At 37.4% G+C, this 144179-nt stretch overlaps 5 protein-coding genes and 1 long non-coding RNA gene across 8 annotated transcripts; 2 read left to right on the top strand and 4 right to left on the bottom strand.

Annotated features, from left to right (window-relative positions):
• The first annotated feature begins 8358 nt into the window (after positions 1 to 8358).
• Positions 8359 to 19809, top strand: LOC119795335. Its single transcript, XM_038303276.1, has 4 exons — positions 8359 to 13089; positions 13210 to 13942; positions 18084 to 18112; positions 19569 to 19809. The coding sequence occupies exons 1-4, from the start codon at positions 9059 to 9061 to the stop codon at positions 19807 to 19809; spliced, it is 5034 nt and encodes a 1677-aa protein (XP_038159204.1). The 5' UTR covers positions 8359 to 9058.
• Positions 19810 to 66984: 47175 nt separating this feature from the next.
• apbb1 (amyloid beta (A4) precursor protein-binding, family B, member 1 (Fe65)) lies at positions 66985 to 81942 on the bottom strand. Of its 3 annotated transcripts, XM_038303437.1 has the most exons (15): positions 81784 to 81942; positions 78324 to 78982; positions 76235 to 76440; positions 76091 to 76150; positions 75626 to 75705; positions 75458 to 75524; positions 74884 to 75030; positions 73467 to 73594; positions 73032 to 73037; positions 72803 to 72917; positions 72649 to 72727; positions 72461 to 72541; positions 72255 to 72370; positions 70587 to 70763; positions 69792 to 69947 (listed from the first exon to the last, which is right to left on the bottom strand). In XM_038303437.1, exons 2-15 carry the CDS (start codon positions 78958 to 78960, stop codon positions 69792 to 69794), a joined length of 2055 nt encoding a protein of 684 aa, XP_038159365.1. In that variant the 5' UTR covers positions 78961 to 78982; positions 81784 to 81942. The 3 variants fall into 3 exon arrangements, with proteins under 3 accessions (XP_038159366.1, XP_038159365.1, XP_038159367.1); XM_038303438.1 differs by lacking the exon at positions 81784 to 81942 and having other exon boundaries at positions 66985 to 69947; positions 78324 to 78960; XM_038303439.1 differs by lacking the exon at positions 73032 to 73037.
• A 1576-nt stretch (positions 81943 to 83518) lies between these two features.
• Positions 83519 to 105047, bottom strand: LOC119795397 (integrin-linked protein kinase). Its single transcript, XM_038303389.1, has 13 exons — positions 104910 to 105047; positions 103447 to 103669; positions 92180 to 92345; positions 90766 to 90861; positions 90598 to 90694; positions 90418 to 90501; positions 90122 to 90207; positions 89913 to 90022; positions 89572 to 89699; positions 89071 to 89192; positions 87136 to 87235; positions 84970 to 85100; positions 83519 to 84886 (listed from the first exon to the last, which is right to left on the bottom strand). Exons 2-13 carry the CDS (start codon positions 103533 to 103535, stop codon positions 84737 to 84739), a joined length of 1359 nt encoding a protein of 452 aa, XP_038159317.1. The 5' UTR covers positions 103536 to 103669; positions 104910 to 105047; the 3' UTR covers positions 83519 to 84736.
• Positions 105048 to 111451: 6404 nt separating this feature from the next.
• rrp8 (ribosomal RNA processing 8) lies at positions 111452 to 117812 on the top strand. The gene is made up of 7 exons (XM_038303443.1): positions 111452 to 111832; positions 111955 to 112204; positions 115042 to 115915; positions 116240 to 116369; positions 116447 to 116553; positions 116963 to 117059; positions 117576 to 117812. Exons 1-7 carry the CDS (start codon positions 111728 to 111730, stop codon positions 117687 to 117689), a joined length of 1677 nt encoding a protein of 558 aa, XP_038159371.1. The 5' UTR covers positions 111452 to 111727; the 3' UTR covers positions 117690 to 117812.
• A 968-nt stretch (positions 117813 to 118780) lies between these two features.
• Positions 118781 to 119302, bottom strand: LOC119795364. The gene is made up of 2 exons (XR_005282318.1): positions 119273 to 119302; positions 118781 to 119184 (listed from the first exon to the last, which is right to left on the bottom strand). It is a non-coding gene; the product is annotated as an uncharacterized LOC119795364 (long non-coding RNA).
• Positions 119303 to 119390: 88 nt separating this feature from the next.
• Positions 119391 to 130822, bottom strand: si:ch211-149e23.4. The gene is made up of 12 exons (XM_038303341.1): positions 130692 to 130822; positions 128247 to 128576; positions 127831 to 128139; positions 124059 to 124340; positions 123832 to 123985; positions 122664 to 122833; positions 122283 to 122555; positions 121859 to 122155; positions 121468 to 121752; positions 121226 to 121388; positions 120659 to 120819; positions 119391 to 120537 (listed from the first exon to the last, which is right to left on the bottom strand). The coding sequence occupies exons 1-12, from the start codon at positions 130756 to 130758 to the stop codon at positions 120455 to 120457; spliced, it is 2574 nt and encodes an 857-aa protein (XP_038159269.1). The 5' UTR covers positions 130759 to 130822; the 3' UTR covers positions 119391 to 120454.
• Positions 130823 to 144179: the final 13357 nt, after the last annotated feature.

Raw genomic sequence — 144179 nt, 5'->3', positions numbered from 1 at the left:
TGGTATTGAAGTTCTAACTAAAGGGCTTAACCATGTATGTATTTTAGCATAAGCGCTATACAAAAGAAATGCAGCAACAATAATAATGTTATATTTTGAAATACAACTTTCAACTGTGTTGTAACATTTTACAAATTGAAATCAGTCGATCTATCCAGGAAAAGGGTCAAGCCAAAAGTTACAGTAGTTATTTGACAGAAAAATCTACATACAGCTGTCCCTATTGGATAACTGGCAAGCCGGGAACTAAATATCAAATTTTTTATATCAGTACTATGTACTCCACCATACTTGACAGTTAAGGGCTGCACTTTATTAAACTTTAATTAAATTGGGTTAGTTGAAATGTTAAACCAATTCCTGATTAATGAAAATAATCGGTAGATACTGTATGTGTGGAGGCATTTCCAGGTGAATCAATTGCTAATAAACTGGTAGATTTATTAGCTTCAAAGCTAAGTGCAACCAAGGGCCAGAAGGAAGTCTAGCGGCCTCTGCAGGGACTGTTGCATAAATAAGGGTAAGCATGAATAAGCCACCATAATTTGCATTATTTTGCCAATGTGCAACACAAAGACAAAATGTCAATTTAATGTTGTACATAGAATTTGCTCATTGTTCCTCTGATGATGGCTTTACTGTTTGGCTGCTCATTGAGCTGCAGAGAGAAAAAGGCTGACTGCTTTCTCCCGTATAATTGGACAATTCCATCGATTACATCAATAGCAAATTACAACATTCATAATTGATCCATGGGCAACTGCAGTATAGGTCATCCCACTGCTCGATAGCTATACCGCAATATTCATGTTACACTGAACATATTCAGGAACTAATTAAATCTCAAAGGAGACAATCAATATTTGAACCAGCATTTGAGAACTATTGATCAATGTCTACAACAGATCTCTTGAACCAGTGTTTTAAACTGTATGACATGATATGAGCTTGTCTTGTTATTGTTATATTTAGCATAATCATTTTTCGTGATGAATTTCACCAAGAAAATAATACTCTCATGTGTCACCACCACTCTAACAGCTATCAAAGATGACATGACAACATTTCCACATAAATGGAAAACTAATTCCAGTTGCATCTATTGCATCTTCACCTTACCGCTTCTGTTAACTACAAGATTACATTTGCATTGAACTGGTACAGCAGGGTTTTCAGTATCAATCGCTGCAGCTCTAAATGAAGGTGGCTACCAGCATGGGATCTTACCAAGTAAATCAATGAATGTGACAGCAGGGAAAAATGGTAAAGCCTGGATATAGACTGCTAGTAGCACTTTTGCTTTGGCATACTCTATAGGTGCCATGAAGGTTTGCTTGCATTGTGCTATTATGTTTTAAATGTGTTTCAGTTTATTCAAAAGTATTGATATTATTTAAAATTTTATACATTTTATTGCAAAACACAGTACAGTAGGAACCTGCTACAGTATGTAGTCTACCTGACTTCGAGGATCCTCAAAGTCATGTTCTTGATGACAAATGAGAATAGGCAGATTCATCCAAAGCTGGTTTCTCTAACATGAACAAGTTGACTATACTGGTTTTCAGTCATCAGCTCACATTGGTGGAATTTCAGACTCTCAGACTTTTACTCAAGGGTGTTATGAGCAACTTTTCCCTCATTTTGTTCAATTTATGATATAAATAAAGTAGAAGATTCTCAAGGCCAAAGCTGACCATCCTAAATACTAGAGAGGTGTACTTAATAACACGGCAGAGGAGAGTTTTGTATAAGTTTAGTGATGAAGAGTTAAAGATTAATACCAGGTGCTACTGTTTTAAAATGGTACGTGTCTTTTGGCAGGAATGTCAACCGCAAATTCTTCTCTTTGTACATACTTAATAAGTTGACCATATTGTGTCAAAGTTCTTTACTCAGTGCAGTCCAGGACTGCACCCAATCAACAAAAAAACTTCTGAATTAATTAATTTATTAATTATAAAACTGAGTCAAGTGTACTACATTGAAAGCCACATCGAGCAGTTAGCATACCGAGGCAAGGTATTGTTTTATTAGGGCAGCCACAATGAGCCACAACTATAACATAATTTAAATGTTTTCAGTTAAAAAGTAATCCAGCAATAGTGCTTACAAGGGGTGATTGTTACAATTACATAGACCCATCAAACTATAGTGCTTTTGATGTAAAAGAGTATTATAGGCACAGCATTAGCTCCTTTAATGACACTGGAAGAAACTCTTTCACAAAAAATGTACATGATAATGAAGAACCTGTCGAGTTCCCACATTTTCAAGCGGAAAAGTTAGAGAGCGCTGAATTTGAGCCATCATCTCACAAAATTTGAATTATTAATGGCAACCAGCATTAATCTTCCTTAAAAAAATGCAGCTTGTTACTTGCACAATGAGCTAAACATAAATTATAACACACCAGGCTTTGCAAATATCACTGTAATCGCATGATAGTTAAATCCCAGCGTGTCATCTACAAACAGTGGATCAATATCGTAAACCTTCTAAAGACAAAGGATGTATGACAAGAAAGTCATATTCATCTTTTTACCATGCTTGTAAATTAAGTCAGGGTTGTCTGATGAAGGTAAAAAAATATAAAAATATTCTATAGCTTTCCTTTCCTGGGTACATAATAGGAATGTGCCCCAGTGTTCATTTTAAACCAAAGGTTTAAAATTTGTACGGGTAGTTTCAAGCAACACTTTTTTTCAATCTCCTGCTTCTGTGATGACCTTTTTCCACTGCCCACATGTCTATCCCAGTGAAGAGGGTACTTGGCCACTCTCAATCTCATCCCAAATGAGGCCAACTGAAGGGAGTGTATCAATACGTTTTTTTCTCAAGTCACTGGAAACAGCTGTCAAGCTGTCGTCTGGCACAGAGCTGCGGCCAGAGCTCACTGTGAGAGCCAGCGGGGAGGAGAGACATTCCCATTTTGTATTCTCTCACACTAAAACAGTCACCTGAGTGGATTCATGATGCTGTGCCTCCCAGCCACACTTAAAACTCAGGGACATAAACAATGAGGCAGCTGCGCTCCAAGGGGGAACACTACTAGCTCTCTTGCCATGTTTCATAAAAACAGTTCTTAATAAACTTCAGTTCCCTTTTTGTCCTTGGATGATCTCAGTAAAGCACACATTGAAGGCTGCAGCCGCTGTAGGATTGAATGCAGAACCCAACAAAAATTTACCTTTTCATTCCTCTTTTTCGTCCCTTTTTTTTTTTTACACTGAAACCACAAATTCTAATTTTATGCGATAGGCCAGCACAAAAGTGATACATGGAAATGTGTGATTTTAAGAGATAATCTTTAATGTGGCATGCATTTGTATTTAGATCCCATCAATCTAGAATCTCTAAATGAAACAAAGTGGAAATTATTGCCTTCACTAGTAAATGAGTTCAACTGTGTGTATTTTGATCCCAGTATATATACAAAGAAAGCCTTAGTTCTGTAAGAGCCACTGAGGTTAGTTCAAGTACATTCATGAAGAAAAACACTTACATATGCACAATCAACACAGTGTCAGCGATTAAGCTGGTAAGTTGCTTAAAATATATTGAGGTTTAAAAGCAATATTCTGACCTAAACAGAACACAGTTCAAAAATGACTACCTGAATTACGACTAACAACGACTAACTAAAAACCTACGAGGTCGACCAAAACAACCGGCAACCTGAACAAGGAGAATATATCTCAGAAGTAGCACAGAAGCCTGGGGTAACTCTCAGTTAGCTTCAAAGATCTTAACAGAAACTGGGGAGAATCTCATGCATTGAAAGCTGTTAGCTGGGCAGTCCACAAATATGGCTTTTATGATGTGGTGGCAAGTAGAATGCCATAGTTGAAAACAAATAAATTTGAAGTTTAAATATTCATTTCAATGCATTGTCACTCCCTTCTCGTCAAATATTGATGCTTGTTCAAGCCCTAGTGATTCATTTATTAATAAGCAGGGTGCATGACAAGTTGTGGCAAGAGCTGCAAAGTACAACACTAACACTAACCCATCCATTCACCAAACCCCCACACTTCACAAAACACTAGTATACAAGTCACCATATACTTCTAGAGCTACCAATAACAACTTTGTAGAAAAGAATTTTTAAAATATTTTGTTGTGGGTCATATCTCTGTTCTGTTATATGAAGTTTGCTATCTGTCATTAACCCTGTGCATCAATACATGATGAGCCATGTGTTGGGCATTTAGAGGCCAAAGCATAAAATTGGGAGAGGGTGTTTGGGTCAGATGAGTGTGGAGTAATCTAAGCATCTGAATACACAATTCCCATCTCAAAACATAGCGATGGCAATATTAGGCTTAGGAATTTTGCTTTTCCCTTCATCATACAAGGAAGCTGCTCAGAGTTAATGGGAAGATGAACAGAGTTAAAAAGGGTCAGTCTTTACCAAAAACAGAAAGGAAAAAACTGTTTTAGGCTACCAAAAAAAAAAAAACTTATGTAGGGAGAAGTAGATGGATCTAGCTGGGAAAAAACCCATAAAAGTTGTGTCAAAAAGAAATGGTTTAGAACAAATGTATGTTGTTCTAAACCATTTATGTCTAGACCTGGGCGAGGTCTAGACATAAATCTATTTAATGATCTGGTCTTTCTTCAAAATTGTTTTTGCAACAGTTTCGTGTGTTGCACCAGTTTGGGCTTCAGCTATTTTGCAAATGAAAAGAGGCAGACATGTTTGCCTGTGCTTGCGCAGGGCTATTGGAGACATATCCCAACAAATGCAACAATGGTGGTTCTATATATTGATTCAGGTGATGAAAATATAAATGTAAACCAAAACCTTACAAACTTTTCTTTCCTCTACATGATTATATATTAATCTGTGTTTTTCACATTAAAGTGTTGGTTATAAAGGGAAAATGTGGAAGGTTTGAAAAATATATGAACATTTCTGCCAGGCACATTGTATGTCCTTGGATGTTCTTGACTGTTATGCATCTCCACAGCTCCAATTTAATAATCTGATATAGGGAAATGGTGGTGCTCTATGTATTCATATATGTACAGAGATCTGCTTGATAATGAGGTAATATTAAGGGGGGCATAAAATGCTTCAATATAAGGAATGTGAAGCAGATAGGGGAGGTTTCCATGCAAACCTTTAGCATGTGTTTCATTAGCAGGACCTGACCTTATCTCCCTCTACCAAACCTTATCTCCCACAGATGCAGCCAGCATGCATAATGGGAGAGGGTCCCTTTGTGCCAAATGCTCTGGGGCAGAGCCCATGTCTCTTCTCCTGGTTCAGATACCTCCTCCTTCCCCCCACCCCTCTCCACTTTTCAAGACACAGCTGTACACACAAAATCTACACTTAGTGATGAAAAAAAGAGAAACATGCTGCAAGATGCTCACCTCCAATATGTTCATCACAACCTTTTCATTGCAGGCTGCATTCCCCCCCCCCCCCCCCCCCCCCCCCCCACCTCCAGAGGCTGCCTTTGTGTGACTCCAGAGACTGTAACCAAGCCCCTGCAGCACAGAAATTGCGAAGGTTTTTTTCACCAGCAGGCAAGAGATTCTAAGACCCAAATCCTTTGTTATCCGTGTAACGACATGGAGTTTATAAAATGTTTATCGATAAAAACATAGTTACGCATCTGACTGCAGTTTTATTTGGCATGCTTGTGTGCAGAATACAAGATGAGCAACTGTGCGACGAGGCTACCTGCTCCATATTCATGAATTTCCCCATATGCGACCCACCACTGTAAACAAAGAATATTAAACACAGATACTGAGGGACCTCCTAATGAACGCATACAAATATTACTCACAGTGTAATGAATTGATTGAATTCCTCTTTCATTATATATTTATTGAAGTAATATTCCTGAGCCCTTTCAGAGGGAAATGAGGACTCTGTCTGGAGTTTAACTGCAGACCTCTGTGGAAACACTGCAACTCATTACAAGAAAACTACAAATCCTTGACTTAATGAAAAACATGAAGTCCATCCATCATCCCCAGCTATGTGGATGAGATCGTTACAAAGCTAATATTCAGACGGACCACTGATAACATTAGATTGTGTGAACATTGCAGCTATTTGCTAAAAAATCCTCTTGTCCACAATGCAAATTAAATATCTGAATCTCATTATCTCTAAATTATCTGTCACAATCTACTTTCAATCTCATTAATCTTCACTGAATATTCCAAGAGCCACCTCATGACGAGTGTGTACCATAGAGTCTGGGACAACAGCAGAGCATGACAGCCTGGTGGGATAACTACTCCTGCAAACACAGCTCACATTGGAGTGTAATAGAAAAGCCTGCTGGTCCCTGGAGACATGTGGTCTCCGTTTCTGCAGCTGAAGCATCTGACAGGTTACCACGGCAGCTTAAAAAAAACCCTCTGGAAGCCTCTGAAACCTAAATCACCTTCAAAACGTGACAGATCACAGCTGTGTACTTCAAGCCTCTTTCATCACACCTGCCAGTACAGACTCCCATTCTCAGAGCTATTCATGTGGGGCTTTTTGCTCCTTCTTGCAAAGGCTAGGAAGCCGCTTTTAGACCTTGTAGGGCAGCCTGACACCCACCGTGCAGATCTCTTTTGAAAGATTATCCTCATTTAACTTGACTTACTAAAGAAAGTGACTTTTGTTGTTTCATTTTTTAATGGAGTGGAACAGACTTGTGATGTCTCACTTGGAAATCAAATAGCTATCGGGCTCCCTCTATTGGCCTGCATGCATTCATTTGCATCCTGTCCAGGTCAAAAGGGTTAAGTCTTGAGATATTCAACAGTCTTTGGAGGACCACAAGTGGTCTAAAGTCACGTTGCCCAGTCTCCAGAATCTTGTTTTTAGATTTTACTGATCACAGATTATTGGATCACTTTTTTTTCCTTCAATCCCCAAAAAGTACCAGGAAAAATAAATCTTAAAACGAGCAAGAATTTGAAGCGGACAACATCATCTAATATTTTTAATCTGTTGATCAGTCTTTCTACGACCTTATTTATAATTTATAACATCCTCTTTCCTCGAATTTATCTTACAACACTTGCTGATTCCCATTTTTATCTTTACACCATGCAATTTGAGGAGAATAGTGCAGGAGAAGCAAGCTTACAGCTCACCATCAAAGAACCAAGATAGAGAATGATCTGATGGGGCCACCATCTTTCCATAAAACTATTATTTCCTGTGTTGACAGTCGCTGAAGTAGTGGGAGTTTGTCTTTCTGTCCGTCTCTCACATGTTCCTGGATGAGACACTTCAATCACCATGTCTGGTGCTTGTGGTCAGAGGGCCTTATTGCACTGGTGTAGCACTCTGCTTCTGTGAGTCTGCCCCAGGGCAGCTACAATTTAGCTTACCATTATCAGTGCATGGATGGTTGAATGACTTGACTGTAGAGTGAGGTGCTTTGGAGTTCTCTGACTTGATAAACACTATACAAGTACAGGCCATTTACCCTTTAAAAACACTTGGACCATATTTCGTATTTATAGGTGGTTTTGTAGAGATGAGGAAAAAGGTTTATGGTCCTATCATCAGTATGTGCTTTTTTTAGATGAAACCAAGACTGAACTTTTTAGGAACAAGTATTCCAAGTGAGTACAGCATGAACAAAAATATCAACGTGAAAAATACAGGAAATCTGGTCAGAGATGTCAAATACTGAGGATTCTGAAAATCTGTACAAGACACTTTGTAACTCAAAAATGGGTCTTTCAGTAGAATCCCTGTCGTATTGACCAAATCACCACAGAGATGGTTTATACACACAACCGTCGTATTTTCAACAGCAATCTTATTCCCCAGACAAAAAAAAAAAAAAAAACTGCTGTAGAACTCATGGGGAAGACCCAGGAGTTTGGAATATTTAGAGCAATTGTAGAAACAGGAATATAAAACGATTGTGAAACAACTTATTTTGTTTATACTAATTCCTTGAGGGTTTTTTCATTAAAGAAATACACGTCAATTTCAAAGGTTGCATTTTTATGTGTGCTTCTGCAGTGCAAGATACTTGTATTTGTAGTTGGGATTTTTTGTCCAGATATTTTTAACATCAATCCATCTACTCCAGATTCATCCGTCATGGTTAGGGGCTGGTGCCTATCGATAGCAATCTATGGGCGAAAAGCGGGATATACGGTACTCTGTACAGGTCGCCAGTCCATCACAGGGCATATCTTTAATGGGTGGTAAAATATATGTCTGTATTTTATGGTTTGCTAAGCATGAACACCACAATGATAAGGCCAAAGTATTGGAGTTGGAGTTTAAAAATGCGTTTTTTATGGTTATTTGAATTATAGTTAAAAATCAAACTGTTATTCCTGGAAAGATGTCAACAAATGATGCTTTGTGGTTGTTAAGCTGAATTCAGGCCCCGCCCTCCTCTGACTGAGTATAGGGAGAGGGTCTCCCAACCTGGAGACAGGTGAAGATAATTAAAGGATCAGTTGGGAGATGTTCACTCACTAAGCAACAATGAGCACTATGAGGGTGCCTGGGTGAATGCACTGCAGGAAAGTTTGTTCCAAGGAGAAGGAGCCGGTGAGCCACAAATTATTTGAATATTTAGACTGAAATGTTAAAACATTGAGAAAAAATATATATAAATAAATAAAAAAGAAAAAGAAGAAAAAAAGAGGAATCATTTAAAATGTATTTGAGAAAGTAAATGAACACTAGAATGTTAAAATGTATCACTGAATAATTCTTTGAATATGTTTGATTTTGGGTTTAAATCTTATATTTTGTTTCAGGAACAATTTTGTTTAAAGAATGTTAATCATTGTGTTTTCTGTTTATATTTAAAGGTTTTTCACCTACTACTACTACTAATACTGCTACTACTATTGTTGATTGAACTTTCAAATAAAAGACAAAAAAGGAAAGAATCAACTTTGGTGTGATGAGTGAAATCCTGTGAGATCTCTGGAAGCAAACTGCCTTTTCAAGTGGGGGAAACCTGCAGTTAAAATACCAAAAACAAAGTGTGAACCACTTGACAGTGAAAAACCGGCCAGAAGATTGGCAGAGTCAGGAACCCTATTGAAACTCAAAATGGCTGACTCAGAGTCTCAAGAGCAGCTGAAGAGAAACAGGACATCTGCTAAACGGCTATTTTCCCGGCTGGCCAACAACATTGTTCGAATGCATGCCATAATGTCAGAAGAGGAGCTCAAAGACAGTTTCAAGGAACTAATAATTGAGTCTAATAAAGTTATGGAAGCAAATGAAGATGTGGAAGCTCAGTATCTTGTAGATAGAGACTTGCAAGAAGACTCTGAAGAAGATTCAAAGTTAAATGAGCAGCAAAGGGCTGACATTGATAAAACTGCAAGTGAATGTGAAATGAAACTGAAGGAGCTTAAAAATCTGATCCAGAAGACTCTTTGGGAAAACTTTGGAGAAGAGGAACTGACAATGGCAGTTAAAGCTGCAGAGGAAAAAGTAGAGAGTGTAATGTCTTTTGACTCTGGAGGAAATAAAGAGGCTTTTGACTTCATGTTTGACTGCATGGAAAGATTGGTGAAGAAGACAAAAGAGTTGTACACACAGTGGAAGTGCTGGGCCCCTCCAGCTGAGCAAAAAGAATTTCACCTGCGTGTAAGAGAGCTTGAACAGATGGTTCCAAAGTTAATGTCCAGAAAGGCAGAGTTTATAGAAGCCAAGGCTAAAGAAAGTGCTGGAAAAACTTTAAGTACGTCTTCCATCAGCTACCCAACATCAGTTATCAAATTGAAGCCAACCTCACTCCCCAAATTTACTGGCGTCAGGCGCGATTTTCATCGCTGGAGAAGAGATTGGGAGGCTCTTCAGAGTCAAGGAGAACCCACGGGGTCAAAAGAAGTGAAAAAGTTTCAGCTCATTGACAGTTTAGATGAAAAAATAATAAGAGACCTTCGACTGGTAACCTACAAAACAGCAGATGACATTTTTCGTGTACTAGAAAACAGGTTTGGATGCCAATCAGCTATTGCTATTGAAATAATTGAAGAGCTTCAGAGACTTCCTCCTGTCAAAAGTCACCAGCCTAAGAAAATTGTTGAACTGATCCAAACTATTGAAAAAGCCCTTGATGACCTCAATGACCTTGGTGACAGTGGCGCTTTAAAAAATCCTCTTGTGACAAAGTCAATTGAGAGCAAACTCCCTGATGGGTTGAAGAAAGAATGGCTTCTCTATGCTGCAGAGAGAAGTACTAAATCAGAGAAGCGCTTTGAAGATCTTCTGGACTTCCTCAAGAGTCAGGAAAGCATCTATGAACAGCTTGACCAACTAAAGAATGAGGATCCAGTGAGGAAGGAATCTCGACCAGAGCAGAGGCAAGCAAGGACTAGAATCGCAAACCAAGCAAGTAGCCCTCCCTCAGGGTGTGTAGTCTGTGGGGATTTCAGGCACAGGAAAAAGCTCTATTTCTGTAAGAAATTCTGTGCACTTAATCTTGCAGAGAAGAAGGATGCAGTACGGAAAATGGGAGCATGTTGGAGATGTCTGGACATCCACAATCCTGGTGATTACTGCAAAACTTTTTTCTTGTGCAAAAATTCTGAGTGTGAGAAAAGGAGGGACACGGACCATCACTATCATCTGTGTCCAAATGCTGAAACATCTAGAGGCAGCACAACTCAAAGGAGAAGCAGAAGTGGAACAGTGGGAGGTAGAAATACAAGAAATTACACTGAAGCCCAAGAAGAATTTGTGAAAAAACTCCCACCAGAACTAGCCCAACAATGTCAGAATGTATTTTGTAACACAACGTCAAGGGTTTCCCATGTTGCAAAAAGTCACTCAAGTCTTCTAACAGAGAATGGGCTAACAGAGTGGCCTGTCTTAATGATGATTCTGGAAGTCACAGCTAATGATGGACAAAAAATCGGGACCCTGATTGATCTAGCTTCTGACACAAATTATATCACTCATGAGGCAGCAGGCCGACTAAATCTCAGGAGTGAAGACATCACGCTTGTGGTTCATGGTGTAGGAGGCATGAAAGTCTTTGTCAAAACAAAGCGATACCTCCTGAAAATCCGTGTCCGCAGCTCAAGAGGCACTTTCAAGTCTCACCAGCTTGTTTGTTATGGCCTAGACAGTATTGCTGACATACAAAAACATGTGTCTCCAAAGAAGCTGCAAAAGTTCTTTCCAGGCATTCCACTCAGTGAACTAGTAAGACCAAAAGAGATCCATCTCCTTGTAAGCCACAAAGAGGGCCAGCTAGCTCCACAGAAAATATGCACCATTGGAGATCTTGTGCTGTGGGATGGACCAATGGGAAAAACAGTTGCTGGCACCCATCCTGAGCTCTTTGAAGAGGTCACAATGACAGCCCACACATCACGAACACACTTCGCAAGATCTATGAGAACTGCTGCTGTGAGGTATGAAGAACATGTTTGTGTAGTGCCAAGTACACAGAGCCAACAGCCTTTGACTGCCATTAAACCTCACAAATCAAATTGTGTAGCTTCTACTTCCAGGTTTCTAGAGTGGTGGAAATGGGACAGCATCGGTGCTGGTTGCATCCCAAAATGTGGAGGTTGCCGCTGTGGAAACTGCCAGCCAGGTGGCAAAGAGATGACTCTCTCTGAAGAAAGGGAGCTGGAAGTGGTAAAAAGTGGACTAACATATGTCGTTTCAGATGAACATAGTGGGAAGCCTCATTGGCATGCCAGCTATCCCTGGGTAGAAGATCCAGCCACATTACATTGCAACAGGAGTGCAGTTGAAGCTACATTCATGAGGACTGAGAGGCAACTGGCTAAGGACCCAGAGTGGAAGGCCGCATATGCAGCTCAAATTCATGAGATGGTTAAGCGGCGAGCTGCAATGAAGTTGTCTAAAGACATCTTGGATACATGGACTGGCCCAGTATGGTACATCAGTCACCTCATTGCACCAAACCCACACTCTGTCACAACTCCAGTCAGGTTGGTCTGGAACAGCAGTCAAAAGTGTAGAGGGGTGAGTTTGAATGATCTTCTGCTGAAGGGCCCAGATGTGTTAAATTCAATCAGAGCTGTACTTCTCAGATTCCAAAGTGGAAGATTTGCTGCCCTGGGAGACATACGCAAGATGTATAATTCAGTATGGCTTGAAGACCGAGAGGTACACCTACATAGGTTCCTGTGGCGTGACTCTGAGGAGGAGGAGCTGGGTGAGTTTGCAATCACTAGAGTCAACATTGGTGATAAGCCAGCAGGATGTATTGCTCAACTTGCTTTAAGAGAGACAGCTAAACTCCCCCAGTTCAGCCATTTTGTGGAGGAGCGGAGAGTAATTGAAGAGCATAGCTATGTTGATGATCTTTTGACCTCTCATAACAACTTGAACCAGCTCAAAATTATCACTGGAAATGTGGAGCAGATCCTGAATGCAGGCGGGTTCGAGTTAAAACCATGGGTCTTCTCTGGTCAAAGTGGAAACCAGCCTACTGAGAAACAAGAACGGGAGGCTGCTACAAAGATGATTCTGCCAAATCAGCTTAAAGAGGATGACAACAAAGCTCTTGGTCTTGGCTATACAGTGGAAGATGACAAGCTCCATGTCATGGTTGGAATAAACTTCTCAAAGAGAAAAAGGAAAATGAGACAAGGGAGAAATCTTCAACTGGAAGAGGTGAGAGCCCAGACACCAAACCCACTAACACGTCGACAATTACTCAGCCAAGTTTCTGCATTATATGACCCAATTGGTCTGACAACACCTGTTAAGCAGAAAGGGGCCATTCTAGTCCGCAGAGCATTTCAGGAAGCTAAGCTTAGAACTATCAAAGACACTTGGGACCTTGCACTCTCAGAAAAGCTTAGAGCAGATGCCATTCATCTCTTTGAAGAATATACCAAGCTGAACCAGGTTAAGTTTCCAAGAGCTTTGACACCAGTGGGTGCATCTGCTGAGCCTGATGCAATTACCTTCTCTGATGGCAGTGAGCAGGCTTATGGTGCTGTCCTCTACCTGCGCTGGGCATGTGATCAAGGTCCTGTGGTACGGCTGGTAGAATCTAAGGCTAAACTAACACCCTTAGACCACAAGGGGGAAGCTGTCAAGGCTGAGCTGTGTGGAGCAGTATTTGCTGCCCGACTGAAGAGGTACTTTGTGCAGTATTGCAAAATTAAAGTAAAACAATGGTACCACTTTGTTGACAGCCAAACTGTTCTCTGTGCAATTCAACGTGAAAGTTATGGTTTCCAGTCCTTTTTTGCCAATAGGATTGGAGAAATCCAAGATAGTACACAACTTCAGGATTGGCTGTGGATCCCTGGTCCCCTGAACATTGCTGATATCATCACTCGTGGGTCTGGTTCAAAGGATTTGGAGGAAGACTCTGCATGGCAGCAAGGCCCAAACTTTCTCAGTCTACCAACTGGTAAGTGGCCAATAAAGTCTCCAAAGGATGTTTCATTAACTGAAAGAGAAACCATTGGAAAGATGCAGAAAAAATCGTTTGCTGCTGTACTTACAAGAGCACAGGCAAAGAAAGAACCACCAGATCCAGAACCTCGGAGACCGCCCACCAATACTGCAGTCAGGAACTTGGTGGATGTACGACGCTTTAGCAATTTGGGTTTGCTCCTCCGAGTGATTGCCCAGGTCTGGCGGGCTGCAAAACGCTTTGTAGGTCAAAAGAGGATCGTGAGAACCTCAAAGTGGGAAGCAGTGCCATTAACTGGGGTCATTACTGTAATGGAGCGCCAGGATGCTTTAAGAGATCTTTTTCTTGCTGCACAGGACGGTGTCACCTTTCCAGCCACTACCATGGACCGTTTGGTGGTTTACAAAGAGGAAGAATCTGGGCTTCTGCTTTGTGGTGGGAGGATCCAGGCTTTCAATGAAGACAAGGTTGGTGTTCCTCTGTTACCATACAATGCCTGGGTCTCAATGCTGTTGGTTTACGAAGCTCACAACAGAGGTCATGAGGGAGTGGCTGCAACTCTTCTGAAGGTGAGAAAGAAAGCATGGATCATCAAAGGAAGAAGAATTACTCAAAAAGTAATTAACAATTGTGTGATCTGCAAGAAAACCAGAGCCAAATTATGTCAGCAAATAATGAGTGATTTACCTCAAGAAAGAACTCGGCCCGCAGCCCCATTTGAGTTTACAACAGTTGACCTGTTTGGACCATATCAGGTTAAAGATGATGTGAAGAGGAGAGTCAATATGAAGGTTTGGGGGTTGGCATTCTGCTGCATGGCCAGCAGAGCAATTCACACAGAGCTTGCTAACTCTATGTCAACTGAAAGTTTTCTAATGGCTTACCAAAGATTTACAGCTATTCGGGGTCACCCTAAAAAGATCTTGTCTGATCCAGGGACCAATTTTATTGGTGCCAAACCGGTTCTGGAGGAGTTGTATCAATTTCTGGATGGGTTGAACAGGTCCGCTGTAGAAGAAACTTCAGCTCAGAATGGAACTGAATGGCAGTGGAAAATCCAGCCAGCGGATTCCCCTCATCGCAATGGCTCTGCTGAAGCAGGTGTCCGGATTGTGAAAAGAGCATTCCAGAGCCTGGGAAGAGAGTCGGGACTAAGCTTCAGTGAGTTCCAAACAACACTTCAGCTTGCTGCCAACCTTGCAAATGAACGTCCCATTGATGCCAGGGTACAGAGCCGAGAGGACACTGTGCAGTATGTCACACCTAATTCACTTCTGCTGGGACGAGCATCATCAAGTGGTGACTGGAAAACCTTTGATTTCACAAGTTATCCCTACAAGAGACTTCAAGAAATGCAGCACCAGGTTAACACTTTCTGGAGGTCCTGGAGCCAGCTTGCTGGACCTAATCTTTTTATCAGGAGTAAATGGCACACTATGAAAAGAAATGTTGCAGTCGGAGACATTGTTTGGCTGTGTGACCAGAATGCATTGAGGGGTCACTTTAAGCTTGGAAGAGTCATCAGCGTTAATGCAGATACCAGAGGCATTGTGCGGGATGTAAATGTTAAAGTTGTAACAAGTTTGTGCACTCCAGAGGTGAGGCCCGCATCCAAGAATCCTGCATCCAAGCTTCCTCCATCCAGCATTCTGAGGGACACACAGTTTACAATCCTTCACAGAGATGTCAGACGACTAGTTGTTCTCCTGCCAGCAGAGGAGCAAGCAGGAAACCCAGAAGGAAGTCGGACTGTAAATTGACTGTATATTGACTGATACATGCGATCTTTCCAGCAGTTTCTGTGGGAAGATCGAGTGGGAGGTGTTAAGCTGAATTCAGGCCCCGCCCTCCTCTGACTGAGTATAGGGAGAGGGTCTCCCAACCTGGAGACAGGTGAAGATAATTAAAGGATCAGTTGGGAGATGTTCACTCACTAAGCAACAATGAGCACTATGAGGGTGCCTGGGTGAATGCACTGCAGGAAAGTTTGTTCCAAGGAGAAGGAGCCGGTGAGCCACAAATTATTTGAATATTTAGACTGAAATGTTAAAACATTGAGAAAAAATATATATAAATAAATAAAAAAGAAAAAGAAGAAAAAAAGAGGAATCATTTAAAATGTATTTGAGAAAGTAAATGAACACTAGAATGTTAAAATGTATCACTGAATAATTCTTTGAATATGTTTGATTTTGGGTTTAAATCTTATATTTTGTTTCAGGAACAATTTTGTTTAAAGAATGTTAATCATTGTGTTTTCTGTTTATATTTAAAGGTTTTTCACCTACTACTACTACTAATACTGCTACTACTATTGTTGATTGAACTTTCAAATAAAAGACAAAAAAGGAAAGAATCAACTTTGGTGTGATGAGTGAAATCCTGTGAGATCTCTGGAAGCAAACTGCCTTTTCAAGTGGGGGAAACCTGCAGTTAAAATACCAAAAACAAAGTGTGAACCACTTGACAGTGGTTCTGTGGGATAGAATTAAAGCTGCCCTTGGCATAATAGTTGGTAAGTAATATCAGCCAAGTTTGGTGCCTGCACACATCCTAAATAATGAAAAAATAAAACCTTGTCAGTCACTGCACATTCATCCTACTGTTTTTGGCAGGCAATACATAGGGACCCATCCCAGAAGACTTCATAGCAGAGTTTTCTCCTCAGGCTACAGAATACATGTTTTTTTTTTTCTTTGCAAGAAGAACAAAAAAAAAATCCCCTTAACACTTCATTATTCAACTACTGGTTGAAAGAAATGATTAAATGTTGAATAATGACCATAATATACTGTAAAGATATGCAGGGCACCACCTCTTTAATCTCCTAAACTCTGACTTGAGCTGCTCTCTGAACCAGCTGGGTAACTCTAGCACTGCACTCAGATTATTATTATGGTGGGAACATGGGAACTAACCACAGCTTCACACTTTAATTAGAAAAATGAATCCTGAACTATGCTCTCTGTCACTATTGTTTCTAAGGAGCTAATATCTGCCTTGCTTGCTATAAATTATTCATGCACATAAAAAGCAAAGCCTCATTTTCTCATCTATCAATACAAAAAAAGCCTTCATACTGCAATTTATATTTTTCAGCAAGTATTAATGTCTAATAATGGCTTTAATTCATATTGGGATGTTTCTATTGGAGAATAATGAATGGGAGGCATACAATATGGCAATTACAACTAGGGCTGCAACTAACAATTGTTTTGCAAATCAATTATCTGTCGATTTAATTAAATTCAAAACAATTTTGATATAATTATTGCTCTAAGTGGATTGCTCTCTCAGCTAAAGACATCTTTTACTATATATTCAAGTTTATGATTTATTACTAAATTACTTGACAATTTCAATAATCGATTAATATGATTAACAACAATAGGAAAAAAAAACTCAAAATAATCTGGGTTTAGGTTTATATACTTAAATTGTAAAGTTTTTGTTGTGTAAGTTTGAGGGTGTCATCTTATCCTGAAAATGTATACAATGACACCTTAAACCTTAAATTGTTAAAGAGAAATTTATGGTGATTTAAACACTGAAACATTTATTGTGCTGGATTCCCATCTGAGATGACGATGGGAATATAAGATAAAGCTCAATTCAGGTGCACTTGAAAATCTGAAATATAAAACTGTCACATTCCATGTGTTGTAAGCTCTAAAGACAGCAAAGCAGAATCTACCAAGAGACTAAAAAACATGACACAAGATCTATACGCTTAAATTCATGAGTAGATTAGCTATTGGGCTGAATAGTTGGCAGTTGTGGCATGTGACAAGGGCAATTCGTTTTATAGAAATTACATAACATTTTTTTAGGGTCATTTTCCTCAAGAGAAATCTGCATGAACAAACAGAACCCATGTTAAACCATGTTCAGGACCGCCTGTCATGCTGACTCAGAGACTAAACAGAAGTTACAATCCTGTAGTCTCTCATACCCAACATTTCTGCTTCTCCGTCATAAGCAAATGGAGTGGCCAGTAACATTTAGGATAGAACATATGTTCACCTCTGACATTAGTCTTCTAAAATATTTATGATACGTATAAATATATGAGGAGAACCTTTGGGAAGGGAAGCAGGAAGATGTGTGTGTGATCCTAAGTAGTAATTGGAACTGGAAAGGTTAAATTACCATCAGCTAGTGGGATATGACTCAGGGTGTACATTTTTTTTGGCAGCATCATAAGCATTATTTATGAAGGGCTTCGTGATCTTAGATGCACACAACAGGAATATAAAAAAAAGCATATGATTCCATGACGCTGTCTGCAGTTTTGCAGAATGCAAAAATTGTGTTCATGAACTGAAAAGGTTTTGTTTTCACAAAAGGATCCCTACACATAACGCTGGGCCAAAAACAATAGCCAAAAAATATAATACATAAAAAATGTTGAATTCTGGAACATACAGTTTAGGTCCAAGGTTTACATTAATTCATTCATTGTTGGAATATTATTAGATAGTTCAATCTTTGGGCTTTTGAGTACATATTTTAACTCATGGTCAGAACAGAGCAAACAATTTACTTTTTGTGATTTTAAATGTATTAGTGCGGACGATTTTATGGTGGGATTTTCTTTAATTCATGCAGGGTCCAAATTTTCCTTACATGAATACAGTACATCCAGATAAATGTCCCATAGGATATTACAAATAAATCACTTTTATGCTGTCTGTTGTGTCATATCTTCAGCTGAGAGAAAGCAAATATGAGCTTATCAGGTAGGTCAACTCTGTTCCAGGAAGCCCCTTGGTCAGACTGCAGGTGGTGGAAGACAGATAAACTCTACCAAAAGTGTTAATCGCTCTTGGGCAATGTTTCCAACTACATTCATGAATTTGTTATGGAACGGGAAAACACCTTGAGTGACAAACTGCTGCATCCTGGGTGTGCAAACGAGTGTTATCAGAGCCCCTTTATCCCAGCAGCTAATGGACTTTGTAACCATCACTGCTCACTACCAGTACTTGATTACAGTACAACCCTTTTATCTGCATGTTTTTATTTTATTCTGTGTTTTTTTTTTTTTATGGAAAAATATACAAGCATATTTTTTCCCTTTTTAAACATCAAATCCAAGTCTTTGTTGTACATTCTTTGGGCGTAAATATGGTATAAACTACTGATCTCTTATTTAGCAAGTTCTCTCACTGTGCATCCTCCTTTTTATCACCTTTATGTGTCACCTGTCTCTTTGCTGCTGCTACAACCTGAATTTCTCCATTATGGTCATTAAGGGACATTTCAATCTGGAAAAACTCACATGGAAAGAAAAAGACAATTAGAAGAATTTATTGATACAATTACTTTAGTTTTGGTGCTCAGACATCAGCAGGGAACATTAGCACTGAATTTCACTTTGATATGTAGAAGCAGGAGTATAAGATCAGGGATGTCCCCCCCAGGCCTGAAACTGCTGGTTGGTGAGAGTGTGCTTGAGCTGTATTGGTGAGATCCAGTAGACTGTGTGAGCTAATACTAGTGCTTCACTCAGAGACCTGAAAGATGGAAGTCCAGCTTGGATAAACACAGGTTGCATGAACCTGTCCATGATGAACAAGCATGAAACGACAACATGATAAGTAGAAGAAGCACCATGGAAAAGTCAGAAGCTGCTTTAGCTACAATGGTGGAGAAAGGGGTGGAGGTTGATTGAATCTAGGTGTTCCAGAATATCGAAGAGGATTAGGGCCACTTAAACAGATTTAATTTTATTTCAGTTTAACATGGGAAAAAGAGAAATCAGCAAACTTTTACATTTTTTTCCTGCTGGCCCCAATTCTCTAGAAGAATCAGAATTCACACTAATATCAGAATTCAGAGGAAAAAAAAGTCAGAATTCTGACTTCTTATATATTATTTGATTATTCCAGTGGCCCTAATACTCTTCTATACCAGAAGGTAATAGGCCCAAGCTCAAGTTGTTTCTGGACATACAAGGCTAAGCTGACTCCAACAGCTTCAACTTAGGTAAGATATTTCTACAGGAAAATTACAAATTCACATCAATGCACTGTGGTCAAAAAAACAGCACTATGATAGAAAACAAACCAATCACTGACACTTGGAGGGAGAAACACAGGTTAGTGACCACTATCATCTGACAGGTGATTATCAGATTTAGTCACTTACCTGAATTAACAGTTCAGTCCATCCTCTCAATCCTCTCATTTATAGGCAGGATCAGCCGATGCACTGCCAACGAGAGGCGGCACTGAGCCGCCAAGAGTGTAGCTGGAAGCAGATCCAGGTCAAGGGAAAACAGAGCAGGCAGGAACAGTACAGGAATCCAGCTCGATCAGAGGTTCCGACCCAAACGGGAACAGAGGGATTCTGGCTTCAGAGAATGAAGGCAGGTTCAGAGACCCGTGCGTCCAGCAACAAGCTCAGACAGAAACACACAGGCAGAATCCAGTAGGAGTCTAAAGGATGGTTCAGGCAAACAGATCAGACAGGGAAACACAGGGCCAGTGGATGAGAGGGAATGGAATCAGGAGATCAGAATCACAAAGGAAATACTAAAAGGCTCTCACCACTAGCTCTTGAATAACTCACCTGAAGACACTGACTCAAGAATAATCTGCTCACTGGAACGGGGACAGGAACCTTAGACTAACTAAAACTTATGGAAACAGAACCTAAAGACATCTAACAGGCAACAAACAAACAATGATCTGGCCCCGATAGTTGAAACTGAGCCCAATATAAAGGAACAGACGTAGGTGGATGAGATCAGTGATAATTAGAGACCGAGCAGGTGAGTGAAATGAACAATTAAGATGAGCTATGAAGGCAGATCATGACACGAGCAGCAAATGCTTAAAATTATCACAAAAAACATGCAATTTATGCAATTAAACTTCTAAACTGGCTTCGCTGTATCTGAGATGGTCATCTAATGTAATGTTTACTACTCACTCTTCATGTTGATTTTAAGCTTCATTTAGAGACCAGCTAGCCTAAAGTGACATGGAGGATTAAACCTCCATAAAACAAAAACATAGACCAAGTTTGCTTTTTTTCCCGGACAGAAACACAGAATTTAACCATTTATTTATGTTTATTTCTTTTTTGCATCTTCTATATCTTTGTAATTTTTTTTATTCATTTTAACAATAGGATCAACTTACTAAGATAGAAGGGATTGTTTTTCATGCTCATAAATTAATGTTTTTGTTTTATACTACAAAGAATGGCAAGATAGGAAAGACAAAATCTGTCCAGAGCACACTTCTTTGTTTGACCTTCAATGCCAGGATAGGAGTCCTTCTTGAAAGAAACAGACAGGCAGGAGCTGATGGAGCAATGTCTTTAATTAGCTTTTCTGGGGCTTTTTTTTAACCATTTAATTAGTCAATTATGCACCCTCCTACAGAACAAGGAGCATTCAGGGTCATGGGGGTGCAGGGAGGGGTGATGCTCGAATGCCCCCTGTCACATATAGAGGGAAGGAGGCTAAATCACAGGTGAGTCCCTTCAGGGCAGAGCTGAAACCTCACCCCCCGTTTTGGATCCATTACAGGCTCATCGCATTTAAATTCAGTTCGACCGTCTTTGTCCATATTCATTCTGTTTGTGATTGGGCAGGTAATTACCCTTCCAAACACACGCTGGCAGACACCAATGCTGTAGTCTGGCAACATAAAGAGAGTCTGTCCCCAACAGCTGAAGCCCACAACGAAAAACTCCAACCTAAAAGAAACACAGGTCTGTTGAACCTTTTGCCAAAAGTACAGACATTTTTGGAATCGGGGCAACGGCGGCAGCACCTCATTCCAACAGTGCCATATTTTTCACTAGAGAATTATAATTACAGATTCTCTGCCATCTGCTATCCAAACTCGTCTCTGCTCATTCTTCACTAGTGCCAAAACAGGCACCAGTTTTTTTTTTTTTGTTTCGTCTGTACTGAATTGCATTAACCTGATGCCTGCTGTCCCTTCGGATGTGTTGCCACGCTTCAGGGCCCAGAGATTCAAACCCACAACACAAATGCTTAGGAAACATAGGAGAGCTGAAGGTTGAAGTAGTCTGGATGTAGCCCTACAGAAGGACAATATCTCACAAATGATTGGTTGAAAAAGCTCTACAGCGGATGAGAAAAAAATCAAACAGTTGATGGATATTTATACATAAATCAGTAAATCTCACTGGCTATCTTTTTTTTTTTTTGTCTTTTGTTAACTGGAGATATCGTTACACATGAAATGTGAGGGCAATTACACATGAAATATGAGGGCAATTCGTAAAACTAAATGGATGAAAAGAATGGATCTCTTATGATACAATAAATGTATCTATTTTTGCTTCATGATCATGAAGCATTAGCAATCTGGGCTTCAAGGTAAGAAGCAATAACAGACTTAACGCTTTTACCATTGCTTACTTTTTTGTGCTTTGTCAGTTTAAAAAATTTGCCCGTCATCAAGAGATCACTTAAACTGAATTAACTAGGCCAATAAAATGTTACTCCCACACATTGTGCCACAATATTAAGGAGCAGCAGTATCTTTGCTTTCTCATTGTCTGAGTCCCATAAGTAAAGTATGTAAAACTTCTGTTGATGGATGCTCAAGAGGCAAACAATCACTTGCCACTATGAGCCATATTCTCTGGTCACGTGGTAATTGGAGTCAGCTCTGGAATCCAGTCTGGATAGCTTTTTCTTATGTGATCATATTATCTGCAGCAAAACAGTTGATCCTAATCCAATAACCACATTTTTTCATGTTCTCCCACACCAGCATGCTCTAACCTCCTTTTAAACTAATCCAGTTGCCTTTTACATCTCTTTGGTCCGTAGGATAATCCTCTGAAACTGAAAGAAGCCAGTAACTGTGTTTATATCAGTAGATGAAGGAAAGAATTGTGTGTACAGCATAAGTGTTTTGGGTGTAGTTTATGAGGGTCTCAAAGAAAGAACTATAGTGCTTGATCACCCTTTGGTGAGTGTACTAAGAATGTCATTCACCGAGATACAGAGATGGCAAAAGTACTCACTTTCCGTACTTGAGTAAAAGTACAGATACTTGTGTTAAAAAATACTCTGGTAAAAGTGGAAGTACTGATTAAACTTCTTTACTCAAGTAAAAGTAACAAAGTACAGGCTTGTAAATTTACTTAAAGTATAAAAGTAAAAGTAGAAACCACTTTTTTCATGCCGTTGCCTACATTTTAAATGGATGTCTGCCAATAGGACTAGATCTCCGTTGTGTTCATTTTCAATCATCTCGTCGTCCATGCTACTATGCTAACGCCACCGCCACCAAGCTGCAATGATTTGCTGCCAATGAATACCGCCGAATCTGTCGATTCATCTTGTAGTGGTGCGTCAAATGCAACATAGATTCCCATCCAATTGGATTGAATTTGGTATTGATGACGTGAAAAATAATAATGGTAACTCCATTGAAATGATTCAAAACTAAAGTAACGAGCCAATTTTTTTAAATGTAAGGAGTAGAAAGTACAGATATTTGTGTAAAAATGTAAGGAGTAGAAGTAAAAAGTCGCCATAAAAATAAGTAGTAAATTAAAGTAAAAATATCAGAAAAATCTACTTGAGTACAGTAACGAAGTATTTGTACTTCGTTACTTCCCATCTCTGCCGAGATATGATTTAAATTGTAATGTCAAATATCTAAACTATATGCAATGATCCACATAGTACAGTAGACACAATAGCCTCCCCCTACTTACAGAGACATTATGTAAGTTTTTCCTAATTAGTATCTTTGAAATAGCCTTTTTATTTAACCCTTTCCGAGTAAAACATTTTTTGAGCTGACTGACACCTCAGTACTTCAGCTTCAATGCATCTATAAGCATGTAACCTATTTTTCTTTATTTACTTTGGGCCGATGTTCCCACAGATGTGATGTCTAGTGCATACCTGTTAATTGGGTCCAGTTAGCAAACAATCAAGATGTTATTGTCATAATGGGCTTTAAAGATCTGACCCACATGCAGAGAATCACTCAGAGACCAAGGGTAAAAGTTTAACAGGTTTATTGTAGGTTAGCAAACACTGATGGAGATTGAAACTGTGGGGAAACAATGCTGGAACTCAGCGGACTGGTGAACCGCAACCTGAAACTCTGAAGGGGAGATCACAGAGATCAGTTCAGGGACAGTGGGAAAATAGACTGAGGCTTGAATATTGCTGGAGAGGCACTCACTTTTGAGGGGCTCTTGGTTTATCCTTGGATCCATTTGTGGGGGTTTGATCCAGAGAAGAGGGACCCCATTGGAGAGTGGACAGGCAGACATACATTTGACCCAGAAGAGTAAAGGAGCGGACTGTCACTTGGTTTTCCAGGAGTGGACTTGAACGGATCATCTGGAGGTCTTCCCCTTGCTCAGTGAGACTCAGTAAATCCTTCCAGGGGTAGAAGGTCCAGGCTTATCCAGTAACACAGGAAGTCTTCCTGCCAAAGAACAAAGACAAAAAACAAGTTCAGACTTAGAGAAACAATGCTAAGGTTAGACTCTGCTAATCTCCTTTTGGCTAGAGTACCCATTACTGGCAAACACTCTGGCGTCGAGGTGGTGACAGCCCGATGCTCAAGTACTCCTCTGGTAATGACCCAACGAGCCGCAGGTGTGCAGGGAGGCCCAACGAGGACAGGGCACCGCCTGGTGGTGGAAAGAGGAAAAACACAAAAAACAACCCACACAAACTTAATCTGAATAGTTATCTTCAAGATGCATATTGGGGATCTATAGAAACGACAACCATCCAGCTCAGATCAGACACCAATGTTAACACCTGGTAAGCTGAAAAAAGTAAAAAAAAAAAAAAAAAAAAATTGTTAAGTATGAGCGCAAGCTATGAGAGCAAATGGTGTAGTTCTGTGTTTTGCTCAGGTGGCAGTATCATTACAAAACTCAGACAAACAAAAAGTAAAATCTCAAAGCTCCAAAAACTACATAAACATAATTTATTCTGCAAAAATCTATTCAAACTGTTCTGCACATGTAGCCTTACATTTGCAGCTCCCCAGGTGACCATAAATCATCATTGAGCTCTCATTGTCCCTGAAGAATCATATGCAATGCAGAAGTGAAGCAGCCTTTCCCAGGACAGAGGTCACCCTGCTGAGAGTCTGACTGAGCATCATTTGTCACTGCTGTTGTTGAGAACAGCCAGAGGAAGAAAAAAACACTGTCCTATCAAATGTCACAGCATGACACCTTCATATTCTGCACAATCCAAAACAAATAATTGGTTATTTCTACCCATGTAGTTTTCTTTTTTTTGTATTTTTTTTTTTGTTTGCATTGTGTCCTGCCAAGCCATTGCTACCTATTCACATTAACATGAGCCTCAAGAACAAAGAAAGTGGCATGTTTTAAAAAAAACCACTGATAACTGTTCTGCCTTTTTTTTTTTTTGGTTTCCAATTGCTGTAAAAGCTACGCTCTATGCTCATTGACATGAGCGACTGTTCTCAATAACATAACAAAACATTTAAATAGGTCATATAAAGCTGGCTTGTTTGAACAATACATTGCCATTAATTACAAGATAAATCATATTACATCCACATTAGTTTCTTATCTTTATGACGTTTTCCTTCAATAATTAAATTAAAATACAAATGGAACTTATTAAAACTCCTCATTTTGTCCAGCCTGATACAACTTTAAAGCTAACAAGGGAGACGGCATACTTAAAGACCAAAGTTTGGACAAATTACACACAGGATATTAATTAGCTGATATCTGGAAGCAATTTTCTAACAATAAACATTCAATATCTTCTTAATGCTTTTTTTTAAGTCACCTTAGAGGACATTAAGATAATCAGACTTTTCTTTTGAGATAACAGGCTGCATAAAAGTTATTCTCAAGGTTTCTTATGTTGGGAGATGACTTCTGTTGTTTGGCTACTGCCGGTTCAGAGAGGATTTAAGTCTCTCTAGTGTAATAGAAGGTATTGCCTCATAAAGGAACGTACACCTCAGAGCTTATTTTCTGTTCTTTTGCCTGCAGTGATCACTCTTTGAAAAAAACTTTAAATTACTGTTCCAATAGGAAAGTACTCTCACACAGGACCTACATTTTTACATGATTAAATCTAAGTTTAACAGAGAAGTGGTATACATAATTACAGCGCTATGCTCGTCAGAAAGTGTTACCAGCTAGCGAAAAGAATGCGTCATCTAACTCTCTGATTTGTCATTAATTTTCCTCCTGCTGCCACTTCCAGAGATAAGATGTGCAACTGTGGCCTCAGTTGCACATCTTATCTAATCAAGATGGTCATATAGCATTTACCTGTAACATGTCTATGAATGTCCATAATTTTTTTTCTAGAGATAACTCATCTTTCCTTTTTGTTCCCATGGCCCATGTTGACAGTGATACAAAATTCACCAAATAGCACAGTGACTACCTGTAGCCCTATGTATAGGCCAACTGACTGATTATATGATTGTAAACACCTGTGATGCTAAATGGACACACAATGATTTAACATGTCCCTTTGGTCACATTGTTTCAGTCTTTTCTAGGAGTACCATCCTTTTTTCCTGGCCTGTTTCATGAGTTTCTGTTTTTAAAATCATTCTGCTGATGTTATGGTTCTTATTTGTTGTGACTGAGTTTTCAGTTTTCTGTTATCAGTTGTTTTGTTTTTATTTTCCATGATCTTCAAGCATTCTTTAGTTACTCTCTGTTGCCACCTTGTGATTGTTTTCTTTCCCCTTGGATTCCCTCTTGCCAGTTCCACCCACACCTGCTCCTTATTCAGCTCATTAGTCCATCCTTTGTTCTGTTCTCCTTAAATACTCCACCTCTGCAGTCAGTCAGTTCTGGTTCCTTCTTGTTGCTGTATTGTCTACTCTGCTTGTCTCTCCCCGGCTCCTCAGACTCGTTTTTCCCCTAATGTCTCCATGGTTTTGGTTTGTTTAATATTTTAAGTTGGATTTCTGGATTTCTGCCTCTGCTACCTTTGGTCTGCAATTAAACCTCTCAGAACTCATCTCTGCTTCACTCGTCTCTGCATCTGGGTCCTCGAGCAACCTCACCACCCATTGTTGACAGCTGAAGTATGATTGAAAAGCAATGCGCGACTTCCAATTGTTAAAGGTATAGTGGATCATCCAGGTGGATCATTAAAATAAGTGGTCCTCCTAATTGCCAATCTTTCTGGTGATATTTTTATGTAAGGCTATCATATGTGCTCATCCCCATTTTCACTTACAGGTGGTGAGTCTGACACACTGGAAAAATTGCAGATCTTCTTTTGGAAAGTAAGCTTGTTTGAGCAATATAAGCAACAACTTTTAAACAGAGTATGTACAAGGAGAAATGGGCTTGTGCATGCTCTCGCACACGTTTAATAGGAGTTCCCTCTCGGGAGCAGGTACAGGGTTGTGCATGTAAATTTTCTTTTTTAGTGAATAGGGTGGGTATTTTCAAAAATTCTCGAAAATCCTCCTCTATACCATTCATTTTCATAAAACTTTTAGTATTACGGTAAAAAGAAAAAACAGAAATAAATTTTTGATATTAATAATTTATTACTATGCAATAAGTCAAGATTATTTTTTGTGTAGTCTTCTGCCCTCTGTTATCAGGTATATCTGATTGTGTACAATAGGATTTTGAGCAAAGTTTTTACAATTAAATTATGCAAAAGTTGTCAGACGCAAAACATTTCAGAAACCGTATGTATCAAATATGATACATTTGGCATTACAGGGTTATGGATGATAAAGATTTTTCATGAAAATAGTCAAAGCCACCAAAATATTGTAACTTAAACCTGAATCAGATAACTTGAAAAGAGCTGCAGTGCACTTGAAGGAAGGTAGATCTTCTGCAGTGCAACCAGTTTGCAGAGTTTTAAGAATTCTTTCAGACAGCTGAGCTAGTTATGGCCATAAATCAAAATGACTGGAGAGAGACATATGATGGCTAAAAGACTGCAATTTGTTATGTTACATCCAAAATGCAACTTTTTAAGCACATTTTAACATTTTAGGGACTCCATTTCAGATGTACAACAACACCCCACCACATGTGTTTGTATGCTTAGCTTTCAAATCCAACAATTCGTTAAATCTGTTGTGATTCATGGCCATGAGGTGATTGTGAACCTGTATTGTACAATAAGGTTGGACCAGTAAAATCCTGGGTTTCAAAGTGTAGCCCTTTTCAGGACACTCCCAAAGAGCAGCCTCCTTGGATATCCTTGGATTCTCTGTGCATCCCACATATAAAAACTTTGTTATCAAAGACAAAGGCTAAGTGTCCAAAATTTCTAAACTGCTAGCGAGGGATGACATATTTAAAACTTTGATCCAAAGTTAGTTCTTTTTTTAAAGAAGTCAAAAAACAAATAGCACAGAACAAGCTATCTGGATATTTTTTTCTCCGAGTTTCAAAGGACAGACCTCAGAGTGTATACAAAATTAATTTTGTTCAGTAAAGCTTTCAAAATATCTCCATTCTAAAGTGCAGCAGTGATAAAATGTAAACATGGTGATTAAATGTAAACATAAGACTGGTATATGATTTACAGTTTTTCCAACATTCGGTGCTTTTTTTTTTTAGAGCTCCACTCTGTTCTCCCTGTGCACCAGGTTGCCAAATGGTCAGCCTCCCACCTGTAGGCAGACTTGTCACCGTCGGAGATAAATCCAATGAGAGTAAGACAATGAGATCAAACTCTGTCTGGGTCCTTTGTTGCGAACATATTCATGTGCATATTTGGTTTGCTACTTCATGTAAATAAGTAGTTCAATTATGTAATTCTTTATGTAGATGTGATTCTTAGCTGTACTACTCGAGTTAGAAGCATTTAATTAAGATATTAAGACATTTTAGTAAAAACCTCTTAATCAGGAGTTCAATTAATTTCAATAAATTCTTAAATTCTGAATGAAAGTTCTGTGAATTGATTCTGTAAGTGTGCAGAGTTAAATTTTGGATAATGATTAAGCTTGAAACACTCTTTCATCTATTCTCATAACACAATGCCATTTTGGCAGGTGTTCACATGAAAATCTATGACAGACTGGTATTTGATTAAACAAATCTAATTTATTTAACATTATTTAAAGGGTTTTAACTCAATATGAATTACAAAATATTTTCTGACACAAATATTAAAGGACCAAAGTAAAGCACTAAGCAATAGAAGCAATGGAGATCTAAATGAATTAACTCAAAGGGACAGGTACTGGAGAACAAAGTGGCAGTAGTTTCTCAGTCAGCTGCAGAGGTCTGAAAGACAGTCAACACTCCAAGAGTCACATTTGCTTCACTTCCCTCTTTGATTGCAGCATTTTTTCTTTGTGTTTGTTGTGTTGCGTTGGCACCAGTGTTGGGTAAGTTACTTTAAAAATGTAATCCGTTACAGTTACAAGTTACCTTGTTTAAAATGTAATTGTAGTGTAACTTTTTCGATTATTTTTAAAAAGTAATGTAACTAACTAATTACTTTGGTTACTTTAAGGTTTTAATGAGTATTGACCCATGTTCAACATTTAATTTTTGAGAACTGAATGTGAAACTTAAAAAAGCACTAAGCTGAGAGGGAACTGCTGACAGGCAATCACAGGATGTCCACAAGAAGAGATGCCAGCACCAGGCATGCAAGATTTTCTCAGACTCCTCTCATCGGGCCATACTCTTTTCAGTTCCTCCCCCAGGCTCTACCATTTACGCAGTTTGCAGACTAACACAAGCAGGTTCAGAAACCACTTCTTTCCTACAGTGGTCACCATAATTGAACTCTTCCCAAAGACCAGTCTTTCCTTCCCCTCTATTCATACCTTACTTTACCATCCCAACATTTGTACAGTGTTCCTCTTCACTTGGCACTCGGCGCAGTGACCCCCAAACTTAAGGAGTGGTTAGAGCAGATCCCTGGAAATACATCAGATATCTCGATCCAGAGTAGTGCAGTTCTAGAAACAGACAAGATATTGCGCAGAACCCTCAAGCTCCCAGGCTTCTGGTAGAGGACCCGAGCTTAGAGGAAAAAAAGGGAGACCACCCGCTATAGGTAAGGAAGAGTTTTTGTTTTTTAAATACATATATATATATATATATATATATATATATATATATATATATATATATATATATATACAAAAAATTAATTTTAAATTTACATTGATAAATGGATGTCAAGGTTTAAACCTTCCACAAACACTCTGTTTTTTAGAGAGATAGAAAAAAACATGTATACAGCATCTGATAGTGAGGGGTTAAAATCCTCACAATGTGGGTATTCTAGGATCTGTGTTTGTAGTACTTTTTGTATTTCTTTCAGGATCATGACTTTGCCATTTGCTTGCATTTTTCGGCCACAGTACTAAAAAGACTAAAATTTTGGCCAAATCATTTTAAAGTGACAAACAACCAAAAACAGCAGTGATCTATATGGGGGAAATACTCCACAATATTGCATATATATATATATATATATATATATATATATATATATATATATATATATTAGACTTCGCTGAACTCAGGGTGTGACACAGGACAAGGTTATTATCAACAAAACCTGGCCTCATTGTGTATATTTGTATTTCACCACGTGCAACTAGAATGGGAATGTTGCCATCTGAATATCATCCTCCATGTCCAGGGGATCTTTATTCACTGTTTCAACTTTTGGAAGTAACTGTTGGGCCAGTATGACTATTTCAGCCATCTGTTGCCTTTTCTGAATGTGCCAGTTCTGCAAAACTTTTATTTTAAATATACAGATCTGCACAAAATACAGAAACACAGAAATACAAATGACATTTGCAACTTACTTTAAATGACCCATCTTCAATAGGGTAAATAAATACTTATCAATATAGGAGGGACGTCCCCTTCAATGGTTTTATACTCACCAGTAGTTCATTTCCACACGACGTACAGTACCCTTGTTAACAGGCGCCAACGTTACCGCTGAAATCGCTGCCGATTGTGGGTTATTGCTGCTGGTGTTAGCCGCTGCCATAGTGAAGAAGCAGAAGTCAGTCATTTTCGGTAACTTTGAAGCAGCTTTCTACTTACCTCCTTCTTTCTTCTCTTTTCAACACCGCTAAGGGTAGCTTCTTTTCATCTTTCTTCTCTTCTCTTCTCGTCTCTCCTCTACTCCGCTTGTCTCATCTCGTCTCTTCGCACTGACTGTTTGCAAATGGTTTGCTGCCGTCTGTTTGGACCTTTCTGCACATGCGCAGCAAATGGACTGATCTAATGTAATGGACATTGAAGGGGGGGCCCCCCCTGAGACATGCTTAATATGATAAGCATTGAAATGGCATTTTAGCAAAAGGAATTTTATCAAAAACATAATTAATGTGCACAAATAAGTTATAGTTGTATTAACCACACATTTAAAAGGAGTTTTATGGGGCCCCCGGGAACTCGGTGAACTAGTCAACTGCCTAGTTTTGCTTAATGGTAAATCTGCCCCTGATGACATAAAATTGTATGGATTTTTAGCACACTGCAAGGCGAACTCTGACTATCCCAAGTTCCTGAACTATCATTGCATTATACATCAACAAGCAATTTGTGATAAAGTTCTTGATTTTAACCATAATGGGAAATGTTTTGAACATTTTAAACTCCATTCAAAATAAGGCCAATTGGCACCAGAACTTCAAGTTTTTCCTGGAGGAGTACTTTTATAGAGAGTAGAGGATACGGATGCAGAGTGGCATCATGATCTCGCCTTTCTTACCGATGTGATGGATAAAATAAACCAACTAAACCTGCATATACAAGGCCAGGATAAGCATGTGTCTGACATGATCAGTGCTGTCAGGGTATTCAATGCCAAACAGACGTTGTACATTCCGCAAGGTATCTTTGAGATTAACCCAGGTGCAGCCAGTGCTTTAAATGTTATTAAATATTGTGATCTGGCAAAGCTCGGGGAAGAATTTTCAGACAGATCTAGAGACTTTGACAGGCTGCAGCCTTGTGTTACATTTATGGCAAATCCATTTATGAACATGGATATAATTGAGATTTCAGGTCAGATGGCTGAATTATTTTGCATTGATCCTGTAATAATGGAAATAAAAAATATTAATATTCCAACTACTGTGCATCTTAAGTCCAAGCAGAATTCTGCTAATTTCTGGAGCCTTGTAGAGCCAAATGAATAAAAAAAAAATCTTAATGAGGTTGCATTGAAAATGTGTGCTTTATTTGTGTCTACTTCCCTCTGTGAGTCAATTTTTTCTGACATGAATGTTCTCAAATCAAAATACAGTGCAAGACTGGCTGATGAACACTTGAATGAGTCAATTAGAGTGAATCTGAGTGGCTACACTCCAAGTTACTCCTCTCTAGTTGACAATATGCAGTGCCAGCCAACACACTGAATTAGCTACCTGTCATTTCAATTATGTTATTGTTATTGTTTGTTTTCTTGGTTGTGATTTCAGATGGGTAACATGTGAATCAACCATCACTTTACAAACAGCATGTTCTGATATGTTCTAAGTTCATAATCTGTTTTGTGAACAGAAATTGAGAAAACCACAAAATACATTCTGTTTAGACCAAAATGGAAACAAAATACATTTTTCTTAACATGAATAGCTCACGTTATTAAATTAAGGTAGCTCACGGAGGGAAAAAGGTTGGAGACCCCTGCTCTACATAGTGTATATCTTTCTCCAGTTGTTGTTGTAATAACTCTAAAAGAGTCAATGTACTTTGAAACTGCATATTTAACACAGTGAATTTAACCTGCCAGCTTAAATAGTTAGCAGTGCTTGGTAGGTTGTAGGTGGACAATACTCTTTGCATCTTCAGATAATAACCAGTTATCTGCTCAAAGGTTGGGTCATCTGTTGAATCGTTAACTTATTTATAGGATCTGTCTGCTGAGTTCCTTCTTCTACATGATGCTGTTTGTTCATTCATGTTCTCTCAGGCCATCACAGAACAGCTACATTTGTTTTTATATTGACTTAAACACATTTCATCTCCATTTATTTCCATACAACTTCTAAATGTAATTTGTTACACTGCAAATCTTATATTTGCCACATTTGTTGGATTTCCATTGGTTAAAATATTGGAAAGCTGTGCATCATCTATCTTTTTACAAGCATGTACTATTTGTTTGGATAAAGCATAAAAAAGCTCTAATAAAACACAACATGGCCAATTAATTTTCCCAAATTGATTTCAAAGTCAATCCAGTAGTTCTAAACAATGAGCCCTGCTGGAAATAGTTTTTTTATTTTTTTTAATTTTATTTTTAAGCCTGTCCACCAGTGTGCCTTTAGTTTTCTTATTCTGCTCACATTCTTTCTAAGTCACACTGGCTTCGTGTTGGGGTTTTATGTCTGCAGTTTGGGGATTTTGGTGTGTTTCTCAGCATTCTTATTAGCCACACATTCATTATTTAGCAACAGCAGGATGAGCTGCGGGATAAAAGAAGCTTTATGTGCTTAGATTAATTATACACACAAAAACATTGTCCGCTGGAATTCTGCAGCTGAAATAAACAATAATTATATAACAGTTTATTATTACTGTAAATATTTTGTATGACATATCAGCTTGAGGCAGAGATAATACACTTTTCCCCAAATCAACTTTTTATAATCACTCATGACTGGATCTTATTTACTGAACAGCACATGCCACAATATACACCAACAGAAAAGACCCCAGAAAAGACAAAAATATGCTTTGCACGAACCAAGGTCATGGTTCTCTGTGGTTCTGCATGGCCTCCTAATTCCTGCTGCATGCTGTTTTTTCACCAAAAGCTGTGCTGCCTCAGCTTTCTTTCCTACATTCTGCAAATGCTGCCTTCGCCCTCCTGACCCCCCTGAGCTGAACCTGTCAACCCGCACACCCGTGCAGCATGCAGACACAACAGATTGAGCAAGGATATAAAATCTGACAAAAACAGAAGAACCACTTAGAAAAAAAGAGAAGAAAGAGTGAGCAGTGGAGCAAAGGATAGAAAATGATTTAGAGCACTGAGTGCGAAAAGCAAAAGCAGTTGAGATTGAAAGGCCTCTTCTTCTAATTTGCACAGTATTCATCACCTCAGAGGGCAAAAGCTCTCATATCGCTTTCAATTCACTTTCTCACCCTTGGCTGCAGGTCAAAGAAAAAGGCAATTTCCCTCCCGCCCAAGCACAAGTGGCTCCATTCCTCATGGATAAACTGTACTTTTGAAATGTGGAGAAGTGTGGGCATTCATCAGTAAGGCCAGGACTCCCCTCTCTTTTTTCCTCAGCAGGAAAAAGCAAAAGGAGGAAAACACTTGTGATTGATACCACTTCTGCAGTTTAGGATTGATCTGCAGGGCTGCTGTCAGTCAAGTAGGGCAGTGGGCATGCTGCCCATCTAATACGTTTACAGGGCACAGGGCAATAGTCCCACCTGCAGGAGAGACAGACTGCATCAGGCTGTTGGAATTTCAGTTTCGAGTTCCACCGTGATGGGCCTGCCAATGAATACCCTGGAAGCTCCTTACAAATTCAATCCTGAGAATCTTCTCAAATGTTGGAGCTGGAAAAGTGGAAGAAATTATTGAACCTGACAGTCAATAGATGCCGAAACTATAGTACTGCAAGAGTTTCAGAAACAGAATCAATCAGAATCAGAAATACTTTAATAATCCCAGAGGGAAATTACTTTTCTTACACGCTCCAGTTAGTTATATATATATATATATATATATATATACACACACACACATCCAACTACACAAGATAATAAAGATAAAAATAAAAAAGATAAACTATATACACTTATAGCTCTTCTGTATATATATATATATATATATATATATATATATATATATATATATATATATATATATATATATATATGTATGTATATATATGCATAAACAATACTTACCGTGAATTCAAAACCTTTTAATAGACCTTTAATAGACCTTTTATTCTGTTAACAGATTTATCGAGATTGTACATATCAGCTTAAGACTAAGTAGTGCATTTTTTTAAAATGGAAAAAAATTTATCAAGTTCTACAAATGAAAACTTAAAAATGCGGCATTTCATTCAACTCCCCTTACCATTAAGCCTTCAATTCAAATCCTGAAATTCACATGTAAACCTTTTTATTAAATAAGAGGAGCAGTTAAATTAAACCTGTACTTAGACGTAGACAGATTTATTTGTCATTTTGTTTACACAAGTGTAAAACAAAAATACATTTCATTTAGAACAGCTCTCTGGACAATCTTTTTTTTTTTTAAGTGCAGCCTTGAAAAATAGTAAAAAATCTATAAAAACAATAATATAAACATATGACTGTAAATTTACAATTCTAACATTTTCAGTTTTATATATATATATAATGATAAAATATAATAAAATTCAAAATAGACATACAGTATACCACAAGCTAATCAAACATATACTAAATTATCACATAAGTATACATATATTAATGCCAACAACAAAATCATTATGAAAACACTTGTACTTTTACATAAATTTTGCCCTTCTAAAGCTTTGTGAAGGTAAATCTGTGTTTTGGATGGTCTGGTGTAACAGACCTAAGGAAATAATGTAGCAGTTTAATAATGGACAAGCAATTAGTCAGCTTTATTTTATTTTTTTTATTATATAAAACTATCTATTTCTGAGAATGTGTTTATTGAAGAGTTTTTTTTTGGGTGCAAATTAACAAACATCATTCTTTGCCTTTTTTAAAAAGTGCTTTAATCAGTCCTAAATGTCAGAAAGGTGTACGTGGACACAGTCTGGACAGACTTGTGTCCATGTCAAATCACTCTGCTCACTTTTAAAAAGAATGCAGGGAAAACAAAAACGTGCATTAGATGTCCCACAGGCTGTCAGCCACGGCTTACGCTTGAACCAACTCCTTCTAAAAGTTGTAGGATTTGGCTTTTCCCTGGGTTCGCTGCATCCTCAGTTTCGGGCTTGTTAGGTCCCAGCTCCTTTACATGTATTTTTTCCACCATCGTCCTTCTCGCGAAAGGGTAACTCAGTAAAGATCTCAATGAATTGTGTGAAAGCTGCTCTTCAAGTTCAAATGTCGTCGTCACCAAAATCTCTACCCCATTGCCTGACTGACTACTAACTACATCACCGATATCACCAAATCACCAAATATTTAGACATTTTCCCTACCAACATTATATAATTGGTTATTTCGCTGCAATTCAGAGGCGCTTTAAATGAGCGCCAAAGAAGAGAAATAAAAAGTTGTGTCGGTGAAAATGCACTGTTGAATGAGAGTCAATTGGCAGGAGTGTTTTTTTAATAATTCAGATTATTTATATATGATTAACTAGAACTGGAGTTGTATTTAATGGATAAATCAAGGGTAAAACCAATTGAATGGTCTTAGTTGATAATTATAACTATAATCTGCTTACTCATCGGGATTTTGGGGCTCTCACATTCCAGATGGCTTCTGGACTGGCTGTTAAAATCCAGTTATTCCCACCACTTTAGTAACTTAGGCGAGGCTATCAGCAGAGCAATTAATTACCAACCAAAGTATTGTAAGAAGTACTGTCTCTGTTTATTCAAATGTCACCAAAAGGAGGGTGAATCTGACCTGAGTGACAAACCACTCGCTCTACTGTGTTGGTGAAGATTCTCAGTCATCCAGTTCATACTCTTTCCAAAAAAGTGAAAAAACAATCCTCTGGATTGGTTTTCAGAAATGCTGTACTATAAACACAAAACTACTGCAGATCAAAATAATGACGTCTTTATTTCTAATAATGCAGGATTACAGAAATCTAACATCTATGCAAACACTACACACTAGTGATGTTATAAGATGAGATGAGGCTTTGAAGAGTGTCTCGAGTAATGGAGAAGGGGGATTTCCCTGAAGCGCATGTCGAGGTGTGATTCATTAATGATATGTGAGTTAAATAAAATACGCCTGTCATTTGCACATCTCTGATGTTGCTGCTACTTTCAAATATCCATTACTGTAAAAAATGTCTATAGCTGTACTATAGCTATTTATTCTACAGGTGCACAGTTTTTTTTATATTGTTAAAACACTTTACAGTACAGCCTCTCGCTGTACTGCTGTACTGTCATTCAGGAGAGGCTCAGTGTAGAGCCGGTTCTCCTCCACATCGAGAGGAGTCAGTTGAGGTGGCTCGGACATCTTCTTCGGATGCCCCCTGGACGCCTCCCTCGGGAGGTGTTCCAGGCAGGTCCCACTGGGAGGAGGCCCAGGGGACGACCCGGGACACGCTGGAGAGACTACGTCTCTCGGCTGGCCTGGGAGCGCCTAGGGCTTCCCCCAGCAGAGCTGGAGGAGGTGTCTGCGGAGAGGGAAGTCTGGGAGTCTCTGCTTTACCCGGTTCCGGATAAAGCGGGAGACGACGAACGACGACCGACTTTACAGTACAATATTTTATAGTTTCTTTTAACTCTTCACTATTATGTTATTCTTATACATTTTTCTAGGATTCACGTTTCTTTTAACATTTTTTGCTATAATCTTTTTGCTGCTGTAAACACCACAATTTCCGCATTGTGGGACAATGAAGGGGTTTTCTATTCTATTCAAGTCTATAAAAGGGGTAGAAAGATATAGGTAAATCTAAACAATGTATGTGTAAAAACTATATCTGCAAAATCTCTTATATTCAACAAAAATATTTAGTTAAGCAAATCGTGCAAAATAGCAATTAAAAAATAAAAATCATATATTTATATTAATAGATATTAGAATCTGTCCTTAAATATCAGCCAAACCCATTTACACAGTAACAGACAAAAACCTTTAAATAAATCAAACATTATCCACCACATATCTGACTCAACAACCATTTAAATCTTGTTTTCATTAATTTGAGACAGAACTATTCACACACTTGTATTAAATTAAACTGAACTTGACATATTCACCACTGTTTGGCACCAATTACCTTTTTCCTCTGATAAGAGAGCAGCTGGCTTGCTTGGTCTCGCAATGAATCCTGGGATAACCAAGGCTAGATAGGATACACCGGACCCATCCTTCAAATCGGGCAAAAAGAAGGATGCATTTGTAGGCCACATAAGGAGGAGTCTTGGAATCTGACCAGGCCTCGGCGCCAGGCTATGTGTAATCAGCCTACGAATCTGGCCGGGGGGGGATTCAGATATCGGCTCAATTCAGTCCAAACCAATCCGTCTTCCAAACTGAGTCGGCTGTCAGAGAAATTAAGATCAGTCTGATGCAACCAACAAATGGGCTTTAATTGATGTAGTTACCTTTTGCGGATATTTTCGAGGGCGTCTCCCTGTGATTCGACCGCAACATACACTGTGACTAGGGTGGCCAGATGTCCGGCTTTAGGGCGGACAGTCCGGATTTTCATTGCACTGTCCGGCGTCCGGCGCTGCACCCAGCCGGACGTGTATTTGTCCTCCTTTACCCCACATACTCCGTCAGCGCTCCGCCCCGCTCACGTACGGAGTACTTGTCTGTCATGTAAATCAATGAGAGCTGTTCCACATCCTCCGCTCGTCACCGCCCACGTACGTCTTCTCCGACCTTCACCGTCAAAATACGGAGCTGAGCTATTTTTTGCTCCCCTCCGGTCCGTCCAGATCAAGACCCGCTATTGCAATCGCACCAAACAGAAAAAAGAATGTAGAGAAGACCCGGTTTGTCAAATTAAATTATAGTAAAAACAGATCGGTATCTAGAAATTAGAGCATAGTTTGAATATATTCCCAAAAACTAAGAGCAATTAATTAAATAATAGGATGCAGACTATTGGTGCTTCAACAGACCAGGAAGAAGTTGTGAGATTCTAGAGTGAATCTCACAACTTTAAAAGAAAATTCTTATTGCAGGAATGGATGAAGAGATGATGAGTTTGGAAGCAGAGAATAAACAGAGTTCAATTCAATTCAATTCAGTTTATTTATATAGCGCCAAATTCACAACACATGTCATCTCAAGGCACTTTACAGTTCAACCAGATCATACAGTCAAATTGATACAAAGTTTTCTATCTAAGGAAAACCAGTTGATTGCATTGACTCAAATACAATCCCCCACACTAAGCATGCTTGTAGCGACAGTGGAGAGGAAAAACTCCCTTTTAACAGGAAGAAACCTCCAGCAGAACCAGGCTCAGTGTGAGCGGCCATCTGCCGAGGCCGACTGGGGTTCAAGGAGACAGAAGCAGAGATACAAAAAGCAGCTGTAAAAGGCGGCCCCGTCCAGGAAACACACAGCCAGGCAGACGAGCTCTAAGGCAGCTCCCATGCCAGAGGACGAAGAGAGCACATCCACTCAGTCACGGTCAGAGAAACAGGACCACACTGGAAAAAAGGCCGATCTCCAAAATTCATACAAACTATGTATGATCCTACTCCTAGTTATCCCTGTTACAAAAATCCACAACAGAAAGAAAATATTTGGGCAGAAACTGAATATCTGCTGGATGATGATGGGGATTTTTTTAATATGTCAGATTAAATAAAGAGTTCACAGGTTTTATACAGGAATGAGGAACTCTAATTTAATGCTCTTTTAATGCTATTAGAAATAATTTTAATGCCATCAACAAGTATCATGTACACAAGTTATTAGTTTACATGAAATAAGGAGCTGTAAGCACAGTTCCATGACTCAAGTTTATATATATATATAGATATAGATATAGATATGGATAGATAGAGAACATGGTGAAATTATCTTTACTCTCGACAGGCTGCAGCCATGTCATGAATTCCTCTTTTCCAGCCACTTTTTGCAGTTTGCATCGTCCTATTCTCTAGCTCTTTCTCGAGCTTCTTTTCCAAACAACTGCTTTATGATCAATTGCAGCAGTTCTGCGCAAATTAATCGTGTTAAAAAATGGTCACTTTTTAAACACCACAATGTATTAAATAAATACAAATGCTGGGAACCAATTCTTTTTTACATTTCTTTAATATTTTGTTCTATTCAGCTACTCAAGCATCCTCTTTAAACTACTAAGAATTGTGCTATAAATGTGACTTTACCCGATTCTTATGTACACCTTAGTCATTTATTGATATGCCGCACAATGTCCTCCTTTTTGGTGCTATAGAAATGGCCACCCTAACTGTGACACTGGCTCCTTGGAGGAGAAATCTGCAGGGCAGCTTGTGCAGCGGGTAGGCGCGCGGAAAAGCATTGCAGTCAGTAGCTCTGACGGCAGAACAAAGGGGGAAGCTTTGTTAAGCTAGCTTCCAAAAATCCAATTTTATGTTTCTTTGTTTTTTTTTTTTGTTTTTTTTTTGTTTTTTAGTCGGTCCCACTTATATGCAATGTGTGACTCCATGCCATTAGTAAATCTTATTTTGTATTTTCCCCCAAAGCGGATTGGTGTTTTACTTTGTAACCATGTCTCTCTTCCTGCCAGACCCATGATATTGCCACTGAATTGTTGCATAGTCAGACTAATATAGACCTATCTCAGTCGAAGCTACGTAAGCCCCTTCATTACTCATGTAGGGTGTGTTAATCTCCATTGACTTTTTAATGAGTGCTAACCTCGTCCAACACAATTTTCTGACAGATCAGACACAAAATCGGATTTGGTGTGTTCAGGGTTTAAGTGAACACCAATAATCTTATTTAGGGATGCACCGATACCATGTGTTTGTACTTGCACTTGTATCCGTAAATGCGCTCCGATACTACAAGACCGGATTCTAGCATACCTTTCTCTTTAACAGAAAGCATTAGTTTGCAATCAGGTACTAGAAGAAGAAAACAAAGCAGCGAAGAAGAATGCAGTTTGATGTCAAGAACCCACCAGCCAGAGCATAGAGAAAGAGGGAGTAAACACAAAAATGGTGGAGTTAGCCATGTCCGCTATTTGGAAATATTTTCAAGTAAACGAGGATGACAAAAGTAAGGCTAGTTGCAAAACATGTAAATCAAAGTTATCAAGAGGAAGAACAAACCCTAGCAGTTACAACATAAGAAATCTGATAAAACATCTTAAGACACAACATGACGCCGAACACAAGGAGTTCTCACATGGCGATGGGAAACTACAACAATCAACTTTGCCGCAAATACTGAAGAAGCGGGAGAAGATGTTTAGAGACAGTCCACATGCAATGAAGATAACAGAAGCTCTTACCCAATACTTTGCCGTCGATGATCAGCTATTATAAATATTGGATTCCAACATTTTTTTATTGTGCTGGAGCCAAGGTATAAAATTCCTAGTCGCCAATACATCACTGACTGGGAGCTGCCGAAACTATACAACTTTGTGACGAGACACATTGAAAGCCTTTTGCAAGACGTTTCAGGGATTAGCTTGACAACTGATATCTGGGCAATTTACATATAGGTAAAAACTGTGACAAGGCTGTTAAAAGTATTCAGTAAATGTTAAAATCTATTTTAAACTAACAGTGTTGGTTAGACTAAAAGTTGTGTTCTATGTCTTAAAATATAATAAAAGGACAGATCTATACAATAAAAATACACCAAGTGTAACTCTGTTTAATGAGCCAAATGAAAATAAAACATTTTCAAATAAACTCTGAGGAATTAATGGCACTTTATAGTACTTGTCTCACTACTCGGTATCGGCAAGTACTGAAGTTGAAGTACTTGTAATCATACTTGGTTTGAAAAAATCTGGTATCGGCCCATCCAATCTTATTGTATTTAGAACACTATTTGAGTCTCATTCCTCTTACTATTAAAACATCTTTTGCTCTTTTTCTCACTGGATGTTGGATTTTTCTTCCTTATTTTTGTTGTATTTCAGGAAGAGGCATTTAATCTTTTTATGTGTACACAGTTGCTAAACTGCAAAATTAATGTAAGTAAAATTAAAAAGGAAATGTTAAAATCAAAAGTTTCATTTATACAGACCCTTTTAAAGATTTGGTGATGCTAAAGTGGCTGGTTATGAAAATGGGAATTGCAATGAAAAGGTTCTGCAAAGTATTTACTCAAGGGCATTCAATACTTAAGCCCACAATCATGTATTATTTCACTTCCATTTTGCAGTTACTACTTTTTGTTGGTCTTTAACATAGAGTTCTAAAATAACGCCTTGTTCCCAAAAAGACTAAATTCCATTTTTCTATTAGTAGTCCATGCTACAGTTGCTTCCTTACTGTATATCTACCAGAAACATCTCCTCGCTTTAGAGAAAAAGAGAAGAGAAAGGTCTTAGCATAGGAGGTGATTATTCAGGCCCACTCTCCCTTCTCGTTCACCTCTTTCCATTGATCCTGTCCCATCAGAGAGCCTGTAAATATTAATGAGGGCTTTGTTTTAGCAACCTGTGTGAAGATCAGAGCACAAAGCAATAGAGGCATCCAGACATGTATTTTTTTTCTTTTTCAGTCAAACAGCAGGGTGTTTTGTGGGGAGGGGAAAGCTTAGGGGAGTCCAGCCTTCAGCCCACTGCCTCAGGCTCTCTGTTTTCAAGTCAAGGTCAGCTCAAGGGAAACTGGTAATGTTTGAGATACAAGTCAGCTTGGTTCAAAATGAGCTTTAATTAACTGGCTGACTTGAAAATGAATTTTAACATAAAGTTTTAATAGAGAAAAGTGAGTTGTACAATAATTGCAATTGCAATTATATATATATATATATATATATATATATATATATATATATATATATATATATATATATATATATATATATATTATATTTATGTATACATTTTATATATTTATATATATTTTTTTTTCTTTCTTTTTTTTGACACAAATCTGTAATTTTACCATTAAAACATGGTACTCAGTCTTAATGCTAGAAAACCACAGAGAAATGAAAGGAAGATATCTAACTTATAAAATATTTAATTTGAATTGGGTTTAACAACATCACTGGGAAATCATCATTTACAAAACATTTGTGTCTGATCCTTTGCGTCACAGGAATTTAGATCCTTTTGTTCACCTGCATTTCCATTGCAAAAACGTTAATCACACTTCATCCAATCCACCTGTTTAACTGGCCTTATATAGTCAATAACGCAGTGCAAGCAAATATTTTCTGTTGCCTATTGCTCATCCAGCAGGAGTGGGTCCTGTAAAGTCAATGACACAATGAAATTAGACGGTTTTCTTTAGATAGATATTGTTTTACCAGTCTGACTTATTATTTAATGGAATTGTCTCTGTAAAGTGCCTTGAGGTGACATGTGTTGTGAAGTGGTGTTATATATACAGTGCAAACAGAGCAAAACTGAATTCTATTCTGCTCTCTAGCTGACAAACAGCCACAGATTATCAAAAGCCTTGAGTAAGTAAATGTTAACGTTCCCTCCTTGTTTATCTGCATTGTCTTCTTCTCGATTCTGCCTTCTACATTCCTCTGTTCTGCCTAGCCTACAATACTCCTTTTCCATCTGTGTGTTCTGATTGGGACTGTATTGGATCAAACACCAAATCAAAGCTTCCTTTTAGCAGTTTGCCAGTCTCAAGGTGAAGTCAGCCTGCTATGCTGAGCTGAAATTCAGCAACTGAGAAGGTTAGTAGCTTCATTACCAGATGCCATGGAATCAATAACAAGCCGGCCCCTCCAAAATCTCAGGAATTTTCTAGTTACTGAACTTTAGCTTGCCCACAAGTCCCTCTATTTTAAATGGTTTCTTATCTGCGACATATTTTTATAGATCTTTATCGTTATCTTTTGTGTCCAACTCAACTTTTTGTACTCTTAAGGTGCATTCAAGTGGGGTGGATTCACATAGAATTCCTAATCAAACTGCACAAGGAAGAGAGGTGAAGTGGCCAGCAGTGAATTCTATGCGGTGAGAGTTTTCTCTGCTCCGCTAAACCTTGTGCTACCAGATAGAGCTGAGGTGTTGTCGTGGAGCGGAAATTGCGAAATGGCAGCCAATCAGGAACTGGTTGTAGGTGAAGCCTTTTTCACTTAAAATGGAATACAAACAAAATAGTATTAACAAAGGTAGAAATAAGGAATGCTCTCAATAGATTTTAATTTTTTTTTTTTAAAGCTGTTTTATTTTAGTCCCAGATGGACCGTTAATGATCCTCACTTCGCCGCCTTTCGCCACAAACCCTGTCTGTCTCTGCCCACTGCCCAGAATCAGTGCTCTTTGTGTGGATAGATTTCCAACAAAGTCCCGCCGAATCTGACCATCATCCAGCCGCAGCACCGGATGAACCAAATTGTACTATTTTTTAAGAGCTTTTGGGGCTTTTCCTAAAATTGATGGTCTCCCCAAGGTAATTCAAAAGTTGTTCACAGACAACAATCTAGCATTAGTCTATGATGTTAAGCTTCAGCTGTGTACTTATTGTGATATGTCAACAGCGAGACCTTGAAAGGAAATGCGATGGGGTTGACAGGAGTAATGGCAGGTCATAAGAGAAGGGTCTGGGAGGCTGGTGATTAACTAAATATTAAACAATCATTCCTGCCTTTAAATAAGGTAAACAATGCCCACTGTTATATTCAATGCCAGCACAGGAATGACATGTGATGTTATGCAATAACTTTATATCAGGAAACGAGTGCAGCAGTAATATCTACTAGAATGATGAGGCCATCAGCCGTAATTAAAAATAATTCCATCTTAAAAACCAAATCAGGACAAACAACAGTTTTAATGCACAAATCAAGTAGCACCGAAAAACGAGGCTAGATTAATTTGATTCGATTTGGAGCTTAATGGGGGGATAGTTGACCTCTGGGTGACCTAAAAAACTAATCTTTAACATCTCTAAAACAACAGTAGCAGTCATGATCTTTTATTTATTTATTTATCTATTTTCATTTTTACAAAAGATTTTTAAATGCACAAAACTGCACTAATGAAGCAATAACCAGTCTATTTGCTGAGTTTTGGTTTTTTTTTTCAAATGGGTTGGGTGTTAGCTTCATGCAGCTTAAACTCCTCCTATATAATGATGGGGTCAGGGGTGTAAACACTGCGTCTGAAATGCAGAGCGGTGAAATACCTGTGGGGTTTGCGGAAATCACAACGGACATTGTGCTTGGTCTGAACGCACCATCTGTTATATTTTCTTGGTTTTTATATTTTTTTCAAGATATTTCTTTAACCAAAATACTTGGTTTCTGCTGTCAGGTTGTGTGTTGGGGGTTTTAGAGGATCGAAATGCAGAGACGGAAGCTGAGGTGGTTTCTTGCAGATTTAATTACCAAAAGTAGGCAACTGAAGCAAGAATCCAAAAACAACAAAAGACAGAAAACCAGAAGACATCAGGCAAAACACACATGAGGAACAAAACTATGACGAGAAACCGGCAAACAGTATCTGAAGAGGAAGAGCATGTATAAACCAAACAGAACAAAGACTGGGGTAATCAACTAACTGTGAGCAGGTGTGCACAGAAGAATCTAGAAGGGAACTAGGGGAAGGAGACTGACACAAAAGGGTACCAGAGGGTAAACAAGAAGTAAATAAGACCTATAATACAACCAGAAAACAACACAAAATGGAAATGAAACCAATGAAAACTAAAAAAGAAAACTTAAACAAAACCAGAAAGTGCAAAAACCATGACAGTAGGTAAAGACATTGAAATATTTTAACCAAACATCGAGCAGAATGAAAGAAAGAAAGCCTCTTTCTACACATCTCACCATAACAATTGGATCATGTTTCAGTAAACCTCTTCCACACAATGAAATTTTAATGTGATAAAAAAAGAAATAGAAATATGCTGTTTAATATTAAAGTTCATTATCATCACCATCATCCTCAGAATGCTTTAAAACAGCTACAGCTAAAAACAAAGTGTTGAACATAGCTATTTACAGCCATTTGTTTTAGCTAAATAAACAACGTCACAACAATTAAATCCTGCTAGTGTTAAAAGCCAGAAAATAGAAGTAAAATCTTGAGTCGTATTTTAAAATGTGGCAGGGAAGCTCTGAGCTTCCTCTTAAACTTTGATACCTGCAAGAGCTGCTGTTCTGCTGACCTGAGAGACTGAGGAGGCAAGTAAGGGTGAAGAAGCTCATAGAGGTAAGATGGGGCAAGGTTATTTAGGCACCTAAAGATAAGAATTTTAAAATGAATTCTTAAATGCACAGACAGCCAATGGAGTGAGGCCAGGACAGGAGTGATGTAAACATATTTTGGAGTTCTAGTTAAAAGGTGAGCCGCTGTGTTTTGCACCAGCTGCATGTGAAACAACAAAGACTGGCACACGCCAACATAGAGTCCATTACAGTAAACCAGTCGAGATGAAATAAAAGCATGGATAACTGTTTCAAAGAGTTGCAGTGAAATAAAAGGTTTTAGTTTTGCCAATTAACTGATAAAAGCAAGGTCTGACAAGTGCTCCAATTTGCTTTCCCATTTTAAAATCACTGTCCACCTTAAAACCCGAGTTTGTGGTGGTTCGATTTAAAATAAGGTGTCAGGGGTCCTAGACCTTTAGTAGTGGACTCACAAGGGCGATTAGACACAAACACTATAACCTCTAAACCTTGAACCTTATGGGATCCTGTACGATAGAGAAGCGCTAGGTGATTCGATGTTGTCAATTTTGACAGATTGGTTTGCAAGACATGATCTGGACCAATAAAGAGCATTGTGCTGGATCCCAACTAATTGATTAAGGTGTGTTATTAGAATATAATGGTCAACCTTTTCAAAGGTAGCCATTAGATCAAGCAGAACTAAACTGGTATAGCCTCCAGAGTCACAGGCCAAGAAAATATCAATTAGACTGTGTAAATAAATCGCAATGTCATTATGGATGGATAGTCTGTCTATTTAGGCTAGTACTAGCCATTTACTTTAAAATGAGTAATGACAAAATTGTGCCCTCCTACCCAAAGCAGTCACACTTAGACCAAATAAAGTAAAAAAATAAAAAAAAAATCACACGAATTTACATTATAAAACTACAGTGAACAGTCATAATCTGTTCACTGCACCTTAGGACTGTTCACTGTACTTTAATAATGTAAATTTGTGTGGATGTGATTTTTTTTTTTTTTTTTACTTTTTCTTTATCTTATTGTGTTGTGACTGTCACTATGTGTAAAGCTGCTGCTACACTGCAATTTCCCAGCTTGGGATAAATAAAGTAAATCTATCTATCTATCAAATAATCAGTCATATACTCCACAGACAGACTTAAGGGCTACAGAGTAAACGGTGAATATAGTTTTTTTTCCAAATCCAGTGGGCACATTAATAACCCTGACACAATTTTCTGTTGTACTTGTGTACAGTTATCAACGCATTAGACAATACAGTTCTTTTCTCTTTCAATTGTGCATTTTGTTTTTGAAGGACCATGTAGGCCACTTTATTCTCCAATTAAACACAACAAATCCTGAGGGGTAGGGTTAAGGGTTTAGGGAGAAGGGTGAACTGGGATTCAGCCTTTTGTTGCAGGTGCTGTTTACTCTTGGTGCAAAAATGGAGCTGTTGGATTGACTTGGTTAATAAGCAGCAGAAAGGTGGTTACATTCAATAATGCCTTGTTTTGAAGCAAATTAGTTTGGGAATAAACGAGTAAACTAAAGCCAGACAAAGCAGGCAAAACTGAATTTAAGTATAGTGATTGAGAGAGTTTCTTAACATACTCTATTTAAATATTATTGCACTTGCAGATTGTCCAAACCCAAGCAAATTCTTCTACCCCACTGCCCTGGAACGTTTTACATCTAGAGTACCAGCTTCTGTAAAAACATTTATTTTTGGAGGGAGTATCGATTAAAAAGAAAACATTAAATATGACCCCAGCAGTATGTGACCCTCCCTCCTTTCTGGGTCATTAAGTGTCTTCAAAGAAAATATGTTTGTGTGCTTTGTGACCCCCATTTTCCCACCCTGACCTGGGAGAAGACACCAGAAAAAAAGGTCAAGGAACCCTTCCCCTTGGTTAAATGTTTTAATGCTGTCCCTAACACTGTAATCACATGTCTGTCCTCTCATGCAAGGAACAGTGATATAGAGTTTGTCCTCCTGCAGGAGAAAAAAATCTCTGTTAATACAACCAAGACAGTGCTCTGACTTGTCTTTGGGTATTGAGGAGAGAAGGAATCACTTCGGTTAATAGGAGTTTGTGATTTACAGCAGAGGTTGGCCAACTCCTTTTCAATCTAGAAACAATACGTGTGACATGGGGCTCATTTCTAGATGGGAACAAATCGATGACCCAGATTGGTGTACGTTTTATGAGAAGTTAGTGCTGGCCCGACTGTGGGGGTGTGACAGATGCAAGTCACCAAAGCAGATCGACAGTGCAAATGGTCAGCAAACATGACATTTGAAAGAAAAATGAAGCAGCCAGCAGGGGTAAATAAAACTAAAGATTGGTTTTCTTATGGATTTTCATGTCACTGAGGTCACAGAGCAAAGTATTGGGACACCAGCAAGCTGTAAACTGCCTTTTTGTGAAGAAAAATATGCCATTAAAAAAGAAGGAAAAAATTATTTATTACAACAAATAATGCATTTGTTAGTTACATAAAAACATGTTTTCTATTACATTACAATATTTATATCTACCCAAAATAGACAAGGTCTCTTCTTCTTTTATCAGGTTTGTGTTAAACTGGAAAAATAAAAAATAATTATGTTGCAAGCAATTGTTTGAACATCCAAATATGGAACATTTTTAACTGTGACCGTGTCTTCTTTCTGAAGTACATAGTGCTGGTGTGAACCCAATTCTTACCACTGCAACAGACCCTGAAATCTTACTGTTTCACGCTTGTAATTGCCAGTCTATCCAGACCCCGGAGCTTCTCTTTTGCACTGAGAATGCATACCAATTTTAGTCTACCACAAGCAGGCTTGTTTGAAATGTCTTATGGGGCCACATGGAGTCCAATATAAAGTGGAGCAAATGTGGCAGGTGTGAATACAACCTTAGGTTTGTTAACAGCACCATGCACTATTCCTTTCTTCAATGACTGGCCTTCAGGATTGAATTGGAAAATCCCTGCTATAGTGTGACTGATGCCAGATTGAAGATTATTTTAAAATGGTACTATAACTCTGAGGGATGAAGAGCAGCATGGTATTATGTTTAGCAATGGTGCTCAGGTCTGCATAACTATAGAAAACCAATCATATGATCCATCAATGAAATCTAAAAAAAATAATAATTCCTTGTGGGTTACACCAAAGTCACATCTGGCATGTTAGTGAATTGGTGAACCTTGAAATAAAGACCTCCATCAATTATATTTAAGGTTCATGTCTAAGACCTTCGGAAACGTCAGTCTTAAATAGCCTTTCAACAGTCAGGAAGCCCAATTTTCACTGATAGAACATCTGTGGGATAAATGGTGATGTTATCTCTAAACTAGGACCAAATGGTCAGATCTTAAGGGCCAATAAAAAAGCTATATGCTCTAAGTTTCCTCTTGTATTCAGGCCTAATTGGGTATGATGACATGAGACCATTAGTGTGCACAAGCTACAAAATCCATCTTAAACTGTCATATTTTAGCATATTTGGTCCAGTCCCATAACCATTAAGATGTGCAGCTTTATTTCATTTTTATAACTCCATCTGGGAGCTTAACCTTCTATCTTTGTCATAGACTACTTATGTCTGGTGTGATTTCCTTTGATTTTCACACTGCATGAGACTTTTCAACCCCTTGCTGTGATAAACTTGCTACTTCGAGATTGCTTTGATTGAGCAGAGCTCTCAAGTATTCAAGCGGTGTGAGTTTGGTCCAGTTTCAGCCTGAGATTAAGGTATCTTGGAACTTGTTTGTCTCTAGGTCTTTCACTTTGTGTTTAAATTCAGTGATTTAAATGCTGGACAATACATTTATGTTTTGAACAAATATTATTTTAATTTGTAAAAATAAAATAACTATGTAATCTTAAACTTTTTAATCTGTGTACCAATCCATAAATAATAGAAATTAGGAGGAGAGGTACAGTAGAGTGGACCAGATTAGGAAAATTCAGTCCAGACAGATGTTTCTTCTTGGCTCTGCCTTTCTCATACCTCTTCCAAAATTGTTAGGTTATCCTGAGCCATTTTCTACATTTTTGCTGCTATAATTTTAGGTTGCGGAGGACCTGGGGACCACTTTTCATCATTCTCATGAATTCTCCATTCTCCCGTTCTGCAGCATTTGTTAGTTCACCACAACTATCTTCATCTGGTTTGCAGCTGTTGGGAGTGACTCCATCCTGGATAGAAATATCAGCTGGGCTGCTGCCATCAGCACCTTAGATGTTGGAGTTGGGCCTGTTTTTCAGTGCATTCCTTTTTCTTTTACTGTGACAAATTTTATGTGCTCTCTCTCATCGTTTGAAAATTGTAACTGGCTTGGAGCTTGTCTGCCTGGTTGTGTCTTTCCTGGACTAGGACACCTGTGGATGCTAGTTAACTTAACCAGGAAGATAAATTTGGTAATAACACCACTTGCCTTGGTCAAAGCTGGGGGATTGGAAACAGGTGTAGGATCAGGCATGAATCTGTAGTCGGAGAACAGAAATTAAGTCAAGCACAGGGAAGCAGATTCAGGCTGACAAACCCAGGGGTAAGGCAGGAGGCCGGAGTCAGAGGGCAGAGGGCAGAAGGCAGGGGAATATCCTATATGTGCAAGTCAGAACAGGAAAATCCAGAACGGCAAAAAAGTGATCGAGATCAAAATGGAAGCAACATAAATACACATGTTGGCTTTCAATCATCTGGCAAAGCCTGGCAGCCAGAGGCAATATATAAAGCCATGATCATTGTCACACATTGTCAACATTTTTAACCATTTTAATGTTTAAAAACAACATAAACAATAGTCATTGGGGAGTTTAATTTATTTCCCCACAAAATACCTATCTTTTTGGAATAGGGCTTTATTATAACAGCACTGAGTTCTAGTAATGTAGTTATGTATGTGCTGCTTTTTATTCTTTGCACATTGTTTGCTTCTTCATTTTAATCCCTCTGAAAATTTTTGTCTTTGTCAACTTTCCACCGTGATAGGTAAAACAGTTATCTTTTATGGAAGTACTGTATATATTGAGTTTTATTAGCTTGTGGAGTTTGACCTCAGTTTCCTTGTAGTGGATTGTTCAGAGGGCTTCTATCATTCACACTGGTTCAGTTTGTTTGAATCCTTTTTAAAGCCAGGTTAACAATGCAGCCATGAAAATGTATTTCTTCCACCTTTCTTTCATTCACCTCTAGCCATGTTAATGTACAGTGACCATTTTACAGCAATTTCACACCATGCTACACTAATTCACATTTTGTACTAATGACAGGCACTAATAGTCAATGTAGAGATATTGGTGGTTTACATTTCTTTCCATTAACATATAACAGGATAAGTTTGCAAATGACTTAGTGCCAATTAACGGTCATTTCTCTTGCTTTCTCTGTCTAATGGAATGCATTTATTCTCATCTTCATCTTTTCATCATTCTTTTTGTCCTTTATTAATAGACCGAGAAGGATTGCTTTCAACATCCATATTAAGAAAAATAAATAAATAAATCAAAGTTTGAAGTAAAGGTGAAGCTTGACCAACCAATCTTGGAATAAATATCTGATGCCCAAAACAGAAATGCAAAGCTGGTAGGACAAAAGTGTTATCTTAAAACACTTTTTTAAACAAAAACAGAAAAGCGTCTTATGAATTCACAATTGGACTCTGATTTTGAAAGAGTCAGAAAAAGACCACAGCTTAACAAGACTTACAATTTCTGAGAAAGGGAGAAACATAAGCCTTGAATAAAAATATCTGAGTGTATCACTTCTCAGCTATGTTCCTCCATTGTTCACGTGGCAGTATCAACTGTCAGGAGACTGACTAGGCAGTAATATATACACACTTGACCGCTTCAACTATACAAGGCTTTTCTGTCCTTTTTAAAGGCGTGTTGAGAGAATCACCAAGGTGTGCGCTCGCATTTCATTTGTTGCAAGCCACTTGAGTACCCCATACGACCTGTAAACAGGTTTCCTTCCACATCCAGCAGCGTTGACTGTCACTCTCAACTGAGCAGAGCGGAGTGTCGCCTCTGTCACGCTCCGGTAGCTCAATTTAAATGGAAATTGGATGAACTGCATGGAAGTGATCCAACCATCCAGTACAATTAACCTATATTATTGCCAGGCCTTGAAAGAGCAATTTGGCATTAGATAAAAACAAAAAAGATATTTATACTTATTCATATATATATATATATATATATATATATATATATATATATATATATATATATGAATAAGTATATATATATATATATAAGCATATATATATATATATATATATATATATATATATATATATATATATATATATATATATATATATATATATATATATGTTAAATTTAATGCTCAACTTTTTAACATCACAGAGGAAATCTGTGTCCATATTTAAATATTTAAAACCTCTGTATCTTTAACATTCATATTTATTCAAGGGGAGGATTAGTCAAAATTGTTTCAGGATAATTGCAGTAACATATATTGAAATAATTTTACAGCAGATTAGGATTGTTTATTTTAAGCCTTTTATGTACATTTTACCATGACTATGAATTACAGTTGATTGCCCTGTAAATGTTATCAAAGGAAAGCCATCTTCTTGCACTTTTTTTTTTCTCATCTGCCTGGTCTAATTAATAAATGACATAATAAAGAATTTTTGCAAGACCGAGACCGAATAAATCATTTTTATCAGGATATAGAGGCTAGAGAGTTTATTAGATTATAGTTGACTCCAGATTAGAATACATCTCTACACAAAGGAAAAGATTAGCCAATCAATAAAACCAAAATGGATACATTTTTTTTTATATATTCACAGAAGCTTAGGGCTAAACCTGTCCTAATTTTGTAGCATATTTGTTCAGAAGCAATTTAAAAAGTCTAACTAAGCTATACATAGAATTTCACCTTGATATTACAAAGATGGAATAAGATAACTAAGCTGCTAACGCCTCACAACCAGGCCAAACTGAAGCCAATGCATACAGAGAGGCTTTAGAAATAGGCGATGAAAGATTGTTTGATTTGATGAGATGACCTTTCAACATTTCTGTGGAGAGAAAAATTGAGCGCCTACTCCTACCTGAGAATAAATTTATTGAAACATTGATTTGTTCTGCACAAATGATGCAAAGTAAAGCATACCTCCTGCTTGACACCTGCTTCGCTTCACCCTGATTTTACTCGTTTCTAAATAAATACTTACTTGATAATTGAAACAGTTTGAACTTGTTTCAATCATATTACAAAAAAATTAGGGATTTGAGTCTCAGAGACAAAACATTTAGATAGTTGTCTTTGGGCTCACTGTCAAGAATCAACTGGAAATGTCTGCTTAGCCGTACTGTCTGTCTTTTTAAATGTTTTTAAAGTGTGTTTTAAACAGCGAGCATTTGAAAACCATTGCATTTTTTGTAGATGATTTAGATAACTCTATTATGTGCTGTGCATTTTTAATATATGGGAATCAGTTTTCATAACTGTTTATTTTTGCTTTTCACCATTTCATACCTTTACATGTTTTTTTTGTTGTTTTTTTTTTATTTCAAACCAAAAATTTTGGGATATCAAATGATGCCCTCACCTATTGGACACTGAAAACCTTCCAGTCTGCTATACTCTCCACTCGACTGGAAGGTCTGTGGAACGTTTTATCACCATTATGGTTTTCCTCACAATACAGCCTACCCATGCTGTTTTTCTTCTTTTAAATCTTTTCATTGACAAATACCTACTATGATCAAAAAAATCAAGATCAAGATCAAAAGATCAAAAAATCCCTACAAGGTATTTGAAAAATATGTCAGATTTTCATTTGCTAAAAAGCTACAAAAACAAGATGGAAATGCAAAAACAAAACATAAGTTAGCATATAATAAATAAACCATGTTTATCTGCATTTAGTTGTTTCATTCTTTAGATTATGCACTATATACCATAAGGTTAACGCGAAGGGAAAACTTGGAACTCAAAAAGACTGGATATATGTTTGAATCCAAAGCTACCAGTTGTCACTATGTTTAATATATATATATATATATATATATATATATATATATATATATATATATATATATATATATATATATATATATATATATACACTCACCGGCCACTTTATTAGGTATCCCATGCTAGTAACGGGTTGGACCCCCTTTTGCCTTCAGAACTGCCTCAATTCTTCATGGCATAGATTCAACAAGGTGCTGGAAGCATTCCTCAGGGAGTTTGGTCCATATTGACATGATGGCATCACACAGTTGCCGCAGATTTGTCGGCTGCACATCCATGATGCGAATCTCCCGTTCCACCACATCCCAAAGATGCTCTATTGGATTGAGATCTGGTGACTGTGGAGGCCATTTGAGTACAGTGAACTCATTGTCATGTTCAAGAAACCAGTCTGAGATGATTCCAGCTTTATGACATGGCGCATTATCCTGCTGAAAGTAGCCATCAGAAGTTGGGTACATTGTGGTCATAAAGGGATGGACATGGTCAGCAACAATACTCAGGTAGGCTGTGGCGTTGCAACTATGCTCAATTGGTACCAAGGGGCCCAAAGAGTGCCAAGAATATATTCCCCACACCATGACACCACCACCACCAGCCTGAACCGCTGATACAAGGCAGGATGGATCCATGCTTTCATGTTGTAAACGCCAAATTCTGACCCTACCATCCGAATGTCGCAGCAGAAATCGAGACTCATCAGACCAGGCAACGTTTTTCCAATCTTCTATTGTCCGATTTCGATGAGCTTGTGCAAATTGTAGCCTCAGTTTCCTGTTCTTAGCTGAAAGAAGTGGCATCCGGTGTGGTCTTCTGCTGCTGTAGCCCATCTGCCTCAAAGTTTGACGTACTGTGCGTTCAGAGATGCTCTTCTGCCCACCTTGGTTGTAACGGGTGGTTATTTGAGTCACTGTTGCCCTTCTATCAGCTCGAACCAGTCTGGCCATTCTCCTCTGACCTCTGGCATCAACAAGGCATTTCTGCCCACAGAACTGCCGCTCACTGGATGTTTTTTTTTTTTTTGGACCATTCTCTGTAAACCCTAGAGATGGTTGTGCGTGAAAATCCCAGTAGATCAGCAGTTTCTGAAATACTCAGACCAGCCCTTCTGGCACCAACAATCATGCCACGTTCAAAGTCACTCAAATCACCTTTCTTCCCCGTACTGATGCTCGGTTTGAACTGCAGGAGATTGTCTTGACCATGTCTACATGCCTAAATGCACTGAGTCGCCGCCATGTGATTGGCTGCTTAGAAATTAAGTGTTAACGAGCAGTTGGACAGGTGTACCTAATAAAGTGGCCGGTGAGTGTATTATATATATATATATATATATATATATATATATATATATAGATATATATATATATATATATATAGATAGATAGATAGATAGATAGATAGATAGATAGATAGATAGATAGATAGATAGATAGATAGATAGATAGATAGATAGATAGATAGATAGATAGATAGATAGATAGATAGATAGATAGATAACAGTTAATATCCTGTGTCACTCAGCATGCAAATTTATACATATCAAGTATTCCAGGATTTAGATTCCAGGTCCTAAAGCCTACAGAAAGGAATAGGGATGGAAAGACGAACAAGGCTAAGACTGTTAAGCAAACAAGTTTTACATTTTATAAGATATGGAGATTGTATTTTTAATCCTTTTAAAAAAAAAAAATACCCACCCTCTTTGTCTTGAAAGATTATTCAGTCATCTTGCCTCCTGTTGATGTTGACAGGCCAAAGTTTGAGAAGGTAACCAGAAAAGAAAAAACAGATGAATTGGTGGCAGTCTGTATGCAGGGGGCTGAAGCGTGTTGGACTTTTGAATCAGTCAGGTAATGGGTGAAATTGTGTCTGCTGCAAAGCTTATAAATCGCAGAGCTGGCAGTATTTATCTATGTCTCAGACAATCCTGCTGGGAGATGGGAGCGCTGAAATGAAAATCAACAGCCAGCTTCACCTCCCCTCTGCTCCCGTCAGGTCATTTCTCCCCCACTACCCTCCTCTTGAAAGCGGGTGTGCGAGGAGAGGCTGATAAATATAAAGTATGTCGAGAGACGCCTTCGTCTGCCCTCTGTTTTCACCACTATTCCCAGGGTCATTTTAATGTATTTTGTCCAAAACTGATGAGAACCCAACAAATCTGCCCCTCTCACTAAAACTCATGCATATATGTGCTTTTGAAAAACACCAGGCTCACATCTGTTACTCAGAAAAAAGCCCATCAGCTCTAATCCTCCAATGCTTTTCCACCTGAACTTAGTTTGCATATTTCATCTCCCAAATCAAGACTTTTTCCGCTTGAGTGGTGGCAGGGCTGCTCTGTAATAAAAGATGGGACAGGAGCTATTCTGGTCTCCCATCCAAGACAATTGGCCTCTTGGCTGTCTCTAACACTCACACCTTGTTACCAGATCTGCGAGGGAAGGAGTAGAGGAGACAGGCATAGGCACAGAGAAAAAGGGGTGGGTAGAGAGACGAGGACAGGAACACAGGGAGGTAACAATAACACCTAATTTCAGACTTCATTGTAATTCCACTCTCATCCTGGTCCCCGGCGACAGGCGCCAAGCCAGCCAGGATTCTAATCATTCCTGTTGTCAGATTGCTACCTCAAGTGAGATTGAGCTGATTGCTTGAACAAATTTGCAAAGTAACAATGCAATTTACGTCAGTGTGCCTTCGGGAGGGATTTAGACCTCTGATTGGTAGAGAAGCCAAAAGGACAAAGATGGAGAGTGCTTGGCGCCTTTTCAACCGAGACGCTTTTGCAGGTTAATTAATCTAACTGTTAATCACTACACATATATAAAGGTAAACTGTTGTATATACATTTGTAGAAAAGTGAGGCGTTAGCTCATCATTTAGGATCTCACTAGTTTTGTCAAGTGTGTTTCATACTTGAAAATAGGGAAATAATCCAGGGGCGGATTATGCACATTATAATCTGCTTTTATGCGAGTTGTTTTCTGCCTTTATTTCCTGGTTCTTTCTAATTTCTATAATGCTTGCCAACACATAATCATGAGGTGGAAATATCATACAGTTTAAATAGAATCAATAACACAACTTGACTTTAGACTAGTATTACCTGTTTAAGTGTCAACCTAGTTTCTTTTTCTACTTTTGTTTTGTTGCTATGGATCATGAAACAAATGTGATGCTGAGTGAAAATACAATAGTTAAACCAATGATTAGTTATGGTCCACCACATATATTACTATTGCCAGGACTAAGTATTGCCAAAAACAATTTCAACAAAAATAATCTGACAGCATGTACTGGGCTACACAATATCAAAGAGAAACACCTTAGAAAACATAACAGATGAGAAACAAAAGCATTGACAGGGATTTGGCAGGATAAAGGTTTGGAACCAAATTAAGCCAATATCCCAAAAGGAGAAGGTAGAAAAATGGCTTTATGTCAGAGATCTATGATGAAAGCGACTTATTATACCAAGATCTGAAATATCCCACAGAAAAAGTGGTACTTTTTGGTGATTTTGCTTTTAAATACAACACAAAACAACACAAAACTAAAACGTGATTGTATATCTAACAGGAAAGTGTTAGATATACAGTTAGTAAAGGGAATTAAAAAAAAAACATGCATTAAAGTTCAGGATGCTAGAAGTGATATTTACAAACTATTCTGTTTGAATAAGATCGATGCGATTTATGACCAGACATCCTGCACAGCCTGCAGCAGAGTAAGTTAGATTAAATTACAGATACATTCTTTGGACCACTGCTTTTCCAGTTAAGACCTTTTATTGTTACACATAATCATGGTGATACATAATAGATCATTGCTCCCTTTAACTCAGTACAGGAGCCAAGCTAACATATTGTTGGTGTTTTTTATTCAATCTCTCTCTCATGCCTCCATTGCCTGTAGAAGAGCCCAGCATGGATCAATTCTATGTATTTCTTTTGCTTTCACAAATTATAAGTGTAATACTGATTTCAAGTCATTTATAGAGTTATGAGTTCATGTGTGCCAGCTATTTATTCTGCAATTACATTCAGAAATGTCAACTTGTTGACTTTTCCTTCATATGCTGCTTATTTGTGTCTCTTTTGCATAGGGTGAGTTGGAACAAGCCGGCCTTTGTTGACTTATCTCCCTCCTACTGGAACTTGCTTCAGAAAACCTTTTAATTAAAACATTAAAATTATCTCACTTAGTGTTTTTACTCAAAAATTAAAATTTCTTAAGCCTGTTTCACTAACATTTGCCTGAATCCATTGAAAACAAGATTTTTATTCTTAATTTGACTAACATTGTTAAGTGAAAAAAAGAACGTAATTGTCCATATCTCCTGGAAAATGGGAAGATTTAATCCTTATGTATAACCACACATGTCACACTGTATAAACTGGAATCCCTGATCATCTCAGCTGGACAAACCCAATCATCTCACAGCATGAATATGAATTGGTTGCTGTCCATCAACCCATGATTAAAGATTCCCCTTACACAGAAGTGCGGGTTACATAAAGACCCTTCACTTCCTGCATGACAGTTGCTATTCTTCACAGTGATTACTCTATAAAAATATCTGACATTTTTTAATGGGAATGAACTTCTGGAGTCATACACCACCGCAGACATCAATTTACCAAACAACTAAAGACTTGTCAGCGACTAAATGACAGTGAGTGTCTCATTCTTTGCAAACAAGAAAACCAGGGAGCACAAGCACAGTTACATAAAATAAAATGCCAGCATAGCTCAGGACCTGAGGAGATTTTAGCTTCCTACCAACAGATGTTAGTAAACTAGAGACACTTTCAGGTAAAACATAATAAAAACATTACACTGTTACTATTATTATTGCTTGTTAACATAAGAATAATCCAGCAAAGGTCTAAGCAATTGTGGTTTTAATTAGTCAGGTTTAATTTATGTTATCTAACCTATGTTTACTGTTATAATATGACACATATTAAAAACTTTAAAAGATGCTGAAGTTGTACAGTGATCTTAAGATTTTTCTATATTTGCTGTAATTTTTACAACATTTTTTTTCAATTGATTTAATTGATTTTAATCAGGGTTTCTTCATCTTTTTTAAGAATAATGGAATGAACATGCTATGGGCAATAATTTTGAAAACCTGTCTGAGTTCTTTAAGTTATTCTACAAGGCCTGAATTTGTGTTTCATGACCCACAGGGAGCTGCCAACCTCAACTTATTGAGGTTAAAACACCCATGTATGTTGATAAATGGTGGCTCCTCGGGTAAAGATGTATAAAGTCCTCACTGTAAATTCATCTTAATACAGGGGGCTACAAAAATAATATAATGACAATCATTATATACTTATTTAGAAGGCAAACAAAAACAGCAACCATGTTAGGAAATATTTGTTTACCTTTCTTAATCCCTTATGGCATAGTAATTGATGCTCTTGTTTTTAATACTTATTTTTTTAATGAGATAGCACTGCTTCTTGAACATTTTTCAGGGCTGGAGCAAAAAGAAACTATTCTTTGTGTGGAATCTGTCTCTGGTCCTTTTTTTCTCTCTCTTTTACTGTCTATTCTTCAGCTCACACCTCAGGTTTTCTAAAGGATTTGGGTCTGAGGACTGTGGTGGCCATTAAAGCCATTAAAGAAAGTCAATTTCTTGTGCCATGAAACGTATCTGTTTTTGTCATTAAGTGGTTGATAGGTGAGGTAATAAACTATATTTTGGTCTGTGGTAAAGACAACCAGAGTGTTATTGACATATGTCCTGGCATGGCTTATAGTGCATGTTTTATATGATCCTAAACCAGACACAGAGGATCTTTGAAAGAAAAACAGGCCCATGGCATGACAGGCCTTTCACCATTCTTGATATAAGATCCTTTTCTCCATGGTCTTCTTTTGCTTCACTCCAAACTCACTTTGAATAATAAGTTATTTTTCCACAGTCACTCAAAAGCCTAAAACTTTTGAAAGCCTGGGTAGAGCTTCCACACACATTTACTTGGTTAAATTCACTTTCCCTGGGCTGAATATTGGTCCTTCTTTTTTATGTTTTTCTCTAGCTCAAAACACCATCCTACTCTTATCAAACCAAAAAAGTACATTTCCTGTTTAATTCTAAATAGAGTTTAGCAAACTCTACATGGTAATATCTATAATGCAATTGCAGAGACACCTAAACAACTCATTAGCATTTAGATTATGTCTAATGGTAGCCAAGGAGACCTGATCCCAAGATGCCAGCCTTTGCTTTAGCTCTCTTCTATGACTTTTTTTTATTACACATGTTGGTGTGATAAATAAGAGTATTTTTTAAAAGGCCCAAGAGAAATGGGCCTCTGGATAATGTCATATCTAAAACCCAGAGAAGTATAAATGTCAAAGATTACTAATGAGGAATATCTATAATTCCTGATTAACTGAATAATAAAGCACAATAAAAAAACAATTTAATTTTAAAATGAAGGTGTTGGCAAAATGTGACACGGGTGAAACAATGATTTCTTTATTTTCTCCCCATTCTGGAATAAATCTTCTCATCTTCATCTCATGAAGGGTGGATTTTTCTGCAAAATGAATTATTATTATTATTTTTTTTTTTTTTTTTGCGCTCCTGCAATAGAAGATTATTTTAGGTGCTTTACATGTTTTTAACAGAGGCAGCAACAGATTTCATCTTCATCTAAAGTTTCTGTCCTTCCTGGTTGTAACCATGAAAACATTTATTTGAATCCCATTCTTTGTTATTACCCAGACAGTTTTTAAATAAAACTATAATGCAAAAAAAAAAATTATCTTTAATTTTTTTTTCCAAATATAAAAATTCTGACTTTGTTCACAGCAGGAAATTATAAAAGTAGTATTAGTTCTATCAAGTGGCGTCTTTGAGGCCAATACATTGGTCTGGGTCATGCTGTCATGCATCACATGCTGTCTGCTATGGTACAGCAGAGCCACTAAAAGGCTGTGCTTCCTGTTAGATTGGTGTGTACTGAACTGTTACATGGCGACCGCTGAGCTGTTGGAGTCACTAGAGCGCTGCTGGAAAAACGATTATCCAGACATCAGCAGGATGCTGGCTGCTCCCACTGGAAAAGTAATCAACTTTTTTCCCTCTCTCTTTAAAAAAAAAGAAAGAAAATCACCAGATATTTGGAGATCTGGCTAGTTAATCCTAAAATAAGAAGCCCAAAGCACCCAAGACCAGTGTGCCCTTCTCCAGCTTACACCCCCTGTCGTTATTGGCTCTTCTTCTACCTTCATAGGCAGGAGTAGCTATTGTTTTGTTCCCAGAATCCCAAAAATGCCAGCAGAAAGTCTCTGTGCGCTGCTTTGTTTTTTCTTTTTACCTGATTCAATAAGGGCCCTCACACATCTCGATTGGCTGTATAGGACTTTCTGAGGCCCTGACCAAAGCCTTGCACTCATCATTATCATCCCAGACTATCCAGGAACATAAATCTACAGAACATAGGAGTGGGATCATAAAGGAGTTTGCAAAGTTATGAGTAAAACAAAAGATCCCTGCCTAGATATGAGAATCTATGTACAAAAAAAAGTGCAGTCTACCAAAATGAATCAGCTGTGCCCTGTAGGGATTTCCATCACCTTTCTCAGAACTTGATACCAAGCCGAAGAGGAAGCCCGCACCGGCTCCTTTTATCTTGCCTCAGATTGGGTGATTAGATCGAAGAGCCCAGCAGACGAGGCGCAACTCCTCTCAGCCACACTGAGAGCAAAAGCAATGTTCCACAAGACTACACATTCATTACTCAAAAATAAATCCCCATTAAACAAATGCCATGTGCATAATTAGGCTGTAAGAATAATTATAAACGTGATTAATTTCTCCAAGGGCAGTCTTCTGAAAATTGTGATTGACAACGGAGCAAAGTTATCTTTGCACAACTCCGTCCTCAGGAACGCGTAGAGGTAGACGGTGGAAGAATAACAAGCAGTGAATCACAGAGGCGGCACAGAGATGAGAGAGATGGATGGCTAAATATTTACTTCACATTCAAGTCTAGACAAATGCAGCCCCATCTGTGTGTTTTGGTTGAAAAATGTATGAAAAACCTAAAAATAAATTAAATCTGAACTGTAGAAGTAAAAGACTGTCCAAAATGTTTGCATCATGGGATAAAATCAGCATTTCTTCTTTCCTTGATAAAGTTTTTATCAAAATATGTTGATCTTTAGGTCCTAAATTGCATCCAAAAACGAAGCAAAAATCATGCAGTGCTACAAATGGCCCCAGGGGCCACACTTTGGATGCCCCTGCAGCTGCATAATACTACACTGAAAAATCATTGTTTTCAATAAAATTACAAGGACCACCATTTTTGGCTTCCCTTTACAAGCTGGCTAAAATAAATTCATCAGAAACATTTTATTTATTTATATTTTCATTCTGATGATGCTCATGACTTTTTGATTCACAGCTGTGTAACACTGGTCTGTTATTCTCTCATAGCCTGAGGCCAATAAGCTAGAGGAATAAGAACCGTATCTATGCTACTCCCACACAGTGAAGGAGTATGAAGTAAACTCACCAAAGCTCAATGGAGAGAGGAATATTGAGTTTCTGCTTGTTTCGCTGTTTAGTTCAAAGGTTTAAGAGCTTTTCAATATCGCATGATCGAAATGAAAAGACCAACAACCAGGCTCAAAATTATTTCTACACTTTGGTAGATTTAAATCTAAAATTCAATTAAAAACTTTAATATGAAAGGACTGAGCAAACAAAAAGGAGTGAAAAAAAAAACATTCAAAAGGAATTTCAATTTTGAAACCATATATGTTCTCTTATAACCTTTGTAAAAGATTACAAATTGAAAGATATGTATATTTTCTTAGGAATACATAAAAAATAAAGAATGAACATTGCAGCAATCAAACTGAGCAGCTTTCACATGTTTCTGCTGGTATTTCTAGCATTTATATTTGGTGATGTGCTTTAAATCTTTGAGGTTGAAAGGCCACCTTAAAAAAAACTGCGGTAAAAAATAATTTTAATTTAAAAAAAAAAACAAATTTTAAAGCAGAATAAAAGCAAAAATTAAGATAAATGCAGGTGGTAGATCTATAAAACCACAGCTTTCAACTAATAATACCTCAGTTAAAAGTAGTAATATGCTTTTCTATATTTGGTTCTAGTTCTGGGTGGACAGAGAAGGCTAGAACTAGAAGACCTGAGTGTTTCAGTGATTTATAGACTTACAGAAGGATGTTAAAGTCTATTCTACAGGGAGACTGCTTAAGGACTTCAGAACTGGATGTGCTCTACTTTCTTAGTTCTAGTGAGAACACAGGGAGCAGCGTTTTGGATCAGCTGCAGCTGTCTGGACTTTTTAGGCAAACCTATGAAGACACTGTCGCAATAATCAGCTCTACTAAAGATAAATGCATTAACCGTTTTTTAAATCCTGTTGGAAATTAGTCCTTTAATCCTGGAAATGTTCTTCAGGTGATAAAAGGCTGACTTACAGCCTTTTTTGCCTCTGAAGGTTCAGTTCTGAGTCCATCATGACACCAAGATTTCCGTTATAATCTGCGGTTAATAGCTGTTGCAGCAATTCTGTTGTATATATGTATGATATATATATATATATATATATATATATATATATATATATATATATATATATATATATATATATATTAAATACAGCTATACATCCTATTTTGGGGATTTTATTTATGCTATCATTGGACTCAATTCCTCAGGGGCTTTAAAATATAGAACCCAACAGGTACAATAGGTTTAAGGCAACTATTGATGCTTTTATATTCCCTTTCAAGACAATTGGTGCTAAACAGAGACTTAAAAAAAAGGCTGGTAATAAATGAAAAAAAAAACAACAACAAAGTTTGTATTTCAGCTGCTTTAAGGATCAAAGAGGAGGTTTACCAGCAGATACATCTATTCTGAAAGGTTGATAGAAGCTATGCATTGTGGCTAGGGTTGTCACGATACTAAACTTTTCAACTCGATACCGATACTAAGGAAAATATTCGATACCCGATACCATTTTCGATACCACAAGGATAAAAACAAAGACTCCAAAAGTCTACAGAAATATTTTCATTGATAAATAAAATACAATAAATAAATACAATAACGGTTGTATGCTGTGCATAATATTAAGCAAGCTTGATAAAAAACTTATAAAATTCAAATTAAGTGTTCCTTTCTTGGCTATGCTTTGCACACATAACAATGACACTAGCCAAACCAGTTAAGACACAAAAATAATTCTCAGCAGCTGCACCTCTTACAAAAAAAAAGTCTGAAACTGAAAAGAGCACAGAATTATTCAATCACACAGTGTTCTGAAAGTGCATTGTCCTCTATTCTGCACTTTAGATGAATGACTGCTTAGGTGTCACTGGTGACGGCACTGTATCGATACTTTTAAAAACGAGTATTGTATCCGGATACAACATTTCAGTATCGATACTTTTTTGAGTTTCAATACTTTTGACAACCCTAATTGTGACCCTAATATATTCACTAAAGCTGTGACAACTATGGTGGAGGGTCAGTGATGCTGAGGTCTTGTTCTCCCTTTGAAAGCCCCAGGAAGCTTTGCTACAGTGTTTGGCATCTTAAACTCTGAAATATAAAGACATTCTAAGTTCAATCCAGGGAGCCTATTGGAGCAAACAGAATAGAGCCATTGGTGGTTTTTCAACAGGATAAAAATCCAAAACTTAAGGCAAAATCAAAATAGTAAAAGTTGATTTCGAAGGGAAGATGTGGGATGAGCTGCAGAGAGGAGCACAAGACAGGAGCCTGGTAATCAGAACGCAGAAAAATGGTCTAAGACCTTTCTCTTTTGTTTTACTTTTGTGAATTAGAAATCCTAGTTGTCTCACTTATAAAACCAGGGTTCCTAATAATAATTGAATCTTAATGTGAGATTATTTGAATGGGATAAAACATTTCGGACTTTCTACTCAGCTTTAGCAATAATAATAAAAGGTAATAAATCTTTTCAAAAGGAAAATAACATCTGAAAACTGGCTGGCTTTGGTCCAGTTATACTTGTGCCCTTGAAAGTTAAAAACCCTGTGATATAAACAACTGCAGCTTAACACCAGCTAATTTTATATTTCTGGGGGAAATACTAACGTTTAAATATCAAGTCAATTCAGACTAAAGAAGCAGAAATTTTTTTAGAAAAATACAAATATCAACCACATGGTGGCGCTCCAGGAGGAAACGTTAGCAGCTCTTTAAATGCTCATGAAAACAGTTTACTGGGCCATTACAGCATTGATTGCAGCGCCTGAGTAGAGACATAAAAACTCAGCAGAATGGTGCTGATTGAGAGCACAGCCAGAGGATCAAATATTTTAGGAGAAAAATAAGATTCATATTTAATAATTAGTTTAAGAAAGTCAATTTTTTTATGTGTAAATAAATCTTGACACACGATAGTCATTTGGCTTAAAATAACCAGAGAAAACAGCTACTTTCTTGAGATCTGAATTATAGTATTAATTTTAATTCCCGTCACTGGAAATAAAGAGCTTCTCTGGAAGCAAAACAAAGCCATATAATAAATTTTCACTATACTGACCTATGTCCTGTGAAATGATCCAAGTGGAATTCAGAGTGTGTGACAGCCCATGATTTCTGTTTTAGGATGCATCTGAAATGTCCCCAGCCTTTGATCTGTTTAATGTGAACGACCCAGAGTGAAGGAGTCACCCATCACTGGGGTCCCACCGTAACCCTTCAAAAAGCCAGTGGCAGCCACAGGCCTTGATCTGTCCGCCGGCTCAGGCGTCCCGCTGGCAGGACCGTGCAAATATTCACATGGAGGTGGCCATCCCTGTTATTACTAGTGTGCCTCTGCTGTGAATATCTCTTGATGTGCACCTTTCATCTTAAAATCCATCTCTTTGGGAGACAATGAGGAGCTCCCACCCTTCATCCTTTTGAACTCACCAGGTGGGGGCATCACAGCCGACAAAGGGAGGGATGGGGTGGGATTGCTGCATGCTGCATTAATACTGTACATAGCAGCTCTATCCAAACATTTACTGATTTATTATAAATTCCAAAGAGCCATTAAACTGCTACGGAGAAAATAAATAAGAAATAAATCCTCACTAAAGATGGGAACTATCAGGCTACTGGGTGAAGACCTCCCATATGAAAAATAAAATCTCTCCATTCATACTGACATCAAAAGACCACAAGATAAAACATTGATATGTCCACATTTATTGTGCAGTGACTTTTATATACATCCACTTTTTGTTTTTTTACACCTAATTTACATGACCAGTAATAAATTAATCTATTCTTTATTATCATATGACTCAACACAGCAATCAGAGGAGAAAACCACAATAACTCCAAGTGACACAAGTGACAAGGCAGTTATATGAATCAACGTAAAGTTCTTTAGTGTTTCTTACATCATAACAGGGGCATATGGACATTGTTTTGGAGCCGTGACACAGAGACAGTGTTGCTTTCAGATACATACAGATCTCTTACAGGTAACATCCTTAAAACCCTCTCTTAATGCTTCAGTATATGTAGTGTTTGTATGTTTCACAGAAAGAGAACTCTGTTTGGCACATTGATTCTGATTTTAGTTATAAATCTCCTTTTTTCAGTTAGAAGAATTTTAGTGCTAATAGTTAAAGAGAACAAAGAGCCTAAAATGCCACAATTTACGACCTTTTTAAACATTTTATAGATGACAGTTTCACAAGCTAAAATAAATACATAAGAAATGTCTCAGTATTTAAATAAATGCGTTATCTTTCAAAAAGAGCCCCAACTAAATAAGTAAACCATGAACACCTGAAATAAACAGCACATTAATCATTTCAGTGTTTATCATTTCCATTCCATTTTTCATTACACCCAGACAGCGACCGATACAGGTTGTTTTTTTATAAGGCCGATGCTGATTATTTGGACATCAGTACAGGTGATACCAGGAATGTGCAGCTGATTCTTCAGACCCATATTGCTTTCTCCATCTCCAATCAGATGATTAAAATGATACATTTATAACAAATGTTACACAAGTCTCAATTTGAAAAAAAAAAATCATATTTAATCAAAGAAAATATTAATAACAGAGCAAATTGAAAGAAATGCATGCAATGTATGTGCCTTGGCTGATCAGAAAACCTGGCTGCATGAATGCACTAATAAGTTGGTGAAGGCATGCACCTTTTTTTATTAATTATTTTTTATTTTTTTATTAAATCAGCAGATGCCCATTTAATAATAATAAAAATAAAAATATTGCCCGCTGATGTATCGGTTCATCCAGTCTTCAAAGATATTGTTACTACTGCTGATGAGGTTTTGTTTTTAGGAGAGTTTGTGTGTCTGTCTGTGTCCAGCATAACTTATAAGTTATGGATGGATCTTTTAATCAGAGGTGTCCCTCATGCAAAAGATAAATCCATTAGATTTTGGTAATGAGCAAATCATAATATGGATTTTTTAATTTATAACCTTGCAAGATATGGATATTTGTCAGAAAAAAAAAGCAGTTCCCCACTAAACCAGAGGGTGGCAGTAGTAAATTGACAGGCTCAGCAGGTATTTTTACTGGAGACAAAAACACAAGAAAAGGGAAGGTTGTTGGTTTATTAGCAAGATCAATTGAAAACATTAACAGATTGTATGGATAATATTTTTTTTTTTTTTTACCAGGGTAACAAATCACTGAAATTTGATAATGATCCAGATCATATTCAGGTTTTAGTCACAATATGGGGCAAAATTTGCTGCTGGGCAGTGTGCACTCTCTGAGAGCTTCTCTAGTTTATAGAGCATCCATCTTCATATTAAAAAAGTTGAACTAAAAATATTGAAACTCTCAAGCCCTTAAAAATCACAATCAGCTTTGCAATGGTTTTTAAAATGAAGAACTTTAAAGCTTTAAAAGCAGCGTTTACTCAAAGGCGAAATAAAATGTGGGTGAGTGTCATAGAAGTTAACACAGTTGTAGAGGATGGAAAGTTGGTTCTGACCGATTAAAAACCATCTCTGTTGAAAACCTTTTTTTCCCAGGGTAATAAAACAGAGGAAAGTTATATCAGAAAGCTTAGGTCATATTACAATAGGTAGATTAAGATGAGAGGGATAAGCTATTATGACTGTTTAGCTAAAGGTGATAGCTGATTTTTTTCTTTCTCCTTTTCAGAATTAGCTGAAAGAGAGCTTAACCGCAGAAACTGTTTAAGGTCTATAGTTATTTTTTTCCATTTAGCGCCATATTGTGGCACCTTGAAGATGCAGTTCTCAGAAGTCTATCCCTAGTTCTCCTAGCTTTACAAACTCACCATGAAGGTGAAGAACTTTCAATCACAACTTCCATCTTGGATGGTTAGTTTTCTACACTGAGGTCCAGGTTTGGTCTTAAAAATGAAAAATCACTCTTTGGAAACTTAACGAGGTCTTCGCAGAATCATTGTACTCTTTTAATTTCTCATTCTTGTACACATTTCTTTTTATACTGGACATAGAAATGAAAGGAACTACAATGAGTTAGAAGCCTTTAAACAGCTGAAAATGTAAAGTTATAAAATGAAGATATTTGCCTCTCAAACTGTCATTAAGGCTCAGTGGACAGAATGCACAGCAAATTATTCTGCCCAGCAGCTTATCTGCAGGCTAATCACCTCGTCTGGAACAATGTCAGCTTTTTAGAGTCGCTTTGATTGAGAGATAGGATAATTATAATGTACTGCACCAGAAGATTATAAAATCATTTTATGTACCTTTTAGAACTTTAATCAAGGATTTCCATGATTAATGAATGATTTACTATAAAATGCTGAGACATTCAAATAATCAAACATTTTTTATGTATTTAACGTATGCATTTAAATCATGTTTCAGCCATTATATCTGTATTATTTGCTAAGATCGATAGCATTTAGCATGGTGGCAGTTTGGGCCTTCAATGGGACATTATTTTGATGAGAAAAATGATTGCGTATTGACACAATTACTTTACATAATTTTAGATCTGAATCATTTTCTTAATCATAACATGAGTTGGATGGCAGATTAGTTAAAGGGTGTAGAGTTCAAAACTGCCCAAAACACCTTATAACTGCATTTTTAACATTGGAGATGAGCATTACTATTATGCTACATACAGTACTGATCACTCACAACAGACACAAAGATAAAATACAGCTCGGCTATTAGTGTAGTCTTTATAAAAACTAAAGTGAACGCATTAATGTATTAACTGTGTTCAGTGTTTACACTTTAGTGTATAGAAAGAATAGAAAATAAAATACATTAACCAGAGAGGCCGAGGCCGAAAACACATAGAAAATATAAAGCCAGTTCAGGTTTCACTGACCTGATGAGATCTGAATGTGAAATAAGTGACAGAAGGTTTAACTCTCTAATGCTAGCTTAATGCTAACCACTGACTAAAGTGACATGCCTATGCAACACAAAAATCACCACATCAGCTCTTGCCTCCTTTTTTGATACAGGAACACAAAAAAAAGAGATATTTATAGGTTACACTGATGGCTCTTGAGCACTACACTGCTCCAGACAGCAGTTATCTAAGCTATCAAAACATGCAGCTCATGGTGAGATTATACAGTACTATTTATTTTTTTGTTGGTGGTAAACAGTTGTGATAAAACCCAGAGTTTGTATCTTTATTACTATCATCATCATGAGATAATGGTTTTCATCATGGCTCTGTTGTTCCATTAAGCCTCACATTCAATCTTTAAAGAAACGCTCATTTACATGGAATAAAAATTAACACATGGTTGTCATCTAATCACATCATACAGAAACATCTGGTTATTGCACACTAGCACTGAGATTGCAAATGTTCATGCAGAATGAAAGAGAGCACACTACAATTCAATCAGTGGTTGTTCGCAATGTGATGGAGGATGAAGCAAGTCGTTGGAAGACTAAATTACATTGTTTGGGAGACTCATGACTACATTGCACATGAATTATGACACCCTAAGCTGGTACAGAAAGTTCTGTGGTTGAGAGAAAATAAAATCAGTGTGAGGATCTTTGAAATGAATTGATGGCTGAATTAGTGATGCTTTTAGTAAACAAGCAGGAATGTTAGATGAGAACGGTACTGTGGAGGAGAAGACTGAGCATTTCAGTGAGGGGATTCTTGTGTCGGTGGGTAAAATATATATTACATTAGAGTTGGACATTCGTAGCATTGATCCAGGTTAAAAAAAAACGACACAAAAGCAGCAGACTCAATGAAAGAAGAAAACGTTTCATGTGAGCGGTTCGTGAGTTTGTAAAAAGTAAAACTAAAAAGGAAATGTTTCTGACAATTCCCCCACAAACTGCTTCACACACTAGAGACTAGACAAGAGAGACAGGCGTAAGGCGAAATGGAATCCTTATAGGACTGGTGAGAGTGAAAAGGGGCGGCTGTGACAGGATCTCTGCGTATGACAGACAGACAATCCTTGCTTCAGCTTATGGGGACTGAGAACCTGACCTGTAGCTCTTAAAGGTGCCCAGCAGACTTTGCACTCCTTTCTTAACCCGTCGAGCCACAGAGTCAGCAGGAGGAGTGGGCAGGCAGGAGGCCAGGCTGGGCGGGCGAGCATCCAAGCATTTCTGGTAGCGAAGCTGAAAAAAATGATAAATAATGATGTTAAACCTTTAACCTGTTGATACCCAATCTAATTACTCTTCCTGCCATGAGTGGTAATTAATTATTCATATCAAAAGCAGACCAAAACAAGATATGTTTTTAATAGAGCAGCAGCTGGGCTTTATTATATCTCTGAATTTAAATTGTTCCAGAGTTCTCATTTTAGTCATCTTCTGAGTTTTTAAAGGCACAGAGAAAACGTAGTCAATGAAAATCTACCCATCTGTTCTCACTACCATCGGTAAATAACATCTTGTTGTTCTGTTCGCTCTGTTTTGGGGTTGAAAAAACAGCACAAAAATGTCTTATATCCATAAAATCAATAACATTTCCCAGTCCCAAATTTTCTTGTTTTTTGACAGTCCTACTAGTTTTAAAATGTTCTTATTAGTCAAAATAAAAGCCACTAGTAACAGTCAGTGAGCAGGAATAAGCAGACAGCGAGGAGGGAAAGGATAGCTGTATAACTGCCTAGTTCAAAAATATAATTAAAAATATCACCTTTTCTTCCTACTCAGATAAATTAAAAGTTATGTACAGATTCCGATTAGTTCTAGGCTTTTATGGTTCCTTCAATGCCGTTCTGTCATTCTGTTGCTGTTCATCTGACTCACCATACAGGCAGCTTGCACAGCCTCACTCAGACTGGCCGCATTGGGTTCACACCAAAACATGTGACAGGTGAACTCCTCGGGACCTTCAGCCATGATGAAAGCAAAAGTGTGGACATCCTGTCCAACTCCCATAAAAGACAGGAAGCGCACCCTACACTCTGAAAGAACCTCATCATCCTGGAGTAGAGACATATGAAAAGAAATAAGAATTCAGAGCATCAATAATGTTACAGGTCCAAAGAGTACAATATCCAATAAAATCATGGTTTCGTTTTGAAACATTATAAGATTAGTACTTGCACTTAGACTTGACAGTTTAAACTTCAAAGCTGAGTGAGAGTGAGTAAACTCTATTTTAAAGGGGTCATAGAATGCAAAACCGAGTTTACATTGTCATAGATGAATAATGATAGTTCAGTGGGTGAAATTCACCATAAAACGGGCAAATTCAAACGAAGCCCCTAATTGACGTAAACTCAGGGGTTTTGCCTTATTTGGTTCTGGCCTGTACTTTTGTTGTGCCCCGAAATCGACATACAGACCAGCCCACTGGTTCACTGGCCCAAGAACATGAATAGAGGAAGATGTAAGACACAAGCTTAGCCGTTTAGCCCACAGTGGGTTTAGTTCTATAAGAATTACAAAGCAGACAGTTTCTTTACTGAAAATGAGCCAGAACAACTGGGGTAAATGCAGTGTTCCAGGCTGCACAGAGAAAAGGGAAAATTTTTCACAGTCTTCCCAAGAATCCGAAGACTCTACAGGCATGGATTATTTTTGTGTATCGGGTCCCTGCAAAGTTTGATGCTCAGCTGTTCATTTGCTCTAAGCATTTTACGGAAGACAGCTTTTAAAATCTTGGACAGTTCAGTATTTGCTAAACTTCCTTTACTGAAATGAGTGGCTGTTCCGACCGTAAGGCCAACAAAAATGCAAGCTATAAGTATTATTCTGTTGCTAAGCTGTTGATAGCAATGCTAGCATATCTATGGTGACCAGTTTTGGGTTTCTGAAAAGGAGGACCAAACCCGATCCGGTAACGGTATGTTTCTTATTAGTCATACCGTTACCGGGTCGGGTTTGGTCACTCTGTCCCCCGCTGGCTCCCTACCCCTGTCCACCGGGGTTCTCAGACCAGCCCCGGAGCTGATAGCTCGGTTCGAATGCCCGGTGTGTTTAGACTACGTGCTACACTGTAGTCAACCAAAATCCCGGACGATTTTGAAATTCCCTCCGGACATTTTTTTAAATATGTATGAAAAGCAGGACATGTCCAGGAAAACAAGGATGTCTGGTCACCCTACCATATCAATATTTTGATGCTTCAGTTAGTGAATGCTTGTTGCTGTGATGAGTCTTTGCTCAGCAGCTTCACTCGTTGTAAACTAACCAATCAGCACACAGCTCATCTAAATATTCATGGCATTACAATATAAGGAAGAAAACCTGTGGTTTTATTCTAGGTCTTTAAACCAGCCTTGCATTAGGGCTCATAGAACAGCAAATATGCCATTTTCAGCCCAACCAACGTTACACACCCTATTCAAAGACCTTAAGGACAGGTACCAAATACCATATATAATCATTCTATGAACCCTTTAAAACACATTGCAGACAAATATGAAAATGGACAAAATCTGTTGTTTAAGGTAGATTTTTTTTTTTTACCTCTTTTGAAAGTATAGTTAGGGTAGCTGGGGCAACATTGACAGAAACAGGAGTCCAGTCATTTTTAGCTCTGCCAGCCATTGCAAACTCCAATGCTTCATTTAATATCTCCATTCCTGTCAAAACCATGAAAAGCAAAGTTATACGTAGTAAATAACTGTAAAGATTTTACTAATAACAGAATTGTATAATCTAATTTCCTTTACCAACTGGTCTGGCCACTGGTATACAACCAAGATAATAAACATGGAAGCGTTGGAAGAGCTCATTCTTTGGAGCAGGAAACTCTGTTAAAGTAGAAAAGCTTTTATTACTTAGTTGAAACATTTAAATAAAACAGGAAATGTTAAAATTATCTGAAGTTTTTCAATTTTAACTTCAACATGACATTTACCTTCAATGCCAAAAGGTTTACTAGGGTCAGAGGAAAGTCTGCTCACTCCTGGTTTATTAGTCTTTCTCTCCATCATGATCTACAGCAAAATGACAGTATATAACTTTCAGGAAGGAACTTAATAATTCAAAATTAAGCCAAAATAGCCACTTACCTTTGAGCACATCTCATGCAAGCTGGTGGCGATGTTCTTGGCAGGTGAGTCGCAGCGGAAAACATGACACTTCAACACTTGAGTGAGGTTGTCTCGAGCCACATAAGCAAAATCCCTGCATATGAAACAAGTGGCTAAATGTTTACTTTGAGATTCACTTTTGTTAAAGCACCTTAGCTATAAATGCTACAACACGTCTAATTTCCAAATAGAATTTAATAAAGAATACCTTTCCCTGTAAATGATGGAAAAAGCAGCATGAAAGAAAATATAAAACAGCCGTTAGAAGTCAGACAGACAAGTGGCGCAAAAGATTAGTGATATATTTTAACTGCAGTTATAAAAGCCATCCAGCAGAGGGCAGCAGCAGCATGAAAAGTCAACATACGAAGCAGTTCCTATCATAGACACCCACAGTGCCTTCTTTTTAAAGAGTACCAAAATGGAGACTAAGAAAGAAATAAGAACACTAGCAAATGAGAACTGAAGCTGTTTATAAAGTCAGAAAGACCATCAACAAACACTAATCTTTATCTGATTATTTCAGCAGAGTTAAATGTGAAGAATATTTTCAACTCTATCAAATCTGCCCAGGGTTTTAAATTCAAATAATGCACTAAATATAAGACATAAATATAATAGAAACATTTCATATTAGTCTGACCTTCCGTTATCTCTGCCGACGCCCCAAACACGGATACTGCCAATTGGCTGAGAATGAAGAAGTGTCTGACCCAGAGGATCGATCAAGTTCATTGTGTCGTTCTCCAAAACCATTAGCATGTCTTTTCCCTGTAAGAGAATGAAGAAACTTAGTAAGAGCAACAAGATTGAACAGTTTGTAGCAATAATCTGATTTGGACTCTATCTTGAAAAATATAGAATGATGACAGAATTGATCTTGAATTGGTTAAATAAACTGAAAACAAGCAGTGCAACTACTTTCTGTTAAAAGATCAGAAAAGCTGACTTATAAAAAAATGAATTATGAAAAAAATTGTAATGCTAAAAAAAAATTGAAATATTGAGAAAAAGTTTAATATTTGTTGTCCCTTATTTTACAAAATGACTCTCATAATGTATAGGTTCGTTAAGCAGTGAAATAATTCAATTCTGTATTTCTTGCAAAATTGATATTTATAACACAGGAGTGTCAAACTGGTTCCAGAAAGGGCCGTGTGGCTGCAGGTTTTCTTTCCAACCCAGCAATAGCACACCAGACTCCATTCATCTCATCAAGTCATCATGTTAAGACTGGACTCACTTGACGGGATGACTGGAGTCTGGTGTGCTATTGCTGGGTTGGAAAGAAAACCTGCAGCCACACGGCCCTTTCTGGAACCAGTTTGACACCCCTGTTATAACATAATACAGTGGCTCAAAAAATATTTCCTATTTATAGAAAGTTAAAGTGAAAGCAAAGATGCATCAGTAACCAAATAATCGAGGCCTTGAAAAAAATTCAATTCAATCAAAAGTGCACATAATTAGCAGGGAATGCAGTGAGGCTAGAGTTCTTGCATCAAGAGAGACTACACACGGACAAGTCCTACTGAGAAATGCTGCTGGAATCAGAAACATCAGGAGTATGTTATTTTCCAACAGGACTTGGCACCTGCCCAAACTCTAAATAAACCCAAAGCCGTCACTGTGACCATGGTGGTACTGTGCCTGGTTGGTCAGTTAAACTCCCATTAACTCAAAAGATAATCTTTTGTTATAATAAAGACCATCTTAAGGCCACTATCAAATCAACCTGGGCTTCTATTAGACTGAACCCTGCATGCCAAAGCCACACTGAGACAATGACTGATGCAAAAAGTAAAACTATTTTCAGTAGCTTGATGTTTCTGTTTAAATAATTCTTTTACAATACTCAAATTTTCAGAGACACCAAATGTTGGGTTTTCATTAACTCTAAGCCCTTATTAAGAAAATATTTTGCCTGATTATTAATACATTTATATACAAGATTCAAATTTAAATAAGAAGAAAATTTTTTTCAATAAATATAACTCGTTGCGCTGTATTTTTGGACGTTGATGGAAAAGTGGCAGAAGAAGACAGGCGTATCCGCTCACCTCTCCCCAGATCCCTGCCGTGTCATGAAGGTTGTGTTTGTGATAAGAAAGCTGTCGGATGCAGTTGTTCACAGCCACACTACTCTTGCCAGGTGCCAGATCCTCCTCGGACATCTCCACCCAACCCAGAGAGCGCACTGCAAAACACTGAGTACAGACAAAATGTCACTGATGAGAAAAACTTAAAAGTATGCTACTATGTCCTGTTAGCGTTTTTGTTTTTTTGTTATTTCTGGTTAAATATTCAACATTTCTCAAACAAATCTAGTTTTTTTCAAGGTCCCAAATTAAAGAGATGATTTGGTTGGCGACAAAGTAAAAATCTACTTCTTCACATTGGCCCAACCAAATTTTGAAACCATGTTTAAGTCTGTATGCAAGGCCCAAAACAACTTCTGCTCCTTTTTATTCATCTACTAAGCAACTGCAGCATTTTACATTAATCCAGAGGGATTTAAATTACTTTCCTATCATTGATAAGTTACAAGTTAATGCAAGAAACTAACACGTCATTACAGCTGATTAATTGAAATATTCTCATGTCTTAGGAGAGAAATACCAAAATGATGTTTACCTTAGTCTCTAAATCTGTACATTGTGGAGCTCGTTTTTCTTCTTCCTCTGATTGGGAGCAATTGTAGCTACAAAAACAGAAGAAAATGTGGAAGAAAAAGATTACAAACTGCAGCACACAGACAATAGGCTAAGTCAGATGTCATTTTCCAAAAAAACTTCCACATACTTTAAGTTGATGGATGCATAGCGTAGAGTTGCTCCCTCAAATTCTTTCAGACTCTGATCAGATGCAGCTTCTCCCTCCTCCTGAACAAAGACAAGAGGATTTATGTCAGGCTGTCTGCCTAAGTGTAAAACCGCTCAAGACAGTAAAAAAGGCCTAAAACCAAAAATGAGTCAGTTTGATTACATTAGCAGTGATGTGGAAAACCAAATGGTATAAGTAACTACAGAACTGCTTCAAATGTGGCTTAAAATACACCAAACTACAACCTTAGGAATACATGTTGCCATTTCTCCCATTATTAAAGCAGATCATATGCTCAAGAGGACCAATCTGGCCGAAATTAGCCCACTTACGCAATCTCCAAATAAAGTGTTTATCAGATTTAATGTGTCACTAATATAATAACCACACTAAGAAATTGGGAGGATATTTCTAAACAATTGTGACTTGGGTTTTGTCTCTTACCTTCCACAATTCCCCTTCATCACCACCATCATCTGTGCTGGAAAGCTGAGCCCAAGTTTCCTACCAAATATAACTTAATTTATTAAACTCACAATTATATTTTTAGCCCCCTAGGCAACAGGCAAACTGTTCAGGTTCCCTCACCTCAGGTTCCTCGCAGGGTGTGGTCTCCAGTGACATTGTAGAAGACATCATGGAGTCGCCAACTTTACCCAAGGGCGAAGGAGGTTCCCACTGGGTGGTGCCAGTGGGAATATGCCAGTAATATGTGCCAGATGTATCGCGAACCCTCATCCACCCAGACGGCAGGTCTGTGTCCGTTTCAAACGCACTGGAGTCCCAGAAGGATTCTACAGAAAAAAGGAAAAATAAAAGAAACATTGAGAATGTAAAGAGTAAACTAAAATATAAAGCATATCCTGGATCTACAATCTGAGATTTGTGAGCATGGCTAGGCGAACCTTTTTAAGAGGTTTTTATTTTGAAAGAGAAGAAAGGGAATGATGCAGAGTATTTAGCTCACAGAATCCTATTTCAACAATTAAAAAACAGATTACTTAAGATGTCGAACATGCTAATATGGCCACAGGAAGAAAAAGGAAAAAAACAACAACAAAGTAATATAAATCCCTTGGATGAACGTTGTTAAGCTAGCTAGCTAGTGGAGGTAAAACAGTGACTTTTAATTTAAGCTTAAAGAACCAGCAGTCAAGACATAAACTGTAAAAAGGTGAATTGGTGGTTTGCAAGCTTAGCTTTTTTTCCTATGCACTAGCTGGGCTCTGCTCCCATGACACTGAAACCACTGCAGTATGATGTCAGTGTGAGTTGATAGGATATTTCATCTTTAGGTGGGCTGTGTCTGAACATCCACCTTAAACCATAACTTCTCAATCCCTATATAGAGCAGAGACTATATAGTAAACTCAATAACTGACCAATTGGACAGATAATCACTATGTTTTGCTCCCTGTTGGTCATCAGACTTTGGGCTCCTCACACATTGCCTGCACCCTCTTTGTTCTCCCCCTTCCCCATAACAAAACACATGATGCTCGCCAAGTGACCATTGATGCTCACTACTTTTCCAAGTGCACTGTGCAACATTTTGAGTTCACAACTTTTTCATCCACTAGACATTCGGACGCTCGTATAAAATGCCGTAACCATTAGATATTACTCTATAGGGGTTTGGGTGGCTGTTCGTAAACCAAAGACAAACATTCTTCAACATTTATCTTACTTTGGAGTAGAGCTGGGTGACAAATGCTGATAAATTGATTCACTTTAATTGGCTGTAAAGATTTTATTTTAAGAAAATCCAGATTTTATTTAAGCCATGCAATGGGCGTCCACTGTTCAAAGTGACATCAGTCATTTATTGTTCTCTGATGTATTCTCAACACTGATAAACTAGCTAACTAAAGCTGAAAACACTTTTTTTATGTTTTCAATATGCCAATGGCAGTGGAAAACGAAGAAAAAAAAAAATCACAATTTTTGTATTTAGTTGCAATTTGACTTTAGATCAACCATCAGCATGAAAAATTAAAAAAATATACATCTTTTTTTTATGACATTAAAGGGAGAAGATAATCATACTCATAATGGAGCTTTGCACAGTTCATGCATTAAGTCTGCAATAAAGTAAAATGCAAAGGAGATTTCAGCCAGGCATACACTGTACGATTTTTTGCCCTTTTCGAGCCGATTCTCCAGTCGTGCGAGAATTGTTTCGATCGTGCCAAGTGACAGAGTCATCATGTGTCTGCCGTCATGTAGTATACAGGGGGTAACAAGGGGCAATCCGATCTCACTACTAACCATGAATCAGGAATTGTAAGGTTGGGAGAAAATTAAACATGCTTGAAATTCAGTCGGCCGTGGTGAGGTGTTCGTGGGCAAATCGTGCTGTTGAAGCAGAGCCACAAGCAAATTTACAAGAACCTCAAGCACTGCGCATGTGCAAACAGAGGAGTTCTTCTTCTTCTAGATTGACAAATCTGACCAACGGTTGAAAATATCACACAGTGTATGCCCGACTTTAGTATGCCTTAAGAAAGTCCTTGAGATACTGACACTTATGGATAAATGTTAGTTGATATCATAGTTAATGTCCTATTTAAATAAATAAATAAAAATGGGGAGAATAAAACTAGGACATTAAAAATGATCATAAACAGGTGATATAGGATGATTTACATAAGATTCACTCTCATGTTCTTCACATTACCTCTGTTCCCATTTGGAGAATTGTCGGAGTTGTCCTGAGACATTGAAGGCCAGCTGGGCTCTTCGTCACTTGGGGTCCCATTCATGTTGGAGAAGAGGAGACAAGCATTTCTACCCACAACACTGCCTTCTCTGGAGGTCTCCACGGGACTCTGCTCCACAGGTTTCTCTCCTGAGCCTCCATCTGTGGTCTCCTCATGCACCTCAGAATTGTTATCCTTTTCTTTATCATCCTCTTCTCTCTTTTTTTCTTTCTCTTCTTCGGATTCCAGAGTGTCGATAAGTAGTGGCTCATTCAGGATGTTCTTGGATTCTTCCTGACTCAGGCCAGGTGTCATAGCTATTTTGGGAGATTTTTTTTGCTCCTCATTTCCTTGTTGTTCTTCCTGAGTGATGTTCTGAAGAGGAAAGTCTTCCCCGTTACCATTCTGGTTGATATTGCAGTTATGATCCTGATCCTGTTGGTTCTCAGCTACTTTGCGGAGCTGGTTTCGGCCTTCCTTTACCCGCTTAGCATTGTTGCCGATGGATTCCTGGTCACACCAGAGGGTGCCTTCATTCAGCTTGTTTTTCAGCTCTTCATCTTGCTTTTGTTTATTAACAACATACGCTACATCTTCATCATCGTGACCACCCATGGTAGCTTCCCTTCCAAATAATCTGGTGGAGATAAAATCAAGGATTTATTAAAGTACACATAAGATATTACCAACTTTTATGAACTTATATCAGACTAATCTGAGAATGCCTTATCAGCCAGGTTTGCCAACAAGTCTTTGGTATGGAGGCTTTTATTTGGGAATGAAAAATTAGCTAAACTGAAGATAGATATATTCAATATAATTTAAGTGATTAAAATTAAATCAAAGAGGCACAAAGACGCAAGAATATTCTACAAAGTTAATGTACTTTAAAAGAAAAACATGTGTTACAAAAAATATGTTTATGCTTCAATCAGGCTGTTTTGAAAGGGAGACGTAGTGCATTAAAAAAGGATAAATGGTGTGCAGTAATGTCACTATGTTTCATTTTTTTTATCCTCTATGTGTCATGAAACAGGCTGGATTCGAAAATGCTGACAGCGTCGAAAATTATCAAGATCAAATGTAGAAGAAAAAAAACCTTACAGAATACAGCCCGCTGTTTTAAGGTTATCCATGTTTATTGTTAAACATAAATGCTATAGATTTACAGTATAAAAGAGAACAAAAATGATCTAAAACCAACCAATAAAGACCTAAATCTGCATTAAACTATTCAGATACTTCCTATGATTGCCAAAAGGCTTTGTCCATCCTGGACTAATATTGTGATGAGATTTTTTTTGGACATAGGCAACAAAACCTTGGAGGCTGTAAGGCCATCTGGCCTTCGCCCAATAGTAGGCCTGCAACTAACGATTATTTTGCTAATCGATTAATCTGTTGATTATGTTTCTGATTAATAATCAGATAGCAAAAAAGAATTTATTTGAGATCAAACCAGGTGAAACTAAAACTTTTCCACTTGAGAAGTTCTGAATAGAGCATACTGACAGGTGGAAAAGATTTTTTATTTTAAATGCAAAATGTTTATATTCTATTTTTTACAATTTTGGTATAATTTCTACTCAAGGTGGGTCAGTCTGTCACTAAAGGCATGTTTTAGAGTCTCTACATTCCAGTTAGCGATTAATTCTAATTAGTTGACGATTATTTTAATAATCGATTAATCTGATTAATTGTTTCAGCCCTACACTATTATTTTGGATCCCCCATAGCTCTCCATTAGATTCAAGTCAGAACTAGCTAGGCCAAAAGAAAAACATTACTATTAAATTCAGTCCAAAGAAAAATTGTGATCTAATTAAAATATCATTTAAAAAAATAAAATTTAAAATCTCATTCAGCAAATGGACTGAACAATTTCTTACTTAACTGTAGATTATGACCATCAACAGCAGAATGGCAGGAAAAAAAGTAAGCATATATTGATTGTATTACACATTTTCATAAGGGCCAGAATGTAAATAGGTAAAAAAAAAAAAAAGTACACAAATAAATAAGTCAGAAAATACTGATGTGTAAACCCCCCACAAATAAAGTCATTTTTTGCCATTATAAGAAGGGCATTTTTATGCTTCGGGAGAAAGACGATTTGAAGATATGGTAGGAAGCCACCTGGAATCATCTTTGTTTTGTCATAGTTTGCCGAAGGGGATTGCTAAGGCTGCCCATAATGGATATTGTTGCAAATTTCTTAGGTAGAACAAAAACAAAGGGGAAACAGAAAGTTTAAGCTCCTTCTATGTACCATTACAAAAACAGATAATCTCACCATAATCAAAGGGAAATAGTTTAGATTGCAAAACAAAAGCAGATAAAAGCAGAGCCAATTTAAGACGGTAGAAGTCTTAAATAACACCTAGAAATAAGATCCTAACAGGCACAACTTCCCAGAAAACATTTAGCAGAGAAAGGTATATGCCAGATATTATCCTTTTAAAGACTCAGCCTACCCCAATACTGAACTTGACAGCAAAGGTCTTAAAGAAGCACACTTATTTATTAAATAAATTTGATGCAGTTAATTTAGAATAAAATCTAAAATAATTAATATTTTTAACTGAATGTTTTTTTCTTGTTTGTTTTTTTTTACAACTATTCTAGATTCTAACACAGGTAAACAGTAATTTCGATAGGTTTCATGTATTAAATGTTTCCAAGGTTCTAAAATAACATAACATTTAACTCTAGACGTCAAGTTAAAAATGATTCTGTATTTGCCTGTTTGTTCCTTTGGACTTTCAAAAGAGAGTAGTTTTATAATTAAATAATATAAAGGGGCTTCACAGTTAACAACTAAATTATTTATAATTTATAATTCAATATTCCCCGATATTTTAAGTCCTGTTCAAACACACATTAATATCAAAATCTAACTTGGACAACTTAAGAATAATTGAATATTATGTAGTTGGGCGGACGAATTGCTATTGATGAATAAATATATCAAGATGGATTGTGCCGCTTGTCACAGATAACTCGTTTATTATAAATCACTGCTAACTACTTCGAAGTCGGTATCTCACTGACATATTAACGCAAGGCGCTAACCGGGGTTACTATCATTGATGGAGTGACTGATCAATAACAAACGTACTTCAGCAGGTTCCGTCTGTCAACACGATCCCTTACGGGTTAGATAATACAACCAAATACAAAACAACAGCAATCCCCGGACAAAATTATAGATGTGGCATATATGCACTGAATGCAACATTTAAGTTACGTTGCTGCTATTCCATTTTCCATCGCCGCAGCTGGAACTAACGGGCATCATCCGCCATCATCGCCATCCGCCTTTGCTAGGCTAACGTTAGCTTCTCACCTAGCTAGCTGGCTAACGTAGACAAAAAATAGCTCCAAAACGGCTACGGCAAGAATTATTCATCAAAACTAATATTAGGAAAGTAGACTTACCAAGTCCACTAAACCCTCCTGCTATATAAATGTGACAAACACTGTAAATTAACTACATATTTCCATGGGTCGTGTTGGCTCGCTGGGTTTCTGGATGTTTTCAGTCAGGGCTCGGCTAGTGATGGAGGACGACGAACCTGCGTCACGGACCATCGTCACGGCGCGAGCCCACTAACGGCCCTCAGGCACAGAGAGGAGAGGTTAAATATCAAAGCTATTCTTTGCTACTTTAGGAAATAAAATCCGCCGCTGCAGTTCTCTGTCCTATGGAGACACCTTGCATAGTTCACTAGGAAGACGTCAGGGGAGAAATACCTGGTTGTCCATTTTCATTTTATGTTTTATTTGAATAAATAAATGTTTAAGTGACGGAGGGGAAAACATAAATATGATTATGAAATAATTTTTAAAAGACAATTGTTGGTTGGTTTAGGAGTAGTGGTTCTAAATGAGATTCAATTCTGATCTGGCAAAGTAGTTTGCATTTAAAGGAGAATTGAATCTCCATAGGGTTACTAATAAAACTGTCATAATAAAAAGTACCAAAATTGAACTGGTATTATATAAAAAAGGAACCAATCGATATTTTATAATTACTATAGAGCGGATGGGAGCCAAATGTATTTCTGAAAAATTAATGAAATCTTAAAAGCTCCTTAATAGTTCTTATTTAGTACATTAATAATGTTGATTATGATTGATATTATCCTTCAGGGAGTTGAACCTATATCCCAGTCTCATCTACCTTGCAGTTTCTTCCAGTATTTAGACCATCATCCACCTCACCATCATCTCTGACCAGCTTCCTAGTCCTTTCTAATAAAACCATAATTTATTCCCTCCTTCTAGTTCATATTGATTCAAATGTCTTGGTAAATCACATAAAAAGTGGTTATAAAGTTAGAAATAAAGTTCTTAAAAAGGGAGAGTACTTTTGCTTTTTCATATTTAAAGGAAAAGTCTGGTCATAAGTACTTTAAATATAAAATTATTACATACTGTTCAATAAATAAGTGTTTTTTATTAAGAGTAATATTCTTTTCAATGTGCTTCACTGGAGGCATCCATGTTTGTCAAAGAGCACTACTGCCACCTACAGGTTTGTGATGTCACAGTGCGGTATCGGCTGTTGAGCAAGTCCCAGTGCTGTATCTGGTGTTTGTAACAACGCGCTATTATACAAGTCATCTTGAAAAGATTCTTCTTGGCTGCATATTACGTGTTTTTTCTCTGGCCAGAAGTTTGATTGCAAATCCTCCCTCTTCAAGTTGGCAATCCAAGGATGAACTCGTGGTGGATCATGAATCGGAAAGGTGAAAAAAAAATGTTTTTTCACTTTTACCCATTGTATTACAACATCCAACTGCCATGCACGCGGGCATTGTCACTAACTATGGCTCGTACAAATTTCAATGGTGAAGTCCTCTCAAAATCTAAAATAATTGATGTTGATTGCAGGTGTGTCTGGTCTCATTGATTCTAGTCCTATTGATTTTTCTTGTAAAGCTGTCTGTCGCTGCTAAATCAGCTTATGAAACCCCTGCTGTTTTTTACCGATTAACGCTAAATTCATTAAACCATTTATTAAATTGTATTAGTTTTAGGTATAATGAGCCACTGGTTTTTCTTTGCTGACCGGACCTTTCCTTTAAACTATGTAGATACTCTGTTATGAGTAGTCAGTTCTACTACATAAATTGATAATTTTCTGTGTCATTTGAAATTTCACAACAAATTCAGATTCTTTGCACATCTTTAATATACTTATATATAAATACATACAATTTTCTTATTCGTTCTTAATTTTGGCTTCAACCATGTGATTCAGCACAAGCAAGCAAGCAGGTAGAGGCACGGAAACGATGCGGGTAAAGATATCCAGCCATGAGGTTTGGTGAAATGAATTACAGAGACAATTAGACATTTCAAAATAACAAAGTATCAGTAATTATACTTTGAAAGACATAAACCCTGCGTTTTAATGTCCCAGTGGTAGCAATAGTTTCTGAAGAAATTATTTCATGCAGGGTTTATGACAGAGAACTGAAGGCATTTTAAGAGAGTAAAATATTAATGCATTCAACATGAAAACAACACTTTTATCATGCTGTTGGCATGCCAACAGCAGCTGACTGCTTTTTGCTCAAATATATGGGTAAATAAAAAATAAAAAACTGAGGCATAGAATTTAGATTACAAGAACATAATACATTTTAAAGCCATGATAAACAATTCAGTTACAAACTGATTGCAAGAAGATAAAAATAATCCTGTGATGCACTATTGAACTCATTTTCCCAAAAATATTTTGGTGCATAGTCACTGCCCCAGTAAAAGGAAAAAAGAAAAGTTTTTTTTTTTATTTAAACTGTTTGCAGGATGATTGCATTAAACTGCCAATACTGATGAATTCAAATGCATAACCTTGTAAGTTCAGGCAATCAGCTAACTTCTGATGTTTGGCATGCTTGCTCATTGAATACAGTTCTTTGCCACAGAAACGACCACCTTTTTCCTGTAATGTATTTTTTTCAGGATAATCTGTTATTTTAAGTCATAAGTCAACCACAGAATTTACATTTTGAACAGAATTAAGCTGAAATCCAGCCGTCTGATACAACATATCGTCATGGTGATCTCCACAGGTTGTTTAGTGAGTAGGAAACGATTGTACTCATCCACATGATTAGTTAAGAAATGAAGCAGCCAAACTCCTGCAAAGACATACATGACAAAAACTATAACATGACATATCAATTGAAACAGAAAAAAACATGTATAAAAGAAGTGACTGCTGCCCTCTCAGAAGCTTCAGAGGAGATGAATGTAGCGATAAAGAGATTAAGGCAATACTGGTAAGCACCAAAACACCATTTCAAGAGTCAGAGTAGCATCTGATTAAAAAAGATCCAGGTTTTGAAACTGTTTGAGAAAGGAGAAGAGTAACAGTTTTTCACTTGTCCTGCATTTTTTCCAAAATTGGCACAATCATGTCAAATTTGGGCCTTTTCGCCGGGTCTTCATTCATGCAAATCTTCATAAGCTTGCATATGTGTGGGGAGATGCCAGGAGGGATGGTGGGCCTCAGACCTTCCAAAGCAATCTGAAATTTAACACATACAAGCTTAATTCATTTCTCCATCTGCATTTATCTTGTTTTACTAAATGAGCTCCAACGGTGGCGACCTTCATGCCGATCTCCATGTTGGACAAGTCTGCAAATGGAACCTCTCTGGTCACCAGCTCCCACAGCAAGATGGCAAAGCTCCACATGTCAGCAGAGCGACGATTAATCTCCTCTGGCTTCTTCTGCAGGGCTGACAATCAGAGAGAAAATCCAAAGGTTACCCGGTGAAGTAGATTTGTTCCAATAAGAATAAAAGAACAAGTATTTTTTTATTGAGGAGTTCAACAATTTAAAAAGGCATGAACTTCCTGAATTTAAACATTTTAATATACAATTACAAAGTTAATAATTCATGTATTCAGCTACCCAGTTGTGCGGTATGTTTTTTTAAAGAGCTGTGCAAAAGTTTTCTTATGTCTTCGTCACCCCGTTTCTTGTAACATTAGAATCACAATCTATTGGATTTATACGCATCTGTCAAACGGAACACACTGTAATACTTTGAAGAATCAGGATAATTGTACAGACCAGGGAAAGAAAGTTAGGGTTGTCAAGATTCTACAATTTTAACCTGGATATCAATATACCCTGAGGAATATTTGATGCCATTTTCAATGCCATAAAAAAAAGACAAAAAGGAAAAAAATATTTTTCTCATGATGGAAAACTCACTATTTCAATCTGAACAAGAAATATTCTCAATTCTGAACCGAATCATAGATTCTAGTTAAATAATTGTGCAAATAAATGTCAAATAAACCCAAACATAACATTTGACAATATTCTAAGGTTGTCTAAGGTGTTATTTTATTAATGTGTAAATAATCCAAAAATAAATAAATACAAAATAAAGATATGAATGATGGCTTAGAAATATGTTTGTTCAGCCATACTTTGAAACAATACCAACAAAATAGAATTTCTTTTTTCACCCAAAGTATTTGAGTATAGTGTTGATATTTTTTACAACCCAAGAAAGAAATAGAGGCAGACGGTATGGGGGATCTCTGAACAAGCTGAGATGGGTTTGTTGTTAACTTCAGGTAAACAAATTGGAATCACTGTTCTATAGCATTATTAAGAAAAATATATATAATCCTCATTAAGGCATGGCTCTAAAGAGATAAAAAACAAATAAAAAAAACTGAAGCAATCCACAGTTTAGCTTTGTGGAATCTGAAGGATAAGACTTTATATGTATTGATCATGTGATTTGGAAGCTAATAAATATATTTCTATGCAATTTATTTACTAAACTACTCTCTCACATTACATATTTCTATGACTGAACTTTTAACTACATTCACTTTTTATACAAAAAAAAAAAAAAATTTTAGTCGAAAGGTGTTTTACATTTCTTTAAATGTTTTAATTTATGGCTTAGTTATATACATGACTTCTAAGCAGGAATCTGCAGATTATTTCATTAAGGTTTCATGATGACAAAAAATATTCTTGGTATTAAGGGACCAAACCCAAAAAACTGAAATGTTAAAACTGTAAATATACAGTGATATGTTTATTTTACTGTTTTTATGTATTTTTTTTTTACTGTTTTCAAGGCTGCAATTTAAAAAAATGAAGTTGTCTAGAGAGCTGTTCTTAACTAAATTTCTTTTTGTTTATACTTGTGTGTACAGCATGGCAAAATAAAAAGTCTTATGAATCATAAACTGTAATGGATCTGAAGTTATAGCTTCTAGAATGCACATTTAAGTCATTTTAGGAATTTGCCATTTTAGGTGCAAATCTGATGAGTATGAAAGTGGCATAAAGCAGAAGTCCGACTGCTCAGCAGATCTGGTCTCTAGACACATTTTGAAAGCAAAGACTATTCAGCAAATATATGTTTATATGTTCCCTTACTCCACAATAAGAATATAAAATATTCTACATTGTTCCTCTATTACGGCTATCTTTTGTTGGTGACTGACTTTATAAAAATTGTTTGCAACCAATCAAAATTGTATTGTAAACTTGAAACCCTTTTTTCTGTTCTTATTATGGTTTCCTTACCTACTCTAACCATGTTGTCTCTTTTTCCAGTTTTCTCTAATGACTTTGTCTCTAAGTTGCTCAAATTTCACTATATCTGAAAAGTAAATCAGATCCGAAATACATTAGGGTTTGAGGGAGTGTGTCGTTTCCTGCATCCATCACTTCCCCTTTATCTTGTGTGGCTTTTGCTGTCAGTCTGGATTTGTCTTTGTATAATTGATGCCTACCCTCAGGGGCTACCCATGCAGGCGAGTACATCCTGCCAGGACACTGGAAAGAGAACTTGACATCCGCCATGCAGATCCTGGCTGTCAAGTCTTCATCTATCTGGAGGAGGAGAGAAAAAATTACTGAGATGTCACCCTTTTCCTTGTTGTGTTCCTGTGAACACTTAGGCACTATAATAAATCAGTCATTTTATGCAACACAGTATTGTAGATCTATGCAAAAAATAGCAAGAGAGGAGTACTCTTCCACACACACAAAACAAAGATCAACTTGCAAGAAAAAAACTTTCGATATTCTCTGATGTTGTCATTAATTTGAATTTTTTTTTTCTAATTTTCCCTAATGAAAAGCATCAATCTGAGTCATAAAAATGGAATATTCAAAGACATTTTGAAGTCAGAAATTTGCAAGAAAAAAAACAACACTCCATTGTAGGTATGTTACACGTGTTCTGACACAAAGCAGTTTAAATCTTTTACAGTGGCTATAGTAGCTGTGTAAACCTGCCTGGTTTATCAGATATCTCTTGATGCCAAAGTGCTCTGTCCTTTTCAGACTTCCTGCAGCCAGCTAACCCTGCTAGCTGTCTGATAACTGGGCAGTCCAGGATATCTCTAGCCGGAGAGAACTTGTGATTCCCAGCATATTATTTACAAACCCCAGCTAGTTTTCACTAATGATTGAACATTACTACTCCTGGAGGAACACCAGTAGTTGCATTGTCATCAGAGAAAAGTGTTTAAGATGAGAAAATATATACATCCTAATACACTTTCCATCCCTTCAGGGAAACTTAACCCCTTTCTGAGCATACCGACACTGGTTTGATGAGCAACAGATGAAAATCTGACATAAAGTCAGGGCGAAAGAGGCGTTGGATGTCGGAGTTTGCCCTGAAATCGAAGGACTGACGTTTCAAGCCCCGACCCCGTCTTTCAGTGTCGTTGTGTCTTTGGGCAAGACACTTCACCTGCATTGTCTACTGATGGCGGTCAGAGGGCCCGGGGGCGCCAGTGTACGGCAGCCCAGCTTCTGTCACTGAGCCCCAGGGCAGCTGTGGCTACAATGTAGCTTGCCACCATCAGTGCGTGAATGGGTGAATGAATGTAGTGTAAAGTGCTTTGGTCAAGTCTCCTGACTTGAATAAAGGCGTTATATAAGTACATGCCATTTACCATTATCATAAACCAAACATCAACGATTATATACTATCTGATTAAATTATATCCGTTTACCTCAAAAATAACTAACAGATTTCTGACACGATGTCAGAGAACATCTTATGTTCAATATTGTTCATTTATGTCTTTAATTAATGGAAGGTATTTTGTTTTTGCACATTTATGATGTTCTGACATCAGAGATAGGGCTGGGTGATATGGTCTTAAAATCTTTATAATGTCATTGGCTGATATCATGTTGATAATGATAAATGTGTGATTAAAACAACAACAACAACCTATTAGCTCTTTGCAGTCTCTGTGATACCCGTATGGCTGTGATTGCTGACCACAACAATCAAAAATAGTTATCTTGAAGAATATAAACACTTCAATTTTGTTTCTTCAGGACAGCAGTCACATAAAAAGTATGGTTTATATCACTACACATCTTGTAGTAATTGCACTTAATTAAATTTTTCCAAAACACCAATAAGAAAAAAAAAATGATGGAAATAGCAAAAATACAAATTTTGACAATTCACCCAGTTTATGGAGATTTTGAGTGATAATTGATTTTAATTTAATATTTAGATGAAAGTGCAAAGACAAAATCAAATACAAGACAATATCAAACTTTTTTCATTCTATTATATTTAATTTAAACATTTATGCTCCTTTGCAGCCATTTTTTCCCCTTCTATTTACAATGACGCTAATACTCCAGTGTAGATTTATAAAACTGAACTTCTGATGAAGAAAAATGTTTCTTACCATGATACTTTTACTGTTGAGATAATGGCGAGGGATCATAGGTTCAAGTGTGTGTAGGAAGGCCATTCCAGATGCAATGTCCAGAGCAAACTTGACTGCCTGTGTCTGGTCTACCACAAAATCTGGCAGTTGGATGAATAACAAGAAATTAAAGCTTAAAGGCTCCACCGCTTTAACCAAGTACCAGGCAGTAAAATAGATCAAATTTATAATAATTAACATAACAGACATATAAAATAGCACGCAAACCTACAAATTACTTACAGTACCTTGCAAAAGTATTAATTCCCCTTAAATATTTTACAACTTTTTCAACTTGCTTAACAACAAAGGATTTTATCCCAGTGACTGCAAGGAAAAAGTGAAGTTCTTTTATTTTATAATGCATCTATGTAGCTCTGTCTATTCAATTCCATTAATATACACTTTAAGTAAAGTGTGTACAGCAAAAAATGCAAGCCACTGAAATGAAATGACAAACTGATCAGTGAAAATACTCACTAGTGCCTTCATGGAGCACATTGTAGAGGGAACCATAAGGCATCCAGTGTGTAATGATGATGGGGTGAGGGGAGGGAGGACACTGACATGCTCCCAACATAGGTAGAACATTTGGGTGGGAAAAAATCCTGGGAGTGAAACAAATGAGGTAGAGACATCGGAGAAACAGACAGAGGCAAACAGACAAATATCTTTACATCAACATTACTTTCCAGTGATTCACTTTATGTATAAACAACCCACAGGTTTGGCTCCACAAGATGAAAACAGACAAGTGACGAGAGAAACAAAAAAAAAAAACAACAAAAAAAAGATGATGAAATATTTAACTTAATAAGAACCTGAGTTTGGGATATTCCTCGTTGAAGTCTCTGCTCTTCCTTGCGGTCCAGTCCCGAATTTTTAGCACCTTAACAGCGATTTCATTTCCCTGCCAACGTCCCTTCCACATCTAGACATGTGAAATAAACATAGAGAAATCCGGGTAAACAACATGGGGTTTAATTTCATCATCAGTGGAGATATAGGTAAATAAAGCTAAGTAGAATACCTCCCCAGACTGGTTTTCATTTCTTTTTTCAGTGAGAGAAAGCTGTTTGTAGTCGATCCCCGCTTGTTTGTTTAAAGTACCGTTGCCTACAAACACAAAGCAGAGAAATAAACTTTACAAAAAGACCAGATATTAATCGTCACTTTGTTAACAAAACCATGGAAAGAAAAAAAGCCACTGGGAACAGAGCTGGGAGGATAAAGAGTAACATACATCCCCTCATTCAAGGCTTCAGCTAAACCAGAGGGTGGAAACTGGTCAGCTAATAAATGGTTCACATGTTTTTTGGGACTCACGCGGTCGAGTCCGGGTGGTGCCTTTCCAGAATGTGTCCTTGAACGGTATTTTATTTAAGTTCTGCCCCAATTTTTCAGCCTTTTCTGTAGAAATTGGAAAAGTCAGATTAAAACCAGGAAATCCTCCTATATTGAAATCTTTTTAAGTAAAAAATGTGACAATCTAACAAGTTGGGTTACCTCTTAGGAGCTCCCGCAGATCCGGTTTGGCTTTATCCATAGGCGTTTCTCCATATTTGTTACAGATGCTCACCAAAGAGCCGTTAATCACAAGGTCCTGAACAAAACATAACTATGGTGAAAAACAATTCAAAGGCATTTTTAATTACCACCAGGGGGAGCACCTACCTCAGCTACTTGGTTATGTCCCCAGAAGCAGGCATAATGCAGTGGAGTGTTCCCGTGTTCATTGGCTGCATTGGTGTCTGCTTTGCATTGGATCAGCTAAAAGAAGAAGAAACAAAGGATTATTTCCAAAGGCAGATTATCTAGATCATATCTTGGCCTTATACAAACCTGAAACTGTGTAACGCTAAGAAACACAGAAAGTATTTTCTTGCCTGGAGGCATATACCTAAAGTATTGAGATAGATTTAACATCAAACACTTGGGATACATTGCAGTCATTTTAAAAGGCAGACATCTCAGAGTATACCAAATTTAAAATGAACCACCAATGATGTTTATCAACCTTTACTTCCACTCTATGGTGCATAAACTTAAAGCAGGAAGACTGATCCAAAATACTGTTTATTCTCTAAAGGCGATTCATGTTCTATCAAACATAGTGCTGCATTTGGACATGGTGGCCATCCTTTTATCTCAGGGAGATTAACTTTCTCTTTAATAAACATGGTTATTAGTGTTTTTGGAATGCTAGCCAGGCTAATTTCTAACACAGGATGCTAAAGCTGGTCTAAAAAAAAATGTGAATCCCATTTTGCAACAGCTTCCATTTTTTTTACACAGTATTGTAAACATGAATACTTTTAATCACATAGAAAGGAAATAAGAAGATAACGCTTTAAGAGGTTTTCTTCCAGGTGAATCTGAACTTGCATAGGCAGGATTGGCAAATCAAGGGCCTAAAATAACAGATACAGGCTTAAAGCAGCACAGCTAAGGCTGGGTTATAGCAGCTGGTTTTTACATGAGAATGCAGGAATGGCACCAAACATGGAAAAAACAACAAAATCCCTGAATAATAAATTTACCCCTGATATAAACAGGCTAAAGTAAAGTGTTGAAACGAATGTCAAATTTGGAGTTTATTAGACAAAAACATGATAACAGTATAGAACACATCCATAGTAAGATGAATATTTCATAATGCGGTTTACTCCCCCCCCCCATGGAACCAGAAGAGACCCCGTTTTTATACCAAAACGATCTTTGTGGCTTAAACGATGTTCTAGCCACAAAAAGTGTGGTAAAAGCCATGCCTTTTAACCACACGGCTGTGGTTTCTGCTGATGAGGTTTGCAGCACAAGAATTGACAGGAACCTATGAAATGATGTTCAGATTACATCATTCAAGTTTTCACAATACCCTGAGTGGAAGAAAGTAGACTTGTTCAGACAGTGCATCATCTCACTGCTGTGTTTAAGAAACTGTTTTTAGTCATGGCTTTAGTTCGAGCTTAGTGAAAAACATACGACTATTTTAATCTCTGCACAAAGAGAAAACAACCGTGTTAAGAAACGTCATAAAAACCAATATATAATCATAAAAGCTCCCTCTGTGTGTTTGCATGGGCCCCACCTTCCCCACAATGTCTCGATGTCCATGACTGGCAGCTAAGTGCAGAGGCGTGTCGTCTCCACGGTTCATGACGTTGATGCGGGCTCCTCTCATGATCAGCATGTCCACCACATTGGAGCGTCCTTCCCTACATGCCCAGTGGAGGGGACTGAAACCATGATCATCTCTGTAACGGTAGAGGAACAATTGGATTTAAGAGTTTTGATAAACAGTAGGGTCTGTTGAGTTAAAAAAGTATTGATTAAGGTGCAAATCAGAAAGGTCAGGGAGGTCACTACCCCAAGTTATGGGGTAGGGTTAAGAAAGTTTAGCTTTTAAAACAATATCCCAACCTCTTAAAATTTTACATGGCTTCTTTCAACGCAACAGCCTACACTGAAAAAGTTTACGGCATAACTTCAAATCTATAAACGTGACCAACCCCCTGAACTGACAATCTCGGCATTATGAAAGAGCCACAAAAATTCACAGCTCAAATCAATCTGTTAAAAAGTCAACTGTAAACTGTGGATTCCACAAATCTAAGTGGAGGACATAAGTAGCAATTTTACATTTTGCTTATAGGAAGTAAAATCTGGGAAAAACAAAAGATGAAAGATGTTCTGATCAAACATCTAGTCATTATTCTTGACTAATACAGAAAAGTATTAGTCAAGAATTAAGAAAAAAAAACCCATTGTGGTGCAAGCATTATGCTGTGGGGACACGTTTCTTGAGTAGCCAAAGGAAAACTGATTGGAAGAACATAATAAAAGGAAATGCTAGAAGAAAACCAGCTAAAGACAGCAAAAGATAGAGGGTTCACCCTGATATAGACAAATATTTTCATTTCTGGATGTGTAAAAATGGTGGAGACCTTTTCTATTGTTTGCAGTGAAAGGTGATTTGGCAAAGTTACATATAGCAACACACAACCAAAGATTTTTAGGTTTTCAGTGGAGAAATGCATGAAACATAATCCTTTGACTTCACAATATATGCACTGTAATATATAATGAAATAAGTTAAATAGGTTGAAATACGTTACATAGAAAGCCTTTATTTCAGGCTTTCTATGTTCCAAAACAGTCTATTTACTGAAGGCTTTGTATTTTAAACAACTCCTATCGTCGAAAGAAAAAAGAAAATCTGTTACTTTCCAGCTTTTCTTCTTTTAAAGGATCTTGCTTTGAGAGAGAAAACGACGAGAACTCTAACACTCAATCCTCCTTGTCACGCAGACATTGGCTTCAACATATCAAGGACGGTGGCCTCAATGTCATGATAGACGCTGACAGAACGCCACCTCGCTGACAGAGAGATAAAGACAAAGAGATTAAGAACACGGTACATCTGGGTGACCGAGTGTCAATCAAGAAAAGCTCAAATGAAAAAAAAAAAAAAAAAACTTTACTGAAGTCCTTTTATGGTCTGATTAGACTTCCTACATCAGAGCTGCTGAAACAAACTGGAGCTTCTGTGTAGACTTGTAACTCCTCATTTGTCTTTTCACCAGTCACATCCTCCTTTCTAATGAAGTGTCCTCCCTTTGTGAAATGATCCACTCCTACACCCTCTCCCTTGTTATATAAAGTTAAAGAACACTGAGCATAACTTTCCTTCACTAGCTTGAGACCACCAAAACAGCTCTGTGCTTAGAAATCTATGCACATATCCTAAAGTTATAAAGGCAGAAAATCAAAGGATGTGAGAACTGAAGAGGGTATTATAAATTTGCAGCAATTTGAGCCTTTCGCCTCCACCCTAAACATCAGTTCACCAACTTGATTCAAACATCCTGTAGAGCTCAACTCAAAATGGCCTCAAGAGACCAACAGAGACCCTCAGTCCCCAAACAGACAGCTATCTGTGCGACCTGCTGCAATCATACCAGATCTACTCAAAGGGCAATTTCCTCTCAGACCAAAAGGCCAAATCCAGAAGGCTAATTACCCTTTACTGATGAAAAATACTCCCCACAGGTGCCAGAATTTTATTAGCTTTCCGGGTCACAATCCATTCTTTTTGGGGTGGGGAGGTAAAGTAGTGAAGTTAATAGCTGTGTTTTCTGAAAGCACTTTCTACAAAACATTTCCGGCAATATGATGGTTATGATTTAAACTGAGATTGTTTTTACTGGTGAATAAATTAATAATTTAATGTCTCCTTTTAATACTGACTAATGAAATGCTGTAATATGAAACATTTTTCATGTATTTGGATCTATATTAGAGATCAGATGGACCACAGCACTGGTCACAGAATTCATTCGGCTTAAAAACGTTACAAAGAGAATCAGGACGATATTTCTAGTTTCAAGACCAAAATATTCTCAGAAAGAAGTGGTGATAAATTCCAGGAAGACCGCTCAATACTTCTGTTAAGACAACACTGTTTTTAAAGGAATAGTACACCCAAAACATGATTAGCCTTCATTTTCTACTCACCCCCATGCTGAACAACACTCTGGAGTACTTTTTTGATATCTCAAATGCATCTGGAGATCTGGGAGGCTTCTTACTGTCTGCTGACATTCAAATAATGGAGGTCTATTGTGCCCGAGACAGAAAGGTCCATAAAAGTCCGCAAAAAACGTGTCAATATTCCTCCATACTGCTCGTCCAATGTATTCCAAGTGTCCTGAGTGGGTAGCATCCAGAATTTACTCGAAACGAAGTCATTTAGAATGTTTTTAAGAGCATAAACAGTAGTATATAGGACTTCCTGAAAGCGCGCGCCGGCGCGTTCATGACGCTACGGAAACCGCGGCAGACCAAGCCAGATGAAAGTGCCCATTCAGCTCGGCAAAGAACTCATGCTCTTCCTCAACACTGAAGTCCTCAGACATTTTTCTTTCGTTGTTTCTTTCTTTGCACAGGTAAACAGCACATTTCTTCTTCTACGCTTGCATAATCGGCAGAGCAGACGCTGAATGCGCACTTTCATCTGGTTTGGTCTGCCGGCTTCCGTAGCGTCATTAACGCGCCGGCGCGCGCTTTCAGGAAATCCTATACACTACTGTTTATGCTCTAAAAACATTCTAAATGACTTTGTTTCGAGTAAATTATGGACGCTACCCACTCAGGACACTTGGAATACATTGGACGAGCAGTATGGAGGAATATTGACACGTTTTTTGGGGACTTTTATGGACCTTTCTGCCTCGGGCAACATAGACCTCCATTATTTGAATGTCAGCAGACAGCAAGAAGCCTCCCAGATCTCCAGATGCATTTGAGATATCAAAAAAGTACTCCAGAGTGTTGTTCAGCATGGGGGTGAGTAGAAAATGAAGGCTAATCATGTTTTGGGTGTACTATTCCTTTAAACTGCAGATGTCCAGCGAATACCTTTGTCCCAGTTATTAGTAGAGGTGTGGGGGGAAAAAATAGTTTTGGCAATATATATTGTTAATTTTATCTGTCTAATATAATATCCATCTTTTTGTTTCTAGTATCAATTTTAAAAAAACAAAACATTTTTACCACAGTTGAGGCAGTCACAGTAGAAGACTTGGACGGACTCAAACCCCAAACAACATGGATACCAAAAATAACTAAATGAGCAGTACCTTCTGATAAACATATACAGCACTTGCTTTTTTATCTATATATTTAATTTTAATAGCTGGGAAATATATTGAAATATACAGATATATTGCAACAGTGTGATAATATCGTATTGTGACACATATAGTATCGCAAAACCCATGCCCATACTCGCCCTTAGTTATTAGCCCCTTAGTGCTATTTTTAAAAAACAATAAATTTACAGAAAATCCAGAGTGGTGCAAATTAAAAGTAATATTTTCACTGAAAATAAAAAAATTGTTTATACACTATTATGGGTCAAAAATATACAGAAGTGGTCTCACTCCCGGAAGGAACAATAGCAGACATTGAAGACGGCTACAGGTACCTTGGAATTCCACAAGCAAATGGCAACCTCGAAGAGGTGACAAGGAAAGTGGCTATGGCCAAATACCTCCAATGAGTAAGGCAGGTCCTAAGAGCCAGCTCAATGGCAATAACGAATCTTGGGAAATAAATAGCTAAACTCTACCAGTAATCAGATACCCTGCAGGAATAATAAACTGGCCAAAGGAAGAGGTACAGGCCACAGATGTTAAGACCAAAAAGCTCCTAACCATGCACAGAGGGTACCACCCCAAATCCAGTACCCTGAAGCTATACGCCAGCCGTGAGGAAGGAGGCCGAGGACTAATAAGCGGATGAGCCACTAACCAGGATAAAAAACCTCCAAGATCCATAAGTACGTCAAGGACAAGGCTCCATCAAACGACAACCTCACTGAATGTCTCAGACAATGGGGAACAGAAGATGAGGTGCTGGAGGTTCCGTCAAGGGAGGATAAGCCCCTATACGGGATGTACCACAGGAACATAACCGAAGTGGCAGATATCGGGAAATCCTACCAATGGCTAGACAAACCGGGACTGAAGGAGAGCACAGAGGCACTCATTATGGCTGCACAGGAGCAGGCCCTGAGCACCAGAGTCCCAGATCTACCAAACCAGACAAGATCCCAGGTGCAGACTATGCAAAGAGGCCCCTGAAACAACCCAGCACATAACTGCAGGGTGTAAGAGTGTAGTTCTAGGAACAGCAAAGATACTGCACAGAACCCTCAAGTTCCCAGGCCTCTGGTAGAGGACCCGAGCCTTAAGGAAAAAAGGTGGAGACCGCCCATGCTGGGCAAGGAAGAGTTTTTTCTGGGATCAGAGTTTGCCTGAATGATTGAAAACTAAACTTGACTTTTGAAAAACCAATATCAAAAACGCCCAGAAGATGGCAAGAGTGCATCAATATCTAATTGCATGTACCACATTTCTTTTGATATACAGTTTTGCTGCTAAGCATTGTGTTTGGCGAGGAAAGCACACACCCTTATTTTTAACTCGCATACACGGTCAGTTATTGCCGTTGGTACATCAGCTGTTGCCGTAGCCCCCGGCAAACATGTAGTGTGCGGGACCGCGTAAACAGCAGCCTGAGGACCAGGGTACTCATTTTTGCGTAGCACCTATTTGCAGCTGGTTGGTAAATAAGCTTCCTGGAGCAGAGCCTACAGATGCAAGCACCTGGTTAGCCTAACTTCCTGCACCAGCTGCTAAATGCTTGCCGTTTCACATAGTCTCCTCCAGCTATGCCCAGCGCCATTTATTTTCAGACCTTTATGTCTGGTGGTGACATCTTCCCCGGAGTTCATGAACTGCATTGTGCCCACTCCATGCAATTACATTCTCTGCGTCGTCCTTCTCTGCCAAACACAAAGATTAATTTATGTATTTTTTTGACTTTTTACACGTCTCTCCATTGAATGGAGCTGTAAACAGCGCAAGATTTAAGGCAAAATAAAAACAAAACAAGGGTAAATGTCAGAAAAGGTTTTGAGAGGCAAACAAAGAATCTATGCAGAGGTTTTCTCTTTTCTATTGAAACTTTGATTAGCATTAGCGGACCTGGCATGAAAGTGGCAAACTGTACGAAGAGAGCACTGACCTGCAAAAGGACTGCTCTTACTAGCTGGTAGGAGTTAAACTTGTAGCCATCCACTTTCCATAATATATTTTAAATTGGTTTTGCCGCCACAGAGAAGTGAGAGTAGAAGGAGGGAGTGTTGAAGGTAGTGTGTGGACGCATGCATGCGAGTAGAAGTAAACACTTTCCAGTGTAGTCATCTATTTGTTTTTGGCTAGTTCAAAGGAAAATTAAACTTCCAATTTTGATCATTTACAAAATCTTTCAGCCCTATTCACAGCTGCTTTTTAAAAAAATTTTGTTTGTTTTTGAGAAGAAAATCAGCTTTGGTCTCTAAAGTATATACCTGAATGAAAGTGTCTGGTGCCAACAGTGTCATGCAATCTAATGCCTCAATAGCTGAAGAAAAGGGTGTATAAATTAATGTTCATTAAAATGATAAATTCATAGCAATTGAAAGCATTAAAAGCATCATGCCTATTGTAAAATGCTGCAGCTGATTTGGTGTTCACATTTGTAACCATGAAGCCTAAAATAGTGTAATAATATAATGAGATTACATACCAGGGGGAAAAAAAAAAAATCTATTGAACAGAGAACTGAATATTACAACCAGTAATTCTGGCTCACTGAGGTTATAATAGCAGAACTGATTACATCAATTTCCAACACATTAATCTGTTTGGTAATGTAAGCTATTTTCTATGAAGGTTGGGCGATCAGACGAATCTATCGACCATATAGTGAGCCCTTCAGTTATTGTTTGTTAAAGAGCGACTTTTTATTTTTATTTTTAGGACCCACGGGTTACGCAAAAAACCCATCGCATAAAAACAACAATAAAACAGCTGCAGCTTTTTCCCCCAGTGCCACCAGGCCGTCCCGTATATTACCGATTTGATGTTAAACAAAAGGAAAATAAAAATAGCTGTGTGCTTTCCATACAAAAATAAAACAAAATCTCTGCAAATGTTTTTTTGATTTTGCGCATTCAAATTAACAAATTATTAACTATCAAAAAACTATGATGTCTCATAACATAGTCATAACTGGAAAAGAGGAAACTATTTCCACTGGATGGAACATATACATTTTTGACAAGCAAAGAAGCATGTTCATCTCATTGGGTTTTAGCAGTATGGGCAGGTAACAATATTACCAGCAAAGCAGAAGACGCCCTCTGAAGGGGTGCGCGTCTTTGTCCACAAAGTCACCTGCACGAGTATATCGTCCCTCGCCAACTGTTTTGACTGACGAACATTGGTTGGAGAATCATTACAATTCGCCCAACCTTAATTTCTATATCCCATAAAAAATAAAGTACTATAATTGTTCATGTTTGAAGATTTCATCCTGTAACTTCTTGCTTTCAAATCGCAAGTTAAGAAAAATCATTTCCAAAGCTTTTAAAATCTTACCCAGTGAACATAACTTTGACAGCTTAAAAGGTTGTGACTGTGGTCACAACTACATCCCACTTTAGTTTTTGTTCTTTTTTTAATATAGCATGGGTTTATCCATTAAGCCAGGGGCTCTCTGAGTATAAGGGGCTTCCCCCTCTGCATAGCGACTGCAGTCATTTATTTCAGGCATTTCCACCTGCCAGCACAGCTCAGCCTGGCAGACTGAGGGGGCAGAGGAAGAGCCCCTGTCTGCACCCTGTTTATCTCTGCACCATCATCACTGCCAGATCATATGACAGGCCTCAGTTCAGGAATAATATATATCAACATGTAAAAAGCAACTTTTGCTAACAAGTACTGTAAAAAAAATTCTTTAGGTTGTTTTCCTTTTGTACTATCTGAATACAAAATAATTTTTTTCTATGTTTTATAACATCTAAGCAAAAGAGAAAACACCAGGAGAAAGTTGATCATGGAGGCTGTAAAGCTGCTTGGAAAGCTACAACTACGGTAGTAAAAAGTGTCATCCTTTGTTCTCATCTAATGATGTTAATCTACAACTGAAATTTTTTTTTTTTTTTATCAAAGCCGATATACAGGTGCTGGTCATAAAATTAGAATATCATGAAAAAGTAGATTGATTTCAGTAATTCCATTTAAAAAGTGAAACTTGTATATTATATTCATACATTACATACAAACTCATATATTTCAGATGTTTATTTTGTTTAATTTTGATGATTACAAATGACAACAAATGAAAATCTCAAATTCATCATATCAGAAAATTAGAATATTGTGAAAAGGTTCAAAATTGATGGCCCCTGGTGCCACACTCTAATCAGCTAATTAACTCAAACCACCTGCAAAAGCCTTTAAATGGTCTTTCAGTCTAGTTCTATAGGCTACACAATCATGGGGAAGACTGCTGACTTGACAGTTGTCCAAAAGACGACCATCGACACCTTGCACAAGGAGGGCAAGACACAAAAGGTCATCGCTAAAGAGGCTGGCTGTTCACAGAGCTCAGTGTCCAAGCACATTAATAGAGAGGCGAAGGGAAGGAAAAGATGTGGTCGAAAAAAGTGTACAAGCAAGAGAGATAACCGCACCCTGGAGAGGATTGTGAAACAAAACCCATTCAAAAATGTGGGGGAGATTCACAAAGAGTGGACTGCAGCTGGAGTGAGTGCTTCAAGAACCACCACACACAGACGTATGAAAGACATGGGTTTCTGCTGTCGCATTCCTTGTGTCAAGCCACTCTTGAACCACAGACAGCGTCAGAAGCGTCTTGCCTGGGCTAAAGAGAAACAGGACTGGACTGCTGGTGAGTGGTCCAAAGTCATGTTCTCTGATGAAAGTAAATTTTGCATTTCCTTTGGAAATCAAGGTCCCAGAGTCTGGAGGAAAAGAAGAGAGGCACTTCATCCACGTTGCTTGAAGTCCAGTGTAAAGTTTCCACAGTCAGTGATGGTTTGGGGTGCCATGTCATCTGCTGGTGTTGGTCCATTGTGTTTTCTGAGGTCCAGGGTCAACGCAGCCACATACCAGGAAGTTTTAGAGCACTTCATGCTTCCTGCAGCTGACCAACTTTTTGGAGATGCAGATTTCATTTTCCAACAGGACTTGGCACCTGCACACAGTGCCAAAGCTACCAGTACCTGGTTGAAGGACCATGGTATCCCTGTTCTTAATTGGCCAGCAAACTCTCCTGACCTTAACCCCATAGAAAATCTATGGGGTATTGTGAAGAAGAAGATGCAATACACCAGACCCAACAATTCAGAAGAGCTAAAAGCCACTATTAGAGCAACCTGGGCTATCATAACACCTGAGCAGTGCCACAGACTGATCGACTCCATGCCACGCCGCATTGCTGCAGTAATACAGGCCAAAGGAGGCCCAACTAAATACTGAGTGCTGTACATGCTCATACTTTTCATGTTCATACTTTTCAGTTGGCCAACATTTCTATAAATCCTTTGTTTTTATTGGTCTTCAGTAATATTCTAATTTTCTGATATGATGAATTTGAGATTTTCATTTGTTGTCATTTGTAATCATCAAAATTAAACAAAATAAACATCTGAAATATATGAGTTTGTATGTAATGTATGAATATAATATACAAGTTTCACTTTTTAAATGGAATTACTGAAATCAATCTACTTTTTCATGATATTCTAATTTTATGACCAGCACCTGTACTATCCTATTAAGCATACCAGACAGGAATGGGTTTACAGCTTTCATTGCTGATGTGCCGTATCAACGATTAAACCCAAATTCAGCTAAATCTGTGTAAAAACAACTCTGTGTTTCTCTGTGCTTCCATGTGCCTTCCCCTCTCTGTCCTGCTATTCTTCATAGTTTCTGTATCTCTTTAATCATTTTCTTCCTGCTGTACCAAAAATAGACAGAATAATTACATCAATATTTTAAGGCATGGGAGATTGCCAGAAAAGAAAGTGTACAGGTTTTAAAACTGCAAAAAACAGTCTAAACCTAAAAATATGAAACAGATAAAATGTCAGAATTTAGTTTTCTGAGAAATCATCCATCTGATGCTATTGGCAAACAGTGATGGAATATTGAAAAACCCGTTTATATATATATATATATATATATATATATATATATATATATAAATGGATGAATAAATATTTTGTTTAAGTGCTCTTTGCCTTTGCAATATAGCACATATTGATGTGGGGATTAAAAATGCTGTGGGAATCACACACTGGTCCATGCCTGAATTATACTGTCAATCATTTGGAGGAAAACAGCTGTCTTAGCCTAACTGAATTTAATTATGTATTAAACTTATAATATAATTTGACACTAAGGGTGATGGATGAGGAGGGACTTGGGCTGACATTGTGAAACAAATATTCAGGGGAATATGTTTAAAACTTTGTAATTACAGCCTTAAAGCATTGAATGAGAACTGGGCAGAAACAAAAAAGGCTATCTCAGACCTCTGGGAAATAAAAAACGGAAACATACTTAACAGCCATTGCTCTTTTAAAAAGTTCACACACCAACACAGACAGACAGTCATTTTCTTTCAGCCCTGCCCACCACAACGACCCTCCCCCCCTCTTAGTTTGGGAGGAGGGGTGTTCCAACGAGGCCCATATTTTACTCCTTGTAAGGAGATTCAGCATTCCACAACTCCTTCTTTCCTGAGATTTACATCAGAGTAAACAGACTGTCATCTAGGAGCACCAACAGCATTACAGCTGAGGTCCAATAGGACAGCCAACGAAGGGTTTAAAGACAACACCGGCTTCTGCAGCAAAAATTAAAGCATGATGATAGATTTGTTTCCTCAAATAACAGAGACACGAATCAGAAAAAAAGGATCTGGTAATCAGCTAATTAGCATTAGCTGATTCAATCAATCGATCTAACCCTTCATAAAAAGAGATTGAAAATAACAAATGAGATTTGAGAGGAGAACATTTTTTTTAATATATTTTACAAAAAATATATATAGAATTTGCTTAAAAGTCCCCAATGTGCTGTCAAATGAACTAACATTTACTTTTTATATGTTTACCATTACACGATATTCAATAGCTAATATATAAAATAAATTTGGTCGGGGGGGGGGGGGGGGGGGGGGGGGGGGGGGGGGGGGGGGGGCCTAATACAGAAGTAAAATTGGATGTCCTTTTGAAAGGAAAGATAGTTCACCAAAAAAACAGAAAAAAATCCTGTGGAGCACTAGAAATATTACACCATTTTGGAATAAACCACAGAGACAGCAAAGAAATGGGTTCAGTTTTAGATGTGGATTCAAGCCAGCATCAAAAACCATGTTTAAAAATGTGAGAGACTTTTAATGCATTTTTTCAATTACAATCTAAATCAGCAGTATCCTTAGTTGATATCATCCCCAATCATCTTAATGTTAAAAATATAAAACTTTTCACTCAACAACAAAATATACAAAAGTAGAAGAGTTATACAGGGAGATGACATAATGGGATCATGATATAGCTTGGTAAAAATAGCTTTTTATTTTAAGTTGTTTTGGAAAGAAGAACTTTTTCTATGGATAATGTCAAGCATGTGTGCTTTCATTTATTAATGAGATATGACTGTTTTGAGTTCTGATCATGCTTGATGCTGTTTTTTATATTTCTGTAAACCAACTGCGTTGCCTTTTTTCCACTTAAGCATTTGTTATTTGACCTGAATACACATTTATTTTGTAACAATAACAGCACATTATTGTTTTCCTTACTGAGAAGTTACATTTTCCTGTACTGTAACTATTAAAGTGATGCTTCTTTTCATATGGTTGTGTTGTGTAACTTTAAACTTTCTTTGTGATTTGTCATTTGTGATCCTAATGCTGGAAATGTAAACTTACCCTTGATTGAGGTCATTTTCTGTATTATCCAGCCACAAGCGAACCGCTACTGCGTTGCCTTCCCGGCACTGCGTAAAGATATCATCCATTGTGGTCGATGGACTCTTCTTTTTAGGTAGAGAAACTAAGATTAAGAAGACCTGAAGAGTTCAGGCAAGTTCCAGCAAGCATTAGTCCCTCATCTGGGACCTTATCAGGAATGGAAGCCAGGAATTAAGGAACACTGAAAGAAGGAAATTATAAAAAGAAGGAAATTATAAAATTAGACTATTCAAAACCTTTTATTTTGATTCACATAAACAAAAAAAAAACAAAAACAAAAACAGAAAAGTAAACAATAATTAATCTTAAGCATCTCTTTTAGTATGCTGGCTGGAGATAAAACACATAATATGTACAATACCGGAAAAAAGACTAAAGCTATACAAAATAACTTGCAATCCATATAGAAATGTATAGCTGGAACAATTAGCTGACATAATTCAACTCATTTTTTAAAAACTAACTCTGCTAGCATCGGCCAGATACACTCAACATTTGCACTTGCCGTGGTTCAGAGCATTCCTAAAAAACAGCACAAAATTTAAAGCCAAGTCAGCAAAAATTTATTCAACAACAAAAGAAAAAGAAAAGAAAAAAGAACAGAAACTAAAACAGTAAATAAATACAGAAAAGTGAGACAAAGTATTCCAAATAAAAGTGTATAATACTGATCTGCTGCACAGACTTAAAAAGAAACTGTGAAATTTAATGTACTAAATATAATAAAAAAAAAAAAACATAAGCATCCTTTAATTCTGTCTAGACCTAAAAATATTTCTACTCACTGTAGTAAAACTATAGGAGGTAAAATAAAAACAGAAATTTGGGAGTTTTTATAGTAAATATGAAGTAGCATAGCATATACAGTAGACTGTATGGTAGTTTTCCATTATAAAATCATAATCATGTAAGGTTAAAAAAAAGCACCTCTTTCAAGTTTAACTGTCGTTTTTGAAACAACCCCTATTAACTACCAATGTGTGGTTCAAAACATCCTTAAACGGACAGTAAATAATGCGCCTTTAATCTATGGGGTACATTCAAAAATATCACAGCCATTAACATGATGTCACCGTTACAAACTTAAAGTAGCCGCACGAGCTACTCTGCTAACAAAGCTAACACAATAAAGAAGAAGCTAAAGGTTTAGTCATATTCTTAAATTAATTGCAACTGAACCATTTCTTTGCTTCACATTAAACAGTCGGTTCCCTGACCGCTTCATATTAACCAGGAAGCAACGGTTGATAGAATTGGAGGAGAGCAGGTTTCTGCTAACAAGCTAACCAACTATTCAGACGCCTCGGGCTGTTTCTGTGCTTCTCTTTCTAACATGACACCGACTTATCACTGAAATTCACTTCTATTATTGTCCAACTACAGTCGACCTACAGTATTTGTTTAAGTAAGGAAAAACCTACCTTATAATGGTCGCTTTATGCGTTGTAGTAAAGTGAGAGAATAAGTTACTAGCTATAAATGCTGTAGTTGTCTCTGGGTAGATAGGTCCACACCCTCAGCGCCCCCAACACGCTTATCTGACTGGAATAGGGTGTGCTGCCCTCTACAGGTGACAGGAAGAATTGCAAAAAGTTAAAATCGATACCTCGGGCCATGTTTTTCCTTTTTTAGTTTATTTTTTGGTTTATTTATTTATCCGCAGCCCATATTCATAAAAACTAAGCACAAAAATGTTTTTTATTTTTTTTTATGGGTCCAATGTGAGTTTTTCTAATCTACGATTCTGGATTGTTGTTTACTTTTTAAAAAACATTGAGGTAATAAAACACAAAAATGTTATATTTTAAAATATATATATAGTTAAATCCAGGCATCCATTATTATTCACTTTGCTATATAGATCTGTCATGTGAAACCTAAAGAAACACTATAACATAATTCTGAATAAAATACTCAGTACAAAAGTAGAAAAAACAAATGCCATGTTTGATTATTGTAAACTCAAAGAGGATGTCAAATGATGCCAATTTCCTCATAATCGTTGTTGTTATTGTTAGCGTCATTTCTTCTTCTTCCTTTCTATTATGGTGAATCGCAAGCAACTTTTTGGTGCATACCGCCACCTACTGTACATGAGTGTGTAGCGACTTTATTACTTTACATCCAATTATATTGCTTAATTTTGTATTCTGTAGATAAATAGACAATGCTTTCCTTATTCTGTGAATATGCTTCATATTTCCTTAAATTCCAGGTAAATTCCTTTAAGACAAAATTATTTTCCTGTCCTTCCAACCATCCTCATTTTCTCCCTTTCATGTTCATAAGTTTTACAGTTCATCAGTTTATGTTCTACATGTTCTTTTTCTCCACATCCTTCACATTTATCATTATTTTTACTCCCTATTAAATATAAATTGTCATTTAAATAGGTATGACCCACTCTTAATCTGATGATTATTACTTCTTATCTTCTGTTTCTCTCATTTATGATTCTATTTAATACTGATTTTTGTACCTTAAATAATCCTCTTCCTTTATCTTTGTTCCATCTCTTTTGCTATTTTTCCATTTCTTTACTCTTAATAAGTGATTTACCTTCCCCTTTCCCAAAAGGAATTGTAATGGTTATTGTTCCCTCTAAAGCCCTTTTTGCTAATATATCTGCCTTTTCATTTCCTTTTACACCTTCATGTGCTGAGAACCCAACATAACCAAATATCAGTGCCACCCCTATATAATCTAAATAGACCGTGTTTAATTTCTAATACTAAATGTTTTCTATAATTTCCTTCTCCCTGAACACTTTCTAAAACTGCTTTGGAATCTGTACAGACCACAACCCTGTCTGGTCTAACCTCCTCATTGTAAGCTTAGTATAATTGCCACCATTTCTGCTGTGAAAACAGACAGTTGATCTGATGTTCTTTTAGAAATGTAGTTTTTAAACTCTGGTATGTATGGAAGCCCGTTTCCGCCACTCTGTAAAAAAAAAAAAAAAAAAACTATCTCAATATAATGAGATAGTAACTCAATATAATGAGATAGTAACTCAATATAATGAGATAGTATCTCATTATATTGAGTTACTATCTCATTATAATGAGATACTATCTCATTATATTGAGTTACTATCTCATTATCTTGTGATAGTTTTTTTTTTATTTTTTACCAATTTTTAAGTTAAAATTGAGTATTTTTGGTCAATAGCTCCCAGGTCATGTGACCTATTGATGCAAAATCAGTGTGAAATTGTTCTACTAGTCTCTGTAGATGGGGCACACTCATTTGTTTTGCATTTTAACTCTTTTTTATTTTTTTTTACCAATTTTTTTAGTTAAAATTGAGTATTTTTCGTCAATAGCTCCCAGGTCATGTGACCTATTGACCCAAAATCAGTGTGAAATGGTTCTACTAGTCTCTGTAGATGGGACACACTCATTTATGTTTCATTTTAACTCTTTTTTTATTTTTTTACCAATTTTTTAAGTTAAAATTGAGTATTTTTGGTCAATAGCTCCCAGGTCATGTGACCTATTGACCCAAAATCAGTGTGAAATGGTTCTACTAGTCTCTGTAGATGGGACACACTCATTTACTTTTCATTTTAACTCTTTTTTTATTTTTTAGCAATTTTTTAAGTTAAAACTGAGTATTTTTCTTCAATAGCTCCCAGGTCATGTGACCTATTGACCCAAAATCAGTGTAAAATTTTTCTACTAGTCTCTGTAGATGGGGCACACTTATTTGTTTTTCATTTTAACTCTTTTTTTATTTTTTAGCAATTTTTTAAGTTAAAATTTAGTATTTTTCTTCAATAGCTCCCAGGTCATGTGACCTATTGACCCAAAATCAGTGTAAAATTTTTCTACTAGTCTCTGTAGATGGGGCACACTCATTTGTCTTTCATTTTAACTCTTTTTTTATTTTTTTACCAATTTTTTAAGTTAAAATTTAGTATTTTTGGTCAATAGCTCCCAGGTCATGTGACCTATTGACCCAAAATCAGTGTGAAATGGTTCTACTAGTCTCTGTAGATGGGGAACACTTATTTGTTTTTCATTTTAACTCTTTTTTTATTTTTTAGCAATTTTTTAAGTTAAAATTTAGTATTTTTCTTCAATAGCTCCCAGGTCATGTGACCTATTGACCCAAAATCAGTGTAAAATTTTTCTACTAGTCTCTGTAGATGGGGCACACTCATTTGTCTTTCATTTTAACTCTTTTTTTTTATTTTTTTACCAATTTTTTAAGTTAAAATTGAGTATTTTTGGTCAATATCTCCCAGGTCATGTGACCTATTGACCCAAAATCAGTGTAAAATTTTTCTACTAGTCTCTGTAGATGGGGCACACTCATTTGTCTTTCATTTTAACTCTTTTTTTTTATTTTTTTACCAATTTTTTAAGTTAAAATTGAGTATTTTTGGTCAATAGCTCCCAGGTCATGTGACCTATTGACCCAAAATCAGTGTGAAATGGTTCTACTAGTCTCTGTAGATGGGGCACACTTATTTGTTTTTCATTTTAACTCTTTTTTTATTTTTTAGCAATTTTTTAAGTTAAAATTTAGTATTTTTCTTCAATAGCTCCCAGGTCATGTGACCTATTGACCCAAAATCAGTGTAAAATTTTTCTACTAGTCTCTGTAGATGGGGCACACTCATTTGTCTTTCATTTTAACTCTTTTTTTATTTTTTTACCAATTTTTTAAGTTAAAATTGAGTATTTTTGGTCAATAGCTCCCAGGTCATGTGACCTATTGACCCCAAATCAGTGTGAATTGTTGGGTCCCCCCTTACATGGGCCCACCACCCGTGAGAGGGGCCATAAGGGTCGTATGCAATGTGTGTTGGCCGGGGGAGGGGACCCTGGTGGTCCGATCTTTGGCTGCAGAAGCTGGCTCTTGGGATGTGGAATGTCACCTCGCTGGTGGGAAGGGACCGGAGCTAGTGTGTGAGGCTGAGAGGTTCCGGCTAGAAATAGTCTGTCTCACCTCGACGTATGGTTCTGGTTCTGGAACCAGTCTCCTATAGAGGGGCTGGACATACTTCCACTCTGGAGTTGCCCACAGTGACAGGCGCTGGGCAGGAGTGGGCATACTTGTTGCCCCCCATCTCGGTGCCTGTACGTTGGGGTTAATCCCGGTGGACGAGAGGGCTCCGCCTAAGGGTGGGGGGACGGGTTCTGACTGTTGTCTGTGCTAACGGGCCGAACAACAGTTCAGATTACCCACCCTTCTTGGAGTCCTTAGAGGGAGAACTGGAGGGTGCTCCTCCTGGGGACTCCCTTGTTCTGCTGGGAGACTTCAACGCTCACGTGGGCAATGACAGTGAGACCTGGAGGGGCATGGTTGGGAGGAATGGTCGCCCCGATCTGAACTCGGGTGGTGTTCTGTTGTTGGACTTCTGTGCTCGTCATGGATTGTCCATAACGAACACCATGTTCAAGCATAAGGGTGTCCATATGTGGTAAAAAATAAAAAAAGAGTTAAAATGCAAAACAAATGAGTGTGCCCCATCTACAGAGACTAGTAGAACAATTTCACACTGATTTTGGGTCAATAGGTCACATGACCTGGGAGCTATTGACCAAAAATACTAAATTTTAACTAAAAAAATTGCTAAAAAATAAAAAAAAGAATTAAAATGAAAATCAAATGAGTGTTTCCCCCATCTACAGAGACTAGTAGAACAATTTCCAAGTGATTTTGCATCAATAGGTCACATGATCTGGGAGCTATTGACCAAAAATACTCAATTTTAACTTAAAAAATTGCTAAAAAATAAAAAAAGAGTTAAAATGAAAAACAAATGAGTGTGCCCCATCTACAGAGACTAGTAAAACAATTTCACACTGATTTTGCATCAATAGGTCACATGACTTGGGAGCTATTGACCAAAAATACTCAATTTTAACTTAAAAAATTGGTAAAAAAAAAAAAAAAAAAATATCTCATTATATTGAGTTACTATCTCATTATATTGAGTTACTATCTCATTATATTGAGTTACTATCTCATTATAATGAGATAGTATCTCATTATATTGAGTTACTATCTCATTATATTGAGTTACTATCTCATTATATTGAGATAGTATCTCATTATATTGAGTTACTATCTCATTATATTGAGTTACTATCTCATTATATTGAGTTACTATCTCATTATAATGAGATAGTATCTCATTATATTGAGTTACTATCTCATTATATTGAGTTACTATCTCATTATATTGAGTTACTATCTCATTATATTGAGATAGTATCTCATTATATTGAGTTACTATCTCATTATAATGAGATAGTATCTCATTATATTGAGATACTATCTCATTATAATGAGATAGTATCTCATTATATTGAGATAGTATCTCATTATATTGAGTTACTATCTCATTATATTGAGTTACTATCTCATTATAATGAGATAGTATCTCATTATAATGAGATAGTATCTCATTATATTGAGATACTATCTCATTATAATGAGATAGTAACTCAATATAATGAGATACTATCTCATTATAATGAGATAGTATCTCATTATATTGAGTTACTATCTCAGTATATTGAGATACTATCTCATTATATTGAGTTACTATCTCATTATATTGAGTTACTATCTCATTATAATGAGATAGTATCTCATTATATTGAGTTACTATCTCATTATAATGAGATAGTAACTCAATATAATGAGATAGTAACTCAATATAATGAGATAGTAACTCAATATAATGAGATAGTATCTCAATATAATGAGATAGTATCTCATTATATTGAGATACTATCTCATTATATTGAGATAGTATCTCATTATATTGAGTTACTATCTCATTATAATGAGATAGTATCTCATTATATTGAGATACTATCTCATTATAATGAGATAGTAACTCAATATAATGAGATAGTAACTCAATATAATGAGATAGTAACTCAATATAATGAGATACTATCTCATTATAATGAGATAGTATCTCATTATATTGAGTTACTATCTCATTATAATGAGATAGTATCTCAATATAATGAGATACTATCTCATTATAATGAGATAGTAACTCAATATAATGAGATAGTATCTCATTATAATGAGATAGTATCTCAATATAATGAGTTACTATCTCATTATAATGAGATAGTATCTCATTATATTGAGTTACTATCTCATTATATTGAGTTACTATCTCATTATATTGAGATAGTATCTCATTATATTGAGTTACTATCTCATTATAATGAGATAGTATCTCATTATATTGAGATACTATCTCATTATAATGAGATAGTATCTCATTATATTGAGATAGTATCTCATTATATTGAGTTACTATCTCATTATATTGAGTTACTATCTCATTATATTGAGTTACTATCTCATTATAATGAGATAGTATCTCATTATATTGAGATACTATCTCATTATAATGAGATAGTATCTCATTATATTGAGTTACTATCTCATTATAATGAGATAGTATCTCATTATATTGAGTTACTATCTCATTATATTGAGTTACTATCTCATTATATTGAGTTACTATCTCATTATAATGAGATAGTATCTCATTATATTGAGATAGTATCTCATTATATTGAGTTACTATCTCATTATATTGAGTTACTATCTCATTATAATGAGATAGTATCTCATTATATTGAGATACTATCTCATTATAATGAGATAGTATCTCATTATATTGAGTTACTATCTCATTATAATGAGATAGTATCTCATTATATTGAGTTACTATCTCATTATATTGAGTTACTATCTCATTATATTGAGTTACTATCTCATTATAATGAGATAGTATCTCATTATATTGAGATAGTTTTTTTTTTTTTTTTTTTTTTACATAGTGGCGGAAACGGGCTTCCATAGGTATGTATATTCCTTTTCCCACAGCATCGTCATTCGGCGGTAACTGTACGTTTTCGATAGACGTAAAGAAAAAACGTCATTACCCAGAAATCCCCAGTGTGTATTACGTCATCGAGCCGCGTCTGTAGTTCTGTTTTGCTTCTTCGACGCACATGAAATTATCAACGTGGTGCTCCCTTCTTGACAAGAAACACCACCAAAGGTACATGAGACCAAACCTTTAGCACTTAAACGTATTCTTACTCGCATTTAGCAGCTTAGCTCGTTTAGCCTTTACCGAATCTTGTAGCAGTTTTTGTAGCAGACTCTCCCTGATCAGGATTTACCCAAAAGTCAACGAGAACTGGACTATTTGTAGGTTCAGTTTTCTCACCATTAAAGAGAAAACATGTTTAATGAGGAGGAAGATTGGAGTGACGATCAAGAGGGAAAGATCCTGAGTAAAACAGTCTTTAAACCGACCTCAAAAGCAGAATGCAGCACATATTTTAAGGTACAGTTACTCGCTTTCCTCTGTTTCCTCTCTTTTTTCCCATATATCTTGAGTGTTTGTATAGTAATAAAAGTCCAGTCTGGAGTAAGAATACATATGATTGTTCTTTATGCCTTTGCTAGTCTGACGTTATTGGGAAAAAGAGTCTGCTGAGGACTCTGGAGACACTGGGATCAGCTCCAGACTGGAAGAGCAGCGAGCATGAGGAGCAGGGCAGCGAGAGTGAGACAGAAGTCACCTCCTCACCCAGCAAGAAGAGGAAGAAGAGGAGGAAAAAGAGGAAACATGGAGCGCAGGAAGGTGGAGACCAGAGTCAAGCTGCCCAGGAGGAGAGATCTACAGTGAAAAAGAAGAAGAGTGAAAATAAACCTGGTTAGTAATTCAGAGAATGAGGCCCTATTTAATGGTTCGGATATAACATCTTTGGAAAAAGTGGCATGATTTCTGATGAATCCAAAAAATGTTGATAAAGTACATGAATTCAGTATGAGAAGGAAAATAACGTGTAAAAAAGGGTGAACACTATTATGGTTATTTTGTGTACACTTTTATTTAAGCAGTTTAAAAATGAGTAAATATCAAAGCTGTTTAGACAGAAGACTTTAAGTCATGTTCTGTTGGACGTGTAGGATTAGGGAGCTGTCTTGCTCTCAAACTACTAGATCACCACTTGCAATAGTTACTGAATAGCATAATAATATTTATATGATTTACTCAAACGCCCAACAAATGATCTTTATTTAAAACTTTAGTGGAGGATTTTTGTGAATTTTTGAAAAGACATGCCCTCTACATCTTTAAAAAAAAATGAACATACAAAACCCTGTACCTGCTCCCAAGAGGGAACAGCTATTAAACGCGTGCAAGAGCATGCATGAGCCCATTTCTCCTCGTACACGTTGTGTTTAAAAGTTGCTGTTTGCATCGCTCATACAAGCTTACTTTCCAAAAGAAGATTTGCAATTTTTTCACTATGTCAGACTCACCACCAGTAAGTGAAAATGGGGACGAGCACAAAGGACGGCCTTACGAAACGTATCAACAGAATCAATGAGAATTAGGAGGACCACTTATGTTGATGATGCAACGGAAAATGAACATCTTCAACTATACCTTTGATCCTCTATAATTTAGTGAATACATTCTTAATAAATGAGTAGTTGTCTATTTATTTAGCTCTGAGGTATTTTTGTTCCTGGAGAACTTACTCCTTTAAAAGCAGCCAGAGAGGTCATATGGAATTAAATAAAAAAAAGTGTGACTTATATTCCCTTCAAAATAAAACATCTTTGGTGTTTAGTGATTTAATCCTCATGCATCATGTCAGATTTTTTTTTTTTTGTCTATAGATAGTTGAAATGATGAACAAAGCAAAAAACTTCCTCTTCCTTTAGGAAAAATGATCGCCATGGCAATAGGAGGAAGCCTCAAAGTGCATATTTATTTATCGGAATATAAATCATTAATGAAGGGATATATAGAAGATTATCAAAATATATATTTAACACAAAGAGTGATGCTGCTACTGTTTTATAATAAGGAGATTTAGTGTGACAAACAGTCAGTGCATTTGATAGAAAATTCAAATCATATCCTTAACACTTATTTAACATAAAAATAATAATGTTTGCAGCATTAAATCAAGATAAAAAAATATCTGGAAAGATATACGTTAAAATTACAGGCTATTATCATTAATAATAATTGTTGTTAACAAGCTAAAATAATACATAATTTCAATATATCATAAGACCTTAAAACTGGTTCATGACTTCATATAAAAGAGCAGAAATGCAGTTGAACATGTTATTTATTTCAATAAAGCTTGCTGTGAAATGGCTGTATGAGAAGTATTTACAGGAACATAGGGAAACTTTTTTTTAATTAAAAAGGGTATACCTAAAAAAAATAATAATGTATTTGGTAAAGGAACAGTGAAAGTGTTTGCCATCTATGCTTTCAATATTACTTGAAATCTCAAAATGTGAAACAGACTTAATGATTTCCTTCCCTGATGCTTTCAGCTTGAGGGATTGTTCTTCTATTTATGTCTTGCAGATTTCTGACAAGGTGAAACAATGAGTGGTGGTTAATTAATTAAATGAAAATGCAAATTAAGCTTTTTTGTGTGTTGAGCTCAGTTTTATTTTCTAATTGAACAAAAAAGTTATTTAACAATTATATAAAAACAATCTTTGATTGCTTAAATCTCAGTCTGGAGCCAAAAGTGCTGGTAGGGACATTCTCCACCAACGTGATTGATAAATTAGTATTAATCTAATAATGGATCTGATCTGACGGGTACCTGAGCTTTACCGTAACATTTTAACACTTCACTTCAGTCAGCATAAAAACACGTTGCAGCACAAATAAGTTGCCCTCGCTCTGTTATATAAGTGATCTGAGGCTTGAATTTTATTGAGTTAAGTTATTGATTCTGGTGGAAACTATGACGTTAAAAAATCTATGAATCCAGTATTAAAAAGGCCTCTTAGCTGCATCGAGATTAATGGCTCCTCCATTTAAAGAGAATCCATCTCTGATGCTTTTCTTTTGTTATGTCTCAGCCGAAATGAGCTTAGATTCAGGATAAGTTCACGAATACTACCGACCAGAGCTGGTTCACAAAGTAACTTGCTGTTTAAACCTGACTCAGGATAACAACTGGAGGACTTTCTCACAACAGAAATCCAGGGTATGCAGGGATTTATGCCAGAACTTATTCTATGTTCTCACTCATCCTGATTTCTGAACCGTGGGGAGTGTCTGTTATCAAAAAGTCACATATTGCATTCATCTTAACAGAGCATGTGATTTCTGGTTAAAGCCTCAATTGAATTTGGCAACTGAACTGTGCATCTTTCTGTTTATAATGAGGGAACCTAACTGTTTTGATTTTGGTTTTTACAAGCATTGCAAATAATTCTTAAGATTTTTTTCACCAAATAACATGTTTATTTAAATCCACTTGTGAATTTCTTTAATGCAATTTTTATGATCTTTTATGCATTAAAAGGTCAGCTTATTTAAAAGCTCTTTGTAAAAAAATTAAAACAAAAAAAAGGTGGAAAACATAACATAGACAATTCACACATCTAATTGTGTCTTTTTATATTCTTTGCATCTATAATTAAACATTTAGAAAAATTTCAATTTTCTCCACCACGCCTGAGTAAGAATTTATTCATCTGTTTTGTTTCTTTTTGAAGGAGCCTCAAAAACACAAAGGATATCTGCGAAGGAGACAAAAGGTGAAAAAGTCCCAGAACCTCCACAGGAGAATGCAAACAAACAGCAAGGCAACGAGAAGCTGAGCAGAAAGCAATGGAAAAACAAGATAAAAAATAAAAAAAGATGCAAAAACAAATTCCGCCAAAGTAAACCCGAAGAAGATGCAAACAGAGCTAAAACCACAGATAAACAGGAACCAGCAGAAGAGATCAAAATAGATCCACATAAAAGCAACAGTGAAAACATCAGCCAGACGGCAAACCAGAAACAAAAGAAGGGAAAGGAGAGGAAACCAGTGAAAAGAAAGAAGCCGGAACAAGAAGCACATGGATTAACCACAGCAGTAGAGAAAAAACAGCTAAAGTTGGAGAAATTAAAAGGTGCAAATTCTGCCAAAAGTGCATCTAAAGGTTCCACTGAGGGATTTAAACATAAAGAGGATGAACTCAAGGTGGAGATCTCGCATAATCAGCAGAAGTTTCCCCCCCAAAAACAGAAAAAAGAGCTGAGCAAGGAGCAGATTTTAAAGAGAGAGAAGCTGCAGAAAATACTCATCAGCCAAGAAAAGGAGAACGACCAGGTTGGAGCAAAAGATGCCGGCACGGCGGCGGTCCGAGAGGAGGTGACACAAGACCGCTCGGACTCCCTCCGGTCCCGCATGGAGCAGCGCCTGGAGGCGGCTCGTTTCCGCTACATTAACGAGCTTCTGTACAGCAAGTCGAGCGGCGAGGCCAGGCGCATGTTTCAGCAGGATCCGCAGGCCTTCTGGGTTTACCATAAAGGTTACACAGCTCAGGTCCAGAGGTGGCCGGCCAACCCGGTGAACGCCATCATCTCCTACATTCAGAAAAAGTGAGACAACTTTCATCTTCGTTTCGAAGGCAGATATTCGTTTGTTGTAACAAATCTAACATGCTATCTCAACCCCACATTAACAAGGCACCGTTTTTAAGTACAATTAATTCAGATTATTTTCTTCATCATTATGTAGAAGCAGTTGGCCTGTTAAGATGAAATACTTCCTTCTTTAGTAAAGATTATTTGTGTTAAAATCTGTTTTAATTTTTTTCTAATCTATAGATAATTCTTCTACATCTATTTATATCTGCTCTTAGTCTGTTCAGTTGCTGCGCAAGGATGAATAAAGTGATTCTATCCTACTGTAATGTGTTACAGACCAACTAATCTGGTAGTGGCAGACTTTGGCTGTGGTGACTGTAAAATTGCGAGGAGCGTGAAGAACAAAGTGCACAGCTTTGACCTGGCTGCCACCTGTGAACTCGTCACTGTGTGTGACATGGCCAAAGTGAGTCCCTCTGCATAATAGCCTCCAACCTGTGTGCTCCATGTCTCCGTGAATCAACATGCGGCGTATCTGTGCAGGTGCCTCTTGATGATAGCTCTGTGGACATCGCTGTGTTTTGTCTTTCCCTCATGGGGACCAACCTGGCAGAATTCCTAGCAGAAGCCAACCGCGTCTTGAAAATGAGGTAAAATGGGGAAAAAGTTGATTCATACATTTTTTTCTGAGCCTTGCAAACATATTTAAACCACTTTAACACACTTAAGTATTTACTGTAAAAGATCAACACAAAGCTCTGCAATAGGAAAGGATGGATGGTTTTTGTTATCAAAAACACCCGACAGGTTTGGCGTTCATTTGTTTTCAGTCTATAGGGTCTTTTCACATCTAAATGTTTCTGCCCGATGCATTTACCTAAAGCTTAGTCACCTTTAATAAAGTATTGGTACAGATTATTTGGATTCAGGTTCATATTTTGAATAAGTAAGAGTGTTTCAGAAAAAAAGAGAGAGATAGAGAGATAGAGATAGAGAGAGAGAAACATAAAGAAACTGTCAAATTAAATCATGTCGAATTGTTTCACTTTTTCATTGCAGGGGCGTCCTGAAAATTGCAGAAGTAGCGAGCCGATTTGACAATGTGGACAGCTTCATCTCTGGCCTCACAGGTCTAGGATTTAAGATGACGTCGAAGGTCAGGTTATTTATATGATCAATATTTATATATTTAACTATATTTGAATATTTAAATATAGTTAAATATTTATATATTTCAATATATTATATGGAATACATTTTATTGTATTTTATTTATTATATTTTATTATAAAAAACTGAAATGTTAGAACTGTAAATATACAATCATGTGTTTAAATTACAGTTTTTATGTATTTTTTTACTGTTTTCTAGGCTGCACTTTACAAAAAGGAAATTGTCTAGAGATCAATAAGCTTAGACTTCATTACTATGACGTTAAATGTACTGAAGGCATGCAGTGTGCATCACTGGCTGCATGTGGCAGGAAACTACAGGTTAAACAGAGCATCCTGTGGAATCCGTTTGCAGAGAACAGTTTGGTAAACAGTGCTTGGAGAGAACCTGCAGGACCTTTTCATCAAGATTTTAAGGAATGTGAATATCTGAAGTTGGTGTATTTAGGTGAAGCTGCAGAAATAATTTGTATTTTTGTCTCTCTTTTTTTTTCTTTCAGGATACAGAAAACAGCCATTTCTTCTCCTTTGAGTTTGTGAAGACGAGAAATGCTCCAAATAACGTGAAGAAATTTGGACTGGAGTTGAAGCCTTGTGTGTACAAGAAAAGATGATATTAGGGAAGAGCTCATAAGCATTGATGCATGTAAAAAGATTTTAATCAGCAGGTAATTTGACCATAGCTGTATTATTTCTTTAATGCCGCCGTGCAGATTACAGATTTCCTTTTTTTTTTTTTTTTTAAGAAAATGACTACATTAACTCCACTATATGTTTAGCTCCTTACCAACATATTACTACTTTGCTTTTATTTATTTGGATCAATTCTTTCTAACAACAAAGATTCTCAGACCACAGGAACAAACAAGACGAAGCATCCTTCACCTTTACTTGAAATGCTATATAATGTTATAACTAACATTCATAAGAGACTTTTCAAGAAAGAGTTTGCAGATTTTAAATTGGCACGTTTATAACATTTAAAAATATCCAGAAACTGTAAGAATAAATGTCTGCCATGTATTTTCCTTCTGTTTAAGTTGCAGTCCTGTATTCAGTTTTCTTGTTTTGACCTGTTTAAATAAGGCATTCAGTGTAATTCTAAAAACTGTTTCATCCCGTTCTGTTTTATATGTACTAAAAATGGGGTTTTAGGTTTTGTTTTGTGTTATAAGCACAGTTTTTACAAGTCATTAAAAAGGAGCTTTCATAATAACTTCTACTATTGTCAGTTTCATAATTTATTTTTTGTAGCCATATTTTAGGTCATGTGGGGAAGTTCCATAAATTCTTATCATTTTTGTACCGATTTATCTGCATAGTGCAATAACTGCGATACTACAGCCTAGTTAATTTTAATATTTTTTTTATTAAACTTTATTGATCTCACATTAGAAAAATTTACCTCTGCATTAAACCCATCCCCTTTGGGAGCAGTGGGCTGCCATCATGGGGCATATGGGGAGCGATGCGGGGTTAAGGTCTCTTTCTTAGAGACCCAGAATGGCAGTCTGGGTCGAACTCAGAACCTCTGGATTCCAAGCTCTATGCCCTAACCACTAGGCCGCCAAGATGCAAGCCTTGGATTAGCTTGCATCTTACCGGCCATAGAGAAACGATTATAAGCGTGTCACTGCACCATATTTTGCATCAATGGAATAATGTGTAAAACTGCATGAATATCAGAAAATAGAAACTCGTGGAATAATTGTCATCAATTGGTTTTATTGATTGTCATGTATAAAAAATATTACAAACAAAATGCAAAGTTCATGTAAGGCTGAAAAGTGCGAAAACTCACTGCTTTTTAAATCATTAATGCCAGTCAGCTACAAAGTTCAGTGCATGGTCGGTTTCATTTGAAATGCTACATAAACACACAAAACGGTGCTGCATTAAGATAAATGCTGGGTCAAGCTGATTATTTGTAAGGTCCTCTGAGGGACACCTTTTATCTCTTCACACTGTACTCTTGGATTCAAAGACGATGGAGAAGCTGGTAAGCTGAGCGTGCTCCTTACAGTTGGACATGTCTGCTCCAGGCTTCCTGACCTCAGGAGAGCCAGGCTCCTGCATGAGACTCGTCAAGGCTGAGATAGACTCCCGTTCCTGATTTGTGAATATTTAAAACATATTTTTTGAACAAAGCTTTATAAAAATGACTTATAAATATTAATAATAAAATATCTGAATATACCTTATGTGGAGTCTTCTTTTGTTTACTGCAAAACCAGAAAAAAAAAGTAATTTCAAACCACCTGTAATATCTTAATTATCTTTTATTTTTTTAATTTTTGTGTAACTTTTGATTATCTTTTTGCTCATTTGATGCACCCTGTTGTACAGCACTTTGGGCAAATGTAGCTGTTTTTAATATGTGCTATAGAAATAAATAAACATTGACATGTTTACTTGTCTATTTTCTGCCACTAGATGGCAGTGTGGTATAATTATAACCTCAGAGAACTATAGCAAACTAATAACTTGTAGATGTGAATCCAGTGCATGCAGCATGAATACAGGATTGAGTAAATTCTCTATCATTAATCCCTGAGAAGCAGCTTGCTTATTCCTTAAACTCCCCAGGGACAGAAGAAGGACCTGCACTGTCATGTTCTCCTCAGCGAGTGTGGAAGGTCAGGTGGCCTGAGGTTATCTCAAAATAACTCTTGAGGAGTCATGTTTTCTTGTTGTTCACAGGGTGACTGACCTTCCAGAATTAGCCTGACAGGACTGTGTCACTTATAATGAGACTGAGGCTGTAAGTGGAAGAATGTTAGGAGTCGCTGGCCTATTCAAACAAGTTGAAAACCTCTGTGGTTTGCCTCTAATGGGAGGCATAGTTTGAGCCTCACAAATCACTGGCAGGATCCAGTGAGAAAATAAAGCAATAAACAGTTTTTAGCACCGTTACAGATAGCCCTCCTAAGTTGTAAAAGATGTGAATCAACAACCTTTTCCAGCAGTAGCATTAAAAATTCATTCGAGAATTTTTTTTTAAGACTGAAGTACAGCAGCTTGAATTATACAGTAATAACATAGAAACCTATGAATTGTGCAACTTGGCAGAGACTATAATGGACCAAAACTGAACAAACTTAAAACTTCTGAAAGGCAGAGCAGGAAACTAGTCGATAAATCTGTTTTATAACTGCACAATTTCTACCTATGTACAACAAGCGGGACTGTGGTGGCAAAGGCACCTGTCTGCCTCAGCCACAGTTTTCCTGTTTGTGAATAACTACACTGAGGTGGTTGGTTATTGACTTGGGTTAACGATCCTCACATCCTGTTTGTCTCACACTGAACGCAGTTGGCAGCGATGCCCTCATTTGCACATCAGTGCATCACCTGCTGAGCTGACACCTTGGGAACTAACTCACCAGCAGCACACATAGAGGATGACGATGAAGACGATAAGGACAGCCGAGGCGGAAGAGATGCAGATCAGGATTACCAGCACTGCCACACAGAAGCACTGATATCAGACATCCTAACAAAGCCTCAAACTCTTAACACTCTTCAGCATGCAGATAGCATCAGGGCTCCTTAACTAAACATGTCAGGGAGCACAAACACTTACTAAACTGTTCGCCCTCTCTCAAGACTTCCACTTGAATGTCGACAGTAGCATTGTGGTGATAAAAAGAAGCCAAACAGCAGTAGAGGCCTTTAGTCTGGCCTGAAGGGTCCGAATGAAGGATCATGGTGTCCCCATCCATTGGAACAGTTGAGCCATCACTCCTACAACACAAGTGATGATATGATTTAGGCTAAGATTTAGAGTTTAGTAAGAACATATTTATATGTCTGGTGGCTAATTAACAGTATAACAAAACAGAATTGTAAAATGATGTATCTAAACTAGAAATGCAGGCTAAACACGAGTTAAGTTACATTTAAGAGTTTAGCGCAAAACGGCTTTGAAACTCAACCTTTTTATGTTTTTTCCTAAATGCTTAAATGCAAATGCATGGCAGCAACCTGTGCACGATGTGGTGCGATCAGATGGTAGCACATGCTACAGATTGAAATAACCAGTAATGTGACAATAGAGAGGTATTTTTTTTTCCAAATGCATTGAGCCAAAAGGCAAATAAGCAAAGGCTTGGTTTAGGTGGTGCTATCTACTGAGGTTTTACCACTGCACCTTCGACATTCAAGGCTGTAATCTGGCATGTTTCCTTCCACTCTGAGCAATACTTTCTGGTTGGGTTGATTCTCATTGACAGAAACTCTGTATACAGCAGCTTGATCAGCATGGTGGTTCTTTAGAGCACTTGTGTTGTTCAGGACCTTTACAGAGGAGATATCTGCAGAAACATTACACAAACATCAAGAGTCTTTAGAAAATCAATCCACCTGTGTTCTTATGACCCTAGTTGCACTTACAATATTTTGGTATGGGAATAGTTTTCCTTTCTGTGATCCCATTATCAGATTTATACACACAAGTCAGGCCCTGTCCCTCATGGAGGAACAGAGGAAACTGATAAGTCAGCTTGGCGTTCATTATGTGTCCTTTGTATTCTGTGTGCAAGGTTGTTTCATTTCTGACATTTTCAGGAAGGTCCCATGCAAGGTTTGTCCCAACACCCTCCCCTTTACAGTCACACACTGCAAGCCAGAGAGGGGAGTGTTTCTGTCGCACCACAGACACACTGACATGAGGGGGTTCTGAAAAGAAAACAGCAATGGAAAAAAACAAGGTGAGGAGCTGATTTGGGATTTATTTTTCAAAGTAGATAAAAAAAAAGAGTAATCTTAGAAAAAGCAAACATACTGTTCACTGGAATGTGTATGGTTCTCTTTTCTGGATTCACCAAACTGGGGTGTTTCACAATGCAAGTGAGATTCTGACCGGCATAGAGAGAAGACTTAAAATGCACAGAGCTGTGGGTTGATACCAGACCCTCAGTGTGGAAATCGGTGTTCATCGCATAACTGATGTCATCTTTGTTTCCAGCACGCCAGCTTATAGCTGCAGCAGAGGCGACACTGACCACCAAGCAGATCACCGTTGAGTATTTGTGACTGTCTTTCCACTCAGAGCTAAGGGTGATGGTTACGTTTGGTCGAGCTTTATGTCAAAAAGAAGTTGAAAACAGGAAATGAGGTGTTGACTTTGAGTAACTGATAGAATCCATGGTACAGAAACATGGACAAATAAGCGTTAGGTTAAATATTGACTGATTTGTAGAACATACCGCAATGTGAGAGTATTATACTTCTGTTCTCTGTTTCCTTAAATGTAGGGTGATTTATCACACACACTGCTGTGAGCTCCAGAGGCAAGCATGCAGGGAGGAGTAAAACAGTGTGGCTTCCATTATTGAAAGTGGAATTGGACCAAAAGTCTTCGGAAACACCTTCAGGTAGACTCCAGGAAACGCTGGCTGCAGGAACAGCGCCAGTCGCCGAGCACTCAATCATTGTGAATTCACCTTCGCTGTGAGAATCGACCCTGATTGTGGGAGAAACTGAAAGAAAGAATGTGGCCAGAAACGTTCCACATCAAAATTTAGGAGTAATGTCATGCTGGCGTCATAAAGAATACAATTTAAAGTCAAATAAATCTTTATACCAACCCATCTGTGGAGGTTGAGCTTGAACTGTAATGTTGACCTGCATTGTTGCTTTCAGATGGTGGTAGGAGCAGTCACACTCATACAGACCAGAATGCTGAAGCGTTACCGGACCTCGAATTATTAGATCTCTACCAATCAGCTTCACGTCTTCAGGCAAGGGCCTGTCATCTCTGCAGGACGAACGCAGAAAGTAATTTTTCTGTTTTAAGAATTATTCCAATTAACATGACAGATAAAGATTTGGTTAAAAGTGAAATCAAAGTGTTAAAATATGATAGAAATGATAACAACTGTGATGCACCTAAAGCACAGAGATAGTAGTATAGTGGTCCATATATATATGTATATATATATATATATATATATATATATATATATATATATATATATATATATATATATATATATATATATATATATATATATATATATATATATATATATATATATATATATATATATAAAATTATGCATTTAAGATAAAAAAAACCTGGTTTAATTTAGTAAAAAAGACTTTGCTATCTGAATCAAAAAATAATCGACAGATTAATTGATTTGGGAGTTAATCGTCATTTGCAGCCCATATATATATATATATTTATATATATATATACACAATCTTTTATGATGCCGTGAGAAATAAACTAGTTAATATTAAAATAACTTTTTTTTTTAAAAACACCATAATCTGGTTCCTCCTGTCTGACGCTTGCGGTTTGATGCCACCAAATGTTTCACCACTTCCTACTCAAGCTGTCTAGTTTGTTTCAATTTAAATGTGTGAATGTGAAAAATAAGCATCAGTGTGAATTTCGCCTGAAAATCTCCTTTTTCATCTTTGCATTACACTCTGGATCTGAAAAAAAGATCCTACAAATATAATGAGTAGCAGGCAGAACTCTCTGCAGACTGGTAATAAAAAAAAAAAATAAGCCTTGTAAATGTAGATGTGATAGACTGTCCTTTTTAAAAAAAAGATTTTAATCGATTTTAACTGCTGAAAAACAGCTCTGTGACATCATGACCTCTAGTTGCTTGTGTCTACTTAACGTGTTGTCAAAACAGAAGCTTTTTGCATTGTTATCATCAAAGTTTAATCTGAAATGCAATCTGTGACGTGTGATTTTTATGAAGTGCCTCTTCATTGCAAAAAAAAAAAAAATCATACTTTTTGCAGTCAACAATGTAGCGTGGCACATTCCCTGTGACCTTCAGGGTGAAGACTACGTCTCTGTCTCCTTCCTGCAACTCTAGAAATTCTGTGGAATTGAAGCCGTTGCTGCTGTTTCCCCCTTCAAAGGACAAATGAACTCCAGACAAATCTGCAGATGAGACCAAAAAAAGTTATGTCTGTTTTACCTCATTAGAAAAAGCACTTCTGATCTCTATACTCACAAAAAGTGGGCAGGGTAATGTTTCGAGACTCAGGGTGTGAGAACTTTGGGTGTCTAAACACACAGGTGATGCTGTGGCCCTCGTGTTCTGCCACAGCCAGCCGGACGGAGAGACTTTTCATGTCTGAATTTGCAGTTTTATCTCTTTGCACCTCTTCATTCCCGTTCAAAGCCAAGGAAATGTCAGCCTCAGGTCTCCCTCCGGATGAAATGCAAGAGACCACCCAGAAATCATTTCCTCCGTGTTCTACCATCTCTGCTTTAATCGTCACATTTGGCCTCACTGAGAAGCAGGAAGAAAAAGGAAGGAAGAGTTATTCTTACTTAAACTGTTAATGTTTTCTCCAGTAAATTAAAAACTCAGAGAGGCTCAGTTGTGTTTTTGTTGAATAGGAAGCTGGGGGAGGATGAACCATGAGTTGCTCAAACAAGGACCAAAGGGGGGGCTTCTGCTTGTGTTTTGGATTGCGCACTTATGGGCTTATCACCTGTCCCATCTGGTATCTAAGCTGCTGCTGAGAGCAGATATCTGGAGCAGCTGCCGTCCAACCAAAGCCAGGAGAAACCAGAAGCTTTGATACCAGGAATCAACCGAATTGGAGTCTATCATCAAATATATTAAACTAGTTTAATGCAGTACTTTGATATCTCTAATGAGTAACAAAGGTAAGCCAGCGCAGCATAACAGCTTGGGTGTTTGGGAGTTCACTCATTTTAGCCTTAAAATGTCCTGTCTATTAACACCTCGAGTTATGTGTGATACAACCACAGCAGTCAGAAAATGACTTCATCCGCAGCGTTTCAGGGAAGTGTAAATTTATTGTAGAGAAACGAGCTGCTCGGTGAGGCTCAGCCTTGCCATACAGCATGCCATAAAAACATTGGCTTTAGCAATTTGGAAGCTTTGCATGGATTAAAGTGCGGATAGGAAAGCCTATTTGGAAGAAGGTTTTAGAAGTCATATTTCACTGTTCTTAATGCAAGACAACCACAGAGTGTGACTCAGAGATTTATGTTACATTTTTTCACATCATAACCATAAACTTTATTCTATCAAGTCAATATTTTGTGTTACAGATCAGAGCAAAGTAGTGCCTTGCTGTGAATTATAAAAAAAGAGATACACTGGCTTTAATTTTCTTTTTTTCAGCCCCATATTAGTACCTGTGTACTGCTTAAAGGGAATGATCCACAAAAAAACCAGTTAAAGCTGCAAAAGGCTAAAGACTGGAGCTAAGATTCATACTCCAAGGACAACACAATTAAAAATACAGCCAATATTACAATCAAATGATTCAGATCAAGATATAATCATGTTTCTAACATGGACCAGTTAAAGTCCAGACCTAAATCTAATTCAGAATGTGTGGAGATACTTGAAAAAATTGGCAAGCCATCTGCACCTAATTTGAATAAGCAAAGCTAATCTTATTCTTTTCCTTCCTCTTCTTTATCCTGCACTGCATTATGTAGGTGCACAACAACACGATCTATAAATGAGTAAGAATTCCTTAAAATAAGTGTTTTCACCCATAATTTGAGGAGGTACAGTAAATAGAAGTAGCTGTCAATGAAATTAGTGTTTTTACCAAAAATGATGCACTTTGAAATAAGACTGCAATTGTTTTATTTTAAATTTAATTTGTCTTATTCCTTTAGTTAAGTGGGTAACTTACTTGTTCAATACAAGTAAAAAAAATCCACTTATTTTTAAGAAAAAAAAAAACATACTTTTTGCAGTTAAATTTGGATACATAGATTTATGGGCTTGTATTTCACAAAATATAAAAAGCTTTTAAAGGACAGCCTTGTGTTTTTTTTTATCTTGATTAGGAATATTTCATTGCCAGATAGTTGAGCCACAGATTTTCTGCTGCAGTGGGCACAATAATCTGGGTTTGCTGTTTATCATTGCATTGGGATATAAAGTGGTACAGAGGCATAACTTCCCTTTGCGAGTGTGTGCGCAGAGTAACTGTTGATTGTGAGATTACCGCCAGCTTTGAGGATTCAGATATTTTACATTTTTGAGGGTTAGCATTACAGATGTGCACAACAAAGCATGTCTTTAATCAAGCATAACTTCCATGTTTTCTTCCTCTGATATATCTTTAATGGCTGTAATAATGCTAGACTTCCTCTTTTGGTTTGGCTTTCTTTTGTGTGAATCCTTGGCCCCCTAATTTCACAAACTGCACCTTTCATGCAGACCCATTAATGATCAAGAAATCAGATTCTGGGGGACAAGGACATTCTGGGTTTTTTTTAAGGTTGAAAAGACAAGATTAGTTGCCTGGGAAATTAGTTTTTTTTAGAGCATTCATCAGCAGAATAATACATTTTTTAATTTAGTTTTTTCTCTTAAAAAAAGCTGCTCTTGAACTTTGTATTTGTTAGGGATGACCATAATATTAGACTGTAAATAAAGAGAGAATGCTGACAGTCTGCAAAAAAGATCATTGAATTGTCTGGTGCATGTAAAAGAATAGAATATTTTAAAAATGTAAAAAAAAAAAAAAAATGTATCGCATTTTAAGAAATGAAACTTACATAATATAGATCAGTTGAATACAAATTTGTCTTTCTTATAATTAATATTTACAGTAAATTAAAACCCCATAATTCAATGTGTCAGGGACTTTGGAGAACACCAGAAAAATAATCCCAGTGGGCCTTTTCGTGAAGGGTTTAGATGAGTGTCTACATTATAGCCTCAAGACAAAGGATAACGTAAGATACAACTTCCTTTAAACATTCATAATAAAAGCATTATGTATATTGACAGAAATCTAAAGCTGGATGTATAATCACTGAAGGTTTTAAAATAACGCCTACAACAATAAAAATATTTATACTACATATGTTTTTTTGTCTTAAAAAGATACAGAAGTATTACTTATTACCGGTAAATTACGCTCTGACTTTTAAACTTGCAACAATGAACTGACAAAGACAGTTGCAGAAACATATCCTAAAAAAAAACTGTGCAGAGATTCCTTTTAATTTGTTATCATTGTTTACCTTTAAAAACAAAAGCCATATATGTCAGTCAGTTTGGTACAGAGTTTAAAGTTTAAAGCATATAAATATAATAATCAAGTGTGTTAAGCAAGTCAAGAATTGATTTTTTTCTTCCTAAATGCTCTGTGCTTGACATGAGATATTCTCTTAAAGTAGCAAACATTGCAAATAATGATTTCAATATTATAAAAATGAATGAATAAAGCCAATCTTTGAACAAAGTATTCTGTCTTCAGACCCCCCTCCCCCATTCACTATCAATCAAAATGAATCCTTTACCATTACCTCAGATCCCACAGACCACAACTGTTTTATATAGTTCATGCTTGATCTAAATGATTCCACTCATTACTGTAGTTAATCTAAAAAGTTATTTGCACATAATTCAACAGGTTTTCGTGCGCATCATCCTTCAATTTGCAGGCGCACAAACCACACATCAACACTCTGCTTTAAATCGGTATCTTCAAAGTTCATCAAAGTCCTGCACTGCGCCATATCATTTTAAAAACTTCCATTCTTCTTTGGATCTTGTTCGCTTTGCTCAAATTCACTGAAATACTGCATTCCCACATGAATGCCCTACACTACACAGTGTGATTTATGGTCTGTCCGTGTGTATGTGGAGCAGACTGAAAGGGAACAGCAGGAGAAAGTTAAAGTTTTGTAATTTGCTGAGTCATGATGCTGGTGATGCAACTCCTCCTGGAAAACGAGCTATAAAGGCTCAAATGTTGCTGATTTGGCCTTACCGTAGGTTTTCACCCTTGTTGTGGTGCTTTTTGGGCTTGGAAGGGTCTCATGTTTGACAACACAGGTCACACTGTCCTCCTCCTGGAGATGGGTGGGGAAGCTGAGGATGCTGTGCAGCGTGGAGGTGCTGTTTGAGTGGAGAGTTTTACTCTCATTCACAGTGAAGGGGAAACCGGAAGGCGGTTGCCCACCGACCAGCCAGCTGATGTGAGGCGTTGGTTTCCCTCCAATGGCTGAGCATGACACCATCTGGTAATGAATGTCATTTATGGTCTCTGAATTCACCATTATCTGTATATCTGGTTTAACTGGGGATATTAAAGAATAACATAGTTTATTATTAGTGCAGAATGTAGCTTTGATTCTTAAAGTGTCTCATAATGGATTTTCTACATTGAAAAAGAGATCCACTTACCATAAACAGTGACAAACACGCTGCCAAATGAATTTTCTTCCTTATCCTCAAACTCACAGAGGTACTCTCCCTCCGCCTCCACATTGGACACCCTCATCCTAACTGTGAGGTTAGTGGATGAGGGGGGTTTTGAGAAGTCATCAAAATGGCTAAATGATTTATTATTTGCGAAGCCGGCCAGTCGTTTGAATTTATTCAGAGAAATCTTGCGTTTCCACTCAGCTTTCTGGATGTCCTCTTTGCCCTGAAACTCACAGCTCAGGTACACATAATCCCCTAGAACTCCGGTGACGTTTTGAGCAATCACAGAAGTTGGTTCTTCACCTGAACCTGAGACACAGCATTAACATGCTCAGTTATCATCAACGGTCAAAAGTTCAACTGAGCACTCCTGATATTGCGAACACAGCCAGCAAAGTAGATCTGTCTTAATAGATGAAGTTACATTTGCCCCCAAAGGATCCTTAGATGACTATTTTGATTCTCAGCATAAATGAAACTGTGATAGTTGAGGCAACCTGCCTGGATTAATAAGGCGTTTTCTTGTTTACTGAAGTTTCAAACTGACAATAAAAGCAAAACTAGAAGAGCAAATGCAGACATTTTGAACCCAACTGGATGTTCAAGCATTACTATTAGCTAGCATTTCTTCATCTATGTGACAAACCAGCAGCAATGAACACTGATGAGACAACCACCTATTGGCCAGAACCATCCTTGGTTATCATAAAGACCAGACGCAGATCGGTGAACTGATAGTATGTCTGACAATACACTCAATTTGATTTCTTTGGTTGCCTCTCCAGCTGGCTAAATGCCAGGAAGAGTAACACCTGAAGAAAGCCTCAGCTTCATATTTAATCTCTGGACAAGAGAAATATTACCTTATTTCATTGGTTCTTTTTTATGTATGCCTATTTAACACATTTAACACAAATCACAGAATAATGTATATTTTACTGGAAAACTTCAAAATAAATGACAATTTTTTTGTGTTTGCAAACAGGTTTTATTTATTTTACCCCATAAACAAGTGATATGTGGAATATTAATCATGTAAAAACTGCATCCATTGTGTACTGTACTAAAAAGATGGTTTTAAAATGGGTGGCAGTTCTTTCTCCAGCTGGCAGCAAGACTGTAAAGGTTCAAGCTGTATCTGTCAACGCTTAAGAGGCTGAGGACAAGAAGTGGACTCTGTTGCGCTCAGCTTTGATAAATGCTGCCTGGTTTTCACAATGTGTATTTAACTGACAAGTCCATTAAGTTAATGAAAACAACTCAGAAGTTATGTCGAGTTAGTATCCAGACAACAGAAACATTTTTCATCCACATGGTGCCCAAATCAGCCGGAGTTTGGTGGACATTTCAGAGGGAAAACTTTTTAATGGATGACGACAGACGTCAGCACTTACAGGCCTTTCCGCAATGCAAAGCCAGTCCACTTCTCTCTGCTTCCTCTGCTGACTTCATCAAGGTGTGCTTAAGGACACCATTTGTTTGAAGCCAAGAAGCCAAGAGCTTCTTCTCAGGTTTGTATAAACGATGAGTACAATAATGACAGCTCTGCGCTGCACTGTGTCATGGTAAACCCAAGGAATGTATCCAGCTCTGTTGCAATTGAAATCCAGCTGGGCTCCCTGTATATCACAGCTAATGGAAACAATGTGGAGTGCTTCCAAAGCCTTTAAGAGGAAAAAAATAAATAAATGCACTCTATCACTTCAGTAACGCCTTCTGGGTCCATTTGCCCTTGCAGGTTATTGCCAAAATAAATGTCAGCCAAGAATGGAAAAGCTGTGCCTTCAGGACACAAACAAGGTAATAACTGAGAAAAGAAAAACATGCATTCATTTAGAGCATCATATTTCCTGAAGCCCAGGGGGTTCTTTTTCTCACCAATTCAACAGCAACAATTTACCAGAGAGAAACAACAAGTCTTCCTCCAGCAGGCTGGGGGATGTGGTGAGCAAATAACTCTTTCAATGTAAGAATTCAGAGCTCTTCCTCACATTTAAACTTTCATCTCAGACTGAAACTCTCTGACTTTGCAGAAACAAAAGCTATGCATACCAGGGTCTTCAAGGGGTTTTTCCCATTACGCTGAAAAAAACACACCTTAACACCCCTCATATATTGGTTTTAATAGGCTGTAGAGAAATTACCGAGGTTTTTAGGTGAAACAGCTGATCAATAACAATAAACTCACCGGTAGAGTGGAAATGCAGCATGCTATCAAGAAAATATGGCAGAAAATGGTTCCATACACAATTAATCATTTCATTTTATAGGCTGTGTGCATTTATAATTTAACTGATCATTTAGGAAAAACCAAGCAGCCCCAGTGAATATAAATGCCACAGGTTAAATAAGACCTGAAGGTCCAGTAAAATAAGCCCATAAACAGCTGACAGCCACAGATGGACTGCAACTCTGCAAACTTACCCAGAATTTCCAAGGAATGTGCAAAATTTTGGAGAAGACCCAAAACCAACAGCCATGAGCATCTCATGATGGTGTCATTTAGCAACACACAGTTGGATGCACCAACTGTGTGTGAGGCACAGGGGTATTTAAAGTGTGTGTGTGCTTTCTGTGGTTCATGGTTATAGGTGCACACCCTTTACAGCTGATACTTACGTGCATGCCTGTTTGCCTACACTTGTAGAACCACTTCTGCTTTTTGTTTTTTCTTTGCCAAACAATACTTTAGCAAAGCTTTGCATGTCTCATGATTTTTCAGGTTTTCTAGCGCGATGCTTCTGGTCTGTTTCTCAGCCACCCTATCTAACAGGGCCCCTTGGGACGGAGGTAAAGCCATGTATCATCCATACCATCCTGTCCATGTTGGGGAAGCTCAGAGTCGGCCAGTCTGACAGCAGAGATGGTTTGCTTCTGCTTATTTCCTGTGTGCCAGGAAATCACTCGCTCGTGGTCATTATTTTATGAGTTAATGTTCCTCTAATTCGCTCCCATGATTCTTCTCTTTTAGACCCTTTTATTTTTTCATTAAGTTGTTTGAAAGAGTGTAAAGAATGTGAATGGGTAAGGCAGAGATTGGCAGATATAGACTGTGCCATCCTTTTTGACTTATAGTGATGAGTCATTCCAACCACAGCGAGCTGACAGTGACTGAAATGACCCCATAAAAAAAAATGCTGCCAACGCATATTTTACCATGTAGTCTGTAACGGCTTTTTGAATGATCTCTTCTGAAACCAGGAGGCACAGTTCAAGCCTCTGCAGCATGAGAATCTGGTTTCACAAAAAGGAAATACTATGATTCAGACACATTTTGATGCACCCACATCCACAACTAGAGTTTCCATTTAGAATACATACAGTAACATCACAGCGTTAACATTATAGGACATTTGCAGCTTAAGTATAGCAGTCATGTCTCTCAAAAAGAAACTTGTTCGCATGCACACCTGCACATGAGTGTTTTAATTGCATCTGGAAATTAAGGAGAGTGAATATATCTCTAGATTTAGACCTTCCTTTGAAACAACTTGTGTTTCAAAGGAATGTTTAAGTTGCCTTCAGGTTTTGAATCAAACAGATTTGGTTGATTTTACATCATGAAGAACCAGGCATGTACGGGATAATGTTGCAGAGAGGTCAGAGACAGAGTAAGGGAAGAAAACAATAGCCCAAGCAATGATGAAGAGCAATCAGATGCCCTCCAACCAGTGGGGATGAGTATCGGATGTTTTTACAAGACAAGACAGGTAGGTGGGTTTCAGTCCCTCGATGTGCAAGAGTTGTAGAGACAGACCTCGGAGGATTGTAGTTATAACTGCAGTGAATCATTGCTCAACAAAAAAAGTAGATATTTTTTACTGCAGGAGGGATGACAAATCAAAACCCCACTTTTTATGTCTTCATCAAAAAAAAAGAAGAATGAACTTTGATCACATCAGCAATTGTTTGCTAATATGCTGTTGTTTTTAAAATTCCAATAAGAAACCTTGATAGATGGCATGATGTGACAAAAAAAGGACTGCAGATACATTTTAAGTCGTAACACATTCAAAGGTTTAAGGGTTTTCTTTGCAACACTAAATTACTTCAAGTCTTGTGCTCTGATTTATTTCTGAGTGTGAAGAATTGAATCTCCGGAAGGTAAAACTCAGAGCAACATTTCACGCAACATTGAATTTTGAGGTCAAGCTCTTGACGTGTTCTCGTGTCTGTCTCTTGAAATCATGCGGACCTGGACATGCAGTTAATATTTCCTGCTAATCAAATGATCTGATGCGGATATTCCCAGTAGGTGGGTGGAGGTGGCTGGAAATGTAAAAGAATCTGGAAACGTTCATTCTTATCCGTTTGTATCATTTGCAGACTTTGAGCTGATTCATTTTACATCACAATGAAACGCTAACATCCCCCTGACAAGGTATTTACAATTTTTCACAGATGTATACCGGTAACAGGTTTTCCTTTCGCTCTGCTGTCTTACTCTTTACTATTCCATCTGTAGATTCACATCTGGAAAAATCAGCTGAACAAACACCAACAATAACTCATGTACAGCAAATAGACCAGTGGAGGTTCCTGTGAATGTTTACAGTTTAACCTATCTTTTTCCCCCTTATCTTTCTGCAGAGGAGGAAAATCTTTGATCAGCAGCACTATCTCTACCAGCTGTTGTTCATTTACACCAGAGCTATCATCAACAACTCTACCTCTCCCACTCTCAGACTGAGGAGGCACAGCTGAAGTGATACAACTCCGACTCTAAACCTGATTAATATGACACGCTCAATCTGAGTCGCATACCAGCACTGGCCTGTGACTCTGCTGGTATCTGTGCACCAAACAAAGAAAGAAGTCCAAATATAAGTGGAATCTGCATGCTGTGTTCTGCAGAGTATGATTGAAATACAGACAAGCAGATGTATTCTGGTTTCCAGTTACAGGTGAGTAATACCAAACACTTAAGTCTGAGAGGACTTCTTTAGTAGTGCAAGTTGTGATGTGAGAGTAGTTGCTGGTTAACAAAAAAGGAAATTCATACTAAGATAACTGACATCTTTATCATGGTGATCCCAATATTTGATTTAGATAGGTTAAGACAACCAAAGACAAACCAAACTGTCTCTGTTAGCACTTTGTACCTTTTTATCTATCATTACATGTCTCTATTGCATTTTCACATCTTAAGTCACATATGGTCCTGAGAAAACCATCTGCCCCCTTACAGATTGATTTTAGTCACATTATCAAACAAAACAATAACTCATTATAAATTCAAGTGATTAGTTTACTTATTAAGAAAAAGCTATCATATATATAATCATAATTAGCTTATGAAAAAAAAACTCTTGTTTAATCATGACTTAAACATGATTAAAAACATAGATAAAATTTACTTGACACAATTACTGACTTGACTGTAGCATCAAGAAATCAAATGAGCAGAACCAGTCTGACAACATGAAGGAGACTGAAAAATAAAAACTGCAACCCATCAACCCAAAAATGCCCCTGAACAAACCTGGAACAGCAATGAATCTTCCCAGGATTTGCCAACCTATCAAAGTTACCCAGAATGCATTAATGAAACAATTGAATCACAGCAGGTCTCAGTCGCCTTAGTAAAAGACAACGTTTATGATCCATTAGTTAAAAAGAGGTTGGTCCAAATGTCTAGCCTGACTTAGTCCTACTCAATTCTAGTCAGAATATGAGTCTGATACTGCTCCATAGAGCTGTGATTATGGGGCGTGTTTTGAACGAACCAGGAAAAAAATGCCTCTGCACTCAATTGGATAGACCTACAACCAATAAGAGCAACGGAGTGCGTGACGTATGTTAAGCGAGGCATAGTTGTTGTCAACAAAAATCAAAGCGTGCAGTTGCACGCCTAGAATAAGAAGATGAGACTTGATCGCGTTTCTCTGTTCCTCTTTTAAAATTGATTTGCTGTCGATATCTTCTAGAACAGACCTAATAGCAGAATCTACACACCTCAACTCTCCAGCGGCAGCCATTGTTGTTGTCACCCAAGCACGCTTTGGTGACGTGGTTGATTACGTTACTGTTGATCATCTGTCCATCATCGTATAAAGCCCGCCCTGACAATTTGATTGGCCCGCCAGATATTGTGCGAGCATACTCACGCTACTATTGAGCAATGCCAGACCGAACTTCCCGACCTCCAACGTTGTGGGCGGGACTAAGTTCGGAATGGCACCCAGGCTACCAAATGTCATCCAATGTACAACTTTAAGGTGAAAACATGTGTTTACCAAAATTTCCCCAAATATACCCTTATAATCCTCAAAATTTTTTTTTAAATTAAAAGCAGACTCTGGCCTGTGTACTATTACATCCGGTGCATCATACCTGCAGTGTCATGATCTTGGAGCTGACGACTACCTTGATCTTTCATTCCATTTACCTGCCTAGCTCCACTTAGTTTCTCATTACCTTTCATTTGTGTCACCTGCTCAAGTCTCTATTTAACCTGCTTGTTCCAAGTCATCAGTGCCAGATTATTCAAGCCTTTGGTGAGAGCGTACTCGTTTGTGTTCTGAATGCCTCATCCTGACCCTTTTTGCCTTTGGACCTCTGAACTTAACTGTTCCTATTCTGATCTGTTTGCCTGAGCTGTCTTAGGACTGCTGCTGGATTCTGCCTGTTGACCAAACCTTGATCTGCTTCCTGACACTGACTTGGATTTCCCTTCGGTACCTCTTCGGATCACTGATCTTCTGGCCTCCTGTGAACCTCTACGATGCAGGCTTTAGCTTTGCCCTCTGTATTGTTCTGATGTCCTTCGTTTGCTCAGTTCTGATCTCCTGCCAGTTCTGAAGTCTACAAGACTTCAACGTCTGGAACTCTCTGGGCAGCGTTTGACGCTTCGTGTTGGCAGTCGTTCGGCCAGAATCCACCTCTTCCTCTTGGCATGGACTGAAATTCAAGACCAGGTTAGTGACTCACACGTTCATAATCATCCCCTGCCAGATTAATGTGGTCACTAACCCTTCTCCTGCAGAGGTTCTTGCCTTACACATCTTTGCTGCCACTGCCAATCCATCTTTTTTTAATAAACACTTTTTGAATAAGCTAACTGTCTGTCTTGCCCTGAATACTGGGTCTTCTGTTCTGAGCCTTGACATACAGTTCACTATCATGGTGGTGCTAGTGTGATGGTCCCAACCCTAACAGGCTTTCTGTACTGCATTTATGATCACTTGCTCTGTAGCAGGAAATCATAAATGGCTTTGAGTTCAAAGATAAGTGGTTTTTGCAGCAGGACAATTATCTGAAACACATTAGCAATTCCCCCCTGTTAGCCCCAGGACAAAATTAGTCACAGTGGCACAGTTTGGACTTAGTTCCAAGAATATGCAATGTAAAAACCTTTAACTGTTATAAATGCTTAGAAAGACCATAGCTCGGATACATTTAATTATTCTCCAAAACAGAAGAAGGTTGAATTTCAATAAAAAAAAAAAAAAACGTATAATGTCCTTCTTAAAAGTATCAAGTAACACCTTTGCAGGATTACATCACCTCTTTAGGTCCAAGACTCAAACTGTTATAGAAAACAATCAAGGTCACATTTTAAGTGAGTTTCAAGTTCCTGCAGCATTCTCTAACCTATTGTTAGTGAGGAGACGGTTCTAACCGTTTGACAGATTGCTCTACTGATACCACTTTCTGTGGAGGCAGGTACAAATATGTGAGACCACAAAATCAGCTGCACAAAAACAACCAACACCTTCATTGCAGAGTGCATTTTCCCGCAAAGGTTTAGACATTAGCTATATCAAGAATAAAAAGCACTCCAGTTTCAAGTCAAGTTTCGTTTTGTTTTTAGGAGGACATAATGGCCAGTAGTGCATTTAGCAACTCCAATAAAATGATATAGAGCCCTTTATGCTTTCATAAATATTTATGCCTTGTATTCTAACCTTTTAAAGTCATTAACAGTAGAGAAAAAATATAGAGAGAAATATGCTGTGATGCTTTATAAATCACTGTGTGATTAACAAGTCTTTATCTGTTTGTAGTAGGAGGTGACTCATTTTGAAATATTTGTTAGACTTTCTCACAACTGACAGGAAGTACTCAGAGGTCCTCGTATGCAAACATCACTAATGCAAGCATGAGATAGAAATATTAATGCAACTCTTACTTTAAACAGAGATAAATTCATTCACACAATTCAAAGGTTTGCAATGACAGAACCAACTTCTCTTACCTTTTTCCTTAAAATAAATGCATTTTTTCTTGAATTGAAACACTTTGCAGATGGAAAAAGACAATTCACATTTAAAATAAGAAAAAATCATTGCATTGTCTTATTTCAAGTTCATATTATCTAATTATCTTATTTTAAGAATAAAAAACAAATTCCATTGGCAAATCATTTTATTTACCTACTTAATTTAAGAAACGTTTATTCATTTCTAGATTGTTTTTGCAGTGAAACATGTCTCCATTTTTCTAATGCTCCCATGTGGTATCAAAGGGGCTCATCACTGAGTGCCTAATGGTTTATAAGGTGATGGGAATTACTCAAACAATGATCCGGAAGTTCTGAGGAAGAAGAGTCTAATGTTCAGTTCATGGGCCCTTTATGTGTTTCAACAGTTGAGGCCAAACCGCTGAGTGCTTAATGGTTATTTAGTTGATGGAAATTACTTAAACACGCTCAAGGGGAGTGAAAACGCATTTCTGTTCATTGCCGTAAGTATTTCATGGAGTAAGGGAGGGGTATAGTGCATATGAAGAATGATTCAGCTGGAAATGCAATTCAGGGAAGTATATCTCTGTGTTCTGTTGCAAAAACACTTTGGTGGCTAATTTTGTGACGAGATTTTAGTCCCGTTCCAGGGTTGAACGAGGGAAATTGCTGGCAGAGCATCAAGTGAAAATGTTAGTGAAATAGGCAGCAGATGGTTCTGGTTCATAGACCGGTGCCTCTGAACCCCCTGGTCATGACTGGGTCTGTGGACTCCTCAAGATGTGGCACAATTCCTGGCTCCTCTTTCTACAGCACAACCAGCAGGATTTGAGCATCGGGTGATAAAACCTGCAGAGTTCCATTTAGAGGAGGGAGGCATTTACTGTTTCCCTGACAGAAGCTAGTTAGTGAAAGTCATTGTAAAGGCCATATAAGAGGCTGTCTTTAAAAGCTTTCCCTTTCTATCACATTTTAACTCCTAAGTAATTTATTCAGATTTGATGTAATACACAAGTAGAATAGTCCAAAATCATTAAGTCTGAAGTGTCTACCCTGCAATGTTTAGTTTTATTTCCTTGATCCAAGATTTAGTTGAACCTCATTTTGTCTTCAGCTGCATTTAGAGGACAAGACTTTGACCCAGCTATTTGTAAAATAAATTTTCAAGTCTTTTCACACATATGTTTTTATCCTTTTTCTTTTCATGTTATCTCTGTCTGTCTGCCCCTGTTTCAAATCTTAAGAAGCGACTAAGTGGTTTCCTGCTGGGTTGGCCCTCTATTACACTCCCTCCAGCTGCTCTGACCATGCAGAAGAAAAGCAGAACCACACCCTGACAGTACCACTGAGATGTTTAACAGAGGGGATGTTATGTGCCTTAAACGTATCGTGACCACCTGCAAATGTAACTTCCTGTGAGTTTCTTCAATAATGGCTCTCCTCTTGCCCATATAAAACCCAGCTTTCTGGATGTTGAAAACCTCTATGTGGTTTTTCTTCTAGGGTCGCCCTGTATTTAGCTCCCTTTATCTTTCCATCTTCTCTGATGGTGTGCTCAAAGATTTAGATTTCCATCAGTAATAAAGTCTTACATACTCAGTTGTGGACTTATCTGACTGAAGCACCTTCTTCCCTTCGTCTGCTATGTCCCTTACAAATAGGAACCCTCCTATGGCATAGCCTAGGGCAGAGAGAGCTAAAGTAAAGCCTGCTTTAAATTTTTACAGGACTCAATCTCTGACTTCATTGCCTTTATTTCCTTTTTGTTTTTGGTCTCTGTGATGCTGTTTGATCACTAATGGTCAATAACAAACCTTATAGGCCTTTACAGAACACCTTAAAGCAGGCATCCCCAACCTCGGTCCCCTGCAGTTTTTAGAGGTTTCCCTGCTTTAGCACAGCTGATTATAATGATTGCAGTAGACCAAAAGCCTGTTAATCATCTTTCAATTAAAATCAGCTGTGCTGGAGCAAGGAAACCTCTAAAACCTGCAGGACAGCGGGCCTCGAGGACCGTGGTTGGGGATGCCTGCCTTAAAGTACTGCACTGGAAAAATTCGAAATGTAGATAAGTAATTTTTTTCCTAAAATAAGTGCAATTGTTATTGGGTTGAGGAGTAAAGGACATTTTGCCAATGGAACAAGACAATTTACATTTAAAATAAGAAAACACAAATGCATTGTCTTATTTCAACTGCATGTTATCTAATTATCTTTTTAAGAGTAAAAATACTCCATTCCATTAGCAAACCATGTCGTTGAACCACTCAAATAAAGGTAAATACACATAATATAAGAAATCTTTACTTATAGACATACTTTTTAGAAATTCATTGCTGGAGGTTTCTTCCTGTTAAAAAGGAGTTTTTCCTCTCCACTGTCGCTGCCTTTGAATCAAGGAGTGATGCAATCAGCTGGTTTTTCTTAGACAGAAAAATTTTAATCCGTTTGACTGGATGATTTGATTGAACTGTCTCTGTAAGGTGCCTTGAGATGACATGTGTTGTAAATTGAATTTAATTGAATTGAATTAAATAAATAACTATTCCACAGATGGCATTGTTAACCAAAACCTTGTGAAAATGTTTCAGTAATACTTCTAAGAGAGGTTATGATAATTCAAAGAAAGATGTTCTTGAAGTTTACCTGTCTTACTCAAACCTGTTAAGTAAGCATCGTTTGAATACTTTTCACCAACCTTGTTTTGAAAACCCAAACCACGAAGCTCACACTGCTGCAGAACCAAAAGGACACACCTCATTAACCACATCCGAACATGGCCATGTGACACGATTGTGCAAGCTTTGCTGCTAAGGCTTATTCATTTAAAGAAATCAAAACTTTTTACTTCTAGTTGTGCACCAATTGAAACTTTACAACAAGGCATACAGTGATTAAATTTTAAAGAACTCACTTCATTTAAACAAAAATTATATGTTTTAATTGTGGCAACAGGTTTAAAATTGTGATGGACTTATGTGTGAAGTCCAGTGTTTCTGCAGTTTATTGAAGATGCCAACAAACCTGCCACAACCCAGTTTTATTCTGCCTAAAAATCTTCATTGTTTCTGATTCCTTTTGTGTGATTATGTTTCGTTTGAATATCAGCAAAATGTTTAACATCTTAATTTAAAGAAAACTAAGAGAAAACAACTTATTGCCCTTCGTATGCTACCAGTGTCTTGGTTAAAACTGTTCCACATTCCCACATGTTGTTAGCAACAGAAAAGCTATTTTCAAATAATGTCTCCAGCACAAATTAAATGTTCAGCACAGTAAAAAACAGACAGACACAATTAGTGAGAGCACTGGAGGATTTAGCAGCTCAGGAGTCAGAAGGCTCCCACAGGGGTTGAGTGAGGCCAGAACGGAGCAGCAAGAGAGAGAATATTGGAAACATGTCCATTGACGGATGCAAATGTTGCTCGAATGAATGTGTAAGTAAGCAACTGTTTACAACTCAGAGAGGTGATGATTAGCTGTGGAGGAAACAGCATTGTTCCAGTTACTATCTGCCAGATGTCCCCAGAGCGACCCGTTTCACATAAGAGCTGCATCAGAGTGGAGCGACCCCAATCTCACTGCTATGGCTCAACTTTAAAAACTGATTTGAGGTGTGTAAAGGGCTGCAATCTTTTTGAATCCACAAAGGACTTCTAAACAAGGTGTTCTGAGTAGCTCCTGCAGTTTTAAAGTCCCACCTTGATGGGTGGAGCTGTAAAGCCACAGCGGAAGGAAAGCTGTGTAGTGTAGCTTCGGTTGCACTAAATTTAGAGATCCACAATCTCCCTGCAGGGCTGTGCTGAGGTTTGGCTGTTTTTATTTGTGCTTCGGAACGAAATGTGGAAAAAAAAGTAAACAGTTTTATTTTTATCTCGAAGTGCCTTTGTCTCATAACAACCTGCTCCAACCATCTCATTTACCCTCCATAGTAAAACACATAGGCTTTCCCTGCACAAGATTGTGTGTCTTGTCCAGCTTATGAACAGGCTATAAAGAAAGCAAAAGGCTGAATTTAAGACAGTAACTCTTTCAAAACAATACTCACTTATATATTTCTTTAGTAGAACCTGTGCACCAACAACACAACCTCAACACAATCTCATCAAATAATATAGTATGGATTTTAAATGAAGGAAAAATGCAACAAAGCAAGAGGAGGTTATGTCTTTTGTGCATTTAGGTCGATGAATTATCTTGAGGCAAACTAGTCAAGAAGATCAGCCAGTGGCGCCACCAAGAGGTGGCAGGGCACTAAACAACTGCATCATTTTTTTCATCTTTTACATTACCACAGCCCATTGTTATATGATACCAAGATAACACATTTTAATCTCGGAGAGATTGTGAAAAGAAAAGTTGAATTTCTTATTTTAGCTGAATTTTAGCTTGGAAGTACCTGAAAACATAAGCTAGCATTATATAAGCTTTCCTTAAAAAAGCCCAGGGGAAGCATTTTTGTCTATCTATATTAAAGGTATAGTGGAGGATTTTCTCGAACTTTTAAAAAGACCTCTCCACTTAAAGAAAAAATGCACATGCACAACCCTGTAACTACTCCTGAGAGGGAATGCCTATTAAACGGGTGTGAGAGCGTGCATGAGCCCATTTCTCCTCGTGCATTCTCTGTTTAAAAGTTGCTGTTTGCATCGTTCATACAAGCTTACTTTCCAAAATAAGATTTGCAATTTTTCTACTATATGTCAGACTCACCACCTGTAAGTGATAATGGGGACGAGCATGTAGGACGGCCTTACATAAACATATTATCAGAATGAATGATAATTGGGAGGACCACTTATTTTGACGATTCACCCAGAAAAAATCCATCCTACTTTATACATTTAATCGGACTAAAAGTCAAGTTTCGTCCCAGTGATATATATTTAAATAAATCTCATTTTTAAATGTCAGTCATAATGATTGCTGGGCCCCATCTGGCCAGCCCTTAACTAATTTTCTGGAGGTGGCCCTGTGATCAGCCGGCATAAGAAAAGATTGTAAGGGATTAAACAATTTCTGGGAAGTTTTAACATAGATTCTGTAGAATTCAATTAGTTGTGCAAATGTTTCTTCCTTCATATTAGATTCTGAGTCAGGATTCTATCCGAATGATAGACACTATTGCAGTCTTACAGATAACACATTTAAATCATTAAATTATAAAAAAGGAAAGAACCCAGATAAGTACAATTAAAGAGCTAAAATGAAAATCAGTCAGCTGAATGTATAATTAACCCAAAAAAACAGTTTTGGTCAGGATAGATTTTATCTTGATTATTAAACATGTACAATAAAACAACATTAGAGATTTGATATGAGCCTCACTGATCAGGTTAAACTTGAAGTTCTATTATTTAGAATATGATACAAAAATCAGATAAAACTGAAGAAAACGATTAAAGTATGTGCTCTGACAAGCGTATAAATTTTAAACCTCTTTTCTATGTCATAATCTCTATGAAAAGCCATAATCTAAACATCTCTGCCTAAATATCCGGACTATTGTACTCCATCTATCCTGCAGTGTAATGTATCCACCCATTGTCTTATGTTTATCCAAGGTTGAGTTGCAGATTTAACAGATTTTGAGCCCTGACATCCTCCTCTGTGTGACACACTCCAGTTTCCATAGCAGTTTCCTGACCAAGAGTTTTCAGACCTTGAGGAATATGTATATATATTCCCCTCAGTAAGTTCTGAGTATTACAGGATGTCTCCTCCCAGAGGGATGAGCATAAAAAAAAAAAATTGGATGGATGGATGGATGGATGGATGGATGGATGGATGGATGGATGGATGGATGGATGGATGGATGGATGGATGGATGGATGGATAGATAGATAGATAGATACGGTAGATAGATAGATAGATAGATAGATAGATAGATAGATAGATAGATAGATAGATAGATAGATAGATAGATAGATAGATAGATAGATAGATAGATAGATAGATAGATAGATACATAGATAGACAGACAGACAGACAGACAGACAGACAGACAGAGACAGACAGACAGACAGACAGACAGACAGACAGACAGACAGACAGACAGACAGACAGACAGACAGACAGACAGACAGACAGACAGACAGACAGACAGACAGACAGACAGACAGACAGACAGACAGACAGATAGATAGATAGATAGATAGATAGATAGATAGATAGATAGATAGATAGATAGATAGATAGATAGATAGATAGATAGATAGATAGATAGATAGATAGATAGATAGATAGATAGATAGATAGATAGAGATCTTTTTCTGAAGAACACTGATAGATCAGAGGAAACTGTCTCTGGAAGCAAATATTGAGCAATGAGAAATGGCAGAAGAGTTAAGAGCTAGGCATCAGTTTCAATTAGGCCCTGTCTTGAGTTAAATTATTCATTTCTATATTTATTTGCTTCAGATGTGTTCATGACAGCCACAAGCTTTCTACCGTGGAAGATGACAAACTGCCTGTTGCAGCTTGAGGATGCCTTTCGAAGGAGGTCACAAATGAGTGAAAGATGTTGCGTTTGTTGACGCTGAGCCCTTAATTAAAGCAGTGTGGGATAATGAGAGTTCACCTCCACTCAAGCATATGCTGCACTTAAACTCAGCTGACGTGACAGAAAACTCACATGCAACCTTAGACTGAAAGGGAAGGGTGGGCGGAAAGAGTGGTTCGGCACCAACCGGCCATCGGGGACCGTGGAGGAAGGAGAGGAGCCAATCAATTGACTTTTATAGACCTGAATCACAGTTAAACGGTCCTGTTTAGCTCAGCTGCCTTCATTCATTTCTCTGTTTGATGGCTCATCAGGAGAGCAGAGAGGTGACATTCACATGCACACCGCATGAAGTGATGAAGGTGTTCTGACAGCTGCACCTGTTTTTATACTTAATATGAGACCATTCCACAGTCCTCCGATGGGTTTCAGGTTTCAGATGTAAAAGACAAACAGAGCTGGGTGGAAAGTCTGTGCAATATGTCTGTATATAGAACTCTTGCATAATCCTAGCTGCCACCTTTAGAAAGAAGTGATAACTAATGGAAAAAATTGATATAAGCAGCAACGGCTTTGAACTAAGCAGTAGACTTTATCGTGCTTGATTGAGGTTGTGTGTTAAAGATACTGATACTGTCTAGAATCATGTGTTTTGCAAGCTTTTGAGCTATTATATGCTTCTCCTATCTTTTGATTCTTAAAGGAACATATCTTTTCTTTCCCTTATGGTTGAAACCCACTCAGACTCAATCATTTGGACAAGAATTGAAACAAGATCAACATCCAGTCAACATCCAGGGCCAGGTCTTTCCCTGGATGTTGACTGGGCCTTTCTCACAAACAAAATGCTTTGATCTAAACCATTTGCTGGTTATGCTTCTCAGTCATCCAGAACATAGATGGTAACTTTAAAAAAAAAAGGTTAAAAAAAACCCCCAACAAAAAACAAACTAGACTTCAGTTTTGTTTTGTTTGTCTGCGGAGCATGTTTCAACCTTTTATCCAAACGGCTTTCAAATTCAAAGCTGAGAGAGAAGTTCCATGCTTTTAAGCAAGGTTTAGGTTGTGCAGTGCAGATGGAAATTTACATACAGACCAGACTCCTCTAACAATAACCAATTCTATTCAGTTTATTTATATAGCGCCAATTCACAACACATGTCACCTTTAGGCACTTTATAGAGACCATTCAATCAGATTATAGTCAGATTGGTAAAAAAAAAAAAAT

Source organism: Cyprinodon tularosa, unplaced genomic scaffold, assembly GCF_016077235.1.
Source record: "Cyprinodon tularosa strain WSP-4 unplaced genomic scaffold, ASM1607723v1 ctg51, whole genome shotgun sequence".
Lineage (NCBI taxonomy): Eukaryota > Metazoa > Chordata > Actinopteri > Cyprinodontiformes > Cyprinodontidae > Cyprinodon > Cyprinodon tularosa.
This window is presented reverse-complemented; position numbering and strand designations above follow the sequence as displayed.

What these genes read in the sequence shown, in the direction of transcription:
- LOC119795335 (XM_038303276.1), top strand. Translation starts at nt 9,059, where the DNA reads ATGGCTGACTCAGAGTCTCAAGAGCAGCTGAAGAGAAACAGGACATCT. An exon ending in TTTGCTGCCCGACTGAAGAG is followed by an intron (nt 13,090 to 13,209) that starts GTACTTTGTGCA and finishes TTTTGCCAATAG; the next exon opens with GATTGGAGAAATCCAAGATA. An exon ending in TGGCTGCAACTCTTCTGAAG is followed by an intron (nt 13,943 to 18,083) that starts GTGAGAAAGAAA and finishes TCATATCTTCAG; the next exon opens with CTGAGAGAAAGCAAATATGA.
- apbb1 (XM_038303437.1), bottom strand. Translation starts at nt 78,960, where the DNA reads ATGGGTGGTCACGATGATGAAGATGTAGCGTATGTTGTTAATAAACAA. An exon ending in CGGCAGGGATCTGGGGAGAG is followed by an intron (nt 73,595 to 74,883) that starts GTGAGCGGATAC and finishes ATTCTCTTACAG; the next exon opens with GGAAAAGACATGCTAATGGT. An exon ending in CTGTGCAAGCTGCCTGTATG is followed by an intron (nt 69,948 to 70,586) that starts GTGAGTCAGATG and finishes CATTTTTTTCAG; the next exon opens with CTTCGCTACCAGAAATGCTT.
- LOC119795397 (XM_038303389.1), bottom strand. Translation starts at nt 103,535, where the DNA reads ATGGATGATATCTTTACGCAGTGCCGGGAAGGCAACGCAGTAGCGGTT. An exon ending in CACCACCCGGACTCGACCGC is followed by an intron (nt 90,208 to 90,417) that starts GTGAGTCCCAAA and finishes TTGTGTTTGTAG; the next exon opens with GCAACGGTACTTTAAACAAA. An exon ending in TCAACAGTAAAAGTATCATG is followed by an intron (nt 87,236 to 89,070) that starts GTAAGAAACATT and finishes CTCCTCCTCCAG; the next exon opens with ATAGATGAAGACTTGACAGC.
- rrp8 (XM_038303443.1), top strand. Translation starts at nt 111,728, where the DNA reads ATGTTTAATGAGGAGGAAGATTGGAGTGACGATCAAGAGGGAAAGATC. An exon ending in ATCTCCTACATTCAGAAAAA is followed by an intron (nt 115,916 to 116,239) that starts GTGAGACAACTT and finishes AATGTGTTACAG; the next exon opens with ACCAACTAATCTGGTAGTGG. An exon ending in GATTTAAGATGACGTCGAAG is followed by an intron (nt 117,060 to 117,575) that starts GTCAGGTTATTT and finishes TTTTTCTTTCAG; the next exon opens with GATACAGAAAACAGCCATTT.
- si:ch211-149e23.4 (XM_038303341.1), bottom strand. Translation starts at nt 130,758, where the DNA reads ATGAGATGCTCATGGCTGTTGGTTTTGGGTCTTCTCCAAAATTTTGCA. An exon ending in ACATTCCTTGGAAATTCTGG is followed by an intron (nt 128,577 to 130,691) that starts GTAAGTTTGCAG and finishes GCTGTGTCTCAG; the next exon opens with GTTCAGGTGAAGAACCAACT. An exon ending in CATTACCCTGCCCACTTTTT is followed by an intron (nt 123,986 to 124,058) that starts GTGAGTATAGAG and finishes TCTCATCTGCAG; the next exon opens with ATTTGTCTGGAGTTCATTTG.